The sequence below is a fragment of the Chiloscyllium plagiosum genome, unplaced genomic scaffold (assembly GCF_037043375.1).
Source record: "Chiloscyllium plagiosum isolate Xiang-an unplaced genomic scaffold, Cpla_swu_hap1 HiC_scaffold_21, whole genome shotgun sequence".
Lineage (NCBI taxonomy): Eukaryota > Metazoa > Chordata > Chondrichthyes > Orectolobiformes > Hemiscylliidae > Chiloscyllium > Chiloscyllium plagiosum.
In genome coordinates, this window is record NW_028270159.1 from 70,143,027 (window position 1) to 70,287,205 (window position 144,179).

At 47.5% G+C, this 144,179-nt stretch overlaps 1 protein-coding gene across 1 annotated transcript; it reads right to left on the reverse strand.

Moving 5' to 3' along the window:
• Positions 1 to 19,071: 19,071 nt before the first annotated feature.
• Positions 19,072 to 79,073, reverse strand: LOC148146302 (putative G protein-coupled receptor 139). The gene is made up of 2 exons (XM_087998665.1): positions 78,815 to 79,073; positions 19,072 to 19,982 (listed from the first exon to the last, which is right to left on the reverse strand). The coding sequence occupies exons 1-2, from the start codon at positions 79,071 to 79,073 to the stop codon at positions 19,072 to 19,074; spliced, it is 1,170 nt and encodes a 389-aa protein (XP_087854791.1).
• Between the last annotated feature and the right edge of the window lie 65,106 nt (positions 79,074 to 144,179).

Consider the following 144,179-nt stretch of genomic DNA (forward strand, 5'->3'; position numbering starts at 1 on the left):
GCCCCCTCCCTCTATCTCGCCCACTCCCACTCTCTCTTGCCCCCTCCCAATCTCTGTCTCGAACCCTCACTCTCTCTCGCTCCCTTCCACCCACTCTCTCTCGACCCCCTCCCTCACTCCCTCTCTCTCTCTCGCTCGCTCACTCTCTCTCTCCCTCGCCCTTGCTCTCTCTCGCAGCCCCTCTCTCTTGTCCCCTCCCTCACTCTACCTCACCCACCCTCCCTCTCTCTCTCACCGCCCTCCCTTTCTCTATCGCCCGCTCCCTCTCTCCCCCTACTTCTGTCTCTCGCTCCCCTCCCTTGCTCTCTCTCGCTCCCCTCCCTCTCACTCTCTCGCCTGCTGCCTCTCTCTCTCACCACCATCCCTCTCTCTCTCTTGGCAGAACCTCGCTCTCACCCTCTCCCTCTCTTTCTCGCCCCCTTACTCTCTGTCTCGCCCCATGCCTCTCTCTTTCGCCCCCTCCCTCTCTCTCTCTCGCTCTCCTCCCTCTCTCTCTCACCCCCACACTATCTCTCACGCCCATCCCGATCCTCTCTCTCTCGCTCCCTCCCTCTCTCTCACTCGCACCCTCCCCCTCTCTCTCTCTCACCCTCGCTCTCTCTCTCACCCGTCCCTCTCTCTCTCGCCACCTGCACTCTCTCTCACCACCCTCCCCCGCTCTACCGCCGCCCTCCATCTCTCTCGCCCCCTCCCTCTCTCTCTTACCCCCTCCCTCTCTCTCTCAACTCCCTCCCTCTCTCTCGCCCGCTGCCTCTCTATCTCACCCCCATATCCCACTCTCTCGCCCCCTCCCTCTCTCTCTCGACCCCTCCCTCTCTCAACCACCCACCCCCTCTCTCACCTGCCCCACTCCCTCTCTCTCGCCCGCTTCCTCTCTCTCTCGCCCCTCCCACTCTCTCTCTCGTCCCCTTCGTCTCTAACTCGGCGCCTCCCTCTCTCTCTCTCATCCCCTCCATCTCTCTCTAGACCTTCTCCCCCCTCTCTCTCTCGCCCGGTCCCTCTCTCGCCCGTCCCCTCCCTCTCTCTCTCGCCCCCTCCCTCACTCTTTCGCCCCATTCCTCTCCCTCTCACACCTCTCTCTCTCTCTCTCTTGTTCCCTCCCTCGCTCACTCGCCCCCTCCCTCTCTCTCTCTCATCCCCTCCATCTCTAGACCTCCTCCCTCTCTCTCTCTCGCCCGGTCCCTCTCTCGCTCGCCCCCTCCCTCTCTCTCGCCGCTCTCCCTCTCTCTCTCGCCCCCTCCCACTCTCTCTCGTCCCCTTCATCTCTCTCTCACCTGCTGACACTCTCTCTCTCCGCCATCCCTCTCTCTCTCGCACCCTCCCTCTCTCTCGCCCCCTCGTTCTCTCTCACGCCCCCTCCCTCTCTCTATCACCCGCCCCCTCCCTCTCTCTCTCATCCCCCTCCCTCTCTCTATTATCCCCCTCCCTCTCTCTCTCGCACCCTCCCTCACTCTCTCGCCCCATGCCTGTCTCTCTCTCACACCCTCCCTTTCGCCCCCTCCCTCCCTCTCTCGCCCCATCACTCTCTCCAACCCCCTCTCTCTTGCCTCCCTCCGTCTCTCTCTCTCGACCCCTCCATTCCTCTCTCTCGCCCCCCTCCCTCTCTCTCTCTCGCCCCTCCCTCTCTATCTCGCCCCCCGTCCTCTCTCTCTCTCCCCCGCCCTCTCTCTCCCGACACCCTCCCTCTCCCAACACCCTCCCTCTGTCTTTTGATTGTCTCCCTCACTCTCTCGAGCCCTCCCTCTCTCTCGACATCTCCCGCTCTCTCTCTCGCCCACTCCCTCTCACTCTCGCACCCCCTCCCTCACACGTCCCCCTCCCTCTCTCTCTCACCCCACCTCTTTCTCGCCCCCTCTCTCTATCGCCTCCTCCCTCTCTCTCGCCCCTACGTCTCTCTCTCGCCCCCTCCCTCTCTATCTCTCGAAGCCTCCCTCTCTCTCTCGCCCCTTTCTCTCTCGTCCCCCTCCCTATCTCTCTCGCCCCCCTCTCTCGCTCCTTCCCTCTCTCACTATCACCCCACTCCCTGTCTCTTTCACCCCCACCCTGTCTCTCTCGCCCCTCCCTCTCTCTCTCGCCCCACCCCCTCTCTCTCACCCCCTTCCTCTCTCTCTCACCCCACCTCTTTCTCGCCCCCTCCCTCTCTCTCACACTCCTCCCTCTCTCTCTATCGCCCCCTCCCTCTCTCTCGCCCCTACCTCTCTCTCTCGCCCCCTCCCTCTCTTTCTATCGAAGCCTCCCTCTCTCTCGCCCCTTTCTCTCTCGTCCCCCTCCCTATCTCTCTCGCCCCCCTCTCTCACCCCCTCCCTCTCTCTCTCGCCCCACTCCCTCTCTCTCTCCCCGTAACTCCCTCTATCGCCCCTCCTTCTCTCTCTCGCACCTTCCCTCTCTCTCTAGACGCCTCCCTCTCTCCCTCTCGCCCCCTCCCTCTCTCGCCCCCTCTCATCTCTCTCTCTCTTGCCACCTCTCTCTCGTCCCCCTCCCTCACTTTCCCTCACCCGCCCTCCCTCTCTCTATCACCCCCTCCCTATCTCTCTCACCCCCTCCCTCTCTCTCTCTCGCCCCCTCCCACTCTCTCTCTCTCGAACCCTCACTCTCTCTCTCTCTCACCCCCTCCCTCTCTCTCTCGCCACTCTCCCTCACTCTCTCCTGACCCCTCCCTCTCTCTCTGTCAACCCCTGCCTCTCTCTCTCGCACCCTCCCTCTCTCTCTCTCGACGACTCCCTTTCTCTCTCTCGCCCCTCCCTCTCTCTCTCGACCCTCCCTCTCGCTCTGACCCCCTCCCACTCTCTATCGCCCCCCTCTCCCCTCCCCCTTCCTCACACTCCCTCGCCCGCCCTCCCTCTCTCTCTCACCCCCTCCTTCTCTCTCTCGCCCCCTCCCTCACTGTCTCCTGACCCCTCCCTCTCTCTCTCAACCCCAGCCTCTCTCTCTCGCACCCTCCCTCTCTCTCTCTCGACGTCTCCCTTTCTCTCTCTCGCCCCTCCCTCTCTCTCTCGACCCTCCCTCTCGCTCTGACCCCCTCCCACTCTCTATCGCCCCCTCCCTCTATCTCTCGCCCCCTCCCACTCTCTCTTCCCCCTCCCGATCTCTCTCTCGACCCCTCACTCTCTCTCTCGCTCCCTTCCACCCACTCTCTCTCGACCCCCTCCCCCACTCCCTCTCTCTCTCGCTCGCTCATCTCTCTTGTCCCCTCCCTCACTCTACCTCACCCGCCCTCCCTCTCTCTCTCGCACCCTCACTCTCTCTCTAGCACCCCACTCCCTCTCTCTCTCACACCCTCCTCCCTCTCTCTATCACCCGCTCCCGCTCTCTCTTGCCCCCTACTTCTCTCTCTCGCTCCCCTCCCTTGCTCTCTCTCGCTCCCCTCCCTCTCACTCTCTCGCCCGCTGCCTCTCTCTCTCACCACCATCCCTCTCTCTCTCTTGGCAGCCCCCTCGCTCTCACCCTCTCCCTCTCTTTCTCGCCCCCTTCCTCTCTCTCTCGCCCCATGCCTCTCTCTCTCGTCTCCTCCCTCTCTCTCTCTCTCGCTCCCCTCCCTCTCTCTCTCACCCCCACACTATCTCTCACGCCCATCCCGATCCTCTCTCTCTCGCTCCCTCCCTCTCTCTCTCTCGTCCCCTCCCTCTCTCTCTCTCGCCCCTACCCCTCTCTCTCTCGCCCCCTCCTTCTCTCACTCGCACCCTCCCTCTCTCTCTCTCTCTCACACTCGCTCTCTCTCTCTCTCACCCTCGCTCTCTCTCTCACCCGTCCCTCTCTCTCTCGCCACTTGCCACTCTCTCTCACCACCCTCCCCCGCTCTATCGCCGCCCTCCATCTCTCTCTCGCCCCCTCCCTCTCTCTCTCACCCCCTCCCTCTCTCTCTCAACTCCCACCCTCTCTCTCGCCCGCTGCCTCTCTCTACCACCCACCTCCTCTCTCACTTGCCCCACTCCCTCTCTCTCGCCCGCTTCCTCTCTCTCTCGCCCTTCCCACTCTCTCTCTCGCCCCCTTCGTCTCTAACTCGCCGCCTCCCTCTCTCTCTCTCTCCCCGCTCCCTGTCTCGCCCGTCCCCTCCCTCTCTCTCTCGCCCCCTCGCTCTCTCTTTCGCCCCATTCCTCTCTCTCACACACACCTCTCTCTCTCTCTCTTGTTCCCTCCCTCTCTCACTCGCCCCCTCCCTCTCTCTCTCTCATCCCCTCCATCTCTCTCTAGACCTCCTCCCTCTCTCTCTCTCGCCCGGTACCTCTCTCGCTCGCCCCCTCCCTCTCTCTCGCCGTTCTCCCACTCTCTCTCGCCCCCTCCCTCTCTCTCTCGTTCCCTCCCACTCTCTCTCGTCCCCTTCGTCTCTCTCTCTCACCTGCTGCCCACTCTCTCTCTCCGCCATCCCTCTCTCTCTCGCACCCTCCCTCTCTCTCTCGCCCCTTCGTTCTCTCTCTCGCCCCCTCCCTCTCTCTATCACCAGCCGCCTCCCTCTCTCTCTCATCCCCCTCCCTCTCTCTATTATCCCCCCTCCCTCGCAGCCTCCCTCTCTCTCGCCACATGCCGCTCTCTCTCATCCCCCTCCCTCTCTGTCTCTCCCCCTCCCTCCCTCTATCGCCCCCATCACTCTCTCACCCCCTCCCTCTCTCTCTCGCCCCCTCACTCTCTCTAACAACCGCCCCCTCCCTCTCTCTCTCATCCCACTCTCTATTATGCCCCTCCCTCTCTCTCTCTCGCACCCTCCCTCACTCTCTCTCCCCATGCCTCTCTCTCTCACACCCTCCCTTTCGCCCCCTCCCTCCCTCTCTCGCCCCTATCACTCTCTCAAACCCCCTCTCTCTTGCCTCCCTCCATCTCTCTCTCTCGCCCCCTCCATTCCTCTCTCTCGTCCCCCTCCCTCTCTCTTTCGCCCCTCCCTCTCTATCTCGGCCCCCGCCCTCTCTCTCTCCCCCGCCCTCTCTCTCCCGACACCCTCCCTCTCCCGACACCCTCCCTCTGTCTTTTTACTGTCTCCCACGCTCTCTCGCGCCCTCCCTCTCTCTCTCGACATCTCCCGCTCTCTCTCTCGCCCACTCCCTCTCTCTCTCGCACCCCCTCCCTCACTCGTCCAACTACCTCTCTCTCTCACCCCACTTTTTTATCGCCCCCATCACTCTCTCACCCCCTCCCGCTCTCTATCGCCCCCTCCCTCTCTCTCGCCCCTCCCTCTCTCTCGCCCCTCCCTCTCTATCTCGCCCCCTCCCTCTCTATCTCTCGACCCCGCCCTCTCTCTCTCGCGCCACCCTCTCTCGCTCCCTCCCCCTCTCACTATCACCCCACTCCCTCTCTATCTCGCCCCCTCCTTCTCTCCCTTGCCCCTCCCTCTCTCTCTCGCCCCTCCCTCTCTCTCTCGCCCCCTCCCCCTCTCTCTGTCGATGTCTCCGTCTCTCTCCCCTCTTCATCTCTCTCTTGCCCCCTCTCTCTCGTCCCCCTCCCTCACTCTCCCTCACCCACCCTCCCTCTTTCTCTTTCCGCCCCTCTCTCTCTCGACCCCTTCCTCTCTCTCATCCCCTCCCTCTCTCTCTCGCCTCCCTCATTCTCTCTCTATCGCCCCCTCCCACCCTCTCTCTCGACCCCCTCCCTATCTCTCACACCCCCTCACTCTCAGTCTCGCCCTCCTCCCTCTCTCTTTCTCGCCCTCCCTCTCGTCCCCCTCACTCTCCGTCACCCGCCCTCTCTCTCTCGCTCCTCCCTCTCTCGCCCCCTCTCATCTCTCTCTTGCCCCCCTCTCTCGTCCCCCTCCCTCACACTCCCTCGCCCACCCTCCCTCTCTCTCAACCCCTCCCTCTCTCTCTCGCCTCCCAGACACTCTCTCTCACCCACTCCCACCCTGTCTCTCTCGACCCCCTCCCTCTCTCACCCGCCTCCTCCCTCTTTCTCCCTCGCCCCCTCCCTCTCCCTCTCGCTACGCCCCCCGCTCTGTCTCGCTCCCCTCCCTCTCACTATCTCACCCGCTGCCTCTCTCTCACCACCATCCCTCTCTCTGTCGCACTCCCCTCTCTCGCCCTCTCCCTCTCTCTCTCGCCCCTCCCTCTCGCTCTCGCCCCCTCCCTCTCTCTCTCGCCTCCCACACTCTCTCTCTCTCGTCAACTCCCTCTCTCTCTCTCACAGTGGCTCTCTCTCTCGATTCTCCCCCTCTGTTTCGCCCTCCCTCTCTCTCTCTCGCCCCGTCCCTCTCTCTCGCCAACTCCCTCTCTCTCTCTCGCCCCATCCCTCTCTCTCTCACCCCCTCCCTCTCTCTCTCTCCACCCCCTCCCGCTCTCTCACGCCCCCCTCACTCTCACTCCAGCCCTCCTCCCTCTCTCTCTCGCAACCCCTCTCTCTCGCGCCCTCCATCACTCTCTATCACCTCACTCCCTCTCGCTCTCACCCCTCTTTCTCTATCTCCCCCTCCCTCTCTCACTCCGCTCCCTCTCTCTGTCGCCCCCTCCCTCTCTCTCTCGCTTCCCTCCCTCGTCCTCTCTCGCTCCCCTCCCTCTCACTCTCTCGCCCCCTCGCTCTCTCTCTCGCCCCCTCCATTCCTCTCTCTCGCCCCCCTCCCTCTCTCTCTCTCTCGCCGCTCCCTCTCTATCTCCCCCCCGCCCTCTCTCTCTCCCCCGCCCTCTCTCTCCCGACACCCTCCCTCTCCCGACACCCTCCCTCTGTCTTTTTACTGTCTCCCACGCTCTCTCGCGCCCTCCCTCTCTCTCTCGACATCTCCCGCTCTCTCTCTCGCCCACTCCCTCTCTGTCTCGCACCCCCTCCCTCACTCGTCCAACTACCACTCTCTCTCACCCCACCTTTTTCTCGCCCCCTCCCTCTCTCCCTCACCCCCTCCCTCTCTCTATCGCCCCCTCCCTCTCTCTCGCCCCTCCCTCGCTCTCGCCCCTCCCTCTCTCTCTCGCACCCCCTCCCTCACTCGTCCAACTACCTCTCTCTCTCACCCCACCTTTTTCTCGCCCCCTCCCTCTCTCTCTCACCCCCTGCCTCTCTCTGTCGCCCCCTCCCTCTCTCTCGCCCCTCCCTCTCTCTCGCCCCTCCCTCTCTATCTCGCCCCCTCCCTCTCTATCTCTCGACTCCTCCCTCTCTCTCTCTCGCTTTTATCTCTCTCGTCCCCCTCCCTCTCTCTCTCGCGCCACCCTCTCTCGCTCCCTCCCCCTCTCACTATCACCCCACTCCCTCTCTCTCTCGCCCCCTCCTTCTCTCCCTTGCCCCTCCCTCTCTCTCTCGCCCCTCCCTCTCTCTCTCGCCCCTCCCCCTCTCTCTGTCGATGTCTCCGTCTCTCTCCCCCCTTCATCTCTCTCTTGCCCCCTCTCTCTCGTCCCCCTCCCTCACTCTCCCTCACCCACCCTCCCTCTTTCTCTTTCCGCCCCTCTCTCTCTCGACCCCTTCCTCTCTCTCACCCCCTCCCTCTCTCTCTCGCCTCCCTCATTCTCTCTCTATCGCCCCCTCCCACCCTCTCACTCGACCCCCTCCCTATCTCTCACACCCCCTCACTCTCTGTCTCGCCCTCCTCCCTCTCTCTCTCTCGCCCTCCCTCTCGTCCCCCTCACTCTCCGTCACCCGCCCTCTCTGTCTCGCCCCTCCCTCTCTCGCCCCCTCTCATCTCTCTCTTGCCCCCCTCTCTCGTCCCCCTCCCTCACTCTCCCTCGCCCACCCTCCCTCTCTCTCAACCCCTCCCTCTCTCTCTCGCCTCCCAGACACTCTCTCTCACCCACTCCCACCCTGTCTCTCTCGCCCTCCTCCCTCTCTCTCTCGCCCTCCCTCTCGTCCCCCTCACTCTCTGTCACCCGCCCTCTCTCTCTCGCTCCTCCCTCTCTCGCCCCCTCTCATCTCTCTCTTGCCCCCCTCTCTCGTCCCCCTCCCTCACTCTCCCTCGCCCACCCTCCCTCTCTCTCAAACCCTCCCTCTCTCTCTCGCCTCCCAGACACTCTCTCTCACCCACTCCCACCCTGTCTCTCTCGACCCCCTCCCTCTCTCACCCGCCTCCTCCCTCTCTCTCCCTCGCCCCCTCCCTCTCTCTCTCGCTACGCCCCCCGCTCTGTCTCGCTCCCCTCCCTCTCACTCTCTCACCCGCTGCCTCTCTCTCACCACCATCCCTCTCTCTGTCGCACTCCCCTCTCTCGCCCTCTCCCTCTCTCTCTCCCCCTCCCTCTCTCTCTGTCACCCGCTGCCTCTCTCTCACCACCATCCCTCTCTCTGTCGCACTCCCCTCTCTTGCCCTCTCCCTCTCTCTCTCGCCCCTCCCTCTCGCTCTCGCACCCTCCCTCTCTCTCTCACCGTGGCTCTCTCTCTCGATTCTCCCCCTCTGTTTCGCCCTCCCTCTCTCTCTCTCTGGCCCCATCCCTCTCTCTCGCCAACTCCCTCTCTCTCTCTCGCCCCATCCCTCTCTCTCTCACCCCCACCCTCTCTCTCTCTCCACCCCCTCCCGCTCTCTCACGCCCCCCTCACTCTCACTCTAGCCCTCCTCCCTCTCTCTCTCGCACCGCCTCTCTCTCGCGCCCTCCATCACTCTCTATCACCTCACTCCCTCTCGCTCTCACCCCCTCTCTCTCTATCGCCCCTCCCTCTCTCACTCCGCTCCCTCTCTCTGTCGCCCCCTCCCTCACTCTCTCGCTTCCCTCCCTCGCTCTCTCTCGCTCCCCTCCCTCTCACTCTCTCGCCACTCGCTCTCTCTCTCGCTCCCATCCCTCTCACTCTCTCGCCCCCTCCCTCTCTCTCTCCCCCTCCCTCTCTCTCTCGCCCCCTCCCTCTCTCTCTCGCTTCCCTCCCTCGCTCTCTCTCGCTCCCTTCCCTCTCACTCTCTCGCCCCCTCCCTCTCTCTCTCTCGCTCCCCTCCCTCTCACTCTCTCGCCCCCTCCCTCTTTCTCGCCCTCTCCCTCTCTCTCTCTCGCCCCCTCCCTCTCTCTCTGACCCCTCTCTCTCCCTCTCGCCACCTCCCTCTTTCTCTCTCACCCCCTCCCACTTTCTCTCTCACCCCCTCCCTCTCTCTCTCGCCCACGCCCTCCCTCTCTCTCGACCCCCTCCCTCTCCCTCTTGCCCATCCCTCTCTCTCTCACACCCCCTTTATCTCTCTCTCGCCCCTCTCCCTCTCTCTCTCGCACCCCTCCCTCTCTCTCTCGCCCCCTCCCTCTCTCTCTCACCCCGTCCCTCTCTCTCTTGCCTCCCTCCCTCTCTCTCTTGACCCCTCCCTCTCGATCTCGCACACTCCCTCTCTCTCTCGCCGGCCTCCCTCTCTCTCGCCCCCTCCCTGTCTCTCTCTCGCCCGCTGCCTCTCTCTCTTGCCCCCATCCCTCTCTCTCATCCCCCTCCATCTCTCTCTCGCTCCCTCCCTCTTTCTCGCCCGTTGCCTCTCTCTCTCACCCCCTCCCTCTCTATCTTGCCCCCTCCCATTCTCTCTCGCCCCTCCTTCTCTCGCCCCATTTCTCTTTTGCCCCTCCCTCTCTCCCTCGTCCCCCCCTCTCTCTCTCTCACCCCCCTCTCTCCCTATCTCTGGCCCCCCTCTCTCACTCTCCCTTGTCCTCTTTCCCTCTCTCTCTCGCCCCCTCCTTCTCTCTCTCGCCCCCTCCCGTTCTCTCTATCACCCTCTCCCTCTCACTCTCACCATCCTCCCCCCTCCCTCTCGCACACTCCCTCTCTCTCTCGCCCCCTCCCTCACTCTCGCATCGGCCCCCCTCCCTCTCTCTCTTGCCCCGTCTGTCTCTCGCTCACCCCCTCTTTTTCTCTCGCCCCCTCCCGCTGTCTCTCTTTCGCCCTCCCACCTTTCTCTCGCCCACTCCCTCTCTCTGTCGCCCCCTCCCTCTCTCTCTCGTCTCCCTCCCTCTCTCTCTCGACCCCTCCCTCTACCTCTCTTGACCCCTCCCTCTCTCTCGCCATCCTCCCTCTCTCTCGCCCCCCTCTCTCTCTCTCGCCCCATCTCTCTCACCCCTCCTCTCTCTCTTGCCCCCCTCCCTCTCTCTCTAGGCCCCTCCCTCACTCTTTCACCCCCTCTCTCTGTCTCTGGCCCACCTCACCCTTCCCTCTCGCTCTCTCGCCCCCTCCCTCTCTCTCTCGCCCCTTCCCTCACTCTCGCCCCCTCCCTCTCTCTCACACACACTCCTCCTTCTCTCTCTCACCCTCCTCCCACTTTCTCTCGCACTCTTTCTGTTTCTCTCGCCCCCTCCCTCTCTCTCCCGCCACCCTCTCTCGCTCTCTATCGTCCCCCTCCTACACTCTGTCGCCCCGTTTCTCTTTCTCTCACCCCCTCCCTCTCTCTCTCTCGCTCCCCCTCTCTGTCGCCCCCTCCCTCTCTCACTTGCCCCCTACCTTTGTCTCTCGCCCCTCTCCCTCTTTCTCTCACCCCCTCCCTCTCTCTCTCGCCCCCTCCCTCTCTCACTCGCCCGTCCATCTCTCACTCTCGGCCCCCTTGCTCTCTCTCTCGCCCCCTTTCTCTTTCTCTCACCCCTCCTCTCTATCTCGCCCCCTCCCTCTCTCTCGCCCTCTCCCTCTCTCTCTAGCTCCCCTCTCTCTCTTAACCCATCCCTCTCTCTCTCGCCCCTCCCTCTCTCTCTCGCCGCCTCCCACTCTCTCGCCCCCTTCCTCTGTCTCTCTCGCCCACCCTCCCTCTCTCTCTCGCCTCCCTCCCTCTCTCTCTCACCCCCCTCCCTCTCTCTCTGGACCCCTCCATCCCTCTCTCTCGCCCCCTCCCCCTCTCTCTCGCCCGCCCCCTCCCTCTCACGTCCGTTCCTTCTCTCTCGACCCTTCCCCCTCTCTCGCTCTCACCCTCCCTCTCTCTCTCACCCCTTCCCTTTCTCTTCCTCCCTCCTGCTCTCTCTCTCTCGCCCGCTGCCTCTCTCTCACACCCTCCCTCTCTCTCTCGCCCCGTCCCTCTCTCTCACCCCCTCCCTCTCTTTCTCGCCCCTCCCTCTCTCACTTGCCCCTGACTCTCTCTCTCTCGCCCTCTCCCTCTCTCTCTTGCCCTCCTCTCTCTCTCGTACCCTCCCTCTCTCTCGACCCCTCCCTCTCTCTAGTCCCCTCCCTTCCTTCCTCGCACCCTCCCTCTCTCACTCGCGCCTGACTCTCCCTCTTCGCCCCCTCCTCTCTCTCTCTCTCCCCTCTCTCATCTCGCCCCCTCTCTCTCTCGACCCCTCCCTCTCTCTCTCGACCCTTCTCTCTCTCGTCCCCTCCCTCTCTCTCTCTCGCCCCATCCATCTCTCTCTCGCCCCCTCCCTCTCTCTCTCGACCCATCCCTCTCTCTCGCCCCCACACACGCTCTCGCCCCTTTCTCTTTCACTCACGTCCACCCTCTCTCTCTCGTTCCCCCTCTCTATTGCCCCCTCCCTCTCTTTCTCGCCCCCTCCCTCTCACTCTTGCCCCTGACTCTCTCTCTCTCGCCCTCTCCCTCTCTCTCTCTCTTGCCTCCTCTCTCAGCCCTCCACTCTCTCTCGCACCCTCCCTCCCTCTCTCTCGCCCCCTCCCTCTCTGTCTCGCCCCTTCTCTCTCTCGCCCCCTCCCTCTCGCTCTCTCGCCCCCTCCCTCTCTGTCGCCCCCTCCCTCTCTCTCTCGCCCCTCCCCTCTCTCACTCCTCCGTCTCTCTCGCCCCCTCCCTCTCTATCTCACTCGCCCCCTCCCTCTCTCTCTCGCCCCCACTCTCTCTCTCTCACTCGCCCCCTCTCGCTCTCTCGAACTCTCCCTCTCGCTCTTGCCCCTTCCCTCTCTTTCTCTCGCCGCCCTCTCTCTCACCCCTCCTCTCTCTCTCGTCGCCCTCCCTCTCTCTCGCCCCTCCCTCTGTCTCTCTCGACCCTTCTTTATTCTCTCTCGCACCCCCTCCCACTCTATCTCGCCCCCTTTCTCTTTCTCTCATGCCCTCCCTCTCTCTCTTAGGCCTCCCTCTCTCTCGCGCGCCCTCCCTCTCTCTCTCGTCTCTCTCCCTCTCTCTCTCGACCGCTCCCTCTATCTCTCTCGACCCCTCCTTCTCTCTCGCCCTCCTCTCTCTCTCTCACGCCCCCTCCCACTCGCTCTCACCCCTTTCTCTTTCCCACAACCCCTCCCTCTCTCTCTAGCCCCCTCCCTCATTCTCTCGCCCCCTCTCTCTGTCGCTGGCCCCCCTTACCCCTCCCTCTCTCACTCGCCCCCTCCCTCACTCTTGCCCCCTCCCTCTCTCTCTCTCTCACACTCCACCTTCTCTCTCTCGCACCTCTCCCACTCTCTCTCGCCCTCTTTCTCTTTCTCTCACCCCCTCCCTCTCACTCTCTCGCTCCCCCTCTCTGTCGCCCCTCTCTCTCTCTCTTGCCCCCTCCCTCTCTCTCTCGCCCCCTCCCTCTCTCTCTCGCCCCTATCCATCTTTCTCTCGCCCCCTCCCTCTCTATCTCGCCCCTTCATCTCTCACTCTCGCCCCCCCTTGCTCTCTCTCTCGCCCTCTTTCCCTTTCTCTCACCCCTCCTCTCTCTCTCACACCCTCCCTCTCTCTCTCGCCCCTCCCTCTCTCTCTCGCCGCCTCCCACTCTCTCGCCCCCTTCCTCTGTCTCTCTCGCCCACCCTCCCTCTCTGTCTCGCCTCTCTCCTTCTCTCTCTCACCCCCCCTGCCTCTCTCTCTCGCCGCCCCCTCCCTCTCAGGTCCCGTCCTTCTCTCTCGCCCCCTTCCCCCTGTCTCGCTCTCACCCTCCCTCACTCTCTCACCCGTTCCCTTTCTCTTGCCCCTCCCACTCTCTCTCTCGCCCCCTCCCTCTTTCTCGCACCCTCCCTCTCTCTCTCGCCCCCTCCCTCTCTCTCTCCCCCTCCCTCTCTCTCTCGCCCCCTCCCTCTAACTCTCTCACCCTCTTCCTTTCTCTCACCCCCTCTCTCTTTCGCCCCTTCTCTCACTCTCGCCGCCTCCCTCTCTCTCTCTCACCCTTCCCTTTATCTCTCGCCCCCGCCCACACTCTCTCGTCCCCACCCTCTCTCTCTCTGGCCCCCTCCCTCTGTCTCTCGCCCCCTCCCTGTCTCTTTCGCTCCCCTCCCTCTCTCTCTCACACCCTCCCTCTTTTACTCTCGCCCCCTCGCTCTCTCTCTCGCACCCTTTCTCTTTCTCTCACCCCATCCATCTCTCTCTCGCCCCCTCCCTCTCTTTCGCCCCTCCCTCTCCCTCGCCTCCTTCCTCTCTCTCGCCTCCTTCCCTCTCTCTCGCCCCTTTCCTCTCTCTCTCGTCTCTCTCCCTCTCTCTCTCGACCCCTCCCCCTATCTCTCTCGACCCCTCCCTCTCTCTCGCACTTCTCCCTCTCTCTCTCGCCCCCCTCCCACTCTCTCTCGCCCCTTTCTCTTTCTCACAACCCCTCCCTCCCTCTCTCTCGCCCCCTTCTCTCTCTCTCTCGCCCCCTCTCTCTCTCACCCCTCCTCTCTCTCTTGCCCCCCTCCCTCACTCTCTAGTGCCCTCCCTCATTCTCTCGCCCCCTCTCTCTGTCTCTGCCCCCCTTACCCCTCCCTCTCGCTCTCTCGCCCACTCCCTCTCTCTCTTGCCCCTTCGCTCACTCTCGCCCCCTCCCTCTCTCTCTCTCTCTCACACTCCACCTTCCCTCTCTCGTCCCCCTCCCACTCTCTCTCGCCCTCTTTCTTTTTCTCTCACCCCCTCCTTCTCTCTCCCGCCACCCTCTCTCGCTCTCTATCGTCCCCCTCCCACACTCTCTTGCCCCGTTTCTCTTTCTCTCACCCCCTCCCTCTCGCTCTCTCGCTCCCCCTCTCTGTCGCCCCCTCCCTCTCTCTCTTGCCCCCTCCCTCTCTCTCTCGCCCCTATCCCTCTTTCGCTCGTCCCCTCCCTCTCTCTCTCGCCCCCTCCCTCTCTCCCTCGCCCCTTCATCTCTCACTCTCGCCCCCCCTCCCTCTCTCTCGCCCTCTCCCTCTCTCTCTCGCTCCCCTCTCTCTCACACCCTCCCTCTCTCTCTCGCCCATCCCTCTCTCTCTCGCCGCCTCCCACTCTCTCGCCCCCTTCCTCTGTCTCTCTCGCCCACCCTCCCTCTCTGTCTCGCCTCTCTCCCTCTCTCTCTCACCCCCCTCCCTCTCTCTCTCGCCCGCCCCCTCGCTCTCCCGTCCCTTCCTTCTCTCCCTCCCCTTCCCCCTCTCTCGCTCTCACCCTCCCTCTCTCTCTCTCACCCCTTCCCTTTCTCTTGCCCCTCCTGCTCTCTCTCTCGCCCCCTCCCTCTCTCTCGCACCCTCCCTCTCTCTCTCGCCCCCTCCCTCTCTCTCGCCCCCTCCCTCTCTTTCTCGCCCCCTCGCTCTCTCTCTTGCCCCTGACTCTCTCTCTCTCGCCCTCTCCCTCTCTCTCTCTCTTGCCCCCCTCTCTCTCAGCCCTCCTCTCTCTCTCGCACCCTCCCTCTCTCTCTCTCCCCTCGCTCTCTCTCGTCCCCTCCCTCTCTTCCTCGCCCCCTCACTCTCTCTCTCGCCCCTGACTCTCCCTCTTCGCCCCTCCCCCTCTCTCTCTCTCCCCTCCCTCTCTCTCGCCCCCTCTCTCTCTCTCGCCCCCTCCCTCTCTCTCTCACCCCCTCTCTCTCTCGCACCCTCCCTCTCTCTCTCTCGCCCCATCCCTCTCTCTCTTGCCCCCTCCCTCCCTCTCTCGACCCATCCCTCTCTTTCACCCCCTTTTTCTTTCTCTCACGTCCACCCTCTCTCTCTCTCAACCCCTCCCTCTCTCTCTCGCCCCCTCCCTCACTCTCGCCCCCTCCCTCACTCTCGACCCCTCCCTCTCTCTCATCCTCCTGCCTCCCCCTCGCCCGTTTCTTCTGTCTCTCTAGACCGCCCTCCCTCTCTGTCTCGCCTCCCTCCCTCTCTCTCTCTCGCCCCTACCTCTCTCTCTCTCACCCTCCTCCCTCTCTCTCTCGCCCCCTCCATCTGTCTCTCGCCCCCTCCCTGTCTCTTTCGCCCCCTCCCTCTCTCTCGGCTCCCTCCATCTCTCTCGCCCCTCCTTCTCTCTCTCTCACACCCTCCCTCTCTTACTCTCTCCCCCTCGCTCTCTCTCTCGCACCCTTTCTCTTTCTCTCACCCCAATCCTCTCTCTTTCGCCCCCTCCCTCTCTTTCGCCTCCCCTCTCTCTCGCCTCCCTCCCTCTCTCTCGCCCCTTTCCTCTCTCTCTCGCCCCCTTCCCTCTCTCGCTCGGCCCCTCCCTCTCTCTCTCTCACCCCCTTCCTTTCTCTCGCCAGTCACTCTCTCTCTCACCCACTCCCTCTCGCTCTCTCGCCCCCTCCCTCTCTCTCGCCCCTCCCTCCCTCTCTCGCCCCTCCTCTCTCTAACCCATCCTTTCTCTCTCGCCCCCTCCCTCTCTCTCTCTCGCCACCTTCCATCTCTCTCACTCCCTCCCTCTCTCTCTCCTTCTTGCCCACTCCCTCTCTCTCTCGCCCCCACTCTCTCTCTCTCTCACCCCCTCCCTCTCGCTCTCTCGACCCCTTCCTCTCTCTATTGCCCCCTCTCTCTTACCCCTCCTCTCTCTCTCGTCGCCCTCCCTCTCTCTCGCCCCTACCTCTGTCTCTTTCGCCCCTTCTTCATTCTCTCTCGCACCCCCTCCCACTCTCTCTCGCCCCCTTTCTCTTTCTCTCACGCCCTCCCTCTCTCTCTTGCCCCTCCCTCTCTTTCTCGCCCTCTCCATCTCTCTCTTGCCCCTGACTCTCTCTCTCTCGCCCTCTCCCTCTCTCTCTCTTGCCCCCCTCTCTCTCAGACCTCCTCTCTCTCACCCTCCCTCTCTCTCTCGCCCCCTCCCTCTCTCTAGTCCCCTCCCTCTTTTCCTCGCCCCCTCACTTTCTCCCTCGCGCCTGACTTCCCTCTTCGCCCCCTCCCTCTTTCTCTCTCGCCCCATCCCTCGCTCTCTCGCCCCCTCCCTCTCTCTTTTGACCCATCCCTCTCTCTCACCCCCACACACGCTCTCTCGCCCCCTTTGTCTTTCTCTCACACCCACCCTCGCTCTCTCTCCCTCGCCCCCTCTCTCTCGCCCCCTCCCTCTCTCTCTTGCCCCCTCCCTCTCTCTCTCGCACCCTTTCTCTTTCTCTCACCCCCTCCCTCTCTCTCTCGCCCCATCCCTCACTCTCGATCCCTCCCTCTCTCTCTCGCCCCCTCCCTCTCTCTCGTCCTCCTCCCTCTCTCTCGCCCCTTTCCTCTGTCTCTCTTGCCCGCCCTCCCTCTCTGTCTCGCCTCCCTCGCTCTTTCTCTCTCGCCCTTACCTCTCTCTCTCTTTCACCCTCCTCCCTCTCTCTCTCGCCCCCTCCATCTCTCTCTCGGCCCGACCCCTCCCGCACTCTCTCGCCTCTTCCTTCTCTCTCTCTCCTCTTCCCTCTCTCTCTCGCCCCCTCCCTCTCTCTCTCTCACCCCCTTCCTTTCTCTCGCCCCCTCTCTCGTTCGCCCCTTCTCTCACTCTCGCCGCCTCCCTCTCTCTCTCAACCTTTCCTCTATCTCTCGCCCCCTCCCACTCTCTCTCGCCCCCCTCCCTCTCTCTCTGGCCCCCTCCCTCTGTCTCTCGCCCCCTTCCTGTCTCTTTCGCCCCCTCCCTCTCTCTCACCTCCCTCCATCTCTCTCGCCCCTCCCTCTCTCTCTCACTCCCTCCCTCTCTTACTCTCGCCCCCTCGCTCTCTCTCTCGCACCCTTTCTCTTTCTCTCATCCATCCCTCTCTCTCTCGTCCCTCCCTCTCTTTCACCCCCTCCCTCTCTCTCGCCTCCCTCCCTCTCTCTCGCCCCTTCCCTCTCTCTCGCCTCCTTTCCTCTCTCGCTCGCCCCCTCCCTCTCTCTCTTTCGACCCATCCCTCTCTCTCGCCCCCACACACGCTCTCTCGCCCCCTTTGTCTTTCTCTCACGCCCACCCTCTCTCTCTCCCTCGCCCCCTCTCTCTCGCTCCCTCCCTCTCTCTCGCCCCCTCGCTCTCTCTCTCGCACCCTTTCTCTTTCTCTCACCCATCCCTCTCTCTTTCGCCCCCTCCCTCTCTTTCGCCTCCTCCCTCTCTCTCGCCTCCCTCCCTCTCTCTCGCCCCTTCCCCCTCTCTCTTGCCTCCTTTTCTCTCTCGCTCGCCCCCTCCCTCACTCTCTCTCACACCCCCTTCCTTTCTCTCGCCAGTTACTCTCTCTCACCCCCTCCCTCTCGCCCTCTCGCCCCCTCCCTCTATCTCGCCCCCTCCCTCTCTCTCGCCAGTCACTCTCTCTCACCCCTCCTTTCTCTCTCGCTCCCCTCCCTCTCTCTCTCGCCACCCTCCATCTCTCTCGCCCTCCTCCCTCTCTCTCACTCGCCCCCTCGCTCTCTCTCTCTCTCGCCGCCACTCGCACTCTCTCACCCCCTCCCTCTCGCTCTCGCGCCCCCCTCCCTCTCTCTCTTGCCCCTTCTCTCTCTCTCTCTCTCGCCGCCACTCTCACTCTCTCACCCCCTCCCTCTCGCTCTCGCGCCCCCTCCCTCTCTCTCTTGCCCCTTCTCTCTCTCTCTTCTCGCCCCCCTCTCTCTCACCCCTCCTCTCTCTCTCGTCGCCCTCCCTCTGTCTCTCTCGCCCCTTCTTCATTATCTCTCGCACCCCCTCCCACTCTCTCTCGCCCCTTTTTCTTTCTCTCACGCCCTTCCTCTCTCTCGCGCCCCCTCCCTCTCTCACTCTCGCCCCCCTCGCTCTCTCTCGCACCCTTTCTTTTTCTCTCACCCCCCTTTCTCTCGCCCCCTCCCTCTCTCTCACCTCCCTCCCTCTCTCTGTTGCCCTCTCCCTGTCTCTCTCTCATCCCCCTCCGTCTCTCTCGCCCCCTTCCTCTGTCTCTCTCGCCCGCCCACTCTCCCTCTCTGTCTCGCCTCCCTCCCTCTCTCTCTCTCTCGCCCCTCCATCTCTCTCTCTCCCCCTCCCTCTCTCTCTCGCTCGCCCCCTCCCTCTCTCTCTCTCGGCCCCACCTCTCTCTCTCTCGTCCCCTCCCTCTCTCTCACCCTCTTCCTCTCTCTCGCCCCCTCCCTCTCTCGCGCGCGCCCCCTCCCTCTCTCTCGCCCGCCCCTCCCTCTCTCTCTCGCCCCTCTCCCTCTCTCTCGGCCCCCCTCCCTCTCTCGTCTCGCCCCCTCCCTCTCTCTCTCGCCCCATCCCTCTCTCTCTCATCAACTCCCTCTCTCTCTGTCCTGTCTTTTTCTCTGTCTCTCGTCTCCCCATCTCTCTTGTCCTCTTTCTCTCTCTTGTCGCCCCTCCCTCTCTCTGTCTCTTTCTCTCTCTTGCCCGTCCCTCGCCCCTCTCTCAGCCTCACTTTCTCTCTCGCCCTTCTCTCTCATTATCTCATCCCGTCTCTCTCTCTCCCTCCCTCACCCTCTCTCTCTCTCTCCCTCTTCTCGCTCTCCATCTCCCTCGGTGTGACTCTCTTCCCACCTCCCTATCTTTCCCTCTGACTGAATCTCTCTCCCTCCTGTCCATCCCTCCCTCTCTCTCTGACACACACCGTCTCCCTGGTCCTTCTCTCTCCCTCTGACCCAGAGACTGGGGGTGTTTGGGGTGAGGCTGCGTGTGGGGGGTGGGTGTGAGATGTGGGCGGTGGGGAAAATGGGGTAGAGGTGGACTTGTGGGAGGGAGACAGAGACGGTATGAGAGAGAGAGAGGGAGAGAGAAGAGTGGAGGCAGGTGGAGAAACCGGGGTTGGGGGAGTATGTGTGTGATAGAGAGAGAACGGGAGATGAGGGAGAGTGTTGGGAAAGAGAGTGTGTGCTGAAAGAGAGAGAAAGAGTGAGAATTGAGGAGAAAGAGTAGGGAAGAGGTAATGGGGAGGCCAGGCTGCAGTTGGGGGACAGAGAGAGTTAAACCCAGCTCCTGAGCTCAGGGCACTGTGACCTCCCCTTCCCTGAGAACCAGGACTTGGGGCTGAGTCGGTCTCTCTCCAGCTCAGCTTCTCCAACACAAAGACACACACCAACATCGGTCACTCTGCTGCTCGGCACACTTTAATCAACATTTTTATTGTTTACAAATGGAAGTGATGGATGCAGTCAGTGGGATGGTGCATTTTCTCACCGGCCCCTGAGTTGTGAGAAACATTGAAATGTGTCCATGTAACCCCCCTGTGGGGTAAGGATGGACAAACCAGCACTCCCCTCAGTCTGTTACCATAGCGACAGGCTGCTCCATCGCTGAACCACTGAACTGAAATGAGAAAATCCCGGATGGATTGATTAATGATGGAATTTGATGGATGGATGGATTTGTGTGAAGGGATATTTCAGCACATTCTTCAGCTGCTGCCTGAACTTAGTCTGGGTCACGGCGTAAATCGCGGTGTTTGTGCAGCAACTGAGGAGCTGCAGCATGAAGCCCAATTCCTGCACAAAGCCATCGAGAGACACAGAGTAATACCCAATATCCGACATCCGTAACCATATAGAATACAGCATTAACGTTGACCATAACAGGACGAAATTGGCCGAGATTACAAACAGTAAAATGATGGATTTTTTTCGGTTTCTCATTTCAGTGTCAGACTGAGCGTCCCCATTGGTGTGAGTGCGGAGTCTCCTGCGGGCTCTGCTGGTGATTAAAATGTGTCTGACGGTGAGAACATTGAGCAGCAGAATCAGGAGAAATGGGACACCCGGGGTTAGAATGTGGTGGAGGAACTCGATTGTGGCCCAGACAGGGGAGAATAGAACAGCGTTTGTTACATCACAAAACCAGGGGGCGTTCCCCAGCCGATACCAAGCCGAGAGAATAAAATACCAGGAGATGTTCTTTAAACAGCTCAGCACAGTCACTGCTCCCAGAATCACAGCCGCCGTTTTCTCACTGCAATATTTACGTTTCAGCTTCTGGCAACAAATGGCCACAAACCGATCAAAGGTGAAAGTGACGGTGAACCAGACAGAGCAGTCAGTGGCTGCATAAAGCAGGGCGGCGTGGATATTACACACCGGGACGGAGTCCACCAGAAAATAAAACTGTTCCCAATAAACAATGGGAATGTGTCTCAGGATAAGGTCGAGGATAATGACCAGGAGATCCGCTGCTGCCATGGCCCCCAGGTAACGTCTGACACATGGAGACAATCCACAATCTTTATAAAGCAGGACGTAGATGGTCACTACGTTAACTGTGAGGAAGGAAAACAAACCCATTATCCATCAGCCTGGAACCAAAGGGACCTGTTTGATTGGGGACCCAGTGAGATTTTCAAAATGGGAAGGTCGGAATTACTGACATAAAATGTGACATAAACCACAAGAAACCTCCCTCCCCAAACACACAGAGACACATCCATAAGGACAGATGGTTTCTAGAACATTCCCACACACTCGGTCACTCGAGAGCAGACACAGGTCACTCCTTCCCAGTTCCTAATACGGAGGGTGGAAACGTTGCTGTCCTGAAGGATTCTCTCCCAGTTTCCTGAAGACAAACTGAGTTTGGGAATTTCTGTATTTTGGTCTAAGTTGTGGTCGATCCTCTGTTGTGGAGAAATGTAAACGCAGGGAAAACGTATTCACCCCTTTAACTGCCTGAGGGGCCTTCGGAACAGTGTCTCCTTCTCCCTGGAACGGGATCTCTTCCCTCGGGATCTTATCGTTTGTTCAATTTACTGACGTCCGGCCATTCACAAACAATGTCAGGGACAGAACGTTCCGGCAAATGTCAGTTATAGAATGTTGGGGACAGAACGTTCCGGGGAATGTCATTTATAGAATGTCAGGGACAGAACTTTCCGGGGAATGTCAGTTATAGAATGTTAGGGACTGAAAGTTCCAGGGAATGTCAGTTATAGAATTTTGGGGACAGAACTTTCCAGGGAATGTCAGTTATAGCATGTCAGGGACAGAACGTTTCGGGGAATGTCAGTTATAGAATGTTGGGGGCAGAACGTTCCGGGGAATGTCAGTTATAGAATGTCAGGGACAGAACGTTACGGGGAACCCCTTGGCCTGTCCATCACCTTTCCCCCCTACCCACCCCACCAACATGATGTACTGTGCCTGGGAATACTGTAACATTAATGGGGTGTGAGACGGAGGGTTCAATCACAGGAATGGGAACTAAAGGCATTGCCTGATCAGCTGAAATGGTTAGATATACCACATTCTCAATCCACAGAACCAGCCCAGACACCATCAACCCAGAAGAGATATCTGTTCACTGTGGAACACTGTACAGACCAGGCCAGTGTCCTGTGCATTACAACCCAGCAATCTGTCCAGATTAATCCATTACATTGGTCAATACAATCCAGCAATCTGTCCAGAGTGAAACACTGCACGGATCATATCACAGCACTTATCTGCAAAGGCAGATTAGACATCTGTTCAGTTTGGGAAGCTGGGATAGAGATAGAAAAGCTGCAGATGCTGGAGTCCGAAGTAGACAGGCAGAAATCTGCGAGAACACAGCAATCCAGAGAGCATCTGGAGGTGGAGAAGTCGACATTTCGGGAGTAAACGTTCTGTATGTGTCCTCAATGAGGGCTACACCTGAAACATCAAATTCTACACCTCCTGATGCTGTCTGGATTGCTGTGTTTATCCAGCAAGTATTCAACATGGGAAGCAATGCAGACCACACCCATGCATAGATCTATAACCCCAGACTAGATATCTGTCCAGCACTGGGAGCTGTGCAGACCACAACAGGGCATTGATCTAAAAACCCGGACGAGATATCTGTCCTGCACGGGGAGTTGTGCGGAACACAGCAGTGCATTGATCTATAAACCCGGACTAGGTATCTGTCCAGCACAGGGAGCTGTGCAGACCACAAAGAGCACTAATGTGTAAACCTGCAACAAATATCCATCCAGCACCGGAGCTACACTGACCACATCATTGCAGTATCTATAAACCTCAACCAGATAGTCTGACCAGCACAGCAACCAGCACAATTACCAATGAATCATCTGTAAACCAGGAGCAGTTACCCTCCCAGCATGTAGGACTGTGTACACCACCCCAGTGCATTGCTCAGCAGAACTGTGTTAGATCCCTGCCCAGTGTGGGGAAACGTGCAGCCCATGCTGGAAGTGACGGGATGCGCAGCTCCCACCCATTTACAGCTCCATCTCTTCATTGTGCCCTGACAAAGGGGTGCTGTGTGTGTGAAAATCACTGCCAGAGAGAGATGGCGGGGGAATCAGTTTGAATATCACCACATGGGAGGGGTTGGGGTATAGACAGAGAGGGGGAGACTGAGAGACAGTGTCATGGAAGGATGTGTTCCCAGGTTTCAGAATGCTGAAATGTCGACACTTTGATAACATCCTGTAACCCCTCAGGAAAGATAGGAAAAACGCATTTTGTTGTGAGGCCAGATGAAACAACAGCTGCTGCTTGGTTTTCAAATTATGTTTAAGTAATTTTAATAAGTGCCTTTTTGAAACAGTATATTGCTGTAGAGTTGAAGTCAGGTAATAAGCAGTTAAGAGAAATGGGGTCCCAGAGTTGTGAATAGTTGATGTAAAATGTTCACTTTCAGAGTGAAAAAAAAATTGATGTTTTTGTTTAAACAGTGGAATTTGGGAGTTCTCTGTCACTCATATTTTAACAGTTTACGATGTGAATTGCGCATTTCTTTACATTTAGTTTAAATTACCAGATGAGCTCAATATTGTGTCCAAACAATTGCTGTGTGTACATCTGTGTGTCTCTGTGTGGGGCAGGTCTGGCAGTCTCTGTGGTGCTTAAAGTGATGCAATGCCACCCTCTGCTGGCCTCTCCACGTCACTGCACAGACATTGGCAGAGGGTGAAAACCAACAGGGATACATTCAGAGTGGGGGAGGGAGAGGGCAGCTGCTCACAGCACCATCCAAACTGATGCCTTATCAATGGACTGATCTAAATGTCATTTAAACGTTGTAACTGTCCCTGCTTTCACCACTTCCTCTGGAAGTTCATTCCACACACAAGTCAGCTTCTGTCTAACATATTTACCTCTCATGACTTTTGTAAATCGTTTTCTCACACCTTAAAATATCCCTCAGTTTTGAACCCCAGCTCTAGGGAAAAGACATCAGCCTTTCAGCTTATCTGTTCCCCTCATTATTTCATAAACCTGTGTAAAGTTACCGCTTAATCTCATATTCTTCAGTGAAATATATCCCAGTCTATCCAGCCTCTCCTTGTAGCTCAATCCCTCCTTTCCCAGCAACATCCAGGTTAAGCTCTTCTGAACCCTCTCCAGCTTAATAATATCAAGGTCAATTATATCAAAGTGAATAGTCAAGGTTTTTTCCAAGGGAACGGGGAGTCCAAAACTAGAGGATATAGGCTTAAGGTGAGAAGAGAACATTTAACAGTGACCTAAGGGGCAGCTTTTTCACCCAGAGGGAGGTGTGCCTATGGAATGAGCGGGCAGGGTGACCAGATTGGACACAGTATTCCAGAAGAGGTCTCACCAATGTCCTGTACAACCACAACATGACGTCCCAATTCCGATATTCAAAGGTCTGACCAATGAAGACAAGTGTGCTAAACACCTTCTTAAACACACTATCTATATGAGATGCAAATTTTAAAGAATTAAACCTGACGGCCTAGGTCTCTGTTCTCCAGCACTGCCAAAGGCTCTACCTTTAATTGTATAGGTCCTGTTCTTGTTTGATTTACCAAATCCAATGCCTCACATTAATCCAAACTAAACTCCATCTGCCACCCCTCAGCCCAGTGTGTGATATTACTGCCTCCTCACCCTCACCCTTCAATTTTAAAATACCCACCCCTCTCCAGGAGGCCTGCACACTCTGGCCTTGATTTTTGCAAAGACCCTGACTTTGGTTTGCCTTGCGTGGTTAGGGGGAGGAGGAACAGATGGCAGACACAGTCAGTGGGGAGGAGAGGCTGGACAGTAATCAGTGGCTTGGAATCATTTCATGGTTTTAGGAAGAGGGCAGTCGCACGTTAGAGGTGGGTAAGAGTGATCGGTGTTTTGGGACCAGAAAATTCTTCCTTCATCTCTGGTGTTCAGTAATAAATGTCTATTTGAGACCCTTCATTGGGCAGAGTGCGTCTGCAGGACTTCTTTCCTTAATATTGCAGACTACAGATAATAGCAATTAAAGATGTTTATAGTTAATTTCGATGGCACAGCACGTGCAGTCAACATTCTACAGTTGCGACAAATATCTTGCATTTGTTTAATAATACAAAGTTTTTTTTGTAATTCAATAATGGTAACCTGATTATAATAAATCCACACCAAGCCGAAAGCGGGCAATTAAAAGATGACCCAAAATCTGAGTATGGTAGTTGTAGTGCCCCTATCTCTGAGCCGGAGCTCTGGGTTTGATTTCAATTCCTGAACTTGTGTGGTAGTGTTCCTAGCTCTGGACTAGAAGGCGTGGATTCAAGTCCTGCCTGTTGCAGAGGTATGCCACATCATGTCAGGACAGTCTGATGAACAAACACACAGGAGAATAACGTTACAGCTTTATGGGTATTGCTGAGTGATGCTAGTATTCCTACTTCTGGGCACAAAGGTCTAGGTGTAAAGCCCACAGAAGTGTTTCATGATACATCTGAACAAACTGATTAAAATGGATTTAGAATTGTGACTTTTTGGAGACGGAAGAGGTGTCAGTGTTGAATTTCAGAATTTCGGCCGAGGATGACTGAAAGTACAGCTATTCGTGTTGATTGGAGTCACATTTCGCAGCAGTAAAGGTTTATAAAATCAGAATGGTCATGAATAGGGTGAGTAGTCAGGGTTTTTTACCCAGGTCAGGGGCGTCCAAAACTAGAGGGCATTGGTTGAAAGTGAGAGGGGAAAGGTTTTGATGGGGCCTAACGTGCATCATTTCACACAGAGGGTGGTGTGCATATGGAATGAGCTGCCAGAGGAAGTGGTGGAGGCTGGTACAAATACAGCATGTAAAAGGCATCTGGGTACTGACAGACCTGCCGAGCTTTTCCAGCAATTTCTGTATTTCTTTTTAAAAATGCATTTATTTTAACACAGGTATTCTGAATAAATTCAGCATTTTTATTTTTTAATGACGCAGGGACATATGAACACATCTTCAAATCGACCAAGACCATTTTCTGCTAAGGTTAAAGCTCTATATGACAGCAGCAATGATGCACCTACATGGAACAGGGAATGTGATGGAGACATCGTTTGGACAATGTACAAGGGACCTCACATGGTCCAGTTTGGGAGAGGATGACATTCCTGTGTGATTCAGCTCAGAGAGGGAGAAAATGTCATCTGCCTGAGAAAGAATTGCCTCTTGCACTCTCTCTCCTTCATTGTTCCTCATCACAGCAATGTGTGCGAGCTAAAAAAAACCTCTAAAGTCTCGAGACCATTCTTATTTTTAAGGAATACCTGCAGTGTTGAAACAGGCCCTTGGACCCAACAAATCCATACCAACCTTCCCAACCCATTTCCCTATATTTACCCCTGACTAATGCATCTAACCTAGAAATCCCTGAAAACGACGGACAATTTAGCATGACCAATCCAACGAACCTACACAGTTTGAGCTGTGGTCAGAAACTAGATCACCCATTTAGAAGCTCACATAGAAAAGTGGAGAATGTGCAAACTCCATACAGACAGGCACCCAAGTCTGGAATTGAACCCAAGTACCTGGTGCGGTGAGGCAGCAGTGCTAACCACCGTGCTACCCTTTGCCTGATCCCTTTCCAGAACTTTACCACTGGAATCTCCTCACTGCCTAAAGCAAAGTGAATTCATCCAAATCCAACTCTCCCCGGATGAAATACCATTGCTAGGAGCTATGTGAGTACAATATCTTCAGAAGCAGAATAACGTTTTGGACAATCTTGCAATTTTTCCTTTGTCATGAGTTCCAATATTATCTGGACAAAATTCTTTCAAGTTAAAATTGCAGAGAGAGAGAGAGAGTGTGTGTGTCAGTGTTTTTACAAAGGGAAATATTGATTATATAATTGCAATACCCAAACAGTTTGCCATTCATCTTTCCATCACAGTTTGAGTAACATTGCTCTGGATCATAACGTGTTGTTTTAGCAGATTAAGGAAACTAGCCTGACTTGTTCCTAAAACTGACCCTGACCCAGTCTGAGACGGATATGATCGGCCATATCACCGACCTGGTTACATTTAACATTAGTTGTGAGCAGTGGAGGATAAGGAAACAGAGTGACCCAAAAAGCGGGGGAACTGTAGACCGGTGAGCCTCATGTCAGTGGTGGGTAAGTTGTTGGAGGAGATTTTGAGGGATAGCATTTACATACATTTGGGAAGGTAAGGGCTGATCGGGGTAGAAAACGTGGCTTTCTGCATGGCAAATCATGTCTCATTAATTTGGTTGAGTTTTTTGAAGAGGTGATAAAGAAGATTGATGAAGTCAATTTGGTAGACATTGTCTATATGGACTTCAGCAAGGTGTTCATTTAAAGAACAAAGAGCAAAGAAAATTTACAGCCCAGGAACAGGCCCTTCGCCCTCCGAGCCTGAGCCGATCCAAATGTACTGTCTAAATATGTCGGTCAATTCCTAAGCATCTGTCTCCCTCTGCTCCCCACCTACTCATGCATCTGTCCAGACGCAACTTAATGAATCTACCTGCCTGACTCTACCACCTCTGCTAGCAACGCGTTCCAAATGCCCACCACCCTCTGTGTAAAGTACTTACCGCGTGTATCCCCCTTAAACGTTCCACTTCTCACTTTGAAAGCACGACCTCTCGTTATTGAATCCTTCACCCTGGGAAAAACCTTGTCTCTATCCACCCTGTCTATACCCTTCATGATTTTGCAAACCTCAATCAAGTCCCCTCTCAATCTCTTTTTTTCTAGTGAAAATAAAGCTAACCTACTCAGTCTCTCTTCATAGCTAGTACTTTATTCCGATTGGTAGACAGATTAGAAAGTTTGGTCACATGGGATACAGAAGATGCTCCTGATGAAGGGCTTTTGCCCGAAACGTCGATTTTGCTGAAGCTTCTCGGATGCTGCCTGAATTGCTGTGCTCTTCCAGCACCACGAATCCATAATCTGGTTTCCAGCATCTGCAGTCATTGTTTTTACCCTGGGATACAGAGGAAGCTAGTCACAACTGGCTTGTAGGAAGAGTGATATTTTTCAGACTGGAGGCTTGTCAGCAGCAGTGTACTGCAAGATTCAGTACTGAGTTCACTGCATTTCATCATTTATGTAAAGGATTTAGATGTGAATATTGGGGCCATAGTTAGTAAGTTTACTGATGACATCAGAAAGGTGGTGTAGTAGATTATCTCAGAGTACAACAAGACCACAATTAGATGGACAAAGGGGCAAGGAGTGACAGATGAAGTTTAATTTAGATAAAGACGAGATTTTGTATTTTGGCAAGGCAAATTAGGGCAGAAATTATACACGTAATGGTAAGGTCCTGGGGAATGTTGTGGAACAAACGGACCTAGGGCTGCAGGTACATTGTTCCTTGAAATTGGAGTCGCAGGTAGACAGTGTGGTGCAGAACACATTTGGCACATTTGCCTTAATCAGTCAGAGCATTGAATATAGGAGTTGTGGTGGCATGTTGTATCTGTACAGGATGTTGGTGAGGCCGCTTTAAGAATACTGCGTACAACTCGGTTTTCTGCAGAAATTACTTACACAGAGGTTCCAGGTCTGGAAGTTTGAGCTTACGGGAGAGGCTTATTAGGTTGAGGTGTTTCCCTCGGAGTGTCAGAGGTTGAGGGGCGACATTATAGAGGTATATAAAATCATCAGGAGCATGGATATTCTGAACAGCCACGCTCCGCTCCCCAGAGTAGGGGAGTCTAGAACAGGAGAGCATAGGTTGGAGGAGAGAGGGCAGGTGATTTAGAAGGGACCTGAAGATAAATGTTTCACACAGAGAGTGGATGTGTGTACAGAAAGAGCTGTCAGAGGAAGTGGTGAAGGCGGCTACAATCGCACATTTAAGAAATGTCTGAAAGAGGACGGATATTGGTCAAATGCTGGCAAATGGGACTGGATCAGATTTGATATCTGATCGGAGTGAACAGGTTGGGCGAACGTGTCTGGTTCCGTTCTGCATGACTCTCTGATTTTATCAGAGTGATGATGAAAAATTCTGAATGGACCTTTCAAGTGGGAATTCTCTTCACTGGAAGTTTATCGTGCTCTATGTTCACATTGATTGAAAGCTGCATTTGTTTAATATTTGACAGAGAAGCGACTCATCCATAATGCAATATAGACAGGAAAGTGGAGCTGAGAACCCAACCTAATCTTAGTGCCTGGTGGAGAAGGCTCAAAGTGTCTAATGGCCAATCCCTGTTTCTCAGTCCCATGTTTCGGTGTTCCATTCAGCCCCTCATACCTGCTAGACAGGAACAGTTGGAGGCTACTTACTGCTATAACCTGGTGCACAGAAACAGAGGAGTCAATTCGGCCCTTCAAGACTGTCACACACACTTTGAAATGATTTGGGAAATGTAGTTGGAAAACCCAGGCTGGGTATGAAAGAGGCCCCTCGTGTCTCTTTACAGAGCTTCCCCTCTCTCCAACGTATGCTCTATTTGTTGGTCATGTTGTAGACCTAAATTCACTGAGAAGACAGCCCCCATACTTCACCCAGACATGGCTCACAAAATCCTCTGGTCTCCCTGACTGCAATATGCAATAACAGAGAGCATTCATGAAAATAACACCCACTAACTTTCCAATAACAGAATGTGAGAACATCAGAAACAGTGGCAGGTCGTTCACTCCCCAAGCCTGCCTTGTCCTTCACGATGATTGTGGCTGATCCGCTCTCGGTCTGAAATACTCTTTAATGCCCAATTCTTCATAGACCTCAACTCTCTGACAGATCAATATCCATCTACTTCCTCTTCAAATACTTTCAGTCATCTCGCTCCCCAACACTCTTGCGGAGAGAAATCCTGACATTCAATACCACCTGTTTGAAGAAAAAACTTGCTGCTCCTATATCATGGCTTATTGAAATGAACAAATGGGGTTGACACAAGGGTTCAGGCAATAATGACTGGTCCTGATATCAAGGCAGTGGTTGACTTTTGTTGACATCAAGGAGTTAACAAAGCTGGACTTAATGGGAATCAGAGTAAACTCTCCAGTATTTGGAATTAGACATGGCACAAAGGGAGATGTTCATCATCTCCGTTTTGGGTCAACTCTGTGGGAGATCCTCAGGGTAGCTTCCTCTTCACAAACGTCTTCAGCTGCTTCATCAATGTCTCCCCGCCCCCACCCCCCACCCTCCCGACCATAAGATCAGAAGTGGGGATGGTCACTGAAGATTCCACAATGTTCAGAACATTTTGTCCCCCGTCAGCTCCTGAACTGGTCTGTGTCCATGTGCAGCAAGACCCAGGCTCCATTGAGACTTGTGCTGTTAACGTGTCTGTAACATTCATGTAACAGAACTGCCTATTGCCACAGTAAAACAAGACTTCATTCAGCACCTCACGCTGGTTTCAAAGTAATATGAGGAAACTATTCAGCCCATTGACACTATTGGAGAAGAACAGGGACAGCCCACTCAGTGCCTCCAGGCTATTACTCAGGAAGAGAAGGGGTCTAGTGTGATGGACCACACCAGAGCCTCTCGAAAATATTGGAAGGCAGTAGCCTAGACTCTAACGTTTTCTTATTTTAAAGGAAATGTAAAGTGTATGTTCCAGATGCAGTGTGACTGGTCAAACTACTCGGTGTGAAGCAAAACACCATTTATTTAAACACGAAAGATGAAATAAAACCAAAGAAAGGGGAATTTAAAATAATTCTACTGGGTAACCTAACAGAATAATAGAACTCGGAACTATTACTAATGAACTAGTCCAACATAGGAAATTCCTGTAAGCACAGCCCTTGGCAAAAAAGAAAATTTAGGAATAGAAAACAGCATCAAGAGAAAATTCAGAGAGAGTAGCAGCCAGGAGACATTCCCTGAAGCTTCCAACTCTGTGGAGACCCCTATAGTTTTTGATGTTACTGAGAAATTAAAACCCAGTGATCCTAATCTGTGACAGCTGGCCACACCCATTCAGGCTGCATTAAAATAAACACAAGGCCTCCCCGGCTGTTTACTCAAGTGGTCTTAACTCGCCAGCTTGATAACGGTCATTCAATCTCTCTCTGAAAAGAAACCAAGACAAAATCAACTCTTAAAGCTGCAGCTTCAACACACTTGTCAGCACATCGAGCTATCAAACAGGAACCAAGGGTAACCCAATCAGGCCCTTGGCCCTGTCCAATCGGACGAGGAAGAAGCCAATCAGTTCCTTGAGTCACTTGTACAGGAACAGTAGGAGGCCATTCCCACCTCAATGCACTTACACGGGGGCAGAATGAGGTAATTGATGCTGATTCCTGATGAATGTCTTATGCCCGAAACGTCGATTCTCCTGCTGTGCTTTTCCAGCAATCGACTCTCTACTCTGATCTCCAGCATCGACAGTCCTCACTGTCTCCGAATTGATGCTCTAACATGATGAACAGACAGACTGCTCCACGTTGTTCCTCGTGGCTCCGTTGCTCACGATACGCACGTGGGACTTTAATTTGGTTTTCTCACGGTGAGGAGGGAAGCCATATATGAAGTCTCAAGAAGGCATCTTCCAACTCCGAGAAGCTAGCCTAGTGTTCTCTATGTAGGATGGAATCTGATGGGAATGGATACCTGTTTCAGGTGGACGGTATTGTGGCTGCTGTTGGGGATTGTGAGCAACCTGACATTCAGTTCAGGTTCACACGCTGACTGCACAATAACGTGGGGAGAGTTCATTTAGTCATATAAACTATTAGGAAAGTCACGTTAGACTGATGAATGGACTCTCTAAGTTCAAACAATGCTGATCTTGTTCATGTTGATCTTGTCTCGTGCACGTCCTGTTCAGCGTAACCTGTATGCCTTACTCTGTCCCAGTCTATTTCTAACCTATGATCTGCCTGGCCATGCTTACTATGATCTGCCTCCATTGCTCATAAATAAAGTGTTTCTCTGTACTGAGGTACACGTGACAATAAATCAAACCAATCAATCCTGGGTAAAGTATGGAATTTCTCTCCCTGTCAATGTCTGTTTGGAAATAAGTGATCTCTGCCAATCCTCGTGTTTCAGCATCACTATTTATTCATCTCTCACAGCTCGACAGATTAACACTCAGCTTCTTCACTCTATTCTCATGATACCATCACCCGTGTCTGTGGTAAGTAGATCATTCCTTACAAAGGTGATCAATTCTGGAGAGAGTGCCCCAAATACTCTCTCAGCAAGGCTCTACAACAGCAGGAAAATGGTTTTATTTATGTACTCGAATCATCTTACAATGAAAGACAGCATACCATTGACTGCACCCATTACTTACACAGGGTTTGATTCGGAGCAGTCAGCATAGATTTGTGAGTGGAAGATCACGCTTCCTAAATTCTTTGATGAAGTGACCAGTAAGATTGATGAGGACAGAGCGTTAGACATAGACTCTATGGATTTCAGTAAGGTCTTTGAAAAGCTTCCATTTGGCAGGCTGCTCTGGAAGGTTATATCGCGTGGAATGCTGGGGGAACTAGTCAATTGGATACACAGTTGGCTTGATGGTAGGAAGCAGAGGGTTTAGTGGAAGGATACTTAACAGACTGGAGGCAGGGCCCATTGGTGTTTGATGTCTACGATTTGTTTGACAATGGACAAGGCATGATTGGTAACTTTGCCGATGACACTATAATAGGTAGTATCGTGATCAGTGAGGAAGTTTATCAGAAATTGCAGCAGGATTTTAATCAGGTGGGAAAGTGGGCCGAGAAATGGAAAATGGAATGGAGTGTAGATGTGTGATGTCTTGCCTTTTGGAAGCTTAAACCAAGGTTGGAGTTTCATATTGAAAGGGAGTGCCGTAAGGGGTGTCGTGGGCAGAAAGACCTTTGTGTTCAGGTGCACACGGTTCTCTGAGAGTGGAATCACAGGTAGACAGGTCAGGGAAAAGGCTTTTGGCACACTGGCCTTCATCAGGCAGGACATTGTGTATAGGAGTTGGGAATGTATGTTGCAATTACACAGGACTTTGGTAAGGACGCACTTGGCGTATTGTGTTCAGTTTTGTCACCTTGTTATAGAGAGCATGTTATTAAATTAGAAAGAGTGCATAAGAGGTTTACAAGGACCCAGTGGTCTGAGTTAATGGGAGAGATTGAACAAACTGGGACGTTTTCTTTAGAGTGTAGGAGACTGAGGGGGGACCTTATAGAGCTGTATAAGATCACGAGAGATACGGATAGGGTGAATGCTCCCAGTCTTTTTCCAAGGTTTAGAGAATCGAGAACTAGAGGGGATGAGTTTAAGGTTAGAGGGGAAGGAATAAAAGGGAAACTGAGGGGCCATTTCTTTACATAGAGGGCTGGTACGTGGATGTGCTGCCAGCAGATGAAGTTGATGGGGTACATTAACAACATTTCAAAAGCATTTGGATAAACATGTGGATAGGAACGGACCAGAAGGATATGGGCCAACTGCAGGGAAATGGGGTTAGCATGGATGGACATTTACAAGGTAGAGGCGAACCCCTCTGTTAATTAAAACCAAACACCCAGAAAAGCTCGCTTCACCTCGTAGTCTGTTAATATATGAGTGACACAGATCTCCTTAATTCCACTATTTTAAAAAAAGAGTAAGTTAGGTTCTTGACTTTAATACTGAGCACTAAACAACGACTATTCGCCAATACAAGCCCCTCTGTTTCTTAACTATTTATTATCTGACCCCAACTCTGTAAAAATATGTTGTTCCAAAAACCCACATATTAAACTTACAATCTCAAGACCACACAGTCTCTATCTTCCCCGCTGTATTCACTCTTCCAGCTGCTGATCTCCCTGGGTCACTTTTTTTTTACTGCAAGTAGGTTTTACATGAACATGTATCTTTGATAGAGAGTGTTTGACATGGCCAGTTAGCACTCCTTCTCTACAGCAGATACTCTGCTGTTCGATGGCAGTGGCTCTCCCTCTATTGTTCAAAATGCTGGGTTTATATACTCCCCATGATACAACAATTCTCATAATTTGATTGCTTTCAAGGTGTCCAAACAATAATATTCACATTCTATTGGCTTCTGGTATCCTGAGCATTATTTAACCCATTCTTTGGTTGTGTTTGAATTGTTGTCAAAACAGCAACCAAAACTCAGGTTTCCATTTTCCCAGCTAATTTATCTTTGGAACAGTCTGCCCTTTAGCTGGCATCTATGGCTATACTTTCTATTCAGCAAAACCCGTTCTGTCTTAAAGTGACCAGACATGCTTTCGGCAACAGAACACTTTCCCCCTTCAGAAAAAAAATGAACATTTTTCCTCTGATTCTTCATCCCATTATTATGAAATACAAAAATATTAATCTCAGTTATACCATTCATATTAATTCTGCACACATATATAACACTGGAATAAGTCAAATGTTTTGATCACTTTTTCCTTTATAGCCGCGATAACACATCTGCTATCACATTTTTAGGACGCACAGCATGTGCATTTAAAGTTCAAAGTTGGTAACATGAGACTCCAATGAAATAGGCTCATATCCTGGTCTTTAAATATTTCAAAAATACGAAATATGTGATCATGGAAATATTGTCAGGCCAGTACAAAACTCAATCATTCTTTTTCAATAATGGAGATTTTGCATTTTTTTTTCTGGTGGATATTGAGTTTTTTCGACAAGTAGCCAATTGGCCATTCAATTCCATCATCAACTTTCTGTATCAAGACATCTCCGACCACTATACCCCGAGTATCAAACACAATTTTCAAAGGGTTTCAAAATATTTGGTGTAGGTGAAACTGGTGCGGTGATTAATCCTGCTTTAAAATTCTCAAATGCCTCCTGGCATTGTTCTGTCCACCACAATTCTATGTTCTTCTTTAATAAACCCATCAGTGGTGCCAATACACTGCTGAGGTTTGCAACAAACTTCTGATAGAATCCGCTCAGTTCCAAAAATCGAAGCACCTATTTCTTCGAGGATGGTCGTGGAAATTCCTCAAAGCCCTTCGTCTTTGTGTTCCCTGGGATCAACCTTCCATGTCCAATGAAATGCCCCAAGAACGTCACCTCTGCCTTTGCAAATTCTGTTTTCTTTAATTTTATTACCAAGTTTGCTTCTTGTAATCATTCAACATGCCCTGGCAACTGTAACATGTGAGTTTTCAATCACTTGCTAAAGATCACTACATCATACAGATAACATGAACAATTTGTTCATCTGACCACAACTCTGTTTCTGAGTCTTAAATGTGGCATTATTCATTCACGTGACATACTCGATAACGCTTTTGTCATCTCCGGTATCTTTACCAAATAGTTTAACTGATTAACATTTTTTTTTTGAAATGCGCCACTAAACCTGGTTTTGAATGGATTTCTTACCATTGGTGGCAACACTAATACGTCGTCCCCACGGGAAATCGTCAAAGGTTCAGAGGTTTTATCTGCCACTTGCTTCATTCTATGCTGTGCCCTCTTCAGGTGCTGTTTAGCTAATTCAAAGTTTGTGAGAAGATTTGTAGCTCGGGTGCTCGTTGCTGTGGTTCTGTTCGCCGAGCTGGAAGATTTTGTTGCAAACATTTCGTCCCCTGTCTAGGTGACAGCCAGACTACTGCGACCACGAGGACTTATAACAGCACACAAACCAACAGCCACTCTCAAACAACAACTCACCAAAACGAAGGACCCGATACCCAGCATGAGCAAAACTAATGTAGTGTACAAAATCCCATGCAAGGACTGCACAAAACACTATATAGGACAAACAGGAAGACAGCTAACGATCCGCATCCACGAACATCAACAAGCCATGAAACGACATGACCAGCTATCCCTAGTTGCCACACACGCAGACGACAAGCAACATGAATTTGACTGGGACAACACTACCATTATAGGGCAAGCGAAACAAAGAACAGCCAGGGAATTCCTAGAAGCATGGCATTCATCCACAAACTCCATCAACACACACATCGACCTGGACCCAATATACCGGCCACTACAGCAGACAGCTGAAACTGACAACCGGAAGCGGCAGGGACAGGCCACGATAAATGCCGGAGGAAACACCACAGAAGCGCTTCACAGGAGGCTCCCAAGCACTGAGGATGTCACCTAGACAGGGGACGAAACGTTTGCAACAAACACTTTCAGCTCGGCGAACAGACCACAGCTGTTTAGCTAACTCACTGACGCCATCTAATCTCTCCCTCACTTCACGTACATAATCCAACTGTGAGATCTCCGAAGTCGGTCTTGTCAATTCATATTTAATTAGTTTCAAATTACCTCTCACTTCATGTACGAATGTTAACTCAAAGGAAGTAAACGGGATAGATTTATTTGGGACATCTCTAATGGCAAACAATTTAATGGGACAACTTTATCGCAATCATTCTGGTAATCCTGACAGTATGCTGTTAACATGGTCTTCAGTGTCTGATGCTAAATTTCCAAGGTTCCCTGGGATTCAGGATGTGTCGCACTTGATTTGAAGTGCTGTATGCCTAAGCTATTTTAAAACAACTGTGTAGTAAAATATAGACCGTTGGTCTGACTGAATCTCTCCTGGCAGTCCACAGCGAGTAAAGAAAGCTAACAACCCCTCCACCTCCCTTTTTACCTTAACACTCCGTAATGGAATTGCCTCTGGAATTCTGGTGGACACATCCATTATGGTCAGCAAATATTGGTTTCCACTTTTAGTTTCGAAAGGGGAGCTACACAATTGATCCTATCTACGTAAAAGATTCTTCAAATGCAGGAATTGCCAACAAAGGTGTTTTTTTTTTACAGCCTGTGACTTACCTACCATTTGGCATGTTACAAAAAATAACCACGTCCTTGTGCATTCCAGACCGCTAGAATTTCTACTGTACCTTAGCCTGAGTTTTCCAACACTAGATGACCGTCTGCAGTTAGTTCATGTGCTACTCGTAACACTGTATGCTACCAGTAACACAATCTGGTGCACTTCGGCCAATTTTCCTTCTGCAGTAACCTACTGTTGTCTCCATTTTAAATTTAGGATTCCAGCTGTAAATTGATAACGTTCGATAATGCATTCTGATTCCTTTTCTGTGTGTGTGCATGTGTATGTGTGTGTAAAATTCTCTGTTGTAAGTCTATTAGCCTTTCAGGACTAAACACCATTGCCTGACCCTCTGCCTGTTCAGGTTTTGTTTTCTGCACCGTGACATCAAACAGGGTGTCAGTTAACTGCACATCAACTCCTTTGGCTTTTTTTTCGTATTTTCTCCTTCCTGCTTTTAACTTATGACAGTGGGATCTTGTTACTACACAGTCTGGAAAAATTCCTGGGTATTTTTCTTTTAACTCCCTAGTTACCTCGTCTTCCTTTGCCTTCTCCACCACAAAGGGTGTTTCTCCCACCTTGAATCCTGCTAAGTCGATCCCCAAAACAAACTGTATTCCTGGAACTGGCACTCAATCACTCAATCTCATTGTTACTTCCCCAACCTTGATGTGGCACTCCAAATTGATGTTACACTAGGGAATGCTTAATTTCGGTCCGTATTCCAAAAAATTATTATGCTGTTGAGTAACATGTCAGAAAGAGTGAAAATACTTCCATCTCTAACTATAAGAGGCCGAGGGAATGTGTGGGCTGCAGAAGCTGGTGATCCGAGTTGAAAAGTGAGGGGCTGGAAAACCACAGTAGGTCAGGCAACATCCGAAAGACAGGAGAGAAGACATTTCAGACACAAGTCCTTCATCAGGAAAGTGGGTAGTAAGGGAAGGGGGAGGGGGCTGAAAAAAGAAAGGAGGGGGTGGAGCTGGGTGGAATGCAGCTTGTAAGGAGAGAGGTAGATGCAGGGGGGTCTGATGGTGATAGGTTGGAGAGGAATGTGAAGTGGGCAGTTGGTAGGACAGCTGGAACCCTCAAACTATACAGCATCAGCATCGCCTTCACCAATTTCCAAATCTCCCCTCTCCAACCTCAACCCATATCCAACCATTCAAATTAGCACCGCCCTCTTCAACTGTCTTAATTGTACATCTTCCTTCCCACCTACCCACTCCAACCTCCCCTCCGACATATCACTATCACTCCCACCTACGTCTTCCTATCGCCCTCCCAGTGACCCTCCCGCCAGCCCAGCTCCTACCGTCCTATTTATCGTTCATCCCCTTGTCCCCAAGCCATATTCCTGATGATAGGTTTATGCCTGATAGTCGATTGTCCTGCTCTTCAGATGCTGCCTGATCTGTATTGCTTTTCCTGCGCCTCACTACTCAACTATTAGAGACTGAGCAGATCCCATATCTCGCAAATTGTAACCTCTTGTCCTCCTCCACACCCCACGCCGTTCTTTCTGAATACAGTTTATCTACAGAGGCGAATTCTTTATAGAGATCAGGCACTGCCTCCATACCCAGCCCCTGCCTCGGCTGTGCGCGCTCCTGCAGCTCATCGGCTCTACTCGGGGTCTCCTTTACCAGTTTCTCTAATGCTAGTCCTTTGGGTTGAGAAGACTCGCCACACTACCATACATCAAAAGCATTTCTGAACTGTCAGCCAGACTACTTCGACCACTAGGACTCAGAACAGCACACAAACCAACAACCACTCTCAGACAACAACTCACCAGGACGAAGGATCCGATACCCAGCATGAGCAAAACCAATGCAGTGTATAAAATCCCATGGAAGGACTGCACAAAACACTACATACGACAAACAGGAAGACAGCTAACGATCTGCATCCATGAACACCAACTAGCCACGAAACAACATGACCAACTATCCTTTGTAGCCACGCATTCAGACGACAAGCAACATGAGTTCGACTGGGACAACACTACTATTATAGGACAAGCCACACAGAGAACAGCCAGGAATTTCTAGAGGCATGACACTCATCCACTGATTCAATCAATAAGCACATCGACCTGAACCCAGAATACCGGCCACTGCAGTGGACAGCTGGAACTGACAAGCGGAAGTGGCAGATACAAATCACTATAAATGCCGGAGTAACATCACAGAAGCGCTTCACAGGAGGCTCCCAAGCACTGAGGGTGTCACCTAGACAGGGGATGAAACGTCCGCATCAAAAATTCCCAGCTCAACGAGCATAACCACAACAACGAGCACCCGATCTATAAATCTTCTCCCAAACTTTGATGTAATGTGATTATAATTGAGCAATGCAACCACAAAGGCATGCGGGAGGATCTGGCCAGAGTTAATTGGAAGGGGAGCCAAACAGGGAAGACCACGAAACAGCAATGGCAGGAGTTTCTGGTGCTAATTCGGAAGATAATATCAGAAATTCATCCCAAAGAATATGAAACATAATCATGAGAGGACAAGGCAACCATGAGCGATAAGGTAAGTATGGGACAGCATCAAACCAAAAGAGAATACATACAATGCGGTGAAGATTATTGGGAATCCAGAGAATTCATTGGCTCTGGAATGACATAAGGCTGGAATCACTGACATTATAGAGCTCTTAATCATGGTCAGGAAGAGAAACAGAGGGAAACACATTCACTTTAAACAGAAAAGATGGCATTACTCAAGGAAAAAGTTTCTGATGAATTAAACAGTTGTATTAAAATCAGTTAAATGCTTTTGTGGAATGTGTCAAATTGAAAGCATGACCCAGGGAGAGAACCTAAGCAGAATGAGAATTTAAAAATGGAAATATTTCCCCATCAGAAACCAATGCCCAGATCAATGCCATGATGCCCAGAGAATCACGGACGTCAGTCTTCAAACAATTCGATTCGCTGCACGTGACATGAAGAACACAGTAGATACGGCAAAGGCATTGGGCCCTGACACCATTCCTACGATAGGAAAGAAGACTTGTGCTGCACAACAAGCCTTGTCCCTGAGGAAGCTCTTTCATTCCAGTTCCAACTCTGACATCTCCCTGGCAATGTGGAAATTTACTGAACTATGTCCAGTCCCCTATGAGGGGAATAATTACAATCTGACGAATTATCATCCCCTCATACCCATCACAATAGTCAAATTGGTGGGATTCTTTTTGACGGAGCAGTCAAACAGCACAGAAATAACCTGCTTAGTGTGGTTTTTGACAGGTCCCCATGTGGAGATGGTGCTGTTGTGGAAATTTCATTGGATTACTAATCCAGACCACGCTAATGGTCTGGCAGCTGGTGAAAGTTAAAAACAATTAATAAAATATCGAGATCTAAAATCTGGTGTCACTATTAATTACCCTGAAGCTAATGTCGATTGTGAACAGCAGTTTGCTTCTCCAATGTACTTTCAGGAAATAAATCTCCCGTGCTTTCCTGGTCTGGCATAAAAGTGTCTCAAGACGCACAGACATGTGTTAACTTCTTTAATGGTCTCTGAAATGGCTCCAAATCATCATCCCTGTTTATAGTTTGTCTCGCCCTGTCAGACTTTTATGTATTGCACAGAGGTATCCACTCATTTTGCTAAAGCACATGGAATATAGGTTCAGTCGACCCAAACTCTGCTCCCACAACAAGCCTGTCATCCTAGAGATCATGATTCGGAGATGCCGGTGTTGGACTGGGGTGTACAAAGTTAAAAATCACACAATACCAGGTTATAGTCCAACAGATTTAATTGGAAGCACAGTAGCTTTTGGAGCGACGCTCCTTCATCAGGTGATCGTGATGAAGGAGCGTCGCTCCGAAAACTATGTGTGCTTCCAATTAAACCTGTTGGACTATAACCTGGTGTTGTGTGATTTTTAAAATCCTAGCGATCAGTCTGGTCATCCTTCGCTGCTCTCCCTCAATGTCAGGTTTGACCTTTATTCGGTAAGGAGACCAAAACTGCACACAATACTGCACAATGTTTTAGATGGGCTCTCACCAAGGCCCTGTACAGCTGCAGTAAGGCACCCTTACTCCTGGAAACAAATCCCCCTGACATTGTGGTCAACTCAACCATTTACCTTCCTAACTGCTTTCTGTTCCTGCAAAAAAAATATTTACATTGACTAGTGTACAGGGAGATCCAGATCCTTTTCAATGTTCCAACTAGCCAACTGGTGGGTCTATGTCAGTGTCTCAATGTCATTCCGAGTACTGTCTTCTAGCTTCAGACCTCACTGCCATGGACCTTGGAGGTCGGCGAAAAAATGAAACAAATAGTAGCATAAGTCCCTTTATAGAATAACATTTTCCAATCTTTTCAAATGGTAGACTGCCGTTAACTTTTCCCATCAAAGAGCAGAACATCACATCTACCCACATTTATCTCCATCCGCTACATGTTTGCACAGACACTCCACTTGCCCCAGTCACATTGGAGCTTTTTTACATCTTCCTCACCCACTCACAATCCGACATAGATTAGTGCCATATTCAGGCCTGGAAATATTGCATTTGATTCCCTCGAACAAATGTTTGGTGTGCATTTGAAATAGCTAGGGCCCAAGCATTGAATCCTGCTATACCCCCGAATTCTCCGTTCTAAAAAAAACATTGATTTATTCATGCTCACTGTTTCCTGTTAGCTCTCCCATTCTAATGCTATGCCCTTCCATTAGCCCTAGTCCCATATATTTCGAATTTGCATAGTAGGCTTGGGGATTTATCGAAAGTCTTTCTGAAAATCCAATCGCATCGCACTGATTGCTTCTCCATAATTTTGCAAAAAGTCAGTTTCTCAATTATGATTCCCATTTTATAAATCTCTTTTGACTTTGTCTCAGCCCATTACTTTCAGTTAAAAGACTCTCTCCATAACGAGTATTTGCTAATTTCATTCTACTTCCTTTTTCTCTCTCACCAGATTAAAGTTTCCTAGTATTTCTGGGAAGATTGTATTTTGTTTTGTTTTCTTCTGTGAAGACATGACTGAAATATCTGCTGCATCGTTCTGCCATTTCCCTGTTCTCCAATCTCCATTCTCTGGTTTCAGACTGTAAAGAAGCTGCACATTCTTTTCCTTTAATTTTGCCATTGGCGTACTTTTTGAAGCTATTACAAGTTCACTCTTCTTACCCTTGTGCCTATAGAGTGTTCTGAAACCCATCAATTCCTGTTTTAAGCTTCTCAACGATTGATCTTGCACAACCATGCACTCATAGAAGCATAGACCCTTCACTGTCAGAAATACAGCATGGTCTACATTAGTCCCATTTTTCTACATGTGCCCCATCGCTGGGAATGTTATGACACTTCCAGAAGTCGTCCAAGTACTTTGTAACAGCTGTGAGGTTACCCGTGACAATTCCCTCTTCGGTAGTGCATTCCAGACCCCAACACCCTCTGGGTGCAAAACGATCCTCAAGTCCTCTCAAAATCTCAAACCCTTCGCTTTAAGAGTGTTCTCTCCCTTTTCCTTCACCCCCTGACGAAAAGGAACAGCTGGTGTCTATCCACTATGTCCACGTCCCTCATAATCGTATCCTTCTGAATCACATCCCCCTCAACCTTTTCTGCTCCAAACTGAACAACACGAGCTTATCCAGCCTCCCTCCATAGCTGATATGCTCCAGCCCAGGGAATATCCTAGTGAATCTCCTCTGCACCCCCTCCAGTGCAATGACATCCTTCCTGTAATGTGGTTTCCAGAACTACACACAGTATTCCATTTTGGCCTCACCAAAGCTGCACATAACTCTTATAATCTGTGCCTCGATGAATAAAGGCTATGCTTACGCTCCTCTTTGCTTTCTCAACTTTTGTATTAACCTGTCCAGTCAATTTCAGGGATGTGTGGAGAAGGTCCCTCTGAGTTCCCTCATGTGCTGCCATTCACGGAGTATTCCGCTGCCTGCTTCCTTCTTCCAAAGTGCATCACCTCATTTTAATCAGGGTTCCATTCCATCTGCTATTGATCTGACCATTCCATCTGCATCTTCCTGTAACATAAGACCTTCCTCCTCACTGCCAACCACCCGGGTCAATCGTTGTATCAAACGCAAACTTAGTTATCACACTTTCCTCACCCCTTGTCCATATTCACAGATACACCATTTATGAGTACCACAAAACATAAGGTTATTGATCACACAACACCAGGTTATGGTCCAACAGGTTTACTCGGAGGCACTAACTTTCAAAGTGCTGCTTCTTCACCAGGTGGTTGTGCGCTTTGAAAGCTTATGCGTCCGAATAAACCTGGTGTTATGTGATTTTTAATTTTGTCCACCCCAGTCCAACACTGCCACTTCCGAATCACAAATAATAAGGGACACAACATTGATCCCTATGGTGCACCATTAGACACCGGCCTCCAGTCACACCAACAGCGTTCTACAACCACCCTCTGACTCCTACCACTAAAGTTGATTTAGATGCAACTTGGCAAGTCACTAATGAGTCCTACTATTCCCTGGTTATTCTGTTCCACTTGACACATTTATTGAATACCTGGGGATTCTCCGTAAGCCTGCCTGCCAGCAGGTTTCGATGCCCCTGCATTAGTCAGTCCTCTCCGATTGAAGAATTTCCTCCTCATTGCAGTCTTAAATGGTCTGTCCCTTAGCATGCCATTATTAAATGTAGAGTAGACAGCCAGAGAAACATCCTGTTTATTTCCATCTTGTCATATGTTTAGTGAATTTTCTAAATTTCACTGCGATTACCTCGCATTCTTTGAAACCCTAGACAACACAGGCCGAGTTTCTGCATCAGACAATCTCGCCATCTGAGGGACGAATCTGGAGAATGTCCATTGCACTTCCTCTATGGTCAGAATATTTTTTCTCAGATTAGGTCACCAAAACTGTACGCAATACTCCAGGTACAGTCTCACCAACCCTGTACACAATACTACAGGTACAGTCTCACCAACCCTGTACACAATACTCCAGGTACAGTCTCACCAACCCTGCACATAATACTCCAGGTACAGTCTCAACAACCCTGTACACAATACTCCAGGTACAATCTCACCAACCCTGTACACAATACTCCAAGTACAGCCTCACCAACCCTGTACACAATACTCCAAGTACAGTCTCACCAACCCTGTATACAATACTCCAGGTACAGGCTCACCAACCTTGTACACAATACTCCAGGTACAGCCTCACCAACCCTGTACACAATACTCCAGGTACAGTCTCACCAACCCTGTACACAATACTCCAAGTACAGTCTCACCAACCCTGTATACAATACTCCAGGTACAGGCTCACCAACCTTGTACACAATACTCCAGGTACAGCCTCACCAACCCTGTACACAATACTCCAGGTACAGTCTCACCAACCCTGTATACAATACTCCAGGTACAGGCTCACCAACCTTGTACACAATACTCCAGGTACAGCCTCACCAACCCTGTACACAATACTCCAGGTACAGTCTCACCAACCCTGTACACAATACTCCAGGTACGGTCTCACCAACCCTGTACACAATACTCCAGGTACAGTCTCACCAACCCTGTACACAATACTCCAGGTACAGGCTCACCAGCCCTGTACACAATACTCCAGGTACAGTCTCACCAACCCTGTACACAATACTCCAGGTACAGTCTCACCAATCCTGTACACAATACTCCATGTTCAGCCTCACCAATCCTGTACACAATACTCCAGGTGCAGTCTCATCAACCCTGTACACAATACTCCAGGTACAGTCTCACCAACACTCTCTGAAACTATTTCAACATTTTATTGCATCGATATTCTGACGCCTTTAATTGAAGGTGTACCCAACTATAACTTTCGACTTAAATATATTCTTCCAATTACCCTTCAAAAATTCCGAAGTTATCAAGTATGATTTCCCCTTCAAAAATGCATACTGATTCTCTCCAATGTTACTGTTAATTTCTAAATATCCAATATCGCATCCTGTCTCATAGATTCCAAAAGTTTCTCTACAGATGTCAAGTTCATTGGTCTGCATTTACCCACGCTATCACTGTTTCACTGTCTAGATGCTTGGATCCATTCCATTCATTTACCTACCATGCTTTGATCATGTTTATTACCTTCCAGTTATCTGCAATGCCTGTCCAGCCTCGGGAATGTACAGGGAAATAAAACACAGCCATCGGCAGTGCAATTAATAATTCTATTGCTAATTTATTTCTGACATTTTGAAATGAATTACATCTGTTTCGTTAGACATGGCAATGCTCCATCCAGCTACATGTTCAAGTACTACCTTGTTACTGATATGAATTGACTTTGTGTCTTTAGTTCCACAAGTCCTATATGATCACTTGTTATTACTGGGTGATTTTCTGGATCTTCCTCCATGAAGACAGATGCAAAGCAACTGGTTATTTTCTCGGCCATTTCCCTGTTCTTCACAATAATCCTCTCCAGATTACAAATTTCCACAATTGGCCATGCGTTCATTTTGTTTCCTTTGAAATACATGTGTAGATTGTTGCAATCTTTGTGTTCCTGTTTGTTAGCTTGCAGGTTCCCTTGTTGATTTCCTTATCAGTTTCATGGCCCTCCTTTTCTGGATTATAAATTTCTGACATTTCTCAGGTTTCCACAATGTCTGGATTTCTTCGGAAGACACTTATTATGATTAATATAATCTTTAATTTGCGATGTTAACCATCGTTAAGTCACTTTCTCACTCTTGGGTGTTTTTACCTTAAAGAAATGAACTTTTGCTTCACACTTTGCAGTATTTCAATAAACTAGATATATCCTAGAACATTTCAAGAAGACAGAGAACAGATTGAGGGGGCCGGTTGATATTTTTACATAATCGCTGGCCATCCCAGATGACTGGACGACTGGGAATGCTGTGCCTTTAATCAAGAAGGGCTATAGAGAATCGGACATCTGTAGGAGGTAAGATACTTGAGGAGATTCTGAGATAAGATATTCATACATTTGGAAAGGCAGGGTGTGATTAGGAGCAGTCAGCACGGTTTTGTTTATGGGAGATCATGGCTGACAAAGTTATTAGAGTTCTTTGATGAAGTGACAAGAACATTGACGAGGGCAGGATGGTATACGTAGTCCAATTCATTTTAGTAAGACCTTCAATAAGTGTTCACATGGTACGCTGCTCTGTAATGTTAGATTGCATGGGATGGAGTGGGAACATGGAAAATTAGATCCAAATTGTCTTTATGGTAGGAAGCAGAGAGTAATAGTGGAAGGATGCTTGTCGGACTGGAGGCCTATCACTAACGGAGTGCCTCAGTGGTCGGTGCTGGGACTATTACTATTTGCTTCATATATAACGATTTAGTTTATAATGTTCAAGGCATGATTAGTAAGATTGTAGGTGACTATAAATAATGTGGTCTCGTGTATAATCAGTAAGGTTCTCAGAAATTGCAGCAGGACCTTGATCAGCGGGGGACATGGGCCAAGAAATGGCAAATGGTGTTGACTGTGGATAAATGTGAGTTCTTGTATTTTGCAAAGTAAATTCAAGGTTGGAGTTTCATGGTGAATGGTTGATCTTTAAGAGTTGCAGTGGAACAGATGGACCCTGGAATTCAGGTGCACGGTTCTCTGAAAGTTGATTCCGAGATAGACAGGGCAGTGAAGAAGGTTTTTGGCACGCTGATCTTCATCAGTCAGGGCATTGAATGTCGAAGTTGGGGAGTTATGTTGCAGTTATACAGGATGATGGTGAGGCCATACTTGTAGCGTTATGTTCAGTTTCGTTCACTTTACTCTAGGAAGGATGTTATGAAACTGGAAAGAGTGCACAAGAAATGTACAAGGATATTGTCAAGGACTCTTTGGTCTGGACTTGAAGGAGAGTTTCGACAAGCTAGGACTTTTTACTTTAGAGTGTATGAGACTGTTGGGGGATCTGATGGAAGTGTATAAGATCATGGGAGGCATGGATAGAGTGAATGCACTCAGTCTTTTTTCCCCAGGGTTGGGCAATCCCGGACTAGAGGTCATGAGTTTAAGGTCAGAGGGGAAAGAATAAAAGTGAACCTGAGGAGCAATTTGTTTACACACAGGGTCGTATGCATATGGAATGAGCTGCCAGCGGAAGTGGTTGAGGCGGGTGCATTAACAACATGTAAAAGGCATTTGGACAATTACTTGAATAGGAAAGGATTAGACGGATACAGGGGAATAGCAGAGAAATGGGATTAGTGTGGATGGACATTTTATTCGGAATGGACCCCTTTGGGCCGAAGGGAATATCTTTGTGCTGTAGGACTCTATGACTCGAATGACTATTACTTGTCTGTCACTGAATGTTATATTGTACTTTTCCAATTCACTGGAACTCACTTGACCCTCTAGCCTCCAGGCTTTCACGACGTTTGGCTATAATGTTCAAAATTTCTATATTGCATGCAGACGGAATATAAAATGCAACATATTAATGTCACAATCCCACAAAGCTGCTTTGTAATTTGTTAGTAATTAGTCTTCCTGACCACACAACACGAAATCCGAAATAACCTGCTCTCTAGTTTGGTTCACAACATACTCTCCAACCTGCCTGACATACACTTATGGAATTTATTTTTCACAACATGAGCAGTCATTTCGTTAATGTAGTTTCGATACAACTTGACACCATCCAGTATCACTGCAGCACCCACGATTATTTGTTACTCATTCACAGGATGAGGGCGTCGCATTTATAACCAGCATTTAAATCCCCATGGTAGAGGGCAGTTAAGAGTCAATAGCATTGCCTTGGGTCTGGAGTCACATGCAGGCAAGACCAGGGAAGGAGAGCAGTTTCCTTCCCTAAAGGACATCAGTGAACCAGATGAGTTTTTCCAACTATCGACAATAGATTCCTGGTCATCATAACCCATTGATTCTACATGCTTTTTGAATTCACATTCCACCATCTGCCATGGCAGGATACGATCTCTGGTACTCAGAACATTCCATGTGTCTCTGGGCTAAGATACCCGCGATAATATCACTATGTCATTGCTTCCTCTTGCATATACTTGCATAACCAATTTCCAGAGCATATGATGCAAAATATTTGCGCGACAGTTTTTGTCTCGATATATAACACAGCAATGTTTGCTTCTTCTTGATATTTGTAAGATCCACCCAAACTGATTCTGTGGAATCCGAGGGACAGGGTCATGACGTTATTAGCGATAGACTTGGAAAAGACGATTGGGGAGGCTCACCTCGACGCTTAGATGATCTGAAGAATTGGTCAGCAATACAGGACAAGCATCAATATCCTTCCCACTCTGTCAGGATAAGGGTCACCGTATTCTCTCTGCTCCCTCACACTCACTGTATATCTGTTACAGCACCTACCCCCGAACAAGGTTCACACTCTATCTCCAGATAACGCTCAAGCACGACCACACTCACTCCTGAATTCAGCACCTTCCCTCCCCCACTTTCTCTGTCACTTCACATCAGTGCCGCACACTAATAACACTGCATGGATACAACACTGTGGTCACACCCCCTCCAGACACCTCATCCTTACTCCCTCCACCGTAATTCCTACCCTCCCTTTCTCCCATTCCAAGAGAAACAGCCTGAAATTGGACAGCAAGTGACAAGCCGGGTGGTGGAGTGCCCGATATCCGTTCCCTCATCCCCCTACCCTAACTTGTGGGGAGGATCCTGGAGAGAGCCAGAGAGGACCAGGAGACCTTGTGTGGAGATTCTGAAACATCCACGTCCCACCAACTGAGTAAGGTGCAATATTCAGTAAAGAAAAATTCTCAATTTAAACCCACTGTCAGTTCCAACCTCACCTCTCTCACTCGCAAAAGAACAGAAACCCCATTGCACAGAGATGCAAGCATTGAAATACACAGAAATATTGGTAAACACCACAAATACTTACATGCACAATGCATACAAGGATATTGGCATGCACACATTTCGAGACATACACAGTCACACACACAAAAACTGAAACACAGATAGAACGATACAGGCTGATTCACAGACAGATAGATGTAGTCACAAAAATACACAGATCACAAGCACATGGACACACACACACATATAAATACACACAAAGGCACAGACACTAGTGTCATTAAGACATAAATAAATAAGTTTTTGATTTATAAGGAGATCAAGGATTCGAGGGAGAAGGTAGGAGAATGATGTTGAGGAACATATAAGAAATGATAGAATGGCACGTCAGACTTGATGGACCGAATGGCCTAATTCTGTTCTTTTTTTAATGCTCGTGTGGTGTTATGCTATCAGGTATTCTCTTCCTGAGACAGCAGCAGAGACTGGGTTTGATACAGATTTGATTGGAAATAGTCAGTGGTAATGTGGAACAGAGTTGGAGGGCGGCATGGTTTATGTCTATTCCTAGTTATTGTATCCTTATACCCGAAAAGGGGCAGTGATTTGATGTGACGTTAACATAGTTTTAAAATAATGGGTCCCACAATGAAATAAGAATGTCCCTTTCCCTTTAGTGTTGTGCTACCTGTGGTATCCTCATTCTCAGGGAGCAGTGAAGACTCAGTTATTGAAGATATTCAAGGCTGAGCTTGACTGATCTTTGCTTGACTGAGCTTTGACTGATCATATTTATTGGGAACAGACAGGATGGGCAAACACAATCGGATCAGCCATAAACATTCTGAATGGTGCTGCCGAATGGTCAACTGCCACCCCTATCCAATGTGTTATTGCTTCAATCCAGCCCTCTATGCTGTTACAGAGATATACTGTTGCCCATACCCGCAGTATTGTTCCCTCACTCCACCCCTCGAGTCTGTTACAGCCTCGGGGACCACCCCATTCAGCCACACAGGATCGTTGCAATGAGATGGAAGGAGACCATTCTGCCCCTCGAAGGAGTTACACAGGAACATAGAATGAAGTAATTCAGCTCGTTGAGTGTATTGCGCGTGTATTGGGTTTAATCAGGAATGTTTTACAGCATCTGTACAGGGCATTGCTGAGAACACATCAGACACACTGGGTGCAGTTTTGATCCTCGAAAGTAAAAAAAATATATAATTCCTTTAGAAGATTTTCAAAGATGCTTCCCTTTACTCATTCGTGAAATGAAGGCATTTTGTTATCGAGGATTATTTGTTAAGCTCTTAGATGAGAAATCTTATTGAACCACGATTTTCAGAAAAAGTGTTTCAGCTGGATACATATTTTCTCTTGTTAAGGAGACTAAAGTCAGAGAAGTTTTAATGAATGTGAGTTGTTCATATAAACACAAATATTATGAAAATATCAACCCTTTTATAAAAATTACGCAGACACATATAAACATGTCATCAAATTATAAAGCGGGCACATTTTTATTTGCGAATGAAAGGCACTGTGCACAACAGCAATGATGCACCTGCATACAGCATACTGTCTATTATCATCCATTCCAGAGAATGTTCATGGAGATCGCACATGGTCCACTTCGGTGTTCAGTTGACATTACAGTATTTTTCCACACTGAGAGGGAGAAAACTATTGCCTGCCTCAGAAACAGCTGCCAATTGGTCTCTCCCTCTTACTTTGCTCTGCCTGAAAACAAGGTGGAAAAGCAAAAAATCCCTGAATCATCTTTACGACTTGTGGAGGATTCCTGATGAGGAATCATAGGAATCTCTCCAGAACCGGAAGCAAAGGAAGTTCAGCCAAGTCCGCATTCCCGGACATGGGTGTGAGCAGAATAACTTCAAAAGCAGAAAAATATTTGGGACACTCTATTATCTTACCAGTCGTTCAGAGTTCAACTTTCTGTATCCCACATTTTTCTAGAAACTTACCCAGTCTGATATATATTTCATTGGCCAAAGCACTCAACGGGCTGCATTTAAAATTTGCTTTCACCAGTAGAGGAGTGGGAAAATGCATCAGTGACCCTCGAACATTGGTCAGTACATGATCAAGAGATTCTCAAAGGGATGTTAAAGTTTGTGATGACTGGATATTTCCATTTATTCAAAACTGCATGTTAAACATTTGCCAGACAAATGAGAGTAGGAAAATTGTACACAGACAGAAAACTGCTGCTGAGACCATAATCAGATCATTGCGCATGGTGGAACAGTGACACAGTGTCTGATGACCTACTCTTGTTCCAGATTTCCATGTTACTATGTTGCATTCAGTACCGCAAAGCTGTGGCACAGGAGCAGATGGAGGCCACTTGCTCCAAATACCTGGTCCACAGTAACACAGGATCTCATTCAATCCCTCCAGACTGTCACACACGGTTTGGTGAATGTTGTAAAAAGTTATTTGGAAATCCAGTCTGGCTTCGAAAGACGCCTCTGATCTCTTCACGAAGTGCCTCCTCTCTGCAACTTGTGTTTCATTTGTTGGTCATGGTCTAGACCAAGATCCATTATGAATGAAGCCCCATACCTCACCCAGAGGTGACTCAAAACTGCTTTGCTCTCTCTGATTGCAACATTCAATCACAGAACGTCGAGGAACATTACAACCATTAACTTTGTAATTATAGAAAATATGAACATAAGGAACAGGAGCACGTAATTCGGACGGTTAAGCCATTGTATACGATCATGGCTGATCTACTGTTTGCATTAACTCTTCTTTAATACCCAACCCATCACACCCGCAAACTTTCTGACAGGTCAAAAATACATCTACCTCCTCTTTAAATACTTTCAGTGATTAAGCTACCTTAACTCTCTAGCCCAGATAATTTCAGACATGGATTTCCCTCTGTGAGAGGAAAAGACTCCCCACACAGACATCGTTACCTATTGATATGAACAAGAGGTGAACACGGGGGCTCAGGACAGAATGAATGGCCTTGATATCAAGGCAGTATTTGACTGAGGGTGTCATCGGGACCATCTACTTATTTGACCTTAATGGGAATCAGGTGTTCCCTCACTACTGGTTGGGGTCTTTCAGAGCACAAAGGAAGATAATTGTGGGCGGTGGCTGACAATCCTCTCAGTCCCAGGACATCTGTTCAGGAGATCCTCAGGTTAACTTGCTTAGCAAAAACGTCTTCAACTCCTTCGTCAACGTCTACGTGCCCACACTCCTGGCACCACTCCCCACATCCATCATAAGATCAGAAGCGGGGTGACCACTGAAGATCACACAATGTTCAGAACATTTTGTCCCCCCTCAGCTCTTGAACCAGTCTCTGTGTCCATGTGCAGCATGAACTGGATAGCAGTCAGGTTTGTACTGTTAGAGTGTCGGTAACATTCATGTAACAGCAAGGCCAGACACTGCACATTTCCACAGTTAAGCACCTCAAGCTGGTTACATGGACATGTGGAAGCCATTCAGCCTATCGAAACGACTGAACAATAAGAGGTACAACCCATTCAATCGTGCTGCCTGTTCCGCAGGAAGAGGAACGCTCTGGTCAGTACATTGAGCTGTTAAACAAGAACAGGCAGAGCCCAATCAGACCCTTGATATTGCTCCATGGGAGCAGAAGGAGGCCATTCTGCCCCTCGAGACACTTATACGGGAACAGGAGGGTGTCATTGATGCTCCAACTTGAAAAACCAATGGAGCAGAGAATGCACTCCGAGACGGCTCACGATGTTTCTCGTGGCTCCATTACCTGTGCAACACATGATACTTTAACATGTTTTGCCAGTAGTGAGAAAGGTAGCCACATATTGTGTACCGAGTCTCAAACAGGCATATTCTATCTCTGAAGACAGACCCCTGTTCTCCATGGAGGTCAGAAGCTGATGGGAATTGGTGACTGTGTTAGCATGAAAGTATTGAGGTTACTGTCGGGATTGTGGATTACGTTCATAATGTGGAGAGAGGTTAATCAAACACTGACCCTTTGTCTCTCTCTCTCAATCGAAATGGGGAGTAGCGTGGGGTGAGAGCGACGTTCCCAGAGGTTTTTAAACGTCGAGAATCATGTACACCAAGTAATAAACAAGTCATGCAATTAATCACCGTATCAGTGTCTGTTTGGAATATAATCAATGACTGTCCATCCCCTTAAGGTTCAATGCAATCACCTCTTATTCCCTCAAAGCGCTACAGATGAATCTTCATGCATTCTCAATGGTACAATCATCCCAGCAATTAGTCTGGTGAAACTCATTTACACTCTTTCTGCCAAGAGGAGTATTCTTTATAAAAGAGAGAAAATCTGTCCATAACACCCCAGATACTATCTCAACAACACTCTCAGGGCTGATCGCAATAATTCTGTTTCCTCAATTAAGTGTCTCAGCTTCTTTCCTGTGCCGTAAAAAGCCATTAAAAAGCGGGAGCAGCAGGGGGAAGTGACGAAGACCGGAGGGGTAGCCGGGAAGGAAAGCAGTGAGTATAAATACTCACCCTTCGACGCCAACGGTCACTTTGAGTGCGAGCAGCAGCTAAAGTAAGACAGTTTGTTTGAAAATTACTTACCGGTAGCGGGCAGCGGTGTTTTTTTTCTCTCTTTACAGAAAGAGCGGGAGCAGCAGGGGGAAGTGACGAAGACCGGAGGGGCAGCCGGGTTGGATTTTTCCCTTTAAAAGCGCGCAGGAGAAGAACCCGAGGCACTACAGAGGTAGTGTCTCCCACCCGCCCTCCTCCTCTAACCTAAATAATAAGACCCGTTGTGGTAAGTAGATAAGTGCTGCATTTTGCTTGTTGTATTTTTTAGACCCAGTTTTTTTTTTAAAAAGTTACTTTCAGAGGGATGGCAGTGAAGGCAGTGCAATGTTCCTCTTGCAACATATTTGAGGTGAGGGATGCCATGGACGTCCCTGCTGATAACACTTGCAGGAAGTGCACCCATCTCTAGCTCCTCCAAGACCGTGTTAGGGAACTGGAGCTGGAGTTGGATGATCTTAGGATCATTCGGGAGGCAGAGGGGGTCATAGATCGGAGCTTTAGGGAAGTAGTAACTCCAAAGATGGCAGACAGATGGGTGACAGTGAGGGGGACTGGGAGGAAGCAACCAGTGCAGGGACCCCCTGCGGCCGTTCCCCTCAAGAACAAGGATACCGTTTTGGATACTTGTGGGGGGGACGACTTACCAGGGGCAAGTAACGGGGCTCAAGCCTCTGGCACGGAGCCTGTCCCTGTTACTCAGAAGGGAAGGGTGTAGAAGAGCAGAGCAATAGTAATTGGGGACTCGATAGTTCGGGGCACAGATAGGAGGTTTTGTGGGAACGAGAGAGACTCACGTTTGGTATGTTGCCTCCCAGGTGCAAGGGTACGTGATGTCTCTGATCGTGATTTCCGGGTCCTTAAGGGGGAGGGAGAGCAGCCCGAAGTCGTGATCCACATTGGCACCAATGACATAGGTAGGAGGAGCGCTGAGGATGTTAGGCAGGCTTTCAGAGAGCTAGGTTGGAAGCTCAAAGTTAGAACGAACAGAGTTGTTGTCTCTGGTTTGTTACCCGTGCCACGTGATAGAGAGTCGAGGAATAGGGAGAGAGAACAGTTAAATGCGTGGCTACAGGGATGGTGCAGGAGGGAGGGATTCCGGTATTTGGATAACTGGGGTTCTTTCTGGGGAAGGTGGGACCTCTATAAACAGGATGGTCTACACCTGAACCTGAGGGGCACCAGTATCCTTGGTGGGAGGGTTGCTAGTGCACTTGGGGGGGGGGGGGGGTTAAACTAACTCTGCAGGGGCATGGGAACCCAGACTGTAGCTTTAGGGTGCAGGACCTGGAGTGTAGGGAGGTTAGGAACATGGAATCAATTTCAAAGGAGGGTGCCTGTAAACAGGAAAGTGGTTTGAAGTGTGTATACTTCAATGCAAGAAGTATACGAAATAAGGTAGGTGAACTTGCAGCGTGGGTTGGTACCTGGGAGTTCGATGTTGTGGCTATTACGGAGACATGGGTAGAACAGGGACAGGATTGGCTGTTGCAGGTTCCAGGGTTTAAATGTTTTAGGAGGGTCAGAGGTGGGGGTATAAAAGATGGGGAGGTGTGGCATTGCTTGTCAAAGATAGTATTACAGCTGTGGAAAGGACGATGGATGAAGACTCGCCATCTGAGGTAGTTTGGGCTGAGGTTAGGAATAGGAAAGGTGAGCTCACCCTGTTAGGAGTCTTTTACAGGCCTCCTAATAGTCCTAGAAACGTAGAAGAAAGGATTGCGAGGATGATTCAAGAGAAGAGTGAAAGTAATAGGGTGGTTGTTATGGGGGACTTTAACTTTCCTGATATTGATTGGGAAAGCTATAGCTCACGTTCGTTAGATGGGTCAGTGTTTGTCCAATGTGTGCAGAAGGGTTTCCTGACACAATATGTAGATAGGCAAACAAGAGGTGAGGCCATACTGGATTTGGTTCTGGTTAATGAACCAGTCCAGGTGTTAGAATTAGAGGTAGGTGAGGACTTTGGGGACAGTGACCACAATTCGGTGACTTTTATTCTAGTGATGGAGAGGGATAAGTGTGCACTACAAGGCAAGAGTTATAGATGGGGGCAGGGAAATTATGATGCTATGAGGCATGACTTAGGATGTGTGGCCTGGAAAAGTAAGCTTCAAGGCAAGGGTGTATTTGATATGTGGAGCTTGTTCAAGGAGCAACTATTGAGTGTCCTTGATAAATATGTGCCTGTCAGACAGGGAGGAAAGGGTCGTGTGAGGGAGCCGTGTTTTAATAAGGAATTGGAATCCCTTGTTAAATGGAAGAGGGCGGCCTATGTAAAGATGAGGCGTGAAGGTTCAATTGGGGCGATTGAGAGTTATAAGGTAGCCAGGAAGGACCTGAAGAGAGAGCTAAGAGCAGCAAGGAGGGGACATGAAAGGTCCTTAGTTGGTAGGATTAGGGAAAACCCTAAGGCTTTCTATAGGTATGTCAGGAATAAAAGAATGACTAGGGTAGGAATAGGTCCAGTCAAGGATAATAGTGGGAAGTTGAGTGTGGAGGCTGAAGAGATTGGGGAGGCACTGAATGAATACTTTTCGTCAGTATTCAATCAGGAACAAGACATTGTTGTCAATGTGAGTACTGAGTCACAATTAAGTAGAATGGATGGCTTTGAGGTATGTAGAGAAAAGGTGTTGGAAATTCTGGAAAGGGTAAAAATAGATAAGTCCCCTGGGCCTGATGGCATTTATCCTAGGATTCTCTGGGAAGCAAGGGAGGAGATTGCTGAGCCATTGGCCTTGATTTTTATGTCCTCGTTGTCTACAGGAGTAGTGCCAGAAGATTGGAGGCTAGCAAATGTGATTCCCTTGTTCAAGAAGGGGAGTAGGGATAACCCTAGTAACTATAGGCCGGTGAGTCTCACTTCTGTTGTGGGCAAAATCTTAGAGAGAATTGTAAGGGATAGGATTTATGAACATCTGGATAGGAATAATGTGATCAAGGATAGTCAGCATGGTTTTGTGAAGGGCAGGTCGTGCCTCACAAACTTTATTGAATTCTTTGAGAAGATGACGAAGGAGGTGGACGAGGGGAAAGCAGTAGATGTGGTGTATATGGATTTTAGTAAGGCGTTTGATAAGGTTCCCCATGGTAGACTACTGCAAAAAATACGGAGGTATGGCATTGAGTGTGAGTTGGAGGTATGGATTAGGAGTTGGCTGGCTGGAAGAAGACAGAGGGTGGTAGTTGATGGCAAAGGTTCATCTTGGAGTGCCGTCACTAGCGGTGTTCCGCAAGGATCTGTTTTGGGACCATTGCTGTTTGTCATTTTTATAAATGACCTGGAGGAGGGGTTAGAAGGTTGGGTGAGCAAGTTTGCGGATGATACGAAAGTCGGAGGAGTTGTAGACAGTGAGGAAGGATGTGGCAGGTTACAGCGGGATATAGATAAGCTGCAGAACTGGGCAGAAAGGTGGCAAATGGAGTTCAATGTAGCTAAGTGTGAGGTGATTCACTTTGCTAAGAGTAATAAAAAGATGGGGTACTGGGCTAACGGATACTTGGTAGTGTGGACGAGCAGAGGGATCTTGGTGTCCATGTACACAAATCTTTGAAAGTTGCTACCCAGGTAAATAGTGCGGTGAAGAAGGCATATGGCGTACTGGCTTTTATTGGTAGTGGAATTGATTTCAGGAGTACTGAGGTCATGTTGCAGTTGTATAAGACTCTGGTGCGGCCGCATCTGGAGTATTCTGTGCAGTTTTGGTCGCCATACTATAGGAAGGATGTGGAGGCACTGGAACGGGTGCAGAGGAGGTTTACCAGGATGTTGCCTGGTGTGGTAGAAAGATCGTATGAGGAAAGGCTGAGGCACTTGGGGTTGTTTTCATTGGAGAAAAGAAGGTTTAGGGGTGACTTGATACAGGTGTATAAGATGATTAGGGGTTTAGATAGGGTCGACAGTGAGAATCTTTTTCCACGTATGGAGTCAGCTATTACAAGGGGGCATAGCTTTAAATTAAGGGGGGGTAGGTATAGGACAGATGTTAGGGGTAGGTTCTTTACTCAGCGAGTCGTGAGTTCATGGAATGCCCTGCCAGTAGCAGTGGTGGACTCTCCCTCATTATGGGCATTTAAGCGGGCATTGGATAGGCATATGGAGGATAGTGGGCTAGTGTAGGTTAGGTGGGCTTGGATCGGCGCAACATCGAGGGCCGAAAGGCCTGTACTGCGCTGTATTCTCCTATGTTCTATGTTCTATTACTTCTTTCTCCACTGCAAATGATGTGGCATTTAGAAGTTCCTTACTCTGTACGTCAGCAATAAAGTCATCACCAGAGGTGCTGATGGCGATGAATATCACTCTCGGAGGAAGATTCAATGAGTAAGACTTCACTCGAAACAGGGAATGGTCACCTACCTGAATGGAAATGACTTGCAGGAACATGGAAATCAGGCAGAGGAATGGAGAGATGTTTTCTTTTGTTCTGCCCTCACCGGATGTGTGCAGCCCTGGTCAGACCAGTGTGTTATGCCGATCCTGAACTGAATAGTTAGTTCAGCCGTTCCACAGAATAACACAGTTGTGTTTGCAGTCACACAGAGACCTGACCAGGGAAGGATGACCCATTAACATCTCTGCAGGACATGTGACAAACAGATAGGCTTCGTTTAAAACAAGTGGTGATGATTTCATTTGCATTCCATCAACTTCCTTCATGAGACACCAACAGATTATTATTCTGTGCCGCTTGATTATGGGTCAATGACTTGACCAGCATGCACAGTCTATCCATCTGACAGATTCTGTGGATAGGACAAATTACCCATCTCAAGTGCAAATATTTTGTGACGGAAGCATAGTTAGAAGCGACTTGAAACGATAATATCTGGATTTACCAAAGGCACAAACGATGGTTTATTCAGCAGTTGCATTGAGGCTGAGAATGAGACTGAAATATCCTGATAGTGGTCCTGGGCAGGATTGGTGAGTGGGGAGAACATGTAGAAATGTAAATATGAATGGAGAAAAAAGATCATTCAGTTTAAGAAGAGTCTGGTTTCTCCTCATGTATTGTTGAGTAAGTTGTCAATAGTAATTTGCTAGTTACAACTTCTAAGGAATAAAAGTTTTGACTGGATCTGAAAATGATGATTCCAAACTCTAAAATTTGAATTCAGTTCAACCCAGTGTAATGGTCAGATGGAATGACTTACCAGGACCACCAACTATAGCGAGGTTGGGATAGTAAACACATTGAATAATCCAAAAGATATCTTCGATCCATGATGCTAATGATATCCAAGGCTGACATTGGTAGTAAATACACAAGGATAAACTCCTGTCTGTTGCAATATTCCAGCTAATGTTCTCAGTTTCTGATCCATTATTGGAATATTCCAGTCTCGTGTTCTCAGATTCTGATCTCTCCTCCCCTGTCTGTCGAGCTACTGATCCCTGTTAGTCCAGTCATTGATGCTCCCGCCCATACTGGCATAACACATTGAACCGAGTCTTTAATTAATAGAAGAGGCAAACCCTCCAGTGACACTTGTCCGATACACAGAGACGGACATCAATCACAGTCACTGAACAAATAGCTCCAGCCAACGCCTTTCAATACAATATTTTTCTATTAAAATTCAAAACAATGACTCAAACTTTCACATTGTGGATGGGGTCTGCGAGGGTGACTGATGGAACAAATCTCGAGGCTCGCGAGGAGAAACCAGACTGTTCTTAAACTCCATGATCATATTTCTCTCTATATAAATGGAAACATATATCCTGGAACTCGTGATCAAGCATCATAATTTCAATAAAACATTGAGACAATTTTTATAGTTCATGATCTGAGGGGAATGTGCGTCTGAGAAACATGGGGTTATAACAGACAAATGGCATGGATATGTTAACAGAGAATTGAATGTGACAAATGCAATTCAGGTTTTTATTCCAGGATCAGAGAGGGCAGATAAGGCCTGTGCTATTGATGTTATCGAACTAAGTGAACTGTAATGAAGTCATTTACTGGAGTTCAATTATAGTGTGATTATGGCATTGTGGAGGAGACAGAAAACAGAGAGAATTGGGGGACATGGCAGTTCAAACTGGAGGGAGGGGCAATAATATTCCCCAGTCATCAGTATTGGAATGTTACTCTTTATAACTCATACGAAGAACAGATTCAAGGATACATTTAAAGTGAGGAAAGAGGAGTAAAATCTATTGAACACAAAATACAGGAGAAAATGATTTTCTGTCCATACTAAACTATGGAAAGTACAAAGAGATAAGATACACTCATGATATTGAGATACATAATTTGAAATGTGTATATCAAAACTACAGAAATGGTGTGCAATCTTTCCCAATCATTATTTGGCCCACAGCTGAGATGCTGATTTCCCTTCTGTCAGTGATCCACCTCATTGAGATTCTCTGGCGCAGTATCTCAGTATTCTCAGTTCCTGCTGTTGTTTTAGATTAGATTACATTACAGTGTGGAAACAGGCCGTTCGGCCCAACAAGTCCACACCGACCCGCCGAAGCGCAACCCACCCATACCCTTACATTTACCCCTTACCTAACACTATGGGCAATTTAACATGGCCAATTCACCTGACCTGCACATCTTTGGGAGGAAACCGGAGCACCCGGAGGAAACCCACGCAGACACGGGGAGAACGTGCAGACTCCACACAGTTAGTCGCCTGAGGCGGGAATTGAACCCGGGTCTCAGGCGCTGTGAGGCAGCAGTGCTAATCACTGTGCTACCGTGCCGTCCACAGTGGTTGTTCTCCCAGTCTATATAAATTAAACCACCTTCTCACTGTAAAAAAAAAAATCACTCGTCCTTTTGGACTCTGTTTAACTGTCAGCAACTCAGCTCTGTGATATTATTGAAAATAAATGCTTTGGGACCACAGTTAATATCTGCACAGTGTTCACAGGATATGGCACTAGATAAAGGCCTTGCAGTCCGTGAGAATTTCTAAACAAAACTTCAATTTTCTGTCTGTTCCTGTCTATCTCCCCTCATACTGTCTTCTGATCTATCCAAATCACCCTCGTTTAACCAACCAATCACTCCCTGTTTCCAACTGTGCAGTTGTACAGCTTGATGTTCGACTGGGATAACACTACTATTATAGAACAAGCAAAACAGAGAACAGCCAGGGAATTCCTAGAGGCATGGCACTTATCCACAGATTCAATCAACAAACACATCGACCTGGACCCAATATACCGGCCATTGCAGCGGACAGCTGGAACTGACAACCGGAAGTGGCAGAGACAAACCATTACAAATGGCGTAGGAAACATCACAGAAGCGCTTCACAGGAGGCTCCCAAGCACTGAAGATGTCACCTAGACAGGGGATGAATTGTCTACAACACAAATTCCCAGCTCAGCGAACATAACCACAACAACGAGCACCCGAGCTACAAATCTCTCAAATGTTGTGGCCATGTTGGAAAAATGTATAGGGTAGGGACAGGACTGATCGTTGGAGGGTCCGGGGTTTAGATGATTCATTAAGAACAAGGAATGTACTAAAAGTAGATGGGGGGCGAGTGGCATTGTTAATCAAAGACAATATTACGTTGGCAAAAAGTATGTTTGGTAAGGACTCGTCTACTGAGTTAGTATGGGAAGAGGTTAGATACAAAAATGGAGAGATCACCCTATTGTCAGTTCTCTATAGCCCTATGAAAATTTCCAGAGATGTACAGTAAGGATTACAAAGATGATACTGGATATGAGCGAAAATAACAGTAGTTGTTATGGAGGACTTTAACTTACCAAATATTGACTGGAAAAGCGACTGTTCAATTATTTTATATGGGTCAGTTTTGACCTATCTGTGCAGAATGGTTTCCTGACACAGTATGTCGATAGGCCAACAAGGGACAAGGTCAAATTGGATTTGGTACTGGGTAATGAACCAGACCAGGTATTAGGTTTGGAGGTAGGTGAACACTTGGCTGATAGTGACCACAATTCAGTTATTTTTACCCTAGTGATGGAAAGTGACAGGTATATACAGCAGAGCAAGTGTCATAGCTGGGGAAAGGCAATTATGATGCGATTAGGCAAGATTTTAGGATGCATAGGATGGGGAAGGAAACTTCAGGGGATGGGCACAATTCAAATGTGGAGCTTTTTAAAACAACAGCTACTGTGTGTCCTTGATAAGTTTATTCCTGTCAGGAAAGAAGGAAGTGGTCGAGTGAGGGTGCTGTGGTTTACTGAAGCAGTCGAATCTCTTGTCAAGAGGAAGAAGGAGGCTTATGTAAAAATGAAACTTGAAGGCTCAGTCGGATGCTTGAGAGTTACAAGTTATCCTGGAAGGACTTAAAGAAAGAGATAAGAATAGCCAAGAGAGAGCATGAGAAGTCTTTGGCAAGTAGGATCCAAGAAAACTCTCAAGCTTTCTATCAGTATGTCATGAATAAAAGAATGACCAAATTAAGATTAGGGCCAATCAAGGACAGTAGTGTTAAGTTGTGTGTGTAGTTCAAGGAGATAGGACAGACACGAAGTAAATATTTGAATCAGTATTCACAATGGAAAGAAAATGCTGTCGAGGCCTATATGGAGTAAAGGCTATTATACTAGATAGGAGTGAGATTCGTAAGATGGAGATGTTAGCAATTCTGGAGAGAGTGGAAATAGATAAGTCCTCATGGCCAGATGGGATTAATCCTAGGATTCTCTGAGAAATTAGGGAGGAGTTACACAACCATTGGTTCGAATCTTTACATCGCCATTGTCGACAGGAATAGTGCCAGAAGACTGGACGAGAGCAATTATTGTCCCTTTGTTGAAATTGAGAGGAAACAACCCTGGTAATCATATATCAGGCTTACTTTGTTTATGGGTAAAGTGTTGGAAATAATTATAAGAGATAGGATTTATTATCATCTAGAAAAGAATCATTTGATTAGGGATAGTCAACAAGGTATGTCATGTTTCACAAATCTTACTGAGTTCATTGAGAAGGTGACCAAACAGGTGGATGAGGGTAAAGTGGGGTATATGGATTTTAGTAAAACATTTGATAAGATCCCCCATGTTAGGCTATTGCAGAATATATGGAGAGTGTGGTGTTGGAAAAGCAGAACAGATGAGGCAGCGTACAAGGAGCAGGAGAGTCGATGTTACATTTGTAAGCCCTTCATCAGGAATCAGTGTTCTGGTCTCCAGCATCTGCAGTCTTCACTTTCTCCTAGCTCCTCGGATGCTGCCTGACCTGCTGTGCTTTTCCAACACCACACTTTGAATCTGATCTCAAACATCTGTAGTCCTTACTTTCTCCCAGAAAATCCGGAGACGTGGAATTGAGGGTGATTTAGCGGTTTCGATCAGAAATTGGTTAGCTGAAAGAAGACAGAGGGTGGTAGTTGATGGGGAATGCTCATCCTCGATTTCAGTCGCTAGTGGTATACTGTAAAAGTCTGTTTTGGGGCGACTGTTGTTTGTCTTTTTGAAAATGGCCTTAATGAGGGAATGGAGGGATGAGTTAGTAAATTTACGGTTCGCAGTAAGGTCGGTGGAGCTGTGGGCAGTGCTGAAGGATGTTGCAGGTACTGAGCTGTAATGTTCTATGTTCATGGACCTACAATGGGCTGGATAGCTTCCTTCTGTGATGTAACAATTCTGAGGTACTCTAGCCCACAGTAGAAGTTTTAGGTGCCTGGAGAGACAAGCTTGTCCAGTAAAGGATACACACTGCACAAATATCCATCATCTCTTCCTGTTCTCTGATATGCAGCGGCCTCAAAATATCTGCCCAAACAAAATAGATTGATTCAAATTCAAGCAGTCAGGAGGATGGTCACCCGAGGAGATTGCCATCAGAGAATTTAATGAATAATAAGATTTCAGAATAACACAAATAATAAAATAATATCACAGCAGCATAAACATTGGCAGCAGAGTAAAACTTACAGATGTAAATAGTTCCAAGTTCAACATTGTGTTCAGTTTTGATCACCTTGCCATAGGAAGGATGGTATTAAACTGGAACCTTACAAGGATGTTGCCAGGACTCAAGGGTCTGAATCATAGGGAGAGGTTGGATAAGCTGGGACATTTTTCTTTAGAGTGCAGGAGACTGAGGGGCGGCATGAAGTGCTTCGAGAGGCTAGTCATGGTCTGCATCAGTTCCAGTCTCCCAGCCTGCCTCGATCTCCTATAGAATGGGTCCATAGCGGGTGCGATATCCCTGGAACATCTGGACAACAAGGATGCCCACGTCAGATTCCTGCTCATTGACTATAGGTTCACCTTCAACACCATTATTCCCTTCAGGCTGATCACAAAATTACCTGACCTTACTCTCGGCTCCGCCCTCTGAAATTGAATCCTCAGCTTTCTGACTCACAGTACACAATCAGTGAAAATAAGTAAGCGTGTCTCTTCCATGATAACATTCAACACTGAAATCCCAAAGAATGTGTCCTACTATACCCCCTGTACACCCACGGCTGTATTGCCAAATTTTAAACGAATGCCATCTACATGTTCACTGATGACACCATTATAGTAGGACAGATATGTAATGACGGCAAGTCAAAATGCAGAACGGAAAGAGAGGACTTTGTGATGTGCTAACTGAGACCATCCTCTCTTTCAACGTCGGCAGAACTAACCAACTGATCAATGACTTCAGAAAGAAAGGAGGTAAATGCATCCATCTACATCAATGGAACGGAAGTTAAAATGGTGGACAGCATTAAGATTCTCGGAGTGATTATAACCGACATCCTGTCCTGGATTTCCCAGTTAGATGTGACAGTCGAGATGGCACAACAACGCCTCTTCATTCTCCGGCGGCTCTGGACATTTGGCATGCCCACAAGGATCCTCACCAATTTCTACAAATGCACCACCGAAAGCAAACCATCCGGGTGCATAATGGCCTGGTGTGGCAACAGCCCATCCCAGAACAGTAAGAGAAATGACAGAAGGTTGTATGCACAGCCCATGACATGAAGGAAGCCAACCTCCCGTCCATTGACTCCATACAAACCAGCGGCTCATGAACAGCACCTTCCCAACCATTGTTAAACTGAGGAATGGAATCTCTGACTTCAAATAGTGCTGATTTTAATCACGTTGATCTTGCCTATTGCATGCCATTTGTGGTGTAGCCTGTATGCCTCAGTCTGTTTTTAGTTTACCCTCTGACCTGCATGTCATTGCTTATTGTAGGAGCGAGATTTCCCAGCTAGGGACAACGACTCTGGAGGCAGACAGGACACAGGCAGGGAGTGGAATTTAATTCAAGCAAAAACTGTTTATTGCAAGGAGAGTACCAAAGGATCTTCCTCAAATCTGGTTTTGACATGAGAAGACATGGTTTCCTTCTTCCTCAGCTCAGATCAGAAGAGGGTCGCTGCTCCCAGTTACCTATGGGGTGGTGAGTACCTCCTGTTTTTCATCTGGTGGTGGGTGGCCTTTACCAGTCACCTCAGAGGGTTCGTCGTTTCCTGTTTGAGAGGTTCTGCCCTCCTTTCTCCCCACAGCGCTCTGTCTCTTCTTCTGATGATGACCCTCCTTGAGCCCATCTTTGATTAACTTAGATTACTTACAGTGTGGAAACAGGCCCTTTAGCCCAACAAGTCAACACAGACCCGCCGAAGCGCAACACACCCAGACTCACCCCCCTACATTTTACCCCATCAACTAACATTACGGGTAATTTAGAATGGCCAATTCACCCAACCTGCACATTTTTGGATTGTGGGAGGAAACCGGAGCACCCAGAGGAAACCCACGAAGACACGGGGAGAATGTGCAAACTCCACACAGAGTCACCTGAGGCGGGACTTGAAACCGGCTCTCTGGCGCTGTGAAGCAACAGTGCAAACCAGTCTGCCACGTGACGCCCATCTTCATCATCCGTAGAGCTGTCTGTATCCTCACCGTGCAGCTGCCGTTTCCCCCTTTGCTAGGAGGTTTTGGTGGCCTGGCGTGTTTTCCTCCTGTTTTTTATAGGAATCCACTCCTCTGCCTCCTTGGTTCCCTCCTCCTCCATTGCCTCTGTCTGTCCTGTTGGAGCTTGGATCAGCTGCTGTACCCACCTGCAAGACACCGTTCCCTTGCTGGTTTGTGGTGTCTTGCTGATCTTTTGCCGTCCACATCTGGCCATCTGTGCGTAGGTGGCTGACGCTCGTCTTGGGCAGGCCGTGTACACGTGATCCGCCTCTTTACACAGATTACAGTTCTTGGCCTCTCTGCATTCCTCGGTCGGGTGACCCTCCTGTTTGCAGTTCCGACAGATAGTGACCTTACAGTCAGCTGCAATGTGGCCTGACCTCCCGCAGGTTTGGCACACTTTTGTCTGTGCTCCATATGTCAGGTACCTTCTGCTCCCTCCGATTACAAAGCTGGAGGGTGGGTGGAGGATGCTCCCATGGCATTGACCCTCAGGTTTACCCTGACCTGCCGCTTGCTGAAAGGGTCAACCACATCAGTGCCTTCTGCCTCAACCTGGACGTATCTTCTCAGGAAGGTGAGGACATCAGCAGCTGGAATGTGGGAGCTGTACATATGAATCGTAACAACCCGACTGCTCTGTGCAGGACGCACACACAACAGCTGACAAGATGGAGAACAGAGGCTCCCCTTCCTTCTCCTTGAAGACCTTCAGGTGCTGCTCGCACTGCTTCACGCTCCTGAAGGTCACATCGAAATAACCTGACCTAGGAAAATCCTGCATGCAACACGCATCTTTTTTTTATTTCAAAAATATACTTTTTTCATAGAATAATTTGATGGTCTGTACAGTTGGTCATGCCATACATACGTAAACATTTACATACAGAGATCAGAATTTATCATTTTTATATACAGGTTTGTAGGTTTATCAATCATATATCCATATATTTAGCTGAGGCATTAGCAGAACCCAAATTACTAGGTGGGCCCCCTGTTCTTCTTAGGCAGGCAGATGTTACACGGTGGTCTTTCCCCACCGCGCCTTGGCGGCAGCTGCCCCAAGCTTCAGCGCGTACCTCAACACATAGTCCTGTACCTTGGAATGTGCCAGTCTGCAACACTCAGTCGGGGTCAACTCCTTCAGCTGGAAGGTCAACAGGTTTCGGACTGCCCAGAGAGCGTCATTCACCGAGATGATAATCCTCCAGGCACAGTTGATGTTCGTCTCGGTGTGTATCCCAGGGAACAGACCATAAAGTACGGAGTCCCGCGTCACCGCGCTGCTCGGGATGAACCTCGACAGACGCCACTGCATTCCTCTCCAGACTTCTTCTCCGTAGGCACATTCCAGAAGGAGGTGTGTGACAGTCTCGTCCCCCCACAGCCGCTTCGAGGGCAGAGTGTGGTGCGGCTGAGAGTCCGGGCGTGCATAAAGGATCTCACAGGCAGAGCCCTTCTCACCACCAGCCACGCCATGTCTTGGTGCTTGTTGGAACGTTCTGGCGATGAGCCATTTGCCAAATGGCTTTAACAGTCTGCTCAGGGAACCGCTCCATAGGATGCGCCCTCTCCTTTCCCCGAAGGGTCTCAAGGACACTACATGCTGACCACTTCCTGATGGACTTGTGGTCAAACGTGTTTTTCTTCGTAAACTTCTCCACAAAGGACAAGTGATACGGAACGGTCCAACTGCTCACAGTACTCCGCAGCAGCGAGGCCAGGCCCATCCTTCTCACACATCTGTGCATGCAGCACTCATCGGCTGCTTCAAACCCACAGCACTCAAGCAAAATCTTCTTCATGAACACAATCCGATCGACAGGTGTACGATCCTCCACCTCCTTCACAGTTACCCCGACTGCGTTGAAAATGTACTGACCTGGGCTGCGTGCTGCTGCTGATGCCGTTGCTCCTTGCTTGGCTGGTCACTGAATTGGCGTCAGACCGAAGCCAAAATGAAGATCCACAAAGAGCAGGGCAGCACAACCAATTGATTCTTCAACGTCCAATCACGATTCAGCAATGATTTTGACTTGCTGTGATGACTCGCAACTCGACACCCGTCCTGATATGAACAGACACTTGATCTTAGCCAAAAGAGACAATATTAAAAATCTTGCTGAAAATCCAAGTTCGGTTCCTTTATTGCTTTTCTGTAATTAATCTACCATTCAGTTTCTCAAATATGTTTCCCATTTCATAAATGTGTGTTGATTTTTTTTTCTATGCCCATTATTTTCAGTTCCAAAAACTTCCCCAAATTAGTTTATTTACTAATTTCATACAATGTACTTTTCTCCTCGGTCTCAGGTTTTCTCCTATTGCTGGGAAAGCTTTGTTTATGTCTTTTTCTGTGACGACAGAAGTGAAGTAGTTGTGTCATGTTTCTCTGTTCACCATTTTCCACTCCCTGGTTTCTGACTGTAAGGAAGCTGACACTTTGACTAAAAAGAACAGAAGTTGTCTGTTCACCCTGTCCATGCCCCTTGTAATCTTAAACCTGAATTACTTACCCACTCAACTTTCCCTGCTCCAATGTAAACAACCCGAGCTTATCCAGCCCCTCTCCACAGATCATATCCTCCATTCCAGGGAACATCTCCGTGAATTTCCTCTGCACCTCATCTAGTGCAATCGCATCCTTCTTGTAATGTTCTCCCAGACCTGCACACAGTGTTTAATTTGGCCTTATCAAAGTGCTATATAACTCTTATAATCATTGGGTCAATGATCAAAGGCTGCGGTTCTGCTTAACTCATCAATGATCATATCCAGTTACGTTCAGGGATGTGTGAGAAGCACCCTCTGAGCTTTCTAGTGTGCAGCCATTCATTGAATTCTCCACTGTTCTTTCAAATGCAACACCTCATATTTATCAGGGTTACATTCCATCTGCCGTTACCATCTGACCAATCCGCCAGTATATTCCTGTAACATAAGGCCTTCCTCCTCACTGCCAACCAGCCAGTCAATCTTTGTTTTCAACACAAACTTGCTTATCACACTCCCCCTACCCACTTCACATTCACATCACTTATGGATACCACAAATAATAAGGAAACAGCACTGATCTCTGCGGGACACCAGGGGACATTGGTCTCCAGACACACAAACAGCTTTCTGCCACAAAGTTAAGTTTGGATGCAACTTGGTAAGTCACTAATAGGTCCTACCTGTTCCCTGCTTATTCGGTTCCAGATGACATACCTGTAGAATATCTGGGGATTTTCCCTAATCTTGCCCTTCCAGCAGGTTTCTATGGCCCTGTATGCGTCAGTCCCCTCTGAGTGAAGAATGTTCTCCTTATTGCGGTCTTAAATGCCCTCTCACTTATAGAACATAGAACATAGAACATAGAACAATACAGCACAGAACAGGCCCTTCGGCCCACGATGTTGTACCGAACTTCTAACCTAGATTAAGTACCCATCCATGTACCTATCCAAATGCCACTTAAAGGTCGCCAATGATTCCGACTCTACCACTCCCACGGGCAGCGCATTCCATGCCCCCACCACTCTCTGGGTAAAGAACCCACCCCTGACATCTCCCCTATACCTTCCACCCTTCACCTTAAATTTATGTCCCCTTGTAACACTCTGTTGTACCCGGGGAAAAAGTTTCTGACTGTCTACTCTATCTATTCCTCTGATCATCTTATAAACCTCTATCAAGTCACCCCTCATCCTTCGCCGTTCCAACGAGAAAAGGCCGAGAACTCTCAACCTATCCTCGTACGACTTCCTCTCCATTCCAGGCAACATCCTGGTAAATCTTCTCTGCACCCTCTCCAAAGCTTCCACATCTTTCCTAAAGTGAGGCGACCAGAACTGCACACAGTACTCCAACTGTGGCCTAACCAAAGTCCTGTACAGCTGCAACATCACTTCACGACTCTTGAATTCAATCCCTCTGCGAATGAACGATAGTACTCCATAGGCCTTCTTACAAACTCTATCCACCTGAGTGGCAACCTTCAAAGATCTATGTACATAGACCCCAAGATCCCTCTGTTCCTCCACCTGACTAAGAACCCTACCATTAACCCTGTATTCCGCATTCTTATTTGTTCTTCCAAAATGGACAACCTCACACTTGGCAGGGTTGAACTCCATCTGCAACTCCTCAGCCCAGCTCTGCATCATATCTAAGTCCCTCTGCAGCCGACAACAGCCCTCCTCACTGTCCACAACTCCACCTATCTTCGTATCATCTGCAAATTTACTGACCCACCCTTCGACTCCCTCATCTAAGTCATTAATAAAAATTACAAACAGCAGAGGACCCAGAACTGATCCCTGCGGAACTCCACTTGTAACTGGGCTCCAGGCTGAATATTTACCATCTACCACCACTCTCTGCCTTCGACCGGTTAGCCAGTTTTCTATCCAATTGGCCAAATTTCCCTCTATCCCATGCCTCCTGACTTTCCGCATAAGCCTACCATGGGGAACCTTATCAAATGCCTTACTAAAATCCATGTACACTACATCCACTGCTCTTCCCTCATCCACATGCTTGGTCACCTCCTCGAAGAATTCAATAAGACTTGTAAGGCAAGACCTACCCTTCACAAATCCGTGCTGGCTGTCCCTAATCAAGCAGTGTCTTTCCAGATACTCATAAATCCTATCCCTCAGTACCCTTTCCATTACTTTGCCTACCACAGAAGTAAGACTAACAGGCCTGTAATTCCCGGGGTTATCCCTATTCCCTTTTTTGAACAGGGGCACAACATTCGCTACTCTCCAGTCCCCTGGTACCACCCCCGTTGCCAGTGAAGACGAGAAGATCATTGCCAACGGTACTGCAATTTCCTCTCTTGCTTCCCACATAATCCTAGGATATATCCCGTCAGGCCCGGGGGACTTGTCTATCCTCAAGTTGTTCAAAATGTCCAACACATCTTCCTTCTTAACAGGTATCTCTTCTAGCTTACCAGTCCATTTCACACTCTCCTCTTCTACAATACGGTCCCTCTCGTTCGTAAATACTGAAGAGAAGTACTTGTTCAAGACCTCTCCTATCTCTTCCGACTCAATACACAGTCTCCCACTACTGTCCTTGATCGGACCTACCCTCGTTCTCGTCATTCTCAGGTTTCTCACATACGCATAAAATGTCTTGGGGTTATCCTTGATCCTATCCGCCAACGATTTTTCATGCCCTCTCTTAGCTCTCCTAATCCCTTTCTTCAGGTCCCTTCTGGCTATCCTGTATCCCTCCACTGCTCTGTCTGAATCCTGTTTCCTCAACCTTATGTAAGCCTCCTTCTTCCTCTTTACCAGACATTCAACCTCTCTCGTCAACCAAGGCTCCCTCACACGACCATTTCTTTCCTGCCTGATAGGTACATACATATCATGGACACATCGTATCTGCTCTTTGAAAAAGTTCCACATTTCCACCACATCCTTCCCTGACAGCCTATGCTCCCAACGTATGCTCCTCAAATCCTGCCTTACAGCATCGTAATTTCCCTTCCCCCAATTATAAAATCTACCTTGTTGTGCGCACCTATCTCTCTCCATAACCAAGGTGAAAGTCACAGAATTGTGGTCACCATCACCAAAATGTTCACCCACTAACAAGCCCACCACTTGTCCCGGTTCATTACCGAGTACCAAATCCAATATGGCCTCCCCTCTGGTTGGACAATCTACATACTGCGTTAGAAAAGCTTCCTGGACACACTGCACAAACACCGCCCCATCCAATCTACTTGATCTAAAGAGCTTCCAATCAATATTTGGGAAGTTGAAGTCGCCCATGACTACGACCCTGTGGCTTCTGCACCTTTCCAAAATCTGTTTCCCAATCTGTTTCTCCACATCTCTGCTGCTATTGGGGGGCCTATAGTAAACACCCAACAAGGTGACTGCACCTTTCCTATTTCTGACTTCAGCCCATACTACCTCCAGAGGCAGATCCCCCTCAAACTTCCTTTCTGCAGCCGTTATACCATTTCTAATTAGCAATGCCACCCCCCCTCCTTTTTTCCCACCCTCCCTAATCTTACTGAAACACCTGTAACCAGGAACCTCCAACAGCCATTCCTGTCCCACATCTATCCACGTTTCCGTGATGGCCACAACATCGTAGTCCCAGGTACCGATCCACGCCTTAAGTTCACCCACCTTATTTCTGATACTCCTTGCGTTGATGTATACGCACTTGAGCCCATCTCTGTGTCCGCAAGTAGTCCCTGTCAGTGCTACCTTCTCCACAGCCTCCCTACAGTCTTGGGCATCCTGACAAACAGCTAACCTACTTGCTGGACTACAAGTCCGGATCCCATCCCCCTGCGAAATTAGTTTAAACCCCCCCCGAAGAGTGCTAGCAAACCTACCCCCCAGGATATTGGTGCCCTTCTGGTTCAGGTGCAACCCGTCCTGTTTGTACAGGTCCCACCTTCCCCAGAATGCAGTCCAATTGTCCAAATATCTGAAGCCCTCCCTCCTACACCAGCCTTGCAGCCACGTGTTCAACTGCACTCTCTCCCTATTCTTTGCCTCACTGTCACGTGGCACCGGCAACAACCCAGAGATGACGACTCTGTCTGTCCTAGCTTTTAGCTTCCAGCCTAACTCCTTGAGCTCTTGAATGACCTCCCCACCCCTCTTCCTACCTATGTCGTTGTGCCAATGTGCACCACGACTTCTGGCTGCACACCCTCCCCCTTAAGGATTCTGAAGACACGGTCTGAGACGTCTCGGATCCTAGCACCCGGGAGGCAACAAACCATCCGTGAGTCTCGCCCATGTCCACAGAACCGCCTGTCCGTCCCTCTAACTAGAGAGTCCCCTATAACTAGCGCTCTCCTCCTCTCCCCCTTTCCCTTCTGAGTCTCAGAGCCACAGACCCCTTCACTGCAGCTTACATCTGCGACGCTGTCCCCCCCAACAGTTTCCAAAGCTGTATATTTATTTTTTAGGGGAACGACCACAGGGGAACCCTGCACTGCCTGCTTCTTCCCCTTCCCACCTCTAACTGTTACCCAGCTACCTCTGTTCTCCGGCGTAACTATGTCCCTGTAGCTTCTATCAATCACCCTCTCAGCCTCTCGAATAATCCTCAGTTCATCCAACTCCAGTTCCAGTTCCCTAACTCGTTCGGTGAGGATCAGGATCTGACTGCATTATCTTGCCATTATTTTCCTTAAATGTAGAGTAGATAGCCAGAGAAGCATTCTGTTTATTTCCACCTTGTCACATGTTTCATAGATTTACTAAATTTCATTGTGACCACCTCTCGTTCTTTGAAACTGGAGATGTCACAAGACAAGTCCCCCCATCAGGAAATCTTGTCATCTGAGGGATTAATTTGGAGAATGTCCATTGCAAGTCCTCTGTGAACAGTATACTCTTTCTTACATTGGGTCCACAACACAGTACACAATTGTCCAAGTATACTCTCACCAACACTCACTGAAACTGCTTAATGATGTCTTTACATCTATATTCAGATTCCCTTTAATGAAGACCAACCTAACTTTAACTTTCCAATTACATGTATTCTTCCAAATACTATTCACGTTAATTGTATTTACGAACTCACTGTGTGAGTTCTTCCAGAAAAACTTCTGAAAATCCAAATGCACCACTTCCACTGTTTGTCCATTGTCTATGCTACAAGAAACAACATCAAACAATTCCGAAATTTGTCAGGTATGATTTCTCTGTCAGAAATAAATAGTGATTCTCTGCAATGTTGCTGTTCATTTCTAAATGCCCAATATCACATCTTATATAATAGATTCCAACTGTTTCCCTACAGATGCCAAATTAATTGGTTTGCAGTCCTCTGCATTGTCTCTTCTTGCCTGCGTATATAGTTGAATCATGTTTACAACGGCCCTGTTATCTACAATGGCGCATGGCCTTTACAGGATCTACAGGAAAATAAACCACAGTCACCCGACAATTCAATTAATGTGCTGATTTATTTCTGACATTTTGATATGAAGTACATCTGGCCCATCAGACTTAGCAATGATCAATCCAGCTACTTTCAAGTACTACCTCGTTGCTGAAACGCATTGACTTTAGTCTTTAGTTCCACAAGGCCCATGTGACCACTCGCTATACCTCCGAGATTTCATGGAGTTTTCTCCATGAAGACAGATGTGAAGTAACTGGGTAGTTTATCTGTCCTTTTCCTTTTTCACCACATTAAATTCTCTAATACCTTACAAATTTTCTCATTTGACCTTGCTTTTGTTTTCTTTAGTCTATGGATTGTAGATGTAAGCAGTCTTTGTGATTCCTGTTGGTTTGTATTCATGTTTTTTTTTATTTCATTAACACTTTCTCCATCCTTATTTTCTTAAAAGTAAATCTCTCAAAATGTTCAGATTTCCACAATATCTGAAATTCTCCTGAAATTGCTTCCTTTGATTTAATGCAATCTTTAGTTTCTTACATTAACCATCATTGAGTCATCTTCCCTTCCTTTGATGTTTGTAACTTAGTGATATGTAGGTATATTTCAGGCATTGCAGTATTTCTATCAATAGCAACCATTATTTGGCTCACGCTAAATGTCATTTTGTAGTTTTCCAATTCACTTGACCCTCTCATCCCCGGCCGTCCATGATTTCTGAGAGTAAAGTTCAAAGATTGTATATTACATGCAGATGCCGTGTATAATGCAACATATTAATGTCACTATTCCTCAAAAGCTGCTTAAGAGCAAGTTTGTTAACTAGCCCTTCGGCCACACAACACCACGCCGGAAATAACCTGCTCTCTAGTTTGATTCAGAACATACTCTTCAACCTAACTCATATACATTTATGAAATTTACTTTTCACACCATTAGCAATCATTTAGTTAACGCAGTTAAGATGCAATTTTAGATCATCCAGTTTTACTGCAAATACCGACAATATTTGCGTGTCTAATTTCCAGAGTATAGGATGCTCAAAATTTGCACAACAGTTTTGGTTTCGGTATGTGTGTTCCTCCTTGTTGTTTACAAGATCGACGCAAACTGATTCTGAAGAAGCTGTGGGATGTGGTCTGTGGTGTTATTAGTGATAGACGTGGACAAGACATTTGGGAGGCATAACCCGACGCTGAGATGATCCGAAGAAATGGCCATCAATACAGGACAAGTATCAATAAACTTCCCCGGTCTGCCAGGGCAAGTGTCTCCGGATTGTCTCTTCTCCTTCACACTCACTGTATATCTGTTATATTCCTGATGAAGAGCTTTTGCCCGAAACGTCGATTTTCCTGCTCGTCGGATGCTGTCTGACCTGCTGTGCTTTTACAGCACCACTTTGATGTAAATCTTGTTTCCAGCATCTACTGTCCTCACCTTTGCCATATCTGTTATACCACCTAGCCCCTAACAAGGCGCTTGCTCCACCACTCTCACTATTGCAAGCAACACTCTCTTTCCTTCACTCTTTCTGTCACTGAAAGCAAATTGAGGTTGAATTTACTGTTTTGCCAACATTGAACCAGTAAGACGATATAAAAATGCAGACATCTTGAAAATTGGAGAGAGAGCAGATGCCATTGAGACGGAAGAAGCATGAGAATCAACCATCTGGCTCTGAAAGACATTAGGAAATACTCACTTTCAAAGATATTTTTTCATATGAAACATATTCACAGTAAACAGAAATATGACGAACCAGGGAATTCAACAGCCAGAAGAGTGACGTCACAGAGGATGGCAGTGGCTGTGTGGTTTTGAAATTAAGTTGATGTAATCTTCATAAGTGTCTTATTGAAACAGCATATATTTATTGAGTTAGCAGCAGATAATAATCAGTTGTGTCGGGGCTAGATTTGTGAGTAGTTGTTGTGTAATGTTCACTTTTGAGTTTAAAAAATAAATTCACATTATTTTCTTTAAATATTGAAATTTGAGAGCTCTCTGTCACTCATATTCTAATAGACTACGAGGTGAGGTGAGCTTTCCTGGGTGTTTGGTATAATTAACAGAGGGTTTCACCGCATTGTCTTAACAGGTGCAAACGCCAACAGAGAGCAACGAAAAAAGAAATAAGGGTTGAAAAGATTAAATATGGGAGTAAGTGAGCCAATCATGTAAAGAAAGACTGTAAGATCTTCTTTCAACACATAAAAGGCAAATTAGAGGCAAACATTGGCATTTGATCGCAAGCAATTAACACAAGAGAGATACCAGAGTGTAACAACGAAATGGCTGAGGAGCTGAATAATTATTTGGTGTCAGTCTTCACGGTTAAAGACACAAGTAATATCCCAAAAATTGAAAAGAGTGAGTAGACAGAGGTAGGTATAGTGGCCATCACCAAGGAGAAAGTACTGGAAAAAACTGAATGGCTTGAAGGTAAGTGAATCACCTGGAACAGATGGACTCCAATCCAAAGTTCTAAGGTCGATAGCTGATAACACAGTGAAGGCATTGGTAGTGATCTTTCAGGAGTCGCACGAATCAGGGAGATTCCCAAGAGGACTGGAAAATCGCTAACGTAATACACCTGTTTAAAAAAGGAGTAAAGCAAAATACGGAAACTTACAGACTGACTAATCTAAACTTGGCTGTGCGTAAGATCCTGGAATCCATTGTGAAGTATGAGATTTCTGAATACTTGGAGGTGGATGGTAAATTAGGACAAAGTTAGCATGGTTTCATCAAGGGGAGGTCATGCCTGGAAAAATCTGCTTGAAAACCTTGAGGACGTAATGAGCAGCTTCGAACAAGGAAAGCAAATGGATGTCATGCACCTGGATTTCCAGAAGGTATTTGACAATGTGCCGACAGGAGGCTATTGAGTAAGGCAAGGGGCATTGTGTTAGAGGCAAGGTACCAGCATGGATAGAAGTTTGGCTGTCTGGCAGGAAGCAAAGAATGTCGATAAAAGTGTCCTTCTCAGGTTGACAGTCGGTGACAAGTGGTGTTCCATAAGTCTCAGTGTTGGAACCACAAGTTTTCACTTTATACATTAACGATCCAGGTGAAGGAACTGAAGGCATTCTGGCTACGTTTTAAGATGATCGGTATAGGGACAGGTAATGTCGAAGAGACAGGAAGGTTCAGGAAGGATTTGGACAGTTTAGGATAATGGGCAACGAAGTGGTAGGTGGAGTACAAAGTAGGGAATTGTGAGAACATGCATTTTGATAGGAAAAATACAAACATGGCCTTCTTTCTAAATGGGGAGAAAGTTCAGATATCTGGAGTCCAAAGAGACTTGGGAGTTCTACACCAGGATTCACTCAACGTTAACGTGCAGGTTGAGTCAGTAGCTAGGAAGGCAAATGCAATGATGGCGTTTATTTTAAAGGATTTGAATGTAAAAGCAAAGACGTACTTCTGAGGCACTATAAGGCTCTTCTCAGCCCGTATTTGGAATATTGTGCGCTGTTTTGAGCCCGAATGTGCTGGCCTTGGAATGGGTTCAAAGGAGGTTCACGAGTCCCAGGAATGAAATGCTTAACATTTGAGAACGTTGGAGGACTCTGGGACCGTTCTTGATGGAGTTCAGAAGGATGGAGGGGGGGGGGGGGAGGATCTAATTGAAACATACAGAATACTGAATGGCCTGGTTAGTGTGGATGTTGAGAAGACTTCCATTGGTAGGAGACTCTAAGATCCAAGGACACAGCCTTGGAGTAAAGGGAAATCCTTTTAGAATGGAGATATGGAGAAACGTCTTCAGCCAGAGAGTGAAGAATCTATGGAATTCATTTTCACTGAAGGCAGTGGATGTTAGGTCATTGAGTATATTTAAGACAGAGATAGATAGTTTCTTGAGTATCAAAGGTATCAAGGGTTACAGGGAGAAAGCAGGAGAATGTGGTTGAGAAACATGTCAGCCATAATTGAATGGTGGATCAGACTCGTTGGGCTGAATATTCTAATTTCTGTTCCTATGTCCGATGATCGTATGGCCGTAAGCCGCAGCCATTTGTTTCCTCTCTATCATTTTGACCCTCCCGACAGCAAAGTGCGAGATTAAAAAATCCCCGAGTCATCTTTACCAAACAGGGAAGATTCATGTTGAGGATTCATGGGAATCGATCCACTGCTCAAAGGAAAGGAAATTCTGCCAAATCCAGCTGTTCCAGGAAAAAGTCTCATACCTACAGTTTGTTTGAGTAGAATAATATCAGAGACAGAATAGCAGTTGGGACACTTTATCACTTTTCCATTTTATATTAGTTCAACTCCTATGAAACTCTGGAAAACTTTCCTTATTCATTTTCGTCTTAAGAAATGTGCATTTGTGTATGTGTCTGTACATGTGTGACTCTGTGTCTCACATTTTTCGAGAAAATGACCTAGGTTACACTTCAAATCTGTTGTAACCAGTGGAGAAGTGGGGCCAGTAATTGAAACAGTGACCCTCCAACAGTGGTCGGAGCAGGAATGAGAAATTCTCACGAGGTTGTTCAAATGGGAATTCTCTTCCCCCGAAGTTTCATCCAAAAATGGCAGCTCAGCACCACCACTTCCAGCGTAATTACACATGGTCCATAAATGTTGGCCTATCAACAACTGCCACATTCCATGAACAAATCAAAAATGATAAACTGCAGCAGAATAAATTGAATAGGAAAAAGACGGATAGATAAATGTCTGTTGCCTTCCAGAATTGTGCTGCCTGTGCACTATAACTTTGTGCAGTTTCCTTCTATTTATTCCAAGTTGTGTTTTGCAACATCTGACAGCCATGTGAATGGAGGGACATTGTGGACAGACAGAAAAGTGCTGCGGAGACCACACTCAGATCAGCCATGATCTTACTATCTGGCCGAGCAATGACAACGTGTCTAATGACCCACTCCTGCTCCTCAGGTCTCTGTTCTTATGTTCCATTCAGTCCTTAAAACCACCTAAACAGGAGCCGATAGAGACCACTTGCTCCAAATACCTGGTCCGCAGTAACACAGGATACCATTCAGTCATCAACACTGCGTGGTTTGGTGTGGGTTGGTAAATGTGATGGGAAATCCAGGCTGGTTACGAAAGTAGCCTCCCATCTTTTTACAGAGTGCCTCCTTTCTGTAACTGGGGTTTCATTTATTGGTCATGTTGTAGACCCAGACTCACTGTAAATATTTGGCTCATATCTCTCCCAGAGATGGCTCACAGAATACATGTCTCTCACTGTCCTCAGCATTCAATAACAGTATTCAAGGAAAATTGCAACCATTCACTTTCCAAAGACAGAATATGAGAACATAAGAAACAGGAGTAGGTAATTCGAATGCTCACGCCATTGTATGCGATCATGTCTGACCGACTAATGGCCAATTCTTCACACCCCTCAGCTCTCTGACAGGTCAAAAATCGATCTATCTCCTCGTTTAATACTTGCAGTGATCGACTTCCCCTCACTTTCTAGACATGAGAATTGCTGACATTCACTACTCTCTGTGAGAAGAAAACACTCTCCAGATAGACAGCATCCTATTAAGATTAACAAAAGGGCTTAACTGATTTGCTCAGGTATGAGGGATTGAGACGGATATCAAGGCAGGATTTGATTGAAGATTTTATCCTCTGTGGCACTTAAATATCCAGAATCATGCATCCCAATACAATAAAAAAAATACAACCCATGGAATTTATTATTTTCTCAGTGTCTGTGTAGAACATAACGAGTGATTGTCCATCACTATCAAGATTCAATGCAATGACCTCTTATTCTCTCGCACTGCTATAGATGAACCTTCACTCACTCCTTTATTACCATCAACCCAGGGATTACTCTGGTTAAATTTCTTTACACTGTCTCTGTTAGAATGAGATCATTCCTATTAAAGGAGAGAAAATTTATCCATATTATCCCAAATACTGCCTCAACAACAATCTCAGCGATGATCATAATAATTCCTTTTCCTCACTTACCGGTCTCCATTTTTTTTATCATGATGTAAGAACCCATTTCTTCTCTATGCACAGCCACTGACGTGGAATTGAAAAGTTTCTTACATCTGTATGTCGGCATCAGTAAAACCAGCACAAGAGGAGATGACCATCACTCTTAGGGAGAGTCTCAGTCAGAAAGATTGCACTTGAAATGGGGAATGGTCACCTACCTCAATGGAAATGACGTGTAGGAATAAGGAAAACAGGCACAGGAAGGGAGCTAACTTTTGTTCTTCCCTCACGGGATGTGGGCAGCCCTGGCCAGACGAGCATGTTATACGGATCTTGAACTGAGTGACTGGTTCAGCTGTTCCACAGGACAGTAAAGAGTAAAACACATTGCTGTGGATTTGCACAGACCTGACTGGGGAAGGATAACCCATTGATTTCTTTGAAAGACATGAAGTAAGCAGATGCGCTTTCTCTCACAAATGATGATAGTTTCATTTCAATTACACCAATTTCCTTCATGAGATATCAGCAGATTATTATTCTGTGCCTCTAGATTATGTGAAGTGATGTAAGCAGCATGCAGTGTCTGCCCGTCTGATGGATTCTGTGCAGTGAACAAGTTCGACATACCCAAGCGCAATTATTCTGTTATTCACATGTGGTTAGAAGGGACTTGATAACGTGTATCCAGATTTACCAAAGGCACAATTGATGGTCTATTCAGAAGATGCACTGAGGCTGAGGAGGAGACGGGGATATCACGATGGTGGGATTAGACAGTATTAGTGAGTGGGGAGGATATGGAAATGTACATTTGTGCAGGGCTAGAAGGATTATGGAGTTTGAGAACAGTCTGATTCCTCCTCGCATATTGGTGAGTAATTTGTCATGAGTTTTTTGCTCGTTTTAATTTGGGTGAAATGGAATATTTCATTGGAATTGAAAATGTTGACGCCCACCTTTCTAAATTTTAAATAATATGAGCCGCAGTTCAGATTAACCTGGCTTTATGAACAGATAGAATGACTTACCAGGAAGACCAACTATAGCGAGAATGGGATAGTAACCAACTTGAATAACCAGCAGAAAATTATAGATCCACCATGCTAATGATATCCCAGGCTGGGAAATCCAGTAAAGACCATCCGATAAACTCCTGTCCATTATTGGAACATTCCAGTCTAATGTTGTCAGATTCTGATCCATTGTTGGGACATTCCAGTCTAATGTTCTCAGATTCTGATCCATTGATGGAATATTCCAGTCTAATATTCTCAGATTCTGATCCATTGTTAGAACATTCCAGTCTTATGTTCTCAGATTATGATCTCTCCTCCCCCTCTCTCTGAAGCAGCTGATACCTGTTAGTGCTGTCGGTGAGCTCCTGCTCATACTATGGGATAAAACATTGAACCGAATCCTTAATTAATAGAAGAGGCAAATCCTCCCGTGATACAGTTAGGATCCACGGAGACTGAAATCAGTAACATTCACTGAACTAATAGCTCCAGTTAACCGTTTCAATTCAATACCATCTTATTAAAATTCAAAATAATGATTAATATTTACACATTCTGATAGGGATATGTGAAGGTGACTGAGGGAACGAATGTTGGGGCTGGTAGGTCTATTCAATTCAATCTGCCTTGGATATGGGAGTAATGCTGGAGATTTTTCGGAACATGAATATGTTTCCATGTTTATAAATGTTTAGAAATCTTGTAAGTACTGTTCAGGCATTACATTATCAATAAAACATTGAGAGAACTTCTATCATCCATGAGCTTGAAGAAAATGTCCCTTACACTATGTGCGTTTAAAACAGACAATGACATTATGTTAACAGAGAATTGTACCGAAGAGACAGTGGGGACTGCAGATGCTGGAGAATTCAGTGTAGATAAAGTGTGGTGGTGGAAAAGGCACGGCCGGTCAGCCAACAACCGAGGAGCAAGTGAGTCAACGTTTCAGTCAGGACCCTTCTTCATGACTGGGGAGGGGGAAGAGGACTGAGAGGAAATGGTGGTGAGGAGAGGCTGTAGAAAGGTAGGCGATACGTGGATGAAGGTGGGAGGTGATAGTGATAGGTCGATGGGGAGTGTGGAGCGGTCGGTGGGAAGGAACATGGACAGGTAGGTCCCCTCGAGAGGGCGGACCTGAGTCGGAGAGTTGGATTTGGGATCTGGGTGGGTGAGGGTGGTTTGGAAACTGGTCAATTCAATGTTCATGCCTTGTGTTTGTAGGCTCCCGAGGCAGAAGATGAAGTGTTCATGGTAACAACCTGGTAAATTTCTTCCCAACCCTCTCCAGTTTAATAATATCCGTCCTATAACATAACGGCTAGAATTGCACACCGTACAACAGAAGAGGCTTCATCAATGTCCTGCACAACCTCAGCATGACTTCTCAACTTCTAATCTCAAAGGTCTGAGCAATGAAGTAACCTTAAACACTCTGCAGCACAAACTTCAAAGAATCATACCTGTGCCAAGGGTCCCTCTTTTCTACATAACTACCAAAACCCAGCATTAATTGTACAAGCCCTCCCCTTGTTTGATTTACCAAAATGCAATACCTCGCATGTATCCAAGTTAAACTCCATCTGCCACGCATCAGCCCAGTGAGCGATAATGCTACCCCCTCTACATTCCCCCTTCGGACTAAAACGACACTCCCCTCTCCAGTAGGCCCATAAACAACAACCTTGACTTTCCCAAAGACGCAGAGCTTGGTTTGCCTTGCGCAGGCAGATGGAAGAGTGGGTAAGGAGTGTCTGGAAAGGAAACAGTTGCCTTGTATTAATGAATGATTTTAGGAAGAGGGAAGCCACATGGTAGATATTTTAAAGAGTGACCGGTTCTTTGGGCCCAGAATTGTGCTCTTTTCTCGTCTCTGGTGTTCAGTATTGATATCTACTCAAGATCCTTCATAGTGCAGTGTGTTTGCAGGATTTAATTCTCTGATTTAGCACATTACTGATAATCGCCATTTAAACCGGAAATCATAGCCAAGCTCATAGTTTATCTCAATGGCACAGCGAATGCACTCAACATTCTATAGTTGAGGCTAATAAATTGTACTTATTTTTCAATGAAAATGTCCCCTGTATACTTTGGTAATGTTAACCAGAATTTAATAAATCCATATACTTAAAATAAGACCGAAACTGGGTGGTGCCCACGTTTCTGAGCCGAAACTCTGGATTCGATTCCAGTCCATGAACGTGCGGTACTGCCCCTATCTCTGGAGAAGGTGGTGTGTATTCCTGTGGAAGTGTGTCACAGCGTGTTAAAACAGGCTGAAGAACAAACACACAGAAGCATCATGGTGCAGCTTTAGGGACTAATGCATGAATGATGGTAGTGGCCCTATCTCAGTGCCAGAAATTCCAGTTTCAAATCCCACAGAGTTGATTCATAATATGTCTGAACAAGTTGATTATACATTTTTGGAATCGTGCCTTGATAGAGAAGGAAGAGGTACGACTACTGAATTTGAGAATTTAGACCCAGGATGACTGAGAACACAGCCAATCGTTTTGACTGGAGTAACATTTACACTTTCTAGAAGTTTATAAAAGTATGTAGGGCATGGATGAGTGGTCAAGGTTTCTTGCCCCCAAGGTAGGAAAGTCAAAAACTAGAAGGCATAGGTTTAAGGTGGGAAGAGAAATATTTGAAAGACAATGAAAAACATTTTTTTTCCTGCAGAGGGTGGTGCTTCTGTGGAATAAGCGGCCAGAGAAACTGGTAGAGGCTGGAACAATTACAGCATTTAAAAGGCAACTGGATGGCTTTACGATTAGTGGGATATCGGCCAAATGCTGGCAAAAGGGAGTGGATTAATTTCGAATAATCGGATGGCATGAACGAGTTGACGGGTCTCTTTCCCTTTGTACATCTCTGTGAATCATTGATTTAATTAATGAAGGTCTCTTTGTAATCTTCAGTTGTTCACCATGATACAATCACTGCCCACTGTACACCAAAACTTGATGTTATCCGCAAATTTGCGATATATACCTTCTATAACTCTCATCTAAATCATTTATATAAATGACAAACAAAAGTGGACCCAACAACTTTGACTCTAGATCATCGCTTCCCACAGGCTTCCAGTTCAAAAAACAACCCTCCACCACCACCCTGTCTCCTGCCATTAAACAGATATACACAGAAACACACACGCAATCACACACACAGACAGAGACACCGACACAACTATGTCTTGAAGACAAAGGTTAGATTAAAACAACGAGCAAGAGTTACAGTAAGAAGGCGGGAACGTTGTGTTGAGAAACACACACGACAGCATCAAATAACAAAGTAGACATGATGGGCCAAATGGCCTAATTCCAATTTCCTATGCTCTGTGGCTTTAAGGTTTCAGGATTATTTTCCAAGGGTGCAGGAGAAGCTAAGTTTGATAAATACTTGACTGAACAGTCAATCGGACTGTGGGATACGTTTGAGAGGCTGAATGGTATATGTTTGTTCCTATTTGCTGTGCCCTTGTTTCTGAAGAGTAGGTGACTTGCTGTGAGGTTAACATGCTTTTATATGAAAAGGGTCTCCCATTTCCATTTGAGACAACGTTGTTCCTTTCTGCTTTGTATTATGCGATCTGTGGCGTTCTCATCCCCCGAGAACAGTGAAGTCTGGGTCATTGAGGATATTCAAGGCTGACCTTGACTGAACTTTGATGGACAGGGGAGTCAATGTTTATTGGGAACAGACGGGAGAGGAGGTGGTCATCTACAATCAGACCAGCCATGATGTTTTTAAACTGAGCAGCAAGTTGGAGGGGACAAATGGCCAACTGCTGCTCCTACCTCGCCCATTGTTCTGTCAATTCCGTCCCGAGGCTGTTACAGAGGGAGAGAAAGAGAACATTCAGCCAGTCAGTATCGCGACAATACAGCAGGGGCAGGCCATAATGCACCTCCATGGGTTAGATCGGAACAGAATGAAGTATTCAAGTCATTTCAGTAAATTACACAGCACAGGAGGACGCCATATAATCATCCCAGGCTGTTACGCAGGAGCATGGGCACCTTGGGTAGCGTCAGGAAATACAGAGAAGAGATCATTACTCATTTTGTGTTTCGAAAGCTGTAACTAGTGGAATTCTTCAGGAATCTGTGTGAAGTCACCAACAAATTACAATCCACACCAATGAATTGGATGAAGGGGATGGAGCTCAGTTTGCTCATACATCAGGATAGTCAATCAATAAGATGTCAAATGGAGACAGAGCGTCTCCAATGGGATACAGACAGGGGAGGGGCAGAGCGTCTGCAATGGGATACAGACAGGGGAGGGCAGTGTGTCTGCAATGGGATACAGAGAGGGGAAGGTAGTGTGTCTGCAGTGGGATACAGATGGGGGAGGGCAGAGCGTATGCAATGGGGCACTGACAGGGGAGGGGCAGATCGTCTGCAATGGGACGCAAACGGGGTAGGGCAGAGCTTCTACAATGGGATATAGAGACAGTGGGAGGGCAGAGCGTCTGCAATGGGATACAAATAGGGGAGGGCAGAGCGTCTGCAATGGGACAGACATGTGGAGGGCAGAGCGTCTGCAATGGGATACAGACAGAGGGAGGGCAGAGCGTCTGCAATGGGATACAGACAGGGGAGGGCAGTGTGTCTGCAATGGGACGCAGACGGGGGGAGGGCAGAGCATCTACAATTAGATAGAGACGGGGGGGACGAGCGTCTGCAGTGGGATACAGACAGGGGTGGGACGAGCGTCTGCAATGGGATACAGACAGAGGCGGCAGAGCGTCTGCAATGGGATAGAGAAAGGGGGAGGGCAGAGCATCTGCAATGGGATGCGGACGGGATTAACAGCGTCTTCAATGGGGTACAGACAGGGGGAGGGCAGTGTGTCTTTAATGGGATACAGACGGGGAGGGCAGTGTGTCTACAATGGGATGCAGACGGGGTGGCAGAGTGTCTGCAATAGGATACAGACAGGGGAGGGGTAGAGCATCTGCAATGGTATAAAGACAGGGGAGGGCAGAGCGCATGCAATGGGACACTAACAGGAGAGGGGCAGAGCGTCTGCAGTAGGATACAGATGGGGGAGGGCAGTGCGTCTGCAATGGGATACAGACAGGGGGAGGGCAGAGCGTATGCAATGCGACACTCACAGGGGAGGAGCAGGGTGTCTGCAATGGGACAGACATGGGGAGGGGAGAGCGTCCGCAATGGGATGCAGGCAAGTGGCGGGCAGAGCATCTGCAATGGGATACAGACAGTGGGAGGGCAGAGCATCTGAAATGGGAAGCAGACATGAGAGGGCAGAGCGTCTGCAATGGGATACAGGCAGGGGGAGGGCAGACCATCTGCAATGGGATACAGTCAGGGGGAGGGCAGAGCATCTGCAATGCGATGCAGATGGGGTAGGGCAGAGGGTCTACAATGGGATACAGACAGGGGACGGCAGAGCATCTGCAATGGGATGCAGATGGGGGAAGGCAGATCGTCTGCAATGGGATACAGACACGGGGAAGGCAGAGCGTCTGCAATGGGATAGAGACAGGGGAGGGCAGAGCGTATGCAATGGGACAGACATGGGGAGGGCAGAGCTCTGCAATGGGATACAGACAGAGGGAGGGCAGAGCGTCTGCAATGGGACACAGACAGGGGAGGGCAGTGTGTCTGCAATATGATACAGACACGGGGAGGGCAGAGCATCTGCAATGGGATAGAGACGGGGAGGGCAGATCGTCTGCAATGGGATACAGACACGGGGAAGGCAGAGCGTCTGCAATGGGATAGAGACAGGGGAGGGCAGAGCGTCTGCAATGGGACACAGACAGGGGGAGTGCAGAGCGTCTGCAACATGATACAGACACGGGGAGGGCAGAGCATCTGCAATGGGATAGAGACAGGGGAGGGCAGAGCGTCTGCAATGGGATACAGACAGGGAGGGCAGAGTATCTGCAATGGGATACAGACGGGGGAGTGCAGAGCTTATGCAATGGGATACAGACAGGGGGAGGGCCGAGCGTCTGCAATGGGATGCAGACGGGGGAGGGCAGAGTGTCTGCAATAGGATACAGACAGGGGTAGCAGCGCGTCTGCAATGGGATAAAGACAGGGGAGGGGCAGAACTCTGCATTGGGATACAGACAGGAGAAGGGCCGAATGTCTGCAATGGGACACAGACGGGGGAGGGCAGGGCATCTGCAATGGGATGCAGACGGGGGTTAGAGCGTCTGCAATGTGGTACAGACAGGGGAGGGCAGAGCGTCTGCAGTGGAATACATACAGGAGGAGTGCAGAGCTTATGCAATGGGATACAGACGGGGGAAGGCAGAGCGTATGCAATGGGAAACTGACAGGGGAGGGGCAGAGCGTCTGCAATTGGACAGACATGGGAGAGCAGATAGTCTGCAATGGGATGAAGACAAGGGGAGGGCAGAGCATCTGCATTCAGATACAGACAGGGGGAGGGCAGAGCGTCTACAATGGGACAGACAGGGAGAGGGCAGTGCGTCTGCAATGGGACAGACGGGGGAGGGCAGAGCGTCTGCAATGGGATACAGATAGGGGAGGGCAGAGCGTCTGCAATGGGATAGGGATGGGGAGGGCAGAGCGTCTACAATGGGATAGTGACAAGAGCGGGACGAGCGTCTGCAATAGGATACAGACAGGGGGCGGGACGAGCGTCTGCAATTGGATACAGACAGAGGCGGCAGAGCGTCTGCAATGGGATATAGACAGTGGCGGCAGAGCATTTGCACTGGGACACAGACAGTGGAGGGCAGAGCGTCTGCAATGGGACACAGACAGGGGGAGGGTAGAGCGTCTGCAATGGGACACAGACAGAGGCAGGGCAGAGCATCTGCAATGGGATGCAGACGGGAGTTAGAGCGTCTGCAATGGGGTACAGACAGGAGGAGGGCAGATCGTCTGCAAAGGGATACAGAAGGGGCGGCAGCGTGTCTGCAATGGGATACATGCAGGGGATGGGCAGATCGTCTGCAATGGGACACAGACAGGGGGAGGGCAAGCCTCTGCAAATGGATACAGACGGGGGAGGTAGAGCGTCTGCAATGGGATATAAACAGGGGAGGCAGAGCGTCTGCAATGGGATACAGGCGGGGAGGGGCATAACATCTGGCATCCAGACAGAGGACAGATTTGAGCAAACTTTCAGCAGAAAAAAAATACGATATATATATGTGTGTGTGTGTGTGTGTGTGTGTGTGATGGGAATTTTCTGTTTTGGGGAAAAGACAAAACAGGAGAAAATTATTTAAATGCAAAACTCAGTGCTACAGAGTGATCTGTGTGTCTTAGTACATGAATCACATCAAATTACTCTGAAGATGCAGCTGGTGATTTGGAAGTTAATGGAATTGTTCTGTTTCGTGTAAGGAGTGTTGTGTTTGATGTTAGCGATTTTTTTTGCATCAGTACCGGGCATTGCTGAGATGACACCTGATGTATTCTGTGTAGTTTTAATTGCCTTAACTGATAAAATCAAAATTGCTTTCGAAACGTAGCAAAGATTTTTCTCTTTACTCATTCTTGGGATGAAGGCATTACGTTACGAAGAAGGAAGAGTTCGACCTGAGAATGAGAGATGTTTTATTGACCGCATAACATCTTAAGAAGAGTGCAGTTCGTGAATAACGGATCGATATTTCTTCTTGTGTGGGAGAATAAAATTGGGGAAATAATTTAAGAATAAGTCAGGTTCAAAGGAAAGGTCATTGGACCGTAAAAAGGGACTCTGATTTCTCTTCATATCTGATGCCAGACAGGCTGAGCTTTTCCTGCAATTTCTGTATTAGTTTTAAAATAAAACATATTCATCTTAACACTGATATTGTGAAGTCATGAAACACTTATTTTTTTACATTATGCAGGCACGCATTAACACATCTTCAAAACAGGTAGGGCCATTTATTGTTATTGAATTGATTCTGTATACGACAACAGCTATAATGCACTGACCTGGAGTCGAAAATGTGATGGAGTCACATAGTTCAGACAATATTCAAGGGGAGCTCACATGGTCCAGCTTGGGGTCTGATAACGTTACTGATTTAACTTACAGATGGAAAAGTGTAGCCTAACTGTGAAGGAATAGTCTATTGCTCCTTTTCTGTTTCCCTGCCGCTCAACACAGCAATGTGTGGGAATGAAAACAAAGCCGAGTCGTCTTTTCCACTCAGTGAGGATTCCTGATGATGATTCATTGGAATCTCCCCACTTCCTGAAACAAAGTAATTCAGCCACATCCAACTGTTTCAGGAAGAAATCCCATTGTCAGAAGGTTATGCGAGACGAATAAATTCAGAAGCAATGATTCAGACTCGATAATGAGGGGAACAGACAAGAGATTCTGTGGTTGCACATGGGAATCCAAGATGATGTATAGCCTCCTCCGTGCCAGGACCCAGGATGTCTCAGAGCGGCTGCAGAACGATCTCACGGGGTGGGGGAGCAGACAGAAGTCACTGTGAACATTGGTACAAATGACACAGGTAGAAATAGTGATAAGGTCCTGCAGAGTGATGATAGAGAGCGAGGAAAAAGGGTAAAAGCCAGGACCACGACCGTGGTAATATCCGGTTTAGTTCCAGTACTCTGTGCTAGTGAGGGTAAGAACAGGAGGACATGGCAGATGAATGCATGGCTACATAATTGGTTCAGGAGGCAGGGAATCAGAGTTTTATCTCAGTCGGACCTTTTGTGGGGCAGAAGTGACCTGTTCAGGAAGGACGGGTTGTACCTGAACTGGAAGGGGAGCAATATCCTGGCAGGCAGGTTTGCTAGTGCAACAAGGGAGTGTTTCAACTAGATTGGCTGGCGTGGGGGACTGCGTGGGATCCTCAACAGCAGGGAGGCAAGTGCACGGCTGGAAGGAGATACCGTAATCACAAACAGTAAAGTGCAGAGAGAGGTTAGGCAGGAACACGACAGGGAGCAAGGAATGCCTGTTGGATTAAATTGCATCTGTTTCCATGTAAGATGGTTGAGAGGTAAGGCCGATGAACGCAGTGTGTGGATAGGTACGTGGACATTACAGAAACATGGCTAAGCGAGGAACAGGACTAGCAGCTTAATGTACCAGGGTACAGGTGCTTAATGCGGGACAGAGATGGTGGAAGGAGTAGTGGGGAGTTTCATTTTTGATTAAGGCGAGTATTACAGCAGTAATCAGAGATAAAATAACTGATGGATCATCCAGTGAAGATTTGTGCGGGAGATTAGAAATAAGAAGGGAATGGTGATATTATTTGGGTTGTTCCATAGGCCCTAAAATAGTAAACGAGGCATTAGTGGAACACAAATATGTAGAGCAATTGGGGAGACTTGCAGGGCCAATGGGATTGCCATAGTAGGAGATTTTAATATTCCTAACATAGACTGAAAATGACATAGAATTAAGGACTAAGATGGGGTGCATCTATTAAGTGTGTTCAGGAAAATTTCCCCAAGCAGTATGTAGAGGGTGCAACTTGGGAAGGGGTAAAACTTGACATACTCTAAGAACCAGGGCAGGACAGGTGACTGAGGTGACAGTGGGGGAGCACACTGGGAGCAGTGACCATAGTTGTATTAGTTTTAAATAGTTATGGAGAAGGACAAAATTGGTCCATATGTTCAAGTTCAAATTTGGGGCAAGGCGAATTTTGGTGGAATTAGACAGGAGCTTGGAGGTGTTGGTTGGAGGAGTTTATTTGCAGGCGAAGGGACCTCCTGCATGTGAGAGGTCTTTAAAAGTGAAATGTCTACAGTTCAAGGTCAATATGTTCCTGTGAGGATAAAAGGCAAGGTTAGCAGGTATAGGGAACCCTGGATGTCAGGAGGTATTGAGCCTTTGACCAGCAAAAAGACGGCGTGGCTCAGTCCATGCAGCTGGGATCAAGGGAATCCCTGGAGGTATGTAGGGGAATACAGGACTTTACTGAAGAAGGAAATCAGGTGGACGAAAAGGGGGAACACGTTAGCCTTAGCTGAAAAGATTTGGGTGAATCCAAAGAGGTTCTTTAAGTATATTATATTAAAGAGGTTCTTTAAGAAAACAAGAATAACTAAATGAGCATATGACCCCTCAAGGTCCAAAGTGGACATGCTTGTCTAGAACCGTAGGAGATGTGTGAGATTCTCAATGAATATTTCTCCTCTGTCTTTACCGTGGAGAAATAAATGAAGACTTGGGAGCTTAACAAAGGTCGTGGTGATATCTTGGGTTAGTCAATATCATAGGAGATGACTTGTTGGATGCATTAGAATGTATGAATGAGGATAAATCTCTTGGTCCTAAACAGATGCTTCCAAGAACACTGCAAGAGAGTACAGAAGAAACTACGGGGACCTGGTTGATATTTTTGCATCAACGTTAGCCACAGGTTAGGGTTCAGAATTTTGGAGGGGAGCAAATGTTGTGCCATTATTCTTGAAGGGAAGCAAAGAAAAATCTGGAAACTATAGGCCAGGAAGCCTAACATCTGTGGTAGGTAGGTTACTTGAGAAGACTCCAAGGGATAAGATTTATGTGCATTTGGAAAGACAGCGTTTGATTATAATACTTTTTTTTCAGATTTCCTACAGTATGGAAACAGGCCACTTCGCCCAAGAAGGCCACACCAACCCTCCAAACAGTGACCCACCCAGTCCCATTGCCCTACCCTATATTTACCCCTGACTAGTGCACATAACACTGTGGGTAAATTAGCATGGCTAATTCATCTGACCTGTGAATCTTTGGATTGTGGGAGGAAAATGGAGCACCCAGAGTAAACCTACACAAACACAGGGAGAATGTGTTAACTCCACACAGAGAGTCACCCGCAGCTGGAATCAAGCCCAATCGATGGCAGATGCAGTTTAATGTGGATAAATGTATGGGCAGATGCATGGCAGATGCAGTTTAATGTGGATAAATGTATGGTTATCCACTTTGGTAGCAAGAACAGTAAGGCAGACTACTACCTCAATGGAATCAATTTATGTAAAGGGGCAGTACAGAGAGATCTGGGTGTTCTTGTACACCAGTCAATGAAGGCAAGCCTGCAGGTACAGCAGGTAGTGAAGAAGGCTAATAGCAAGAGGAATTGAGTATAGAAGCAAAGACGTGCTTCTGCAGCTGTACAGGGCCCTGGTGAGACCACCTGGAGTACTGTGTGCAGTTCCGGTCTCCAAATTTGAGAAAAGACATTCTGGCTATTGAGGGAGTGCAGCGTAGGTTCACGAGGTCAATTCCTGGAATGGCAGGATTACCTTATACTGAAAGACTGAAGCGACTGGGCTTGTATACCCTTGAGTTTCGAAGATTGAGAGGGGATCTGATTGAGACGTATAAGATTATGAAAGGATTGGACACTCTGGCAGTAGGAAACATATTTCCACTGATGGGTGAGTGCCGAACCAGAGGACACAGCTTAAAAATACGGGGTAGACCATTTAGGACAGAGCTCAGGAGAAACTTCTTCACCCAGAGAGTGGTGGCTGTGTGGCATGCTCTGCCCCAGAGGGCAGTGGAGGCCCACTCTCTGGATTAATTTAAGAAAGAGTTGGATAGAGCTCTCAAAGATAGTGGAATCAAGGGTTATGGAGATAAGGCAGGAACAGGATACTGATTAGGAATGATCAGCCATGATTATATTGAATGGCGGTGCAGGCTCGAAGGGCTGAATGGCCTACTCCTGCACCTATTGTCTATTGTCTATTGGTACTATGAGGCAGCAGTGCTAACTACCAAGCCTCCATGCCACCCTTGCTTTTTGTCAACATAGTTCAATGACACAGGTACAAAATCTATTCTGCCCTTCACCCATGATGCAAGTTCCAATACCACATACCGTGGTATTTATTCTCCACTGAAAATTCATCTTAATGTTACTTATTATTGTTTGTTATTATTAATTTAAATAATCATTATTAATAGTTGTTTTTAGACTGGAAATATTGCATGGCTTTGTGAGTGGGAGATCATGCCTCACAAATTTGTTTGAGTCCTTCGATGAAGCGACCAGGAATGTTGATGAGTGAAGGGCGATAGATGCAGTCTATATCATTTTCAGTAAGACCTTTGACACGGTTACCCTTGATAGGCTGGTCCGGAAGGTTAGAATTGCATGGGATCCAGAGGGAGCTGGCAAATTGGACTCACAAATGGCTTGATGGTAGTAAGCAGAGGGTAATAGTGGAAGGTTGCTCTCGGACCGGAGGCCTGTGACACATGAAGTACCTCAGGGGTCGCTGCTGGGCCCATTGTTGTTTATTATCGATATCAATGGTAATCTTGAGAATGTAAAAGGCATGATTAATAAATGTGAAGGTGACATTAAAATAGGTGGCATCGTGGATAGTGAGGAAGTATATCAGAAATTTCAGCAGGACCTTCATCAAACTGGAAAAGTGGGCCGAAGAATATGTTTATAAAGTCAGACCAAGATAGGAGTTTCATGGTGAATGGTCAGGTCTTAAGGAGTGTAGTTGAGCAGAGGGACCATGGAGTTTAGGTTCACCATTCTCTGAAAGTGGAGTCACAGCTAGACATGACAGTGAAGAACGCTTTTGGCACACTAGCATTCATCGGTCAGGACATGGAGGAGAGATGTTGGGAAGTTATGTTGCAGTCATACAGGATGTTGGTGAGGCTGCACTTGTAGTGTTGTGTTCAGTTTTGGTCACATTGCGATCAGAAGGATGCTTTTAAACTGGAATGCGTGCAGAGGGAATTTACAAAGATGTTGCCAGGACTCAACAGTATGGTATATAGGGAGGGGTTGGACAACTGAGGACTATTTTCTTGAGAGCGTAGGAGACTCAGGGGGATCTTAGAGAAGTGTACAAGATTATAAGACGTTTGGATAGGGTGAATTGATTCAGCCTTTTTTCACAGAGTTGGAGAATTGAGGTCGAGGGAGCATCAGTTTAAGGTGAGAGGGGAAAGAATAAAAGGGAAACTGAAGGAAACTGTTTACGCAGAGAATGATACACAAAAAGAATGAGCTGCCAGCGTAAGTGGTTGACTCATTTATGTTAACCATATTTAAACGGCATTTGGACAAGTACATGGACAGGAAAGGGCAAGAAGGCTATGGGCCAAGTGCTGGGAAATGAACTTAGTGTGGATGCACATTTGGGTCAGCATGGACCAGTTTGGGCAAAAGGGCCTCTCTCCATGCTGTAGGACCTGATGACTCTACAAATAGAACAGCATTTGGGCCAAACTCCCATATTTCCTTCATGAGTTCGACGACCATTTGGACAAAGTTCTGTCAAGATAACGCTGCAGATATTTTGCTTTTCAGTTTGTTACCAAACGTACGTGTGTGTGTGTGTGTGTGTGTGTGTGAGAAATAGAGAGTTCGTGTGTTCCACTGTATTTTTCAAAGGGAAATATTTGCAATATCCTCTCGTCATTCCTCTTTCATCATACTTTGAGTAACTTTGTTTTGGTCATAAACGTGTTATTTAACAGATTAAAGAAATCTGGCTGACTTGTTCCTAACACTGACCCTGACACACTCTGAGAACTTTCTCATTGGCTTTATCACCATCCTAGTTATAATTGGTTTTTTGTGTGGCCAGTGGAGGAGTGGGACTACAAAAGGGAACAGCGATCCAAAAAACACAGGTAAGTATCGACTCGGTCAGCCTAACGTCAGTGTAGTGGTGTTTGTTGGTGGGAGTTCTGAGGGATAGGACTTACATCCATTTAGAAAGATAAGGACTAATTGGGGATAGTGAACATGGCTTTGTGTGATGGAAATCATGTCTCATTAATGTGATTGAGTATTTTGAAGAGGTGACAAAGAACATTGAAGAATGTGCTGTCGTATATATTGTTTTCACGGACTTGAGCAAGGCGTTTAATAAGGTTCCCTATCGTAGACAAATTATTAATGTTCGGTCACATGGAATCCAGGGAAAGCTAACCAATTGGATACAAAATTGTCTTGAAGGTAGCAGATTGTTTTCCAGACTGGAGGCCTGTCGCCAGCGGTGTACTAAATAAAATCAGTGCTGATCTCACTGCATTTCATCATATATATATATATATATATATACGACTTGGATGTAAATATTGGAGGCATGGTTAGTAAATTTACAGATAAAATCAAAAAAGTGGTGCAGTGGACAGTGAAGAAGATTATTTCAGAGTACAACAGCACTGTTGATCATGAAAGGGCCACAGACTGGCAAATAATCTAGATATTTGTGAGGTTTTGCATTTTGTTAAGTTAAAGCAAGGTCGTGCCCTGGGGTATGTAACTGAACATAGAGACCTACGGGTGCAGATTCACAGTTCCTTGAAAGTGGAGTTGAGATAGAAAGGGTGGTGAAGAACGCGGTTGGCATGCTTGCCTGATTTGCTAAGAACATTGAGTATAGGAGTTGGGGTAACATGTTGCGTTTGTACAGGATGCTTTAAGAACACATTTTAAGAACACTGCGTACAATTTGGTTGGCTCTGCTAAAGGATGGATGTTGTTAAGATGGAGAGGGTGCAGGAAAGATTTACAATGGTTTTCTGGAACCTGAAGGTTTCATCTCCAGGGAGAGGATGAGCAGTTTGAGGCTTTTCTCCGCTGGACTATCGGATGCTGAGGGGTGACATGGCAAAGGTTTATAAAATCATAAGGTGTATGGATAGTCTGAATGGCGAAGGTCTTTTTTTCATAGTCCAGTACTAGACTGTATAGGTTGAAGGTGACGGGGGAAGGATTTAGAATGGACCTTATGGGTAATGTTTTCATGCAGAGGGTGGTGTATGTACGGAAAGTGTTTTCAGAGAATGTGATGAAAACGGGTACAATTACATGTTTAATTATATCTGGACAGGTACGTCAATAGGAATGGTTCAGAGCGATATGGGCAAATGGTACTTGATCAGATTGGGATATCTGGTCGGCGTGGGCAACCTGGAATAAAGGATCTGTTTGCATGCTGTATGAATCTCTGATCGTATAAGAGGGATGAGGAGAAATTCTAAAAAGGGCCTTTCAAGTGGAAATTCTTTTCCCCAGAGAATTCTCTTCCATGTACGTATCCAAGAGTCTCTTAAGTTTCCTCACGTATTTGACTCTACTACTACCGCTGGCAGTGCATTCCACACACCCACCACTCTCTGTGTTAAAAAACCCTATAGCTGATATCTCCCCCAAACCTTCCTTTAATTATCTTAAAATTATGACCCCTCGTGGTAGACATTTCTGCCCTGGGGGAAAGGTCTCTGGCTATTCATTCTCTCTTTGCCTCTCATCATCTTTTACACCTCTATCAAGTCACCTCTCATACTTCTTTACGCAAATGATAAAAGCTCTAGCTCCCTCAACCTTTTTTCATAAGACCTACCCTCCAGTACAGGCAGCATCCTAGTAAATTTACTCTGCACCCTTTTAAAGCTTCCACATCCTTCCTATAATGGGATGACCAGATCTGAACACAATATTACAGGTGCGGACTAACCAGGGCACGAGAGACCTGCAGCATAACATCACGTCTCTTAAAATCAATCTTCCTGCTAATGAAAGCATACACACCATTCGCCTTCTTAATAATCCGAACAATTTGAGTAGTAACTTTGAGTGATCTAGGGACACTGACGCCAAAATCCCTCTGTTCTTCCACACTGCCAAGAACCCTGCCTATAACCCTGTATTCTGCATTCAAATTTGAGCTTGCAAAGGAGATTACTTCACACTTTACCAGTTTGAATTTCATCTGCCACTTCTTAGCCCAGCTCTGCATTATGTCAATTCCCTGTTGCAACCTCCAACAGCCCTCCAAACACCCATGTACCACTTCACAAACATTCGTGTCATCAGCAAACTTACTAACCCATCCTTCCACTTCCACACCCAAGTCAGCTATAAAAATCACCAAGTGCAGAGGTCTCAGAACGTATCCCTGCAGGACACCACTGGTCCCTTTCAATAATCTAGATATCCTAACTCTCTGTGTAAGATAATTCCTGACATTCACTACCCTCAGTTTGAAGAAAATATTCTCTGCTTCTACACCGTAACCCATTGATATGACAAAAAAGAGGAAACACGGGGGATTAGACAGAGAGACTGGCCCTGAACCCAAGGCAGAATTAGACCGAGGATGATATCAAGAAATCTGAGGAAAATTGCACTGAATGTGAATTGTTTGGGACCTCTCCACTGTTTGGAGTCAGTCACAACACAAGGGAGATATTTATCATCGGTGGGCATCAATCTTCTCAACCGTGGGACATCTGTGCAAGAGATCTTTAGAGTAGCTCCCTCAGCCAAGGCACCCCCAGTTTGTCATCATAGAGTCCTTACAGAGTGGAAGGAGGCCATTCAGTCAATTGAGTCCAAACTGAGCAGAATTGGGGATATTCACTGATGTTCAGAACAAGTTGACTCTCCCCAGCTCTTAAAGCAGTCTGTGTCCATGTACACCAAGAACTGGACAACATTCAATATCGTGCTAGTAATGTCTGGGTAACACTCATGTAACAGCACTGTACATTTCCACAGTAAAAGGCGCAGCTCATTCGGCACCTCAATCTGTTTTCACAAGAATATGTGGAAGTCATTCAATCCATCAAAATATTGGACAAGACGTATGATAGCTCGTTCAGTCCCTCTTGCCAATTATGCAGTAAGAGACGGAATCTGCTCACTCCCTCACACGGGATCAGAAAGAGAGTGGTTTGCATCTGGATTTACTTACTGAGGAACAGGAAACAGTCATTCAGCTTCTCAAGTAACTAACCCAGGAACAGGAAGGTGACAGAGATGCTCCAAATTCACAAACAAATGTAGCAGCGACCCAACAGATAGACTGCGCCATCTTATCCTTTGTGGCTTAATTACTCATTGTACATATGCTTAACTTTAACATGGTTTTCTGGCAGTAGGAATGAAGCCAACTTTTTTAACCATTCTCCAAGGTGCCAATATAACTGACCCATTGTCTCCATGGAGGTCAGAAGGCGGTGCGGAATTGTTAACCTTTTTAGAATGAAGGTATTCTGACTGCTGACAGGATTGTGTACAAAGTGACATTCAATACAGTTTCATATATTAAAGTGCATTAAAGTGTTCAGAGTCTGTACCTCTCTGTTAATCAACATGAGGGCACTGCAGAGGCATGTAAACTATTCGGAGTCAATCATCCAGTTAAAAATACAGAATTTTCACCCTATTCAGCTGTTTGGGACGTAATGAGTGTCTGTCCAAAACCATCAAGTTTCAACTTCTTATTCTCTCACAGCGTAACAGATTAAGTATATAGTTATTGCTCTCTCTCATCATGGTATCATCATGCCAGGGTTTAGTCTGGTGAAACTACTTTGCACTGTCTCGGTGACAACACGATCATTATTTATAAAACAGACAAAACCTGTAAACAATTCACCAAATACTCTCTCAATAAAACACTACCATTGGGAAAGGTATACCAACTCTGGTACTTCAATCATTTTGCATGAAGAGCCACATACACTTACTTCCTGCCCTACAAGAATTCTGTTAGTGACTTATGACAAAGGACATCCAAGTCCTTCCCAACCTCTCGCCATTTAATAAACATGAAGTGAATGATGGTATTTGTTGTTCACATCTGAATCATTTATATACCTTGTGAACAGCTATTGCAAAAACACTATTCCTTCTGCCACCCAACAAGCCTTCAGACCTGAAAAAAAAAACACTACTCTTCTCATATCTCCAATACCCAATCTTTAATCAATATGGTATATATTCCAACCCTACCTACCCATGGACTCTAACATTCTCCACTCAGCCGTATTCAAACATGTCAAACGTATTATGAAAAGTCAAATACTCCACTCCCACTGCTTCTTAATTGTCGATTTCACAGCGGACAATCTCCACTACCCCCAGCAGGTTTAGCAACGATCATTTCCCTTTCCTGAATCTAGTCCGAATGCACCAAATCGTATCATTATTCTCCATGTGTCTAGTTGTCACATTCCTCATAAAAGGTTACAATCTTTTTCTCACAGCTGACATCCAGCTATTTAATTTTCTGTTTTCCCTCCCCATCCTGTTTTAAATATTTAGTGGAACAATAACTGCTTTCCAGACTGCAGCATCTTTTACAGAATCTAACCAGCTTTGAAGAATAATCAGCCATTATTTTATTAGTTCTGTTGCCACCTCCTCAATACTCTGGGATGGAGCTCATCAGATGCAGCAACTTATGAAACTTCATCTCAATTTGATTTTCAAAACATACTTTTCATTAATTCTAATTTCCTGTCGTCCATCATTTTACCAGTCACTCTGTTTCCTTGTTTTTATCTGAAAGTTAGTTTCTGTACGTTCTCGTACAGAGATGGAACCAATGTATTCGTCTCAGCAGGCATTTGGCTTCTGTCAGCTAGCAATACATCAGAGGGCTACACTACAGAGATGGTGGATATATTAGCCACTCCTGCGTGGAAAGTTCCAGAATCGAAACATTTCTCTTCATGGTAAGTGTCAGCACAGTCCTATCCCTGGTGTGAAGCTACAGGTTATACTGAAGAAGGAGACACAGCTCAGTGAACATCTCATTTTTGAAACAAGCTGATTTCACACTTTACGCCTGAATGGGTCCAGCTTAGGCAAATGGCCCTGGAAATCCCAGGGAGGATAGAGCAGTGCCCTGCTCCTCCTCGTGTACAGAGCTTCCCTTCTGTGTAGTCTCACTTCCATTTGTTTCCCATGGACCCAGTCGCTCTGTAAATGCAGTATCCAGGGTGGCGTCCCCAGACCCACTGCGATCCCTGAATGGACCCAGCAGTTGACAATACAAAGCTGGAAACACCATCCAAAGAAACTTCACTGACGTTCTGATGACACCAGCAAGTCAAATCCCCGACATCCATGGTGCACCCAATCAGGGTTGTAAATGCCTCCCTCTCCTCAGTTTCTCTTCCTAGCTAAGAAAGCTGTTACGTCTCCACACAGTCCCACAGGAACAGTTCATCTGTCTAAAGAAGCTATTGACAATGTAACATTTTATTTCTCTGTATCTCAGCCACGAGACGGGCGGCACCAGTATTGCCGATGAAATTGATCACTGCACTTAGAGAAGAGAGATAGAGGGAACATAACTCACTTTAAACATGGACATAGCAATAATGACGTGATATTCAGGAATATCGGAAAAGGGAAAATGTTAGGTTAACTTCCCATTCTATGTTCATTCCAGTTCATCATCAGCAATCCTTCTGCTTGCTTTGCCTCTCCCTTGCTCTGTCTCTCTTTTGCTGAACGTTTCTCCATCCATTCAACTCAAACCTCCCACTCACCCTTCTAACCATTCCTGATATAAATAATATTATTTCCCAGTTGCATTAAGTTTTGATAGGGTCCCTGAACTCGAAACGCTATCTATGTTTCTCCAGACAGAGATACATGCCCGCTGAGATTCTCTAACACTTCTCGATGCTGAAGAATTTTATGTCAGATCTCAAGTATCCACAGTTCCTTCGTTTAATTCACTTTTAATGTTGTTGTTTCCCAGGATGCCAACATTCGTTGTCCATCACTAATTGCTCTTCACTGTGAGGCCATTTGTCAAGAAAATATGGAGCCAATCATATTGTTGTGGGTCAGAATTCACACTTCGTTCAGACTGGGCAAAAATGTTAAGGATCTTTACAAAAGGTTATCAGTAAAATAAGGAAAAAATAAATCTGGTACGTTATGGTTGCCACGAGTGAATTTCGGTTTCATTCCAATTTTTATCATTCGAATTTCTGATCTGTCATCGGCTGTGATAGGATTTGAAACAATGCTTTCAGAGTCATAGCCTGTGCCTCTGAATTACACAGTCAGTGATATTATTACTCTGATAGAGTGCCCCTGCTGTGAAGTAACTGTAGAGACAAGAACAAGTTTGCGGACAAAATATTTGTAACGGGGAAGAGAGGTCAGAAGAGAAGTGAAGCCATAAAATCTGAAGTTAACAAAGGGGTAGGTGACAAGCTCATTCAGCAACAGCACTGAGGCAGAAGCGGAGACTGGGGATATTTTAGAGGCGGATTTTGACCGTATTAAAGACAGAGACAATCCAGAATTGTAAAACGGTTTAAGGTAAAAAGGGGACACAAATTGGAGTTTATGACTGAAAGTTTATGCTTTTGCTAAATATAAATAACCGAAGTAGCAATAACCTTCAGCATCATTTATAGAATTGACAGAGATAGGCTTATCAGGACCACCATGGGTAGCGAGGATGGGGTAGTTACCTACCTGAATAATCATTAGTCCGACTTTTATCTGCAAATCTAACCATGCCCAATCCACAGAAAGATAGTAAAGACCATCGGATAAACTCCTGTCCATTGTTGGAACATTCCAGTCTATTGTTCGCAGATTCTGATCCATTATTGGAGCATATCAGTTTAATGTTATCAGATACTGGTCCATTGTTGGAACATTCCAGTCTAATGTTCTCAGATTCTGATCCATTGTTGGAACATTCCAGTCGAATGTTCTCAGATTCTGATCCATTGTTGGAACATTCCAGTCTAATGTTCTCAGATTCTGATCTCTCCATCTCCCTGTAGCTGTTGATCCCAATCGTGTTGAGGATGACGCTGTCCCAAATACGATGGCACAACAAGTTGATAGAAGCCCCTAATTAGGGAAGAGGGAAACCCTTCAGTGATACAGTTAGGTCCAGGAAGACTGATATTAATCAGTCACTGAACAAAAAGCTCCAATTAACCCCTTTCACAACCACCCTGACATATTCCAATAATACTTGGACTGGATGGAATGTTGACATCGCTGACTGTTGGGTGAATGGCACATCTTCAATTGTAAAGTTAGAGATGAGGGAGGGAGATAATTCTTTTTCTTCACAAGCTCGATGATTTTACTGTGTTTTGGCAGAGTAGGAATTGCTGGGCACCGACGCCATCTGTGTCTGATCACCAGGCTTGCTGCACTCTTTCGGTTTATGTAGCTATATTTAACTTTGACATATATCTGACCATCATTTAATGGCTTTGGTGGGGTTAGGCATTTTTGAGAGGCGACTACAATGCCACAGATGGTGTAGATATAGTCTATTCCTCGTGGCCCTTGCAGCCACGGCCTGGTCCTGTGGAGTGATGGTCAAACTCTCCCAGAACCAGGATTCTTAGTTTTACCTTTTGTCAGTTATTGCTGGGGTCTCAGCAGGGTTGGAAGGCAGTAAATCTCTCCCGACCGCTACTCTCTCTCTCTCAGAAATTTCTCTCAGAATTATTTTTGGTGTTCTTTCCTCCTGGATTGGAGAACTGCATGTGAGACAATCTGTTACCTGATTTTGTTTTTCGACATGTGAGTATTTCTAGGATGTTACTATATTGGAGCAGTTACTGTTAGTTGAATAATCTATTATTCTGTTAAGTTTTCCAAAAGAATTAAGTTATTCCAAGATCCTCTTGCTTTCATTATATTTTGTCTACTGTATTTGAATAGATTGTGGTTTGCTTAATATTGAATATTTTGACCAATCGAATTGTATCTGAAACACAGCACCCACATTTACCTTTGAAATAAGAAAACGCTCGGGTCGAGATTACCTTCTCCGTGTACTTTGAGGGGATCTGCTCTGGTCCATAACAGAGGGACAGATATTCATTGTTCGCTTGGGTAATTACTTAATGGACAACATGTTGCAGAAATATGGAGTTTGGCAGCAGAATGGGCCGACCTGGTGGAGTGACAGTTATGTCAGGAGTTATATCGGATACTCATTCCTCCTCACAATTCCAGCCCGGAACATATAAGGCAAGACGAGATATCTGTTCATCATGAAACGCTGCGTAGACAAGTGTACTGCTAGTGTACTGCCAGAAATCAATCCAGGATCGAACAATGTTCAGGGCTTACAAATTGAGCACTGGTGAAATTTTTAAATGGTCCATGGGCACACGGTTGAGCTTTCTCAGTTCAGAGCTGTCCTGCACAATTTACACTGAGCATGGCAGATAAGGGACAATTATTCCACGGATTGTCGACAGGGACACGGTGGATACGCTGTTGCAGAAGAGGACCATTCTCTTCCCAGAGGAGCCGCACAACCACACCCAGTGAACTTGGCCTGAGCTCACCACCCAGCGCGATGCAGTATCTGCAATCTAAAGAAATGTTCGGCAACACAGGACAAGCCTCAATAACCTTCCCGGTCTGTCAGGATAAAGGTCACCATATTCTCTCTGCTCCCTCACGCTCACTGTATATCTGTTATAGCACCGATCCCTGAACAAGGTTCATGCTCCACCACTCTCACAACAGCACCTACTCGCTCCCTCGCCGATTCAATACCCCGACATGGTTATAAGTTCTTCTGGAAAATGCTGTAACTGGAATGCTCAGGTTCAGGCAAATGTTTGTCCCCCAGTTTGTAACACATCAGTGGAGGGAGAAGACGTTTTTGTTTTAAATCATTCGGGATGAAAGTATATCATGAGACCATTCAGCCTCTGAAATATACTGCACCATTCAGACAAAGGAAGCACCTAAACAGTTGAAGACTCACTCCTTTCTTGAATAAAGGCGCCACATTAGAGTTTCTCCAGTTTCGCTGGAACTCTCCTGTAATCGAGAGAGTTATGGAATATTTCGCACAGTGCCACCAGTCACTGTGTAACCACTTCTTCTAAAACCAGCTGTGAATTACTGCTAACCTGTCTACCCTTATTCTTACCTGTTTGGTTAAAAAAAAGTTTCTTTTGTTAGAGACAGCTCAAGAACTTCCATCCGACTACAGTTTTGTTTATATTATTGAATTACTTTGTGCCTTCCCCTGTGAGGAACGATGAAAAATATTATTTTACATTCTCTGCCTGTTCCATGAAAACAGTTCCCCAGTCACATCCTCCAGGTGTTCCACATATACTTTCCTGCCTTTCTTCCAAGGGTCTCACACACACATCATGAACGTTTTATAATTGATATGGAAAAACTGTTGCGGATAATTTTAATTTTTTCATATTTCTTGCCGGTTTTGGCATATTTTCCTTTCTATTTTACTTTATCAAATCTGCTTCTGATTCCGAAAATAAAATAAACTTCCCAAATGTGGCCAATGCTAGATCTCACCAACCTGAATTCTTTAGTTTGTGATTGATTAGTTATCTTTTACAGCCTTTGTGCATCATGGGGAGGGGAGGGAGGGTGTTATCTTCACATCTTCATATCATCTTCCTTTTGACCAGAGTCAATGATTGATGAGCGTTATGAAGTATCTACTGAAATGTCTCCCCCGCACATCTCCTGACCTTTACCTGACTAATTTCACATCCCGTTTTAGATCAGATATAAGACAGAAATCTGCAATTGAAATGCCTGGCTCTTTTCAATCATTCAGGGGGAACCTCTGTATACAGCTGAACACATGATCAGTTGAAAATGACTTCGTTCTCCCAGTTTCTCTGGCTCTGCCACTTCTGTTCGATGATGCCACATTCCTTTGGGAAGCCCCCGACATGACCAGCTTTTTTCTCATAAAAGAAACCCCCTAACTCAGGTGGACAGGGCCTTCAGCTGTGAATGCCCCATCTCCCGCGGCATCACCCTCACTCCGTCGCCTTCTTCCCAGAACAATGATAGACCTCCCCTTGTCCTCACTTCTTACTGCACTAGAATCCACATTCACAGAATCATCCTCCGCCACTTCTACCACCTCCAGCAGGACAGCACCATCAAACACATCTTCCCCTCCCGTCCACTGTCAGTATTTCACAGGGACTATCCCCTCTATGACACGCTCCATCACCCCTAGCACTTCCCCACTCCCCCATGGCACCTTCCCCTGCAAATGCAGAAGCTGTAACACTTGCCCATTCCCCTCTTCCCACCTCACTGTCCATGGCCCCAATCATACCTTCCAGATGAAGCAACATTTCACTTGTACTCTTTCAATCCAGTCTCCTGTCATTGCTGCTCACAATGCAGTCTCCTTTACACTGGGGAGACCAGAGACTGCCTTGAGGAACATTCCCACTCTGTCTGTAGGAATGACCCAGAACTTCTGATTTCTCTCCATTTCAATAAATACCTTGCCCTCAAGCTAATGAGAATTCTTGGAGGAGGTAACAAGCAGGTTACATCAAGGAGAGCCAATGGGAGTTATCTATATGGACTTCCAGAAGGCCTCTGATAAGGTGCCGCACAGGAGGTTGCTGAGTAAGACAAGGTCGCATGGTGTTACAGGCCAGGTATTAACATGGATAAAGTGTTGGCTGTCTTGGAGGAGGCAGGACGGGGATACAATAGTCCTCAGGATTGCAGCCGGTGACCAGTAGTTTTTCACAAGGGTCAGTGCTGCGACCACAATATTTCACTTTATAGGTTAATGATTTGGACGGCAGAACTGTGGGCATTCTGGCTACGTTTGCAGATGATGCAAAGATAGGTGGATGGGCAGGTAGTATTGAGGAGGCAGGGAGCCTGCAGAAAGATTTAGATAGTATAGGAGAGTGGGAAAAGGAGTAGCAGATGTAATACAAAGTGGGAGAGTGTGAGGTCTTGCACTTTGGTATGAAGAATACAGACATGGAATATTTACTAAATGGGAAGAAAATTCAGAAATCTGAAGTTCAAAGGGACTTCGGATTCCAAGCCAGGATTTACCGAAGATAAACTTGCAGGTTGAGTCATTAGTTAAGAAGGCTAATACGATGTTTATCATTCATCTCGAGAGGACTACAATGTAAAAGTGGGAATGTTGAGGCTTTCTAAGGGTCTGGCCAGACCAGATTTCCAGGATTTACACTTCCTGATGAAGGGCTCTGACCTGGAACATTGATTTTCTTGCACTTTGGATACTGCCCGACCAGCTGTGCTTTTCCAGCAACACACACCCAACTCTGTGAGTATCTACATGTGGGTGCCGGTCTGACAGTCTTTGTGTTGCTTAAAATGACACAGTCTCTCCCGCAGCTGGCCTCCCCATCCTACTGCAGCGACGGTGGCAGAGTATGATAACCCTTGAGGATTCAGTCTGGGAGGGAGAGAGGGAGGGAACCAGCTCACAGCACCATCCAACCTGACAGCACCATCAACACACACAACTTAACAACCCTCCCACTCCCCCCCCCCCCCCACCACACACACACACACAATGCTGGTAGATGGAGGTTTATAAATATACTTGGGCCTGTCAGAATGGAAATGCTCACCTCCGAGTGAACCATTTTGTCAGGAGATGAGAAGAATGTAATTCTCCTTCTGTGTCTTCCAATGCTTAAAAATTATGTGATAAAGTATTGGAAAGTCCTGAGAAAGGCCTAGCAATGGTTGTAATATTGCTCAATATTAACGAAACTGGTCTGTGTGTTCAATGATATGATTTGAAAAACCACCAGCCATGCAATATCAGAGATCAACAGTAAAGGATTTGTTCCCTTCTCAGAAAGTAAAAAAAACTCTGCCACTGATGCAATGGTGTGGGGAGACTAGCAGAGTGTAGTATTATATGAATCTGTTCAGAAAACTCAGTGGTTCTCAATGCTGCCTCACAGCACGAGGCACCCGGGTTCAATGTCACCCTCGGGAACTGACTGCGTGGAGTTTGCACATTCTCCCTGTGTCTACATGGGATTCCTCCGGGTGCTTCGGTTTCCACCCACAGCCCAAAGATGTACAGGTTAGGTGAATTGGCCAAACAAAGTTGCCCACAGTGCCCGGGGATGTGTAGATTAGGGGCATTAGTCATGAGTAAACGTAGGATAATAGGGGAATGAGTCTGGATGTGTTACTCTTCGAAGGGTCAGTGTTCCTCTTCGAAGGGTAAGTAAGGATGTGTTGGGCCGAAGGGCCTGTTTCCACACTGTTGGGATTCTATGAACTCTATGAACAACAGGGACAGACAGAGAGAGAGACCAGGAAAGAGACAGGAAAGAGATTCCAATTTCAATGTATTTTCTTCAAAAATAACATTGCAAAAAGATGTAAAAAATGGTGCACACGAACTTAGATTCTGCCACTAACACACATAACACATGCACAAGACATATGCACGTGGATATGGACATTTACACACAAACACACGAACACACCCCCCACGTACAGGCACAGATAATGTCTTTAATACAGAGATATATAATTTTTATTAATATGTGATCGATGAACAGTCGGAGAAGGCAGGAGAATGGAGTTGAGAAATATTTCATCTGTGATCAAATGCCATGGCAGATTAGATGGGATGAATGCTGCAGTGTCTCTTGCTGATATGATCTTTCGGTGCTTGGGATTGTCTTCCCACAAGTTCAGTGGAGACTCAAATTGGTGAGTATGTGATTTAGGAGAATTAATGGGAATATGGACAGGTTTCCGGGACTGAATGGTCGATATCTGTTCCTAATTAGCATCCATTTTTATCTCAAAAGATTGGCGATTGATTTGAGGGGAACACATTTTGAGACTAAGGGCCTTCCTATTTCAGACTGAGACAGGGATGTTCCTTTCTCTTTAAGGTTCTGTGATCTGTGGTATTCTCGTGCCGATGTAATAGTGAAGACTGGGTTACTGAAAACACTCAAGGTTGGGTATCATAGAACTTTGATGAAAAAGAGAATCTATGTTTATTGGGAACAGAGAGGAAAGGGGTGTTTAGTTACAATCACATCAACAATACACATTCTGAATGGTGCAGCAGGCACGACGGGCTGAATGGCCAGCTGCTGCTCCTGCCTCATGTGTTGTTCTCTCATGCACTCAGTAATATTACACAGATAAAGGACGATCCCATTCAGCCAGTCAGCATCATTATAATGAGACAGAAGGAGACGATTCTGCCCTCTAAAGGTTTACACAGGAAGAGGTTGATGTGTTTCAGCCTGCTAAGTACATCATACAATGACCCAAACTCGGATTTCAAACCCACCACAGCAGATGGTAGAATTTGAATTCAATAGAATATTTGGAATTAGCAATCTAATGAAATATTTATGACTGTCAAAACTAAAGAAAAAGCCTGGCTCACTAGTGTCCTCCAGAGAAGGAAACTTGCTATCTTCACTGGTCTGACTTACATGTTACTCCAGACTCTCAGGAATGGCAGACTCTCAAATGCCCTTTGCAATGGCCAAGCCAGCCATTCAGATATAACACTACAAGTTCTCAAAGAAGTGAAACCAGACAGACCTGAGAACTGGCAGCCGACAGCACATCGAAGTGCAAGGGTTCAGAAAGGCAGTTCCCCAACAGCTTCTCGAGAGCAACTCGGTAAGGGGAATAAATGCTGGCCCAGCCACCAACGCCCATGTCCCATTAATGAATGTTAGATGTCCACACTCAGTAAAGAGAGATAGAGGGGACAGACCTTACTTAAAACAGTGACTTGGATATATACCTACATGTGCATGAATATGGAAAAAGGGAAACATATATGAAGATAATCTCACATTTTATTTCCATCGCAGCTGATTATCAATAATCCCTTTTTTATCCTTCTATTTCTCCACAAATTCCAATCATTCCAGCAACACACATTATACTATTTCCCAGCTACTTTCAGATCTGACACATGGTGAGTGGATTTAAAATGCGAACTCTGTTTTTCTCTCGACAGAGGCTGACAAAACTGCTCCGTTTCCCCAGCACTCTGTTACTTTTTGCTTCAGATCGGCCAAAAACTTACTTTGTTTGATTTAACCATTTTTTTATTTTACGGGACATTGGCCCATCGAGTTCACACTGACCCTCTGCAGAGCATTGCACTATGAACCACCTCATACCCTACTTCTGTACTTCTATTCTCTAAGCCATTTCCTACCATATCACGGCATTTCCAATAGCTAACATACCTAGCTGCACATGATGGGTAATTTAGTATGATCAATGCACTGAACCTGTTTGGACTGTGGGAGGAACCTGGACCACCTGGCGGAAACACTAGCAGACCCGGGGAGAATGTGAAAACGCAATACAGACAGTCCTGAAGGTGGACGCACACTGTTTTCCTAGTACCGTGAGACAGCTGTGCTAACCACTGAGACACCACGTCCCCTCTCCCTCCCCACCAAACCGGGTCCCTTTTACTGTGAGACATCCATGCTAACCACTGAGACACCATGTCCCGCTACCCCCTCCGCCAAACCGGGTCCCTGGTACTGTGAGACAGCCGTGCTAACCACTGAGACACCATGCTCCCCTCTCCCTACCGCCAAACCGGGTTCCTGGTACTGTGAGACAGCCGTGCTAACCACTGAGACACCATGTCCCGCTACCTCTCCGCCAAACCGGGTCCCTGGTACTGTGAGACAGCCGTGCTAACCACTGAGATACCATGCTCCCCCAACCCCTCCCCCACAAATCGGGTCCCTGGTACTGTGAGTCAGCCATGCTAACCAATGAGACACCATATCCCCCTCCCCCTCCTCCCAAAACCACATCCCTGGTACGGTGAGACAGCCATGCTAACCACTGAGATACCAGCCCCCCCCTCCCCCCAAACCAGGTCCCTGGTACTGTGAATCAGCCGTACTAACCACTGAGACACCATGCTCCCTCCCCCTCCCCCCAAAACCGCATCCCTGTTACTGTGAGACAGCCGTGATCACCACTGAGACACTATGCCCCTCCCCCTCTCCCAAACCGAGTCCCTGGTACTGTGAGAAAGCCGTGCTAACCACTGAGACACCATGCCCCTCCCCTTCACCAAACCGAGTCCCTGGTACCGTGAGACAGCCGTGCTAACAACTGAGACCAAATGCCCCCCCCCCACCTCCCCCAAACCGGGTCCCTGGTACTGTGAGACAGCCGTGCTAACCACTGAGACACCATGTCCTCCTCTGCCGCACCCACAAACTGGGTCCCTATTACTGTGAGTCAGCTGGGCTAACCAATGAGACACAATATCCCCCTCCTCCTCCCCTACCAAACCGCATTTTTGGTACTGTGAGACAGCCGTGCTAACCACTGAGACATCATCTCTCCATCCCCCTCCCCCCAAACCGGGTCCCTGGTACTGTGAGACAGCCGTACTAAGCACTGAGATACCATGCCCCTCCCCCTTCACCAAACTGAGTGCCTGGTACTGTGAGACAGCCGTGCTAACCACTGAGAAACCATGCTCCACCTCCTCCTCCCCCACAAACCGGATCCCTGGTACTTTGAGTCAGCCACTCTAACCAATGAGACACCATGCTCCCTCCCCCTCCACCCCAAACCGGGTCCCGAGTACTGTGAGACAGCCGTGCTAACCGCTGACACACCATGACCCCTTCCCCTCCACCCCAAACCGGGTCCCGAGTACTGTGAGACAGCCGTGCTAACTACTGAGACACCATGACCCCTCCCCCTCCACCCCAAACCGGGTCCCTGGTACTGTGAGACAGCCGTGCTAACCGCTGAGACACCATGCCCTCTTCCACCCCCCCCTCAAACCGAGTCCCAGGTACTGTGAGACAGCCGTGCTAACTACTGAGACACCATGACCCCTCCCCCTCCACCCCAAACCGGGTCCCGAGTACTGTGAGACAGCCGTGCTAACTACTGAGACGCCATGACCCCTCCCCCTCCACCCCAAACCGGGTCCCTGGTACTGTGAGACAGCCGTGCTAACCGCTGAGACACCATGCCCTCTTCCCCTCCCCTCAAACCGAGTCCCAGGTACTGTGAGTCAGCCGTGCTAACCACTGAGACACCATGCCCCCTTCCCCCCCAAACCGTGTCCCTGTTACCTTGAGACAGCCGTGCTAAGCACTGAGACACCATGCCCCCACCCCCTACCCCCCAAACCGGGACCTGATACAGTGAGACAGCCGTGATAACCACTGACACAACATGTCCCCTGTCTCTCCCCCCAAACCGGGTCCCTGGTACAGTGAGACAGCCGTGCTAATCACTGAGACACCATACCCCGCTCCCCTCCCCTCCCCCTCAAACAGGGTCGCTGGTACTGTGAGACAGCCGTACTAACAACTGAGACACCATGCCCCCCTCCCACTCCCTCCAAAACCAGGTCTCTGCTCCTGTGAGACAGTCGTCCTAACCACTGAGACACCATACCCCCCTCCCCCACACACTCCATCCGGGGTCCCTGGGACTGTGAGACAGCCGTGCTAACCACTGAGAAACCATGCCTCCCTCCCCCTCCCCTCCCACCCAAACTGGGTCCCTGGCACTGTGAGACAGCCGTGCTAACGCCTGAGACAACCTCTTCCTCCCCCTCCCCTTCCCCCCCACAAACAAAGTCACTGTGCTCGGGAATACTGTGCAAAATGTAAACCTGAAATGCAAACAGTAAACAGTGTCAAAACATCACAGATGCTTCAGGATCTGGAGGGAGAAGCATAGGGAGCATATTGAGTCTGATATGATCCTTTTCTGAAAAACTCATATTGGACTCAAAAGGTTAATTGTGTTTCTCTCTGCTCAGAACCTGTTATGGTTTTCCAGCACTTTCAACGTAGTTACTCTTTTGGACTGTGGATAATTGTCTGATCTGAAAGGGAACAGTGAAGCTGCCATTTCTGTTGACTCTCAAGTATTTGGGTATGGTGTTTGAATGAAAAATCAAAAACTATGCGCGTGAAAGCTCCCTAAATGCCGATAATTTATTGCTACTGTCATAATGCATTTTGGAAATGTTGAACTCGGTGGTCATGACATCATACGATCAATCCTCTGAAAGTAACTGGTTGAAGTACTGATCCCAATTGTTGTCAATGTCTTATCATGCTCCTGATGTCGCAGGGTATATTCATCTAGGGTATGGGAAGGCACTAGCAAGGGCAGAGTTTATTTGTCATCCCCAGTGGCTCTGAACTAAGCAAAACAGAGTTGTCCTGTTTTACCTCTTCAATCCAAAGTGATGCAGATCCACACAGAGCTGTTTGTAGGAGCATTCCAAGATTTTTAACATATACTTGTGAAGGAACAGCAAATTATTCCCTGGTTTTGATGACATGCAACTTGGAAGATACCTTGAAGAGGCAGCATTTCCCATTGTTCCCATTCCCAGTGCAAAATGTTCTCTAATTCCCATTAATCACAGTTTTGCTCAGGGTCCTTGAGTCCACTCTCAGTCAAGTCCTGTTTCAACTGAAAGGGAAGTCACGCTGATCTCACCTCAAATTATATTGGAAGATCAATTGAAAGAACAAGGAGCAAAAGACAAGAATACTGTTTGATTGAACAATGTCCTCACAATATTCAAAAGAAAATTGATGCTTGGTCTTCCTTAATGCATTACTTCAACATGACATCACTTTTTAAACAATGTTCAAATCGGTGGGTGTTTGTTCTTTTAATTTGCAATTCAACGTAGAAATGAGACGTTGAATTGATCTTCTGTCGTGTGTTTATAATCCAGAATTTAAATCAATCTCTATCATCATTGTTTTAGCTCTTTCAAACAAAGTTAACGAATGAGCTATGTCCATCCTGCAGATGAAAAAGATCTATCAGCTCTGACTACTGCAGCAAATATTGTAAAGAACAAGCTCCAGGCCCACATCAATTGGAAATTTGCAGGGCAAGGTGCCTAAAGTTAGTGCAAGGTTAATGATTTCCAAGCCTTTTGAATAATACATGCGGAGGGGCGGGGTATTAAAGCAGAATTCAGCTCCATGTCCAAAATACTATTTGTGGCTCCCTCACAAAAGACCACAACTGCATCACGCTGTAAATTCACCAAAATAGGAAAAACAAGAGACTGGAATTCCCAATTCTGCAACAACATCTGTAGAACAGGAAGAATATCAAGGTTTGTTTCTGAAATTCATAAATGTTGATGATCAGAATGTGGGAGATGGTGGGGATATTGGAGGATGATAAACAATGTTATGGGTGACACAGTGATTAACCGGGTGGATCACAGTGAGCAGGAACGTGTTAGGGTACAGGAGGGTACAAACGGATGGTTCAGATGGCCAGATTAAGGCTGTTAAAAGGTAACACAGAAATATGAGAGATGCTGCACTTTGGAAGATGTACCAAGACAAGAGAGAAGTTAAACCATGAAGATAGGTTAGATTTGCTTTTGGAGCAGAGAAGGGTGGGGGGTGAACCTAACAGAGGTATATAAGAGCACGAGAGGTATGGGCAGAGTGAACAGACCACAGCTGTTCCCCTTAGTAAAAGGGTAAAAAACAAGGTCACTTACGTTTGAAATGAAAAAGAAGATGCCAAGAGAGGTTTTGGTGAATCTGTTTTGAACCCAGAGGATGATATGTGTCAAGAATGCATTGCCTGGGAATGTAACCTCACAAACTTTATAAAGCACTTGTATCAGCACTGGATGGTGCAGTCTCGATGGGCCTTTACTTTCTTACATGATTCCATGTGGTGACAGCCATGAAATCTTTGATATATTGTGAAGCACGAGCCAATGGGACATGTTGATTTGTTCCATAGAACTGTGCTCAGTAAGTGGCGAGATTATAAACCAGCATGATCCCATGGAGTATCAGCACTTACTCAGCCTAGGAGAGCCCAGCCATCTCTGAAAACATTCAGGATAATTCACATGCTCAGTGCAAGCATCGTCCATCAAAAGCACTAACGTTATTCCAGCTGTTTGACATCATTATTCTAAGGAAACCAATAACATAGAGACAGACTTTCCTTCATTATTCCACATACTAGTATCTGTAAGGTTGCTACTTTTCTGAAAAATAATAAATTCCATCCCATACGTTCGCTTTGACAATGAGTCAGTTTTCCTGTGTTTTCCTGCGAGCTGTTCATCACAGCATGGCGGCTTGTTTAACACTTCATCCACCACCAGTAATATTTAATCCCAGCTAAACCAGCACATGAGATGTATAGCTGGCACTCCCTCTCAACAGCTACTTAGATGGACAAACACCAACTGGAACGCCTCAAGGGCAATTAATGCTGTTCGAGCTCCGTTAAAATCCCAAATGAATTGAAAAGACAATCCGTCTTTCCAATAATTATTGAACAATGTAGACATTTTATTGGTCTTATGGGTTTGCCGCTGCCTTTGGAATTGTGTGATCTATTTCCATGAAACCATTTCGTACACATATTGAAAGAACAAAAAAGCTCAAGTCATGGATATTATAAGATAACGCAGCATTTAAGCACAAATGCCAGGGCATAACAGGCTATTGATCTTCAGGTAACTGGGATTAATATAGGTTGGTGTTTTCTGGCTGGCGTAGATGCATTGGGCTGAATGGCCTATTTGTATGCTGTGTGACTATCACTTAAATTGTTGAAAACAGAGAATGTAGTCTCACTATTTCCATAGATTGTGAGCATCAAATGGTGAAGATTTCAATTTCCAAGGTCACACAGTACATCGACTTGAATCATTCTCCCTTCACTATCAAATGGTTCAGAACACAGTTTCTCTTTTTGTAACATACCTGTTCCTGTCCCTGCACCGCGAAAAGCCCTGGGGTTTATCACCATATTCTGAACAGAAATTAGACATAGGCCACATAATGCTGGCCTTGCAAACGAAACTCACTTCCCAAGAATAACTGAAAGGAATCTGTACTATTAAAGATATCCATTCAACCCAATCTGACTTCTAAAGCAGTTTCAAGGGAGGCTTTCACTTTGCCCTGTTCCCATGATCTTTCTCCAAAACCATGAAACTTTCCTGAGTGCATTTTCCAGGGTTGTTTAAAAGTCACGTGTGGAAAGTTGTGCCTAATAACCTGAAAGGAGAAAACTGCATGTTCATGAGAAACGTATCATAATTTTTCAGTATCTAAAAGAAACAACAGAAATGTCGAAACTAGCATCAGGAGTAAGTCACTAATACAGTTCCATCATGCGATAAGATCGTGGATGATCTGATTCTGACCTCAATCACACATTCCTTCTTTGACCTGACAACGTTAGTGCGTCACTCTTAGTCAAGAATCTGCCTGCCGGCCCACTGCCCATTGTCTACCACTATCATGTGGACTGATGTGCACAGTGACCAATGGCGAATAACCCTCCCCTTCAGAATACTCATTAACCGCACAGAGATATTCTTGACCCTGGTACCCGGAAGGCAGCACACTATCCTGGGATCTCTGCTGCAGCCAAAGAATCTCCTGTGTGTCTCCCTCACAACTGAGTCGCCTATCAGTTTCACGATCATTAGAGAGCATTTCCCAAACCTGGACTGGGAGGACTATCTGCAGTTGGGTCTATATTTGGAAAGTGGGAGTATGTTAAAGTGATACAGTGAGAATTCAGGACCAGTGTGTTCCTGACAAGGGAATAGTAAAGGCAGAAAGTCCTGCGAATACTGATCAAGCGATATAGTGAGATTGATAAAGAAAATACAGTATAATAAAACCAGGCGAAGCCATCCAAAAGTTTAGGGACTGCAAGGGAGTCTTTAGAAATGAGGGGAAAACAATGGCCATAAAATATCCTTGTCAGATACTGTAAAGGAAAAGCCACAAGGTATTTTATCAGTATGGTTAGAATAAGAGGATTACTGGGGAAAGAGTGAGGCCTGATAGAAACTAAAGGGAAAATCCGTGCATGGAGCCAGAGGAAGTAGGTGAGGTCTTCAATGAATATTTCCCATCTGTATTCACATAGGAGAAAGGCATTGTAGCTGGGGATTTCAATTGTGATGGTGAGACTCTAGAACATATTAAGATCGATAAAGGGGAAATATTAAATGTTTTCACAGGCATAAAGCTGGAGAAATCCCCAGTACCCAATAAAACGTAACCTCGGCTGCTATGGGAGGTAAGGGCGGAGATTGTTGGGGCCCTGATGGATATATTTCATACTTTGCTGGCCACAGGTGAAGTGTCAAATGACTGGAGGATATCTAATGTGGGTCCTTTGTTCAAGAATGGCAGCAGGGGTGGCGAAAGGGGAAGGACGCGTGGTGTTGGGTTTTGAGTGCGTGAAACATCACAGCAATACTTAGAGAGGACATTTCTGTGGGATCACCCACTGTGTTGGAGGAACTGTGAAATAAGTATGGGTCATCACTTTGATACGAATGAACTTACCCTGAATAATCCATGGCAGACTGAGGAACAAATATGTCGGGAGATCTCAAATATCAATCATTATAATAAGACTGTTTTGGTAGGAGTTTTTAAACTTTCCAAATCTAGATTGGCATATAGATTGCCACTATTCAATGTTGGGAACAGAGAAATTTCGTAATTGCGTTCCAGAAAACACCCAAACTGTCTGTAAATGGCCCAACTGGAGAAAGGTGCAAATCCTGACCTCCCCTTGGGAAACAAGGTAGGGAAAGGGACTGAGGTGTTAGATTAGATTACATTACAGTGTGGAAACAGGCCTTTCGGCCCAACAAGTCCACACCGACCCGCCGACGCGCAACCCACCCATTTACCCCTTTCCTGAAGAAGGGCTAATGCCCGAAACGTCGATTCTCCTGTTCCCTAGATGCTGCCTGACCTGCTGCGCTTTTCCAGCAACACATTTCCATCCCTTACCTAATACTACGGGCAATTTAGCATGGCTAATTCACCTTACCTGCACATCTTTGGACTGTGGGAGGAAACCGGAGCACCCGGAGGAAACCCACGCACACACGGGGAGAACGTGCAAACTCCACACAGTCAGTCAAATAAAGCGGGAATTGAACCCGGGTCTCTGGCGCTGTGAGGCAGCAGTGCTAACCACTGTGCCACCATGCCACTCAAAGTGAGAACACATTTTTCTAAAGTGACCACAGTCCTATTAGTTTTGAAAACAGCGATGGAAAATGACAGGCCTGGTCCACAAGTTCAAGTTATAAAGTGGGGCCAGCCCAATTTTGGTCGTATCAGACAGGAACTTTCAAAAGATGAATGGGGAGTCTACTTGCAGGGAAAGGGAAGTCTGGCAAGTGAGAATAATTTAAGAGTGAGATAAAATGAGCGATCAGCGCCAGCATGTTCCTGTTTGTGTGCAGGTCAATGCTGACAGCATTCGGAAACACTGGCTGTCTATTCAGTGTCTGGTCAAGGAAAAGGGGGCACATGTCAGGTATAGCCAGCTGGATATAGGGAATCCCTGAGGATAACAGGAGCTGTAGGAATACACTGTGGGTGGGAATCAGGAATGTAGAAAGGGGACATGAAATAACTTTGACAGAGAAGGATAAGGAGAATCTACAAGTTTTTGTATAAATATATTAAGAGCAAAAGAGTAACTCGAGACGAAATGGGGCCCTTAAAGATCAATGAGGCTATCAATGTGTGGAACTGTAGAATATGGCTAAGACCCTAGACATATTGTGCACTCAAGAACTTACTGTGGGCAAAGACTGGGCAACTGGGGGCACAAGAGTAAAACGTTAGACCACAATTAGAGTATTCTGCCATTCCAGTCTCCCTGCTATAGGAATGATATTGTGAAACTTGAATGAGCTCAGAAAAGATTTGCTAGATGTTGCCAGGGTAGTTGCTGAATAAGCTGGGGTTATTTTCCTTGGAGCATCAGAGACTTAGGGGTGACCCTACAGCGGTTTATATAAACATGAGGGGCATGGATTGGGAAAACATTCAAGGTCTTTTTCCAGGGGTTGGGAAAACGAGAGGGCATAGGTTTGAGGTTCGAGGAGAAAGGTTTAAAAGGGACCGAAGGGATAGCTTTTTCATGCATATGGTGATGTGGGTATGGATCAAGCGGAGGGAGAAAGTAAAAGAGACTGATACTATGACAACATTTAAAAGGTACCTGGATAGTTATATGAATAGTCAGAGTTTAGCGGTATATGGGTCAAATGCTGATTAATGGGATGGATTTGTTTAGGGCTTCTGGTCAGCCTAGGCGAGTTGGGGACTGAAGGGTCTGTTTCCATGATGTAGTTCTGTACGACTTGAAAAGAGTGCATGTTATAGAAGAGGTGGTGCTGGAGGTTTTAAAACACAAAGGTATGGAAGGCCCCAGGACCTGATTAAGTGTATCACAGAACATTATTGAATGCTAGGGAAGAAATTGTGGAGCCCCGGGCAAAGGTATTTGTAATATTGACAACCATGTGTGATTGGCTGGAAGGCTGGAGGTTGGAATCATAGACAGTGAAGGAGGTTTTTTGAGATTACAAAGGGATCTTGATGAAATGGGTGAATGGGCTGAAAAGCTGCAGTTGGAATTCAGTCGGAATAAATGCGAAGCAATGCATTTGGTAAAACAAACAAGGGTAGAGCTTATACAATTAATGTTAGGGCCTCGGTTAGTGTTTTAGAGCAGAGGGACCTCTGCGTTCAAGTACATAATTCTTGACGTTTGCATCACAGGATGGAATAGACGGTGCTTGGTATGCTTGACTATTGCCAAGTCCATTGAGTGGAGGATTTGGGACGTCATGTTGAGATTGTACAGACACTTGTGTGACCTGTTCTGCAATACTCCATCCAGTTCTGGTCGCCCAGTTATAGGAAGGATATTATTAAGCTGCAGGGGGTTCAGAAGAGATTTACCAGGGTGTTGCTGGGTATGCAAGGCTTGAGTTCTGAAAAATGGCTGGATAGGCTGAGTCTTTTTTCACTGGAACCTGGAGAATGAGAGATAACCTTATGGAGGTTTATGAAAAAATGAGGAATATAGATAGTGTTAATGGCAGTTGTCTTTTCCCAGAATGGGGGAGTCTCAAGAAGAGGCCACACATTTTTAAGGCTAGAGGACAGAGATGTTCAAAACAAAAGGATATAAGAGGCAAATTCTTATGCAGAGGGTGGTTTGAGCGTGGAATGACCTTCCTGAGGAAGGGGTGGATGTAGATATATTTGGATAAATACATGAATAGGAAAGGTTTGCAGGAATATGGGCCAGAAACAGGCAGCTGGGACGAGTTTACTTTGAGATTATGGTTTGTTTCAACTGAGGAGTCAGTTTCCACGCTGTACGGCTATGACAACAATATAGTTTTGTTCTATTATTTAAGAAAGGCTGTGATGGAAAGCCATGGAACTAAAGATTAATTAGCCCAATGTCAGTGGTAGGTAAGTTGTGGAACTGATTCTGCCAGACAGGAGTCACATGCATTTAAAAAGGCAAGAATTGATGAAAGATCGTCAGCACGGCTTTGTGCAGACAAAGTCGGGTTTCACGAACTTGATTGTTGTTAACGTGGTGACCATACATTGTCTACACTAACGTCAACAGGGCCTTTGACAGGATTTAGCATGATATACTGGTTTGTAAGGTTAGATCACATGGGATTAGGGGGAGCTAGCCGTCTGTACACAAAATTGGCTTGCCAGTAGGAGACAGGGGTGATGGGAGAGGGTTGTTGCTCAGACTGGAGGCCTGTGACCAGCGGTGTGCCATAAGGATGGGGCTGGGTCGACTGATGTGCATCATCTACATTGAGAATATAAGAGTCATTGTTCCTAAGTTTGAAGATGATCAAATTAATTTTATAGTGGGCAGCGAATACGGTTACCAAAGGGGACCTTGACCAACTGGGCCAGTAGACCAAAGAATGAAAGATAAAGTTTAAAATCAGGTGTTGGATCTTGTTGAGACAAACCAGGGAGAATGATCCCGGTTAATGGTAGAGTCCTGGGCAGTGTTGTCGAACAGAGAGAGTCCAAGGGGTGCAGGTACATTATTCCTTGGAAGTGGTATCACAGATGGACCGGGTGGGGAAAGCGGCATTTGGCACACTTACCTTTATGGATCAGAGCATTGAGTACATAAATTGTAGATATTTGTAACATTGTCCTCATTATTTCCGTTGTGCAGAGGAGGCTACGGGTTGATCTTATAAAGGTTTATAAAACCATGCAGTCCATGAGGAAGGTGAATAGCCAAGGGTAGGTGAGTCCAAAACTAGAGGCATAAACGTGAGGCGAGAGAGCAAAGAGGGAGCTGAGGGGCAACATTATCCACAGAGGAAGGTGCATAGATGGAAAGGAATGCCAGGGCCACATGGGAGAAACAAGAACAATTACAACATGGAAAAGACATTTGGGCAGGAACATGGAGAGGAGAGGAGAAGGTTTGAAGGGATATGGGCCAGATGCAGATAAATGAGTCTCGGTCAGTTTGGTAAACCTGGTCAGCATGGACTAATCGGACTGAGGTTCTGTTTCCGTGCTGCATGACTCTGTATCAAGTTACTGGAAGAGGAGATTATCCAGGTAAGGCATGTTGTAGACACTGAAGCAAGTTACGGCGATCGGGATGGTAGTCTGGAATGCAGCTCATTTCAAATATGGGGAGGGACTATAGGGAAGGAAGGAGGTTACAGGGATGGGAACTAATGAAGGAGTTACAAATTATTGAAGAGACCGGTCCCCCAGATTTAACTGTTCTGCCATTTATGGTCACACCAAAATATGGAATGCAACAAATTTAAAAATATTCCCCTTTTATAAAATCAGGCCTCTCCCATTGTTTCTAAGCGTCTTGTTCTCATTTTTTGTCATATCTTTTGTAACACATTCCAGCATGTTCCCGACTTAATATCAGGCTAACACCGTTTGGTTTCAGACTGATTGCACAAAGGGTTTTGTGAATCCTTGTGGATCATTCTGTAAAAGGTAGTGTACAGTGTCAGCAGGTCATAGAGAAGGCAGATCAAATGTTGCCATTTATTACAGAGGGAATGGAGTCTAAATATAGGGAGGTCTAGTTAAAATGATGCAAGGTACAAGTCACCTAGATTATAATGAACAGTATGCGTGCCCTAAGGAAAGATATTCTTGTATTGGAGGCAGACCAGGGAAAGTTCTTTCGGCTGATCCTTTAGATGGCGGGATATTCCAATGAGAAAAGGTGGAGTAGATTCACCTTGAACCTAATGGGGTTTTGAAGAATGGAAGAGAAATTGAATGAAACATCTAGGATTCTGAGGGGCTTTGACAGGGTAGATGCCATGAAGTTAGAAACTGGAACAGTACAGCAGAGTAATAGGCCCTTCGGCCCACCATGGCTGTGCTGACCATGATGCTATTCTAAACTAATCCCATCTGCCTGCACATGGGCGATATCCCTCTATTCTCTGCCTGTTCATGTGTCTGTCTAAATGCCACTTCAAAACTTTGCTCCCGTTGTCACCTCTCCCACCTCCTGAGCAGCCCCCACTCTCTCTGTCAAGAAAACTGGCCTCATTCATCTCACTTAAAACTTCTCACTCTCACCTTAAACCGAAGTGCCCTAGTATTTGAGATTTTGACATTGGAAGAAGGATTCCAATTATTCACACTGTCCATGCCTCTCCTAATGCTATATATCTGTACCAGGTCACCCCTCAGTCTCCGATATTCTCACAAAACAATCCAACTGCATCCAACCTCCTTACAGTAAACACATTCTCATCCAGGCAACATTCTGCCAACCCTCCGTTGCAACCTCCCCAAAACCTCCACATCCTTCCTGTGGTGTGTCGATGAGAACTACACGCAACCTTCCAAACATGGCCGAATGAAGTCTCATTCAGTCACAACATGACATGCAAACTTCTGTACTCAATACTGTGCCCAATAAACGTAAGCATACCATACTCCCCCTCTACCACCACATCCTGTCGTGTTGTTATTTTTAGGGAGCTATGGATTTGCTTCCAATGTCTCTCTGTTTATCAATGTTTCCAACTCATCAATTAGTGTAATTCTATCTTCCATTTGACTTCATAAATGCATCATTTCACACCTGTCCCGATGAAATTCAATTTGCCACATCTCTGCACAGCGTTCCAGCTGATCGACACACTGCTGCAACCTTGAACACTCATTCCTCACTATCCACAATTCCCCTAACTATCCCTAATCATTACATGCCTTTCCAAATGTCGTCTGCAAAATTACCACTCAAACTGCTGACCTTTTCATCTGAATCACAGATATAAATTACACACAGACATCGCAGCACTGATCCTTGTGAAACACCATTGGCCACAGACGTCCAATCAGAAAGTGACCACTCTACATGCCTCAGACTACAATCACCAAGAAAATATTGTATCCAACTTACCAACGAGCATGGATTGTGATTTGATCTTCCAGATCCCCCTTGCTATTTGGAAGCTGTCGATTCAAAATGACTCTATATTTTGATTCCCAGATTAAATTGGCTGTCTCACTAATGCACTGACTGCATCCTTTCTTCACAACAAAACAGGTCCTTGTGTGGTTTGTTGCTGACCCTGCCTAAATCCCTACAACCCCTCAATAATCACATTGCTGTCATGGTCATGCTGCAGCCACACCTCCACAATAACAGTTCGATCATATCTGTTCCCTTCAGTTAATGCTGTCATTCCATCTGCCTTGTTGCAAATGCATGGCGCGTGTCACTGAGAGAGGGCCTTTGAGGGATGGATAGAGGTCACAGAGTGGGAGAGATGTTTGGGGGCGCAACAATGTTGCAGGGTTAAACATAGTTACAGTTGCTACAGAATGTTCGCAGGAGAAAACATTTTATTGTTTGTAGGAAGTTAGAGAGATAAAGCGTCTTTGATTAGATTCCAGAGATAGGGATGTGTATAGGGTTGTGGATCGTTACATGGACTATGTTGATCAGGGCGTAGAAATATTCACAGGCTGTGGTACATTTAACAACAGTTGTTGGATCTGGAGAATATCACAGTGATAGAGAGGATGGTATGGACTGGAGAATATTACAGGGAAAGGGTGGGTAGTATGGACTGGAGAATGTTGCAAGCACATGGAAGATGATATAAGCTGGAGAATGCTGCAGCAATAGAGAGGAGGATATAGACTGGAGGATGTTGCACAGACAGGGATGAATTTGTAGACTGGATACAGTAAGAAGGAGAGATGAATTTATGCACTTGAAGGTACGTCAGAGAGAGTGAGTGGTGTGCATGCTGCAAGATACGACAGGGATAGAGAAGCTTGTAGAGACTGGAGGAGAGAGTCGTAGAGAGGCTTGTGAGAGACCAGATTCACTTATGAGCATAGGGTGTGCTACAGTGAGCACAGCCTTTTGCAGATATAAATGAGGATACAATGGCCACAAAGCAGTCACACCAACACATAGGTATATAGGAACTGAAAGAATTGAAGAGATTACACAGGCTAGAAGTGTTGTATGCAGTGGAGGAGATTAACCTGAGAGGGAAGCTTTTAGAGACTCGACAATATTAGGAAATAATGGTGAGAGCAGGTTTCAACAATGCGGAGGATATAGACCTGAAGGAGCTTTGACAGATAGCGATCGTACAGTAAAGGGAATTGTAGTGGCTTCCCTTTCATGAGCAATCCATCAGCACTTAAAATAGCCTGTTTGATATGTGCATTATCTCTCGACCATTCATCAGACAGCGCTGCAAATATTTCACTGGCTCTGCCTACCAGCTTAGACTGAACTAGCATTACCCAGAAGACCTCGGGCCACTCTACCTGTCTATGCAATCTTTCAAATGAAACACAGAGTTCCTTGACAGTAGAGTCACAGGTAGTTAGGATAGCGAAGAAGGCGCTTGGTATGCATTCCTTTATTAGTCAGAGTATTGAGTACAGGAGTTGGGAGGTCTTGTTGCGGCTGTACAAGACAGTGGTTAGGCCACTTTTGGAATGCTGCATGCAACTCTATTCTACTTCCGATCGGAAGGATTTTGTGAAACTTGAAAGGGTCCAGAAAAGATTTACAACAACGTTGCTAGGGTTGAGCTATAGGGAGACTTTAAACAGGTGATGGTTGTTTTTCCTGGAGAGTCGGAGGCTAAGGGTGACCTTATAAAGGTTTATAAAATCAAGAGGGGCATGGATAGGGAAAATGGACAAAGTCTTTCTCCTGGGGTGCGCGAGTCCAGAATTATAGGGCGAGGTTTACGGTGAGAGTATAAAGATTTAAAAGATAAAAAGGGGCAACTTTTTCATGCAGAGGATAGTACATATATGGAATGAGCTGCCAGAGGAAGTGGTGGAGGCTAGTACAACTGCAACAGTTAAAAGGCATCTGGATGGGTATATGAATAGTAAGGGTTTAGAGGGAGATGGGCCGGGTGCTGGCAGGTGGGACGACATTGGGTTGGGATATCTGATCTGCAGGATGGGACCATGAATGTGTTGTGGAACCTGGAGGATGTTATGATTTGAACCACAGGTAATGTCTGTTTGGATCTTTCAGCCAATCTTACAGATGGTACAATTGCAACATTTAAGAAGCATTTGGATGGATATATGAGTAGAAAGGGTTTGGAGGGAGATAGGCCAGGTACTGGCAAGTGGGACTAGATTGGGTTGGAATATCCTGTCGGCATGGCTGGGTTGGAATGAAGGGTCTGTTTCCATGCTGTACATCTCTATGACTGTAAGGTCGGCTGAATGGTCCAATCAAAAATTACCTGTGGTTCAAATCATAATATTCTCCAGGTTCCACAAGCCATCCCCTGTCCCATCCTCCAGGTTCTGCAGCCCTTCATACCTCGTAACATGGCCAGACTCTCCAACTCCTCCTTCCTCTGCAATGTTCCCCAGAAGAGCACTGGAGGATTTTGGGGGTTACAGAGATGTGGAGGGACATCAAGACGGGAGAATTTTGCAGACATTAGGAATATATGGACTTGAGGAGGTTTCACAGTTTATGAGTGTTGTAGGGACTGGAGGAACTTACAAAGATAGGGATAGTTTTAGATTAGAGGATTCTGCAGAAAGCCTTTACGTGGTTAAAGGCAGGATTCTTAGCAGCGTGCAAGCACAAAGGGATCCTGTGTCCTTCACGTTACCACCCAAGTTGACAGGCTGTTAAGAAGGCGGATGGTGTGTTGGCTTTCAGTAGCAGGGGGATTGAGTTTAAGAGATGTGAGATTTTGCTGCAGCTCTACCGAACCCCAGTTAGACCACACGTCGAATATTGTGAACAGTTCTGTTCGCTTCATTATGGGAAGGATGTGGAAGCTTTAAAGACAGTGCAGAGGAGATTTAGCAGGATGCTGTCTGGACTGGATGGCATGCCCATAGAAGGTAGGTTGTGGAAGCTAGGGCTTTTCTGATCAGAGCGAAGGAGGAAGAATGGTGACATTGTAGAGGTGTACAAGGCAATAAGAGGCATAGATAGAGTGGATAACCAGAGACTACTTCCCATGGCGAAATGGCTATCACAAGGGGACATAAGTTTAAGGTAACTGGTGGAAGGTTTAGCTTAGATATCAGAGGGATATGGGCCAGGTGCTGGCAGGTAGGACTAGATTGGGTTGGGATGTCCTGTCGGCATGGACGGGACTGGTATGTTATTTACACAGAGTGTGGTGAGTGCGTGGAACGGACTGCCAGCCGTGGTAGTAGATTCAGACACATTACAGACATCTCAGCAACTCTTGCATAGGCACATCAATGATAGTAAAATGTAAGGTACATAGGTTTGTTTCATCTTCAGAGTAGGATAAAACGTCAGCACAATATTGAGGGCGCAAGGGCTTGGACTGGAATGTGCTATTCCATGTTCTAAACAGCAAGGGTTATGATGGCAGCAAGAGGTTTCGGGAAGCGGGAGAGGATGCGATCTGAATGAAGTGACACAAATAGGAGGCGTTGCTAAAGTTGTATGAGGTAACAGAGACAGCAATGGTCTGATCTGGAGCAGATGACCCAGACTGGGAGGGGTGTGGGGACTGGAGGTGCTTTCACAGGGAGGGAGGAGCATAGACCCACAGGGTGTTACAGAAATGTGGAGAGCTATAGGGCCTACCGGTGTTCATGGAGATGGGGAGGTCGGGAGGAATGGATCAGTTTACAGGGCTAAGGATGTTGGTAGAATGGGGTGTTGTACACAGACAGGGATGTTTCAGGTGAATGGAGCAGATTACAGAGAAAACGTGGGTTGTACAGATTGGAAAAACAAATAGACATATGGAGGGTAGTCGTGACTGAAGATGTTTATAGAAACAGGAAGGCTTAGGTTCTGCAGTTTATTTAGACATGGAGGGTGTGGAATCATACAGATTTTCCAGGTGATGAATTTTGGTTGGAGACAGTTCACAGATTAGGCAGCATTAGTAACTTCCTCCAGATTGGTAAAAGTGGGAAGGGTTGTAGGGGAGCGTGATTTTTACACATGGAAGATCTGGTGAAGATTATGGAAATGAGCAGATGGATGGAGACATTGGAGGAGCTTACATTGACAGGGTGGGTGCTGGCAATGAAAAGATATCACATAGATGGTGGGTCTTGTAGGAGCTGGACCGGAAGAGTCACAGGTATTGGAATGACTTCTGCAGATTTGGAGTGTTACTGGGACTGAGAGGATCGTAGGGTCTCCACAGATTGATCGTGTCTTTAAGAATAGAAGAGTTTACGTAGATACGGATAGCTTAAACCCAATGCATGCAGTTTCATTTCAAGACCAGAGCCTTATTATCCCTCATCAGCCAAGGATCTCTAACCCTGCCAGCTTTTCCCTTTATCCCAATGGGGCATACTGGTCCTGGATTCTTGAGATCACACTTTGAAAAGCCTCCCATTTGCCAGTTGTGCCTTTTCCTTCAAACAGACTCACCCTATCGATTAGAATCATAATGTGGAGGTGCCGGTGTCGGACTGGGGGTGGACAAAGTTAAAAACCACCCGACACTCGGTTCCAGTCCAACCGGTTTATTTGAAAGCACTAGCTTTCAGAGCACTGCTTCTTCATCAGGTGGTTGTGGAGCACAATCCTAAGGTACAGAATTTATAGCAACAGGATGGCAGTGTCATGGAATATAAAATCAAACAAATTTAGTTTAAGCCTTTCATCTGTTTCAGTGATCACGAGCGCTTCCAAAGCGAGTTGGATTATAACTGGGCATTGTGCAATTTTATATTCACAGCATTGACGCTGGCCAGAGCCTGCAGAATGGCCCGAAACCTGGCCCTGTTCCAGTTTTCCTCTTCTATCTGTGGACCTCCTAATCTTTCTCCATAACTATGTTAAAACGAAGACAGTTGTGGACACTGGACCCAAAGTGCTCTTCAAATGACACTTCAGTCACTTGCCCAACCTTGTTTTCTGAGGGAAGGCCTCGTGTTGCACCTGCCTGAGTAGAGTAGGGCTCTCTGCATATTGATTTAGGAATCTTACTTGGACACATTTGAAAAATTGCCCGCCGTCCAGGTATTTTTATACTCTAGGCGGCCCAGAGAAAGACAACAGTTCACTCTCATGTTGTCTGCACATCATACCCACAGCAAAGTGTTTGCCTCTCAATTACTCTGTGAAATGGGCGAGCCAGCTGCTTAGCTCAAGGGCAGCAAGGGATGGGCAATAAAGGCTAGTCAGCCAGAGACACCCACATCCCATTCCTGATTTTTTTAAAAAATCCATTCAGATTGTTCCACTGGAACTGTGCTGGGACCAGTGTGCTGGCCAATCATGTTGGTAGATTTATGGACAGGGCTTTAAACTGACAGAGAGGATGCAGGGACAGGCTTCAGATAAAAGGAGCTTTCCAAATCCAAAGAGAAAACGTGAAGCATCAGAGCAGCACGGGGAATGTGACTGAAGACAACAGAAAGGAACAGGATGGGACAAAGTTTAACTAAAACTGTAGATCAGCAAATCCATTTGTGACAGGAAATTGTGGGAACGAGTAAATTATGTTTTTTATTAATGGACAAGGTCTCTGCAACAAGGTAGATGGATTTGTGACACAGAGATACAAGGGATTTAGACACCAGAGAGACGTGGTTACAGGGCGAACAAAATGTGGAACATAAATATTCAATGGTTCACAACCTTGTGGAAACTCAGACAAAATGGGCAACGCTAACAATAATGGGTAAGAAAGGCATTACAGAGAAAGCATTTGGCATCAGATCATGACGTAGAGTCAGTCTGAATGTAAATTCTGGCTAATACTTGCCAAGGACACAAGCAGCAGAACAGTTTTAAACCACCGAACAGCATTTCATGGCTCGTCACTGCAATAAATAGGAATTCATTGGAATTTTTAATAAAGGCATGGTGAACATTTAGTGAAACGTCAATATTCACAAAGTCTGGGACAATCACACTGACAACAGTGATATTGGAAGAGGAGTTCAGAGAATTAGTTTTCAGTGTTTCTTAGAATAACACATTGTGCAACTGGCGAGGGACGTAACTGTCTCAGAGCGACTGTTGTGTGATAAAACTTAGTGAATGAGTAATGTCACCTGGAGAGATCCTCTGGGAAATTGCGATAAAGTGCAGTTTAAAGAAATATAAAGTTTTAAAGTGAAACACAGAAAGGACAAGCTACAACTAGAAACAAAAACAGCCAATTACATGAGTTGGAGAGGAGAAGTGACCAAAGTAAAGAGGCGAAACAGACTGAAATATGTGCCTGTAAATGAACAGTGGAAAACATTTGAAGGAGCGATGTAAAATACTCAACAAAAGGACATTCCACTGAAACAGACCAAACCTCAGCAAGAAATCCCCACCGGTCCCTCACTCAGGACAAAATGGATCATATTAGATTATGAGGCTGAGACGATCACCACAAAGTACTTAACATCCTGAAGTGAGAGAGAGTTTTAGAGTAAGTTTTAAAGGGATTGCAATGGGTCTGCTTGCAGGAGGAGGGCAATGGGAAGAGGAATCATTGTCAAAGTTTATTGACACGATACGAACATGGAGAGGTGAAGGTGCTGGAGGTGGTGAGAGTGTTACAGACAGTGTACAGGGCCTGAACGGTGTTACAAAGCCAGTATGAATTGCTGCAGTTGGAGGGGTTTGCAGAGGTAGGGAGGGACATACGTATTTTTATTTATTCATTCATGGGATGTGGGTGTCACTGCCTGAACCAGCGTTCTTTGACCCCATGCTAATTACCCAGAGATTGCTGGGGCCCTGGTGGATATATTTAATACTTTGCTGGACACAGGTGAAGTGCTGAATGACTGGAGGATCGCTAATGTGGTTCCTTTGTTCAAGAAGGGCAGCAGGGGTAGGCCAGGTAATTACAGAGCAGATAGTCAGACAGCAGGGGGAGGGACGTTATTGGGAACAATTGTGAGGATGAATCAACACTTACAAAGGTAAGGATCAACTCGGTTTAGTCATCACGGATTTGGCAGAGGGAGATACTGTCTGAGGAATTCAGTTCAGTTTTTTTGAAATGGTGCTTAAGTATATTGATGAAGGCAGTGCAGATTATGTTGTTTACACGGACTTGACTAAGTCCTTAAACAAGATCCAACATGGAAGGCTGGTCCAAAGGACTGGGTTCCAAGGCAAGTTGGCAAATTGGATGCAAAATTGGTGGATAGCATACTTTCCCCACCGGGTGTACCACAGGGATCTGTGCAGGAACCATTGAACATTAATAACTCGGATGTGAAAGCAGAGGGTATCATTCGTCGGTTTGTGGATAACATGAAAGGTGAGGGTGTTGTTCACAGTGAGGAGGATGGTCTCTGTCTGCAGCCCGATGTCGATCGGATGATAATCTAATCAGAGTTTAGTTCTGATTGAAATGAGGTAATACTCTGGGAGAGGTACGATAAACGAAAGACAGACATAATGAATGGTAGGACCTTGCGGAGTACTGAGGAATACAGGGACCTTGGTGGACAAGTCCATAGATCCCTGAAGGTGTCAGCACAGGAAGACAGGGTGGGAAAGGCACCTCAACTGGGAGCGGGAGAGGGACCCATATCCTGGTGGGGTGAATTGCTAGAGCTGCTTGAGAGGATATAACCTAGTCTGGCAGGGTGTTGGACCTTAAATAAATGTAGGCTGGTACACGAGTTAAAAACAGCAATTTCAGCAGACAAGGCAGGCAAGAACATAGCAGGGAATGGGGGAAAACTGATGATTAAACTGCATTTATTTCAATCCAAGGGCCAGACAGCTAAGGAAGATGAACTCAAGGCATGGATTGGAACATGGGACTGGGATATTATAGCTATTACAGAAACACAGCTGAAGGAGGGGCAGGACTGGCAGCTCATTGTTTCAAAGTAGAGATGCTACAGGAAGGGGAGGCAAGAGAGGACGTGTGGTGGTGGGTTTTGATTGCATGAATCATCACAGCAATACTTAGAGAGGATATTCCTGTGGGATCGCTCACTGAAGCTATGTTAGTGGAACTGAGAAATAAGAATGGGTCATCACTTTGATACGATCGGACAGCTGACCCCGAATAATCTGTGGCGGACTGAGGAACAAATATGTCGGGACATCTTAAATATCAACCATAATAATAAGGCTGTTATAGTAGGGTTTGTGAACTTTCCAAACCTAGACTGGGAGTGCCAGTGTTCAGTGTTTGCAAGGGAGGAATTTGGTAATTGTGTTCCAGAAAACTCCCAATCAATATGTAAATGGCCTGAAAAGAGAAAGGGGCAAAACCTGACCTCCACTTGGGAATCAAGGTAGGGAAAGGGACTGAGATGTGAGTGGGAAAGCATTTTGCCAAAGTGACCACAGTTCTAGTAGTTTGAAAACAGCTTTGGAAAAGGACAGGCCGGGTCCACAAATGCAAGTTATAAAATGGGGCCAGACCAATCTTGATCGTATTAGACAGGAACTTTCAAAATGTGATTGGGGAAGGGAATTATTTACAGGAAAAGGGTAGTTTGGCAAGTGAGAATATTTTAAAAGTGAGATAAACTGATCGATCAGCGCCAGCATTTTCCTGTTTGTGCGCAGCTCAATGCTGACAATATTCGGGAACACTGGCTGTCTATTGAGGGTCTGGTCAAGGAAAAGGGGGCACATGTCAGGTATAGCCAGCTGCATCAAGGGAATCCCTGAGGATATACAGGGGTTGTAGGAATACACTTTGAGTAAAAAACAGGAAAGGAGAAGGAAAGGGGAATCCAAAAGTGATTGTATCAGTATATTAAGAGTGCATAAGTAACTCAGGACAAAATAGTGTCCATTAAAGATCAATGAGGCCATCGTTGTGTGGAACTGCAGGATATTTGCTAAGATCCTAAACAATTTTTTCACTCCAGAACTTACTGTGGAGAAAGACTGGGGAACTCAGGGAACAGGAGTAACACATTAGACCACAATTGGAGTACTCTGCAAATCCAGTCTCTCTGCTACAGGAAGGATGTTGTGAAACTTGAAAGGGCTCAGAAAAGATTAACAAGATATTGTCTGGTTGTTGCTGAATAAGCTGGGGTTACTGTTACTGGAGAATCGGAGACTGAGGGATGACCTGACAGAGGTTTATATAAACATGAGCGGTATGGATAGAGTAAGCATTCAAGGCCTTTTCCCAGAAGATGGGGAGTCCAAAACTAGAGGGCATAAGTTTAGGGTTAGAGGTGAATCGGAGACTGAGGGATGACCTGACAGAGGTTTATATAAACATGAGCGGTATGGATAGAGTAAGCATTCAAGGCCTTTTCCCAGAAGATGGGGAGTCCAAAACTAGAGGGCATAAGTTTAGGGTTAGAGGTGAATGGTTTACAGAGAGACTGAAGGGACAGCTTCTTCACACACATGGTGATGTGTGTATGGAATGAGCTGAGAGAGAAGGTAATGGAGACTGATACAATTACAACATTTAAAAGGTATCCGGATGGGCATCTGAATAGTAAGGGTGGGCGGCATGGTGGCACAGTGGTTAGCACTGCTGCCTCAGCGCCAGAAATCCGGGTTCATTTCCCACCTCAGGCGACTGACTGCGTGAAGTTTGCACGTTCTCCCCGTGTCTGCGTGGGTTTCCTCCGGGTGCTCCGGTTTCCTCCCACAGTCCAAAGATGTGCAAGTCAGGTGAATTGGCCATGCTAAATTGCCCGTAGTGTTAGGTAAAGGGGTAAATGCACGGGAACGGGTGGGTTACGCTTCGGCGGGTCGGTGTGGACTTGTTGGGCCGAAGGGCCTGTTTCCACACTGTATGTAATCGAATCTAATCTGTAAGTAATCTAATCTAAAAGGGTGTAAACGTATATGGGCCAAATGCTGGAAAAGGGAATGGATTTAATTAGATCTTCTGGTGAGCCTGGACGAGTTGGGACCGAAGGGTCTGTTTCTATGCTTTATATCTCTAAGACTTGAAAACAGCGCATGTTATAAAAGAGGTGGTGCTGGAGGTTTTAAAACTCAAAGCTATGGCAAGTCCCAGAACCTGATTAAGTGTATCACAGGACACTGTGGGATGCTTGGGAAGAAATTGTGGAGCCCCTAGCAAAGGTATGTGTACTACTGACAGCCATGTGTGACGGGCTGGCAGGCTGGAGGGTGGCATCATGGACAGTGAAGGAGGTTTTCTGAGATTACAAAGGGATCTTGATGAAGGGAGTGAATGGGCTGAAAAACTAGAGATGGAATTCAATCTGAATAAATACGAAGTAATGCATTTTGTAAAACAAACAAGGGTAGAGCTTATACAATTAATGTTAAGGATTCGGTTAGTGTTTTAGAGCAGAGGGACCTCCGGGTTCAGGTACATCATTCTTGAAGCTTGCATCACAGGATGGATAAGGCAGTGCTTTGCATGCCTGACTATTGCTCAGTCCATTGAGTGGAGGATTTGGGACGTCATGTTGAGATTGCACAGACATTTGTGAGGCCTGTTCTGCAATACTCTGTCCAGTTCTGGTCGCCCAGTTTTTGGGAGGATATTATTAAGCTGCAGGGCGTTCAGAAGAGATTTACCAGGATATTGCTGGGTATGGAAGGCTTGAGTTCTGAAAAATGGCTGGATAGGCTGAGTCTTTTTTCACTGGAGCCTGGAGGTTGAGACATGATGCTATAAAGGTTTATGGGGGAAAAAAGTATATAGATCGATTTAATAGCAGTTGCCTTTTCCACAGGATTGGGGAGTCTCAAGAGGAGGGGCCACATGTTTAAGGTGAGAGGAAAGAAATGTTCAAAAAAAAGATACGGGGCAATTTGCTACACAGAGGGTGGTTTGAGTGTGGAATGAAATTCCTGAGAAAGGGGTTGATGTGGGTACAATTACAACATTTAAAAGATATTTGGATAAACAGGTGAAGAGGGAAGGGTTGGAGTGATATGGGCCAGCAACAGGCAGCTGGGAAGAGTTTAGTTTTAGATTATAGTGGGTATCAACTGAAGGGTCAGTTTCCATGCTGTATGGCTCTATGACAAGAATATGGTTTTATTCCATTATTGAAGAAAGGATCAGGGCTGGGCCCACTGATGTGCATCATCTACATAAACAATTTGGTTGAAAATATAGGAGTGATTGTGCGAAAGTTTGTTGATGATCAAATTAATGGTGTCGTGGGCAGTAAATACGGTTATCAAAGGGGATCGTGACCTACTGGGCCAGTGGGCCAAGGAATGAAAGATGGAGTTTAATTCAGCTGTTGGATTTTGTTAAGACAAACCATGGAGGACTAACACAGTTAATGGAAGGTCTCTGGCCAGGGTTGTCGAACAGAGAGAGAGAGAGAGAGATCCAGAAATTGACTATAAGCAAAAATAATAAGTAACCACAGCTGCTTCTCATTCTTAAAGATAACAGTGATGGATCTCTACCATGCAAATCAAGTTGAGCAGGTTCTAAAGACATCTGTCATTTGCTGGATGAAGACCATGCTATATGGAGTAAAGTTGCAGTTGACTGTGGATTAGACTACCTCCCAGAAAGAGATGAGTTCAAATTCGATTAGATTAGATTAGATTAGATTAGATTACTTTACAGTGTGGAAACAGGCCCTTCGGCCCAACAAGTCCACACCGACCCGCCGAAGCGTAACCCACCCATACCCCTACATTTACCCCTTACCTAACACTACGGGCAATTTAGCATGACCAATTCACCTGATGTGCACATCTTTGGACTGTGGGAGGAAACCAGAGCACCCGGAGGAAACCCACGCAGACACGGGGAGAATGTGCAAACTCCACACAGTCAGTCGCCTGAGTCGGGAATTGAACCCGGGTCTCTGGCGCTGTGAGGCAGCAGTGCTAACCACTGTGCCACTGTGCCGCCTATTCCTTGTGGGAAGGACAGTTGAAAGATGTGAGGCACACTGTAATAAACAGCCAATTTGCAAAGCTTTTTTTTAAATCGTATTCATCCATAATTTGCTTGTTACTTCCTGTTTAACTCAAGGTAATCCTAAATAGAGTCATAGAGTCATACAGCACGGAAACAGACCCTTCAGTCCAACCAGTCGATGCCGAACAGAATCCTGAACTAAACTAGTCCCACTGCCTGATCCGGGTCTAAGTTCCTCCAAACATTTCCTATTCATGTATTTATCCAAATGTCTTTTAAACGTCATAGTTATGCCCTCATCCACAACTTTCTCAGGAAGTTCATTCCACAAGTGAACATTGGTTCATGTCTTTTCAAACTTTCCCTCTTCTCACCTTAAAAATATGCGCCTGTGTCTTAAAATTCCCCATTTTATGGAAAGACAACCACCATCAACTCTATCTATACCTCTCATTATTTCACAAACTTCCATCAGGTCACTTCTCAACCTCCTCTGTTCCAGCGAAATAAGTCCCAGCCTATCCAGCTTTTCTTTATAATTCACACCTTCCTGATAAATCACTTCTGAACCCTCTCCAGCTCAATAACCCTTCCTATAAATGGGTGACCAGAACTGAATACAGTTTTCCAGTAAAAGCCTCACCAATGTCCTGTACAACCTCCACGTAACATCCTAACTCCGATATGTAACTGGAGTTTAGGACTGATACTATTTTGACTTTGCCTGGTTGACTCTTACGTTCTAAACTGTGAAAACTTGTGGCTTTTTATTTCAGCAAATAACTGGGATTACCAATTTTTTTTTACTTTAAAACAAAAAAAATTACTGGTTTCTAAGAAGTTTGCAATAGGAGAATCAGAGATCTAGACAGCATACATATATATGTTCTAACAACTCTTGAGTAAAATTTAAGATTAAAAAAAATTCTACTTTTCCAGTAGTCATATGATGTGGAGAAGCAATTCCAATGAAAACAATTAACAGTTTGAAACAACAAAATGACTGAGAAATAAATTGAAGGGTTTTGACCAGGGTGTGCAAGTTATATTGTTCCTTGGAAGTGGCATCACGTGTGGACAGGGCGGGGAAAGCGACATTTGGCACATTTGCCGACATTGGCCAGCACTTTGTTACATACGTTGGAGACATTTGCAACATTATCCTAAATATTTCCCTTGGGCAGAGGAGGCCACGGGGTGACCCTAAGAATGGTGAATAACCAAGGGTAGGTGAATCCAAAACTAGAGGGTATAAACAGGAGGTGAGAGAGCAAGGATTTAAAGAGGGAGCTGAGGGGGAACAATATCCACAGAGGACGGTGCATAGACAGAACAGACTGCCTCAGGCACATGGGAGAAACAAGAGCAATTACAGCATGGAAAAGACATTTGGGGAGGTATATTGAGAGGAGAAGGTTTGAAGAGATAAGGGCCAAACGCAGGCAAATGAGACACATTCAGTTTAGGTCACATGGGCAGGTTCTGTTTCCGTTCTGTATCACTCTGTATCCAGTTAACGAGGATTACAGTACCGAAATAAGGCATGTTGTAGACACTGAAGCAAGTTACAGCAATAGGGATGGTGGTCTGGAATGCAGTACATTCCAAATATGTGGAGGGACTATCGGGAATGGAGCAGGTGACAAGGACAACTACTGTCATAGGAGTTAAAAATGACTGAAGACACTGGTGCACAAGCCATGCCACAGATACAGTGTTGCAGAGTAATGCATCTTAGTACAGTGTTGGAGGGAGAACACAGAACAGAAAGATCCCAGGCAGCATTCCCAACCTCTCGTCAGAGGCCTACTCTCCCCTCTGTTGTACTGATGCTCACTAAGACAGCACAGGCCTGGATTGATAACTATGATCTCCCGATGCTGTCTCAGTGCAACATAAGTTAAAGTAGACGTGGTGATTGAGCATGGGGTGTGTCTATCCTGTGCTCCCTATCCAGTACTGTATCTATGTCATGTCTTGATGGCCAATGTTTGGAGCCCTCTCATTGCTCCCTGCTCTGTGCACTATGAGTGATCTTACCTCACTGCAGGATTTATTGAAGGTTCCAGATCTCCCTTCCCTTTGTCTCTCTGGCTGACCAACCATCTTCAATGGGGTGATGGATGAGACACACAACAGTTGGGAAGTCTATTGAGTCAGCAACTTCCTGAGTACCTACAGGAGATACAGAAATAGACAGAATGGGAAATTAGACTGATGCAGTGAGGGTTACACAAGGAGAATGGAAATGAGCCCCACAGATATCTGGAAAATCCCAAACTCCATCCCTGGCCTGTGCTGTTGCGTCTCTCTGGAGTGGAGAATTCTGTTAGCTCAGGATCTGGAGTAGCTGCAAGAGCGAGAGACACAGACAGAGGCAGCAATTAGACCCACACAGTGAGGGATACCACATGGAGAGAGACTGATTGATATCACCAGAGTGTTGGAAGCCTTCAGGATCACACAGTCATGTTGGAAGAATGGGTTTAGCTTCATGTATCAGTGCTCAGGGATGAGCAACCAGTGAGCAGATGAAGTGATGGCCGAGTAACATTATTGTTAGGGCATTTGTCCAAAACCTCAGCTAATGTTCAGGGGAGGCAGGTTTGATTCCCATCATAAGATATGGTGTAATTTAAAATCAATAATTTTAAAAATAGCAATTAACAATCCATAAACAAATATGAAACCATTGCTGATGTACAAAAATCACAATCCCTTAGGTTAGATTCCATACAGTGTGGAAACAGGCCTTTCGACCCAACCAGTCCACGCCATCCATCCAAAGAGTAACCCACTCAGACCCATCTCCCTCGACCTAATACACCTAACATTATGGGCAAATTAGCATGGCCAATTCGCCTGACCTGTGTGTCTTTGGACTGTGGGAGGAAACCGGAGCATCCAGAGGCAATTCACGCAGACACGGGGAGAATGTGCAAACTCCACACAGTCGCCCGGGGCTGGAATCGAACCTGGGACCCTGGTGCTGTGAGGCAGGAGTGCTAATCACTGAGTCACCGTGCTGCCCACTTGTCCTTTCAACAACGAGATCTGATCACCACGTGGTCTGCACGACATACCCACAGCAAAGTGTTTGCCTCTCAATTGCCCTCTGAAATGGCCAAGCAAGCTACTCAGCTCATGGGCAGCTAGGGCTGGGCAAAAAAGGCTGGTCAGCCAGAGACACCCACATCCCCTACCCTATTTATAAGAAAATCCAATAAGATGGTCTCACTGCAACCGTGCTGGGACCAGTGTCCTGGCCAATCATGTCTGTAGGTTTATGGACAGGGCTTTAAACTGACAGAGAGGATGCAGGGACAGGGTCCAGGTGAAAGGAGATTTCCAAATCCAAAGAGAAAAGGTGAAGTATCGGAACAGTATGGGGATGTGGCTGAAGGCAATCAGAAAGGAACAGGATGGGACAGCGATTCACTAAAACTGTCCATCAGTGACTAGGTTTGTGACAGGAAATTGTGGGAAAGAGTAAATTATGTTTTACTTTGAATGGACGAAGTCTTATCAATAAGGCAGATGGATTTGTGACACTGAGATAAAAGAGGTTTAGACACCAGAGAGATATGGTTACAGGATGAACAAAAGGTGGACATAAATATTCAATGGATCGCAACCTTGCGGAAACTCAGACAAAATGGGTAACACTAAGAAAGGCATCACAGAGAAAGCATTTGGTCTTAGATCATGAAGTAGAGTCAGTCTGAATATAAATTCCGGCGACTACTTGCCAAGGACACAAGCAGCAGAACAGTTTTAGCCACCGAACAGCATTCCATTGCTCATCATTGTATTAAACAGGAACTCATTGGAATTTTTTAACAAAGGCATTGTGATAATTTTGGAAAACTTCAATATTTGTATAATCTGGGACAATCACACGAACAACATTGATATTGGAAGAGGAGTTCGGTTAATTTTTTTTCAGTGTTTCTTTGAAAAACACATTGTGCAACTGTTAAGGGACATAACTATCGCAGAGCGACCGTGTGATGAAACTTAGTGAATGAGTAATGTCACCTGCAGAGATCCTTCGGGAAATTGTGATAAAGTGCAGTTTAAATAAATATAAAGTTTTAAAGTGAATCACAGAAAGGACAAGCTACAACTAGAAACAAAAATAGCCAATGACATGAGTTTGAGAGGAGAACTGACCAAAGTAAACAGGCTGAACAGACTGAAATATGTGCCTGTCAATGAACAGTGGAAAACATTTGAAGGGAGAATGCAAAATACTCAACAAAAGGACATTCAATTGAAACAGTAAAAACCTCAGCAAGAAATTCCCACTGATTCCTCACTCAGGACAAAAGGAATCATACTAGATTATGAGGCTGAGAAGATCACCAAAGAATACTTAAAATCCTGAAATGAGAGAGTGTTTTAGGAGTAAATGTTAATGGATTGCAATGGGTCTGCTCGCAGGAGGAGGGCTGTGGGAAGGGAAGCCACGGTCAGGGTTCATTGACACGATAGGAACAGGGAGAGGTGAAGGTGCTGGAGGTGGTGAGAGTGTTACAGAGAGTGGTCAGGGTGTTACAAAGCCAGGACGGATTGCTGCAGCTGGAGGGGTTTGCAGAGGTATGGAGGGACATAGGTATTTTTATTTATTCATTCATGGGATGTGGGTGTCACTGCCTGGAACAATGTTCTTTGACCCCACTGTTAATTACCCAGAGGGCAGCTCAGAGTCAGCCATATTGCTGTGGGTCTGGAGTCACATGTCGGCCAGACCAGGTTAGAATATTTGATGTCCTTCCCTAAAGGAGGTTAGTGAACTAGATGAGTTCTTCCTACTGGTCAACAATGTTTTAATGGTGGCCCCACCAATGTCTTTTACAGCCACAACATGACATCCCAACTCTTACTCTCAATGCTCTACCCAATGAAGGTAACCATCCCAAACGCCTGCTTCACCAGCCTGTCTACCTGTGACACCACATTCAAAGAACTGTGTACCTGGGTCACTGACTGACAAGACTACCCAGTGCCCGAACATTAACTGTATAAGTCCAACCCTGGTTTGTTTCACCAAAATGGAACACTTCACATTCATCTAATTAAACTCCATCTGCTATTCTTCAGCCCACTATCCCAGCAGGACTGTTTATCCTGTTGTATCACAGATAACCTTCTTCACTGTCCACTTTACCACCAATTTCAGTGTCACCCAAAACAATTACTTACCAGGAAACCAATACTCCCATCCAAACCATTTATCCAAATGACAAACAACAGGGGACCCAGTACACCGCTGGTCACATACCTCCAGTCAGAAAGACAACATGTCTCCCATCACTCTCTGTCTACAACCATCAAGCCAATTTTGTATCCAGTTCACTCGCTCCTCCTGAATGCCATATCATTTTTACACTGATCTGAGCTTATTACCCAGTTTATCAGACAGAACACGGTGGTTAGCACTGCTGCCTCACAGCGCCAGAGACCTGGGTTCAATTCCCGCCTCAGGCGACTGACTGTGTGGAGTTTGCACGTTCTCTCCGTGTCTGCGTGGGTTTCCTCCGGGTGCTCCGGTTTCCTCCCACAGTCCAAAGATGTGCAGGTCAGGTGAATTGGCCATGCTAAATTGGCCGTAGTGTTAGGTTAGGGGTATGGGTGGGTTGCGCTTCGGCGGGGCGGTGTGGACTTGTTGGGCCGAAGGGCCTGTTTCCACACTGTAAGTAATCTAATCTAATCTAATCTAAACACAGAAGGCAGAACAGTTCAGCCCAAGACCCTTCGGCCATTATTTCATGCCAACCTTTTATCCAACTCTAAGATCAAAGTATACGACATACCCTTCATTTTACTACTATTCATGTGTCTATCCAAGAGTCTATTAAATACCCCAGATGTGTCTAATTGTACTACCACCATTGGCAGTCCATCCAACCACCTACTATTGCCTATCCTCTTATCCATCCTCCATTCACCTTATAATTATGCCGCCTTGTAATAGCCATTTATGCGATAGGAGGAAAAGTCTCTGACTATTCATTCACTCTGTGCCTCTCATCATCTTGTTCACTTCCACAAAGTTGCCCCGTCTTAGCTACCTCAACCTTTCTTTGTAAGAACTGCCCTCCATTCCAGGCAGCATCTTGGTAAATCTCCTGTGTACACTCTCTAAAACTTGCACATCCTTCCTGTAAACAGGGGACCAGAACTGAACACAATAATCCAAGTGTGGTCTCACCAGGACGCTATAAAGGTGCAGTAAAACCTCACAGCTCTTACAGTCAATCCCCTTGCGAAGGAAAGCCAACACAACATATGCCTTTTTAACAACCCGACCAACGTGCGTGGCGATTTTGAGGGACCTATGGACAAGGACCCTATGATCTCTCTGTTCCTCCACACTGCCAAGTATTCTGCCTTTTACCCTGTATTCTGTATTCAAATTCGACCTTCCAGAATGAATCACTTCACACTTTTCCAGACTGGACTCCATCTGCCACTTCCAGCCCAGCTCTGCGTCCTGTCAATGTTCCATTGCAACCAACAACAGCCCTCCACATTCCCCACCACTCCACCAACCTTCATGTTATTGGCAAACATACTAACCCACTCTACAACATCCACATCCAAGTCATTTATAAAAATCACAGACAGCAGAGTCCCAGAGCCGACTGTTACATACCACCACTGGTCACTGAGCTCCAGGCACACACAGCGAGGGAGGGACACGCACACACAGCGAGGAAGAGACACACACACACAGCGAGGGAGGGACACGCACACAGCGAGGGAGGGAGGGACACACATACACAAAGCGCGGGAGGGACACCCACGTACACAGCGAGGGAGGGAGGGATACACATACACACAGCGCGGGAGGGACACACACACACACAGCGAGGGAGGGAGACGCACACACAGCGAGGGAGGGACACGCACACACAGCGAGGGAGGGACACGCATACACAGCGAGGGAGGGAGACGCACACACAGCGAGGGAGGGACACGCACACACAGCGAGGGAGGGACACGCATACACAGCGAGGGAGAGACAAGCACACACAGCGAGGGAGGGAGGGACACACACAGAGCGAGGGAGGGACACACACACACACAGCGAGGGAGGGACACGCACACACAGCGAGGGAGGGAGGGACACGCACACACAGCAAGGGAGGGAGGGACACACACAGCGAGGGAGGGACACCCACGCACACAGCGAGGGAGGGAGGGACACACACACACAGCGAGGGAGGGACACACACACACACAGCGAGGGAAGGACACGCACACACACAGCGAGGGAGGGACACACACACACACACAGCGAGGGAGGGACACGCACACACACACAGCGATGGAGGGACACACACACACAGCGAGGGAGGGACACACACACACACACAGCGAGGGAGGGACACGCACACACACAGCGTGGGAGGGACACACACACACAGCGTGGGAGGGACACACATACACACAGCAAGGGAGGGACACGCACACACAGCGAGGGAGGGACACGCACACACAGTGAGGGAGGTACACGCACACACACAGTGTGGGAGGGACACACACAAACACATAGCGAGGTAGGGAAACACACAAACACAACGAGGGAGAGACACACGCACACACAGCGAGGGAGGGACACGCACACACAGCGAGGGAGGGACACGCACACACACAGTGTGGGAGGGACACACACGCACACACAGCGAGGGAGGGACACGCACACACAGCGAGGGAGGGACACGCACACACACAGCGAGGGAGGGACACGCACACACACCGAGGGAGGGATACGCACACACAGCGAGGGAGGGACACACACACATACAGCGTGGGAGGGACACACACACAGCGAGGGAGGGACACACACACACACACAGCGAGGGAGGGACACACACACACACACAGCGAGGGAGGGACACACGCACACACAGCGAGGGAGGGACACACACACACACAGCGAGGGAGGGACACACACACACACAGCGAGGGAGGGACACACGCACACACAGCGAGAGAGGGACACACACACACACAGCGAGGGAGACACACACACACACACAAACAGCGAGGGAGGGACACACACACACAGCGTGGGAGGGACACACACACACACACACAGCGAGGGAGGGACACACACACACACAGCGAGGGAGGGACACACACACACACACACACAGCGAGGGAGGGACACACACACACACAGCGTGGGAGGGACACACACACACACCGAGGGAGGGACACGCACACACAGCGAAAGAGGAACACGCACACACACAGCGTGGGAGGGACACACACACACACAGCGATGGAGGGACACACACACACACAGCGAGGGAGGGACACACACACACACACACAGCGAGGGAGTGACACACACACACACGCACACAGCGAGGGAGGGACACCCACACACAGCGAGGGAGGGACACACACACACAGACAGAGGGAGCGACACGCACACACAGCGAGGGAGGGATACGCACACACAGCGAGGGAGGGACACGCACACACACAGCGATGGAGGGACACGCACACACAGCGAGGGAGGGACACGCACACACAGCGAGGGAGGGACACACACACATGCAGCGTGGGAGGGACACACACACTGCGAGGGAGGGACACACACACATACACAGCGAGGGAGGGACACACACACACACACAGCGAGGGAGGGACACACGCACACACAGCGAGGGAGGGACACACACACACACACGGCGAGGGAGGGACACACACACACACAACGTGGGAGGGACACACGCACACACAGCGAGGGAGGGACAGACACACACACACACACACACAGCGAGGGAGGGACACACACACACACAGCGTGGGAGGGTCACACCCACACACAACGTGGGAGGGACACACGCACACACAGCGAGGGAGGGACAGACACACACACAGCGAGGGAGGGACACACACACACACAGCGAGGGAGGGACACGCACACACAGCGAGGGAGGGATACACACACACACACAAAGCGAGGGAGGGACACACACACACACACACACACAGCGAGGGAGGGACACGCACACACAGCGAGGGAGGGACACGCACACACAGCGAGGGAGGGACACACACACACACACACAGCGAGGGAGGGACACGCACACACAGCGAGGGAGGGACACACGCACACACACACACAGCGAGGGAGGGACACACACACACAGCGTGGGAGGGACACACGCACACACAGCGAGGGAGGGACACACACACACACAGCGAGGGAGGGACACACACACACACAGCGAGGGAGGGACACGCACACACAGCGAGGGAGGGACACACACACACTGCGAGGGAGGGACACACACACACACACAGCGAGGGAGGGACACACACACACACATAGCGAGGCAGGGAAACACACAAACACAACGAGGGAGAGACACACGCACACACAGCGAGGGAGGGACACGCACACACAGCGAGGGAGGGACACGCACACACACAGTGTGGGAGGGACACACACGCACACACAGCGAGGGAGGGACACGCACACACAGCGAGGGAGGGACACGCACACACACAGTGTGGGAGGGACACACACACGCACAGCGAGGGAGGGACGCGCACACACAGCGAGGGAGGGACACGCACATACACAGCGAGGGAGGGACACACACACACACACAGCGTGGGAGGGACACACACACAGCGAGGGAGGGACACACGCACACACAGCGAGGGAGGGACACACGCACACACACAGCGAGCGAGGGACACACACACACAGCGAGGGAGGGACACACGCACACACAGCGAGGGAGGGACACACACACAGACACAGCGAGGGAGGGACACACACACACACAGCGAGGGAGGGACACACGCACACACAGCGAGGGAGGGACACACACACACAAACAGCGAGGGAGGGACACACACACACAGCGAGGGAGGGACACACGCACACACAGCGAGGGAGGGACACACACACACACACAGCGAGGGAGGGACACACACACACACAGCGAGGGAGGGACACACACACACACAGCGTGGGAGGGACACAGACACACACACACACAGCGAGGGAGGGACACACACACACACAGCGTGGGAGGGACACACACACACCCACAGCGAGGGAGGGACACACACACACACACACCGCGAGGGAGGGACACACACACACACACACACACACACAGCGAGGGAGGGACACACACACACAGCGTGGGAGGGACACACACACACACACAGCGAGGGAGGGACACACACACACACAGCGTGGGAGGGGCACACACACACACAGCGTGGGAGGGACACAAATACACACAGCGAGGGAGGGACACACACACACACAGCGAGGGAGGGACACGCACACACAGCGAGGGAGGGACACGCATACACAGCGAGGGAGGGACACGCACACACAGCGTGGGAGGGAGGGACACACACACACACACAGCGAGGGAGGGACACACACACACACAGCGAGGGAGGGACACGCACACACAGCGAGGGAGGGAGGGACACGCACACACAGCGAGGGAGGGAGGGACACACACAGCGAGGGAGGGACACCCACGCACACAGCGAGGGAGGGAGGGACACACACACACAGCGAGGGAGGGACACACACACACACAGCGAGGGAAGGACACGCACACACACAGCGAGGGAGGGACACACACACACACAGCGAGGGAGGGACACGCACACACCCACAGCGATGGAGGGACACATGCACACACAGCGAGGGAGGGACACACACACACACAGCGAGGGAGGGACACGCACACACACAGCGTGGGAGGGACACACACACACAGCGTGGGAGGGACACACATACACACAGCAAGGGATGGACACGCACACACAGCGAGGGAGGGACACGCACACACAGTGAGGGAGGTACACGCACACACACAGTGTGGGCGGGACACACACACACACATAGCGAGGGAGGGAAACACACAAACACAACGAGGGAGAGACACACGCACACACAGCGAGGGAGGGACACGCACACACAGCGAGGGAGGGACACACACACACACAGCGAGGGAGGGACAAACACACACACACACACAGCGAGGGAGGGACACACACACACACAGCGAGGTAGGGACACACGCACACACAGCGAGAGAGGGACACACACACACAGCGAGGGAGGGACACGCACACACACAGTGTGGGAGGGACACACACACACACAGCGTGGGAGGGACACACACACAGCGAGGGAGGGACACACGCACACACAGCGACGGAGGGACACACGCACACACAGCGAGGGAGGGACACACACACACACACAGCGAGGGAGGGACACACACACACAGCGAGGGAGGGACACACGCACACACAGCGAGGGAGGGACACACACACACACACAGCTAGGGAGGGACACACACACACACAGCGAGGGAGGGACACACGCACACACAGCGAGGCAGGGACACACACACACACACACAGCGAGGGACGGACACACACACACAGCGAGGGAGGGACACGCGCACACACAGCGAGGGAGGGACAAACACACACACAGCGAGGGAGGGACACACACACACACAGCGTGGGAGGGACACACACACACACACAGCGAGGGAGGGACACAAACAGCGTGGGAGGGACACACACACACCCACAGCGAGGGAGGGACACACACACACACACACCGAGGGAGGGACACACACACACACACACACACACAGCGTGGGAGGGACACACACACACACACACAGCGAGGGAGGGACACACACACACACAGCGTGGGAGGGAAACACACACACACACACAGCGTGGGAGGGACACACATATACACAGCCTGGGAGGGACACACACACACAGCGAGGGAGCGACACGCACACACAGCGAGGGAGGGACACGCACACACAGCGAGGGAGGGACACGCACACACACAGCGAGGGAGGGACACGCACACACAGCGAGGGAGGGACACGCACACACAGCGAGGGAGGGACACACACACATACAGCGTGGGAGGGACACACACACAGCGAGGGAGGGACACACACACACACACAGCGAGGGAGGGGCACACACACACACACAGCGAGGGAGGGACACACGCACACACAGCGAGGGAGGGGCACACACACACACACAGCGAGGGAGGGACACACACACACACAGCGAGGGAGGGACACACGCACACACAGCGAGAGAGGGACACACACACACACAGCGAGGGAGACACACACACACACACAGCGAGGGAGGGACACACACACACACACAGCGAGGGAGGGACACACACACACACAGCGAGCGAGGGACAAACACACACACACACACACAGCGAGGGAGGGACACACACACACACAGCGAGGGAGGGACACGCACACACACAGCGTGGGAGGGACACACACACACAGCGTGGGAGGGACACACATACACACAGCAAGGGAGGGACACGCACACACAGCGAGGGAGGGACACGCACACACAGTGAGGGAGGTACACGCACACACACAGTGTGGGCGGGACACACACACACACATAGCGAGGGAGGGAAACACACAAACACAACGAGGGAGAGACACACGCACACACAGCGAGGGAGGGACACGCACACACAGCGAGGAAGGGACACGAACACACACAGTGTGGGAGGGATACACACGCACACACAGCGAGGGAGGGACACGCACACACACAGTGTGGGAGGGACACACACACACACT

What these genes read in the sequence shown, in the direction of transcription:
- LOC148146302 (XM_087998665.1), bottom strand. Translation starts at nt 79,073, where the DNA reads ATGGATCAGAATCTGAGAATATTAGACTGGAATATTCCATCAATGGAT. An exon ending in CGCTATAGTTGGTCTTCCTG is followed by an intron (nt 19,983 to 78,814) that starts GTAAGTCATTCT and finishes CCTTCCTCACAG; the next exon opens with TTAACGTAGTGACCATCTAC.